Source organism: Mugil cephalus, chromosome 1 (assembly GCF_022458985.1).
Source record: "Mugil cephalus isolate CIBA_MC_2020 chromosome 1, CIBA_Mcephalus_1.1, whole genome shotgun sequence".
NCBI lineage: Eukaryota > Metazoa > Chordata > Actinopteri > Mugiliformes > Mugilidae > Mugil > Mugil cephalus.
Window position 1 is genome coordinate 29295916 of NC_061770.1, and position 130798 is coordinate 29426713.

At 42.7% G+C, this 130798-nt stretch overlaps 12 protein-coding genes across 14 annotated transcripts in view; 2 read left to right on the forward strand and 10 right to left on the reverse strand.

Moving 5' to 3' along the window:
• The window catches only part of LOC125022933 (hepatoma-derived growth factor-related protein 2-like), a 10856-nt gene extending 3209 nt beyond the window's left edge, over positions 1 to 7647 (reverse strand). Inside the window, 10 exon segments of the mRNA XM_047609937.1 lie at positions 1 to 481; positions 556 to 671; positions 2509 to 2601; positions 2689 to 3051; positions 3124 to 3300; positions 5017 to 5484; positions 6533 to 6668; positions 6752 to 6816; positions 6890 to 6989; positions 7493 to 7647. The exon segment at positions 1 to 481 is cut by the window's left edge and continues 120 nt beyond it. Of these exon segments, the coding sequence (XP_047465893.1) occupies positions 1 to 481; positions 556 to 671; positions 2509 to 2601; positions 2689 to 3051; positions 3124 to 3300; positions 5017 to 5484; positions 6533 to 6668; positions 6752 to 6816; positions 6890 to 6973 (1983 nt within the window). The 5' untranslated portion in view covers positions 6974 to 6989; positions 7493 to 7647.
• A 360-nt stretch (positions 7648 to 8007) lies between these two features.
• On the reverse strand, positions 8008 to 12790 carry wdr55 (WD repeat domain 55). The gene is made up of 4 exons (XM_047587313.1): positions 12094 to 12790; positions 10762 to 10868; positions 10379 to 10648; positions 8008 to 9511 (listed from the first exon to the last, which is right to left on the reverse strand). Exons 1-4 carry the CDS (start codon positions 12616 to 12618, stop codon positions 9175 to 9177), a joined length of 1239 nt encoding a protein of 412 aa, XP_047443269.1. The 5' UTR covers positions 12619 to 12790; the 3' UTR covers positions 8008 to 9174.
• A 365-nt stretch (positions 12791 to 13155) lies between these two features.
• On the forward strand, positions 13156 to 23014 carry LOC125008447 (coiled-coil domain-containing protein 171-like). 3 transcript variants are annotated; one of them, XM_047585715.1, is made up of 23 exons: positions 13156 to 13256; positions 13947 to 14074; positions 14175 to 14358; positions 14435 to 14588; positions 14812 to 14981; positions 15060 to 15299; positions 15577 to 15707; positions 15785 to 15911; positions 16022 to 16213; positions 16844 to 16933; positions 17020 to 17190; positions 17896 to 18063; positions 18161 to 18328; positions 18948 to 19395; positions 19637 to 19753; positions 20039 to 20187; positions 20270 to 20413; positions 20573 to 20764; positions 21119 to 21264; positions 21885 to 21939; positions 22024 to 22149; positions 22269 to 22352; positions 22430 to 23014. In XM_047585715.1, the coding sequence occupies exons 2-23, from the start codon at positions 13953 to 13955 to the stop codon at positions 22631 to 22633; spliced, it is 3582 nt and encodes a 1193-aa protein (XP_047441671.1). In that variant the 5' UTR covers positions 13156 to 13256; positions 13947 to 13952; the 3' UTR covers positions 22634 to 23014. The 3 variants fall into 3 exon arrangements, with proteins under 3 accessions (XP_047441671.1, XP_047441688.1, XP_047441680.1); XM_047585732.1 differs by having other exon boundaries at positions 18948 to 19386; XM_047585724.1 differs by lacking the exon at positions 13156 to 13256 and having other exon boundaries at positions 13295 to 14074.
• Positions 23015 to 30560: 7546 nt separating this feature from the next.
• On the forward strand, positions 30561 to 35293 carry LOC125022943 (zinc finger protein basonuclin-2-like). The gene is made up of 8 exons (XM_047609949.1): positions 30561 to 30587; positions 30712 to 30814; positions 31776 to 31945; positions 32036 to 32101; positions 33557 to 33955; positions 34051 to 34395; positions 34565 to 34621; positions 35216 to 35293. Exons 1-8 carry the CDS (start codon positions 30561 to 30563, stop codon positions 35291 to 35293), a joined length of 1245 nt encoding a protein of 414 aa, XP_047465905.1.
• A 1659-nt stretch (positions 35294 to 36952) lies between these two features.
• LOC125022957 (Fc receptor-like protein 5) lies at positions 36953 to 47956 on the reverse strand. The gene is made up of 7 exons (XM_047609970.1): positions 47895 to 47956; positions 47750 to 47785; positions 46745 to 47008; positions 46420 to 46665; positions 46162 to 46344; positions 38309 to 38435; positions 36953 to 37031 (listed from the first exon to the last, which is right to left on the reverse strand). The coding sequence occupies exons 1-7, from the start codon at positions 47923 to 47925 to the stop codon at positions 36953 to 36955; spliced, it is 966 nt and encodes a 321-aa protein (XP_047465926.1). The 5' UTR covers positions 47926 to 47956.
• A 3861-nt stretch (positions 47957 to 51817) lies between these two features.
• Positions 51818 to 52560, reverse strand: LOC125022994 (basement membrane-specific heparan sulfate proteoglycan core protein-like). Its single transcript, XM_047610042.1, has 3 exons — positions 52439 to 52560; positions 52114 to 52359; positions 51818 to 52038 (listed from the first exon to the last, which is right to left on the reverse strand). The coding sequence occupies exons 2-3, from the start codon at positions 52319 to 52321 to the stop codon at positions 51818 to 51820; spliced, it is 429 nt and encodes a 142-aa protein (XP_047465998.1). The 5' UTR covers positions 52322 to 52359; positions 52439 to 52560.
• Positions 52561 to 57486: 4926 nt separating this feature from the next.
• On the reverse strand, positions 57487 to 60517 carry LOC125009753 (low affinity immunoglobulin gamma Fc region receptor II-like). Its single transcript, XM_047587937.1, has 6 exons — positions 60398 to 60517; positions 60253 to 60288; positions 58324 to 58587; positions 57999 to 58244; positions 57738 to 57923; positions 57487 to 57616 (listed from the first exon to the last, which is right to left on the reverse strand). The coding sequence occupies exons 1-6, from the start codon at positions 60426 to 60428 to the stop codon at positions 57507 to 57509; spliced, it is 873 nt and encodes a 290-aa protein (XP_047443893.1). The 5' UTR covers positions 60429 to 60517; the 3' UTR covers positions 57487 to 57506.
• Positions 60518 to 63116: 2599 nt separating this feature from the next.
• LOC125010146 (Fc receptor-like A) lies at positions 63117 to 63999 on the reverse strand. Its single transcript, XM_047588526.1, has 3 exons — positions 63601 to 63999; positions 63343 to 63525; positions 63117 to 63249 (listed from the first exon to the last, which is right to left on the reverse strand). The coding sequence occupies exons 1-3, from the start codon at positions 63806 to 63808 to the stop codon at positions 63140 to 63142; spliced, it is 501 nt and encodes a 166-aa protein (XP_047444482.1). The 5' UTR covers positions 63809 to 63999; the 3' UTR covers positions 63117 to 63139.
• Positions 64000 to 68433: 4434 nt separating this feature from the next.
• On the reverse strand, positions 68434 to 72248 carry LOC125009768 (sialoadhesin-like). Its single transcript, XM_047587961.1, has 6 exons — positions 72203 to 72248; positions 72067 to 72102; positions 69667 to 69930; positions 69342 to 69587; positions 69081 to 69266; positions 68434 to 68967 (listed from the first exon to the last, which is right to left on the reverse strand). Exons 1-6 carry the CDS (start codon positions 72231 to 72233, stop codon positions 68864 to 68866), a joined length of 867 nt encoding a protein of 288 aa, XP_047443917.1. The 5' UTR covers positions 72234 to 72248; the 3' UTR covers positions 68434 to 68863.
• Positions 72249 to 73957: 1709 nt separating this feature from the next.
• On the reverse strand, positions 73958 to 76872 carry LOC125009882 (fibrinogen alpha chain). The gene is made up of 4 exons (XM_047588126.1): positions 76267 to 76872; positions 75903 to 76086; positions 75667 to 75812; positions 73958 to 74906 (listed from the first exon to the last, which is right to left on the reverse strand). The coding sequence occupies exons 1-4, from the start codon at positions 76381 to 76383 to the stop codon at positions 74586 to 74588; spliced, it is 768 nt and encodes a 255-aa protein (XP_047444082.1). The 5' UTR covers positions 76384 to 76872; the 3' UTR covers positions 73958 to 74585.
• Positions 76873 to 77406: 534 nt separating this feature from the next.
• On the reverse strand, positions 77407 to 82964 carry fga (fibrinogen alpha chain). The gene is made up of 8 exons (XM_047586270.1): positions 82836 to 82964; positions 82044 to 82142; positions 80915 to 81098; positions 80659 to 80804; positions 80392 to 80490; positions 79941 to 80093; positions 78809 to 79460; positions 77407 to 78362 (listed from the first exon to the last, which is right to left on the reverse strand). Exons 1-8 carry the CDS (start codon positions 82932 to 82934, stop codon positions 77665 to 77667), a joined length of 2130 nt encoding a protein of 709 aa, XP_047442226.1. The 5' UTR covers positions 82935 to 82964; the 3' UTR covers positions 77407 to 77664.
• Positions 82965 to 84499: 1535 nt separating this feature from the next.
• Positions 84500 to 87760, reverse strand: LOC125009059 (gastrula zinc finger protein XlCGF57.1-like). The gene is made up of 4 exons (XM_047586603.1): positions 87512 to 87760; positions 87044 to 87210; positions 86413 to 86790; positions 84500 to 86221 (listed from the first exon to the last, which is right to left on the reverse strand). The coding sequence occupies exons 2-4, from the start codon at positions 87174 to 87176 to the stop codon at positions 84921 to 84923; spliced, it is 1812 nt and encodes a 603-aa protein (XP_047442559.1). The 5' UTR covers positions 87177 to 87210; positions 87512 to 87760; the 3' UTR covers positions 84500 to 84920.
• Between the last annotated feature and the right edge of the window lie 43038 nt (positions 87761 to 130798).

Genomic DNA, 130798 nt, shown 5'->3' on the forward strand with positions numbered 1-130798 from the left:
TTTCTTCTTCTTCTCTTCTACCTTTTTATCCTCCTCTTTCTTCTTCTCTTCCACCTTTTTGTCCTCCTCTTTCTTCTTCTTCTCTTCCAGCGCTGCCACCGTCATGGTCGTGGCTCCTCCCATCATCATGGTCTTGACCAGGACCTTTGGGCCTCGTCCCGCCGTCGCCTTCACAATCTTTCCAATGATTTTTCTCTCGTCTTTCTGCTGCTTCGTTTCGTCGCTCTTCTCTTCTTCTTCTTCTTCTTTCTTTTCTTTCTCAACCTTCGTCTCCTCAGACTTGGTGTCTTTCGTCCTCTGGCTGGACACGCCCCTCTCCTTCTCCTCCTCCTCCTCCTTCTTCTCCTCCGTCGTTTTCTCTGCGCTGACTCTCACACTCGTTTTCCTGACGACCTTGTTCGTTAATTCCTTCCTGTTCTTCTTCTTCTCTGCTGATGATGTCGTCATGTTTTTCTTCTTCTTCTCTCTGTCCGTGGTTTTCCTGAGGAAACCAGGAAGTGAACATTAGATCCCAGACAGACGCTGGCTGAAGTGAAGTTGTGTGGTTTCTCTTACTGGGAGCTCTTGGTCTGGACCTCCCTCCTCCTCCTCCTCACCGGCCTCCCGTCCTTCAGCAGACCCCTCAGGGACCTCAACACACTCTCCCTCTTAGCCGCTAGGTGGCGCTGCCGCTGAAGTACAAGAGGACATTTATTTAGATTAGGACCCACGATAATGTAGCATGTAGCATGTAGCATTCCTTCTAATGGTCCATAGAGACCAGACAGAGACCAGATAGAGACCAGGGTCCATAGAGACCAGGGTCCATAGAGACCAGACAGAGACCAGGGCCCATAGAGCCAGATAGAGTCCAAAAGAAACAGATAGAGACCAGGGATCCATAGAGAAGCCAGGGACCAATAGACGACAAACCAGATAGAGACCAGATAGAGACCAGGGTCCATAGAGAACAGGGTCTATAGAGACCAGATAGAGACCAGGGTCCATAGAGACCAGATAGAGACCAGGGCCCATAGAGACCCTTGTCCATAGAGACCAGATAGAGACCAGATAGAGACCAAGGCCCATAGAGTCCAGGGTCCATAGAGACCAGATAGAAACCAGGTTCCATAGAGACCAGATAGAGACCAGATAGAGACCAGACAGAGACCAGATAGAGACCAGATAGAGACCAAGGTCCATAGAGACCAGGGTCCATAGAGACCAGATAGAGACCAGATAGAGACCAGATAGAGACCAGGGTCCATAGAGACCAGATAGAGACCAGATAGAGACCAGATAGAGACCAGACAGAGACCAGGGTCCATAGAGACCAGACAGAGACCAGATAGAGACCAGGGTCCATAGAGACCAGGGTCCATAGAGACCAGATAGAGACCAGATAGAGACCAGGGTCCATAGAGAACAGGGTCCATAGAGACCAGATAGAGACCAGGGTCCATAGAGACCAGATAGAGACCAGGGCCCATAGAGACCCTTGTCCATAGAGACCAGATAGAGACCAGGGCCCATAGAGACCAGATAGAGACCAGATAGAGACCAGGGCCCATAGAGACCAGATAGAGACCAGGGCCCATAGAGTCCAGGGTCCATAGAGACCAGATAGAGACCAGCTAGAGACCAGGGCCCATAGAGACCAGATAGAGACCAGGGCCCATAGAGTCCAGATAGAGACCAGATAGAGACCAGGGCCCATAGAGACCAGGGTCCATAGAGACCAGATAGAGACCAGGGCCCATAGAGACCAGATAGAGACCAGATAGAGACCAGATAGAGACCAGATAGAGACCAGATAGAGACCAGACAGAGACCAGACAGAGACCAGACAGAGACCAGGGTCCATAGAGACCAGATAGAGACCAGGGTCCATAGAGACCAGGGTCCATAGAGACCAGATAGAGACCAGGGTCCATAGAGACCAGATAGAGACCAGGGTCCATAGAGACCAGGGTCCATAGAGACCAGATAGAGACCAGATAGAGACCAGGGTCCATAGAGACCAGATAGAGACCAGGGTCCATAGAGACCAGATAGAGACCAGGGCCCATAGAGACCCTTGTCCATAGAGACCAGATAGAGACCAGATAGAGACCAGGGCCCATAGAGACCAGGGTCCATAGAGACCAGATAGAGACCAGATAGAGACCAGGGTCCATAGAGACCAGATAGAGACCAGGGCCCATAGAGACCCTTGTCCATAGAGACCCTTGTCCATAGAGACCAGATAGAGACCAGGGCCCATAGAGTCCAGGGTCCATAGAGACCAGATAGAGACCAGATAGAGACCAGGGCCCATAGAGACCCTTGTCCATAGAGACCAGATAGAGACCAGGGCCCATAGAGACCAGATAGAGACCAGGGTCCATAGAGACCAGATAGAGACCAGGGCCCATAGAGTCCAGGGTCCATAGAGACCAGATAGAGACCAGGGCCCATAGAGACCAGATAGAGACCAGATAGAGACCAGGGCCCATAGAGTCCAGGGTCCATAGAGACCAGGGTTCTTACCTCGTCGTCCTCCTTCTCCGTTGTCTTCTTTTCCGTCTCTTTCTTTTCTCCTCTTTTCTTCTTCTTCTTCTCCTCCTCTTCCTCCTCCTCCCCCCTCTTCCTCTTCTTCTCCTCTCTCCTCACATCTTTCCTTCCTTCCACTGCATCCGTCCTTGTCCTCATCCTCTTCTCCTCCTCCTTCTCCTCTTTCTTCCTCTTTGTTCCCTGGCTCTCTTCTTCTTCTTCTTCTTCTTCTTCTTCTTCTTCTCTCGTTTCATTCCTTCTTTCCACTCTATCCTTCCTCGTCTTCTCCTCTTTCTTTCCTTCATCGTCCTCTCGTCTTTTCCTCTTCACGTCCTCCACCTTCTGTTCTTCCTTCTCGTCCCTCCTCGTCTTTACTTCCTCCGTCTTCCTTTTGGATACTCGTCTCTCTGCGGTCGTCTTTTCTTCTGATGCATCCTCTCTTTTCTCCTCCTTCTGTTCTTCTTTCTCTTCCTTTCTCGTCTTTATTTCCTCTGTCTTTCTCTTGGACACTCGTCTCTCTGTTGTCGTCTCCTCCTCGATCTGAAAACAACCAGAACCGGTCAGATCCTCAGTGACCGTCTCCTCCACCAGATCCACCATCAGTGTCTTTACCTTCTCATCTGCTGGTCTGCCCCTGGTCCTGGTCCTGGTCCTGGTCCTGGTCTTGGTCTTGGTCTTGGTCTTGGTCGGACTCGTGTCTCCAGAGGTTGAACCGTCCTCTTTTTCTGCAGCTTTATTGACAGCTGTCGTCTTTTTGTCTGGAGTCTCTAAGGTTTTGTTTGTTTCCGTCTGTGGAGACATAAAAACATCCACTTGTGTCACAGACTGTAAATAAACATGGAGGTTCTACAGGTTCTATGAACCACAGACGTATCCACATCATGTTCTACACCAGCTGTTCTCGAAGTGTGAGACACGCCTCCCCTGGTGGACGCCAGAGGACGTCAGCACTCAGAATCTTTTCCCTATTTAAAGAAGCCAGATAGATGTTCTGTAATTTTCTGAACATGAATATTAAGCACAATAACCAGTTTAAATTAATGTACTGAAAATTTAAAATTTTGTCCCACAACCCTCCCCCAGGATTGAAGTTTGGCCCTCCACTGGGAAGAATTTGGGCACCCCCGATTTAAAGTTTGTCTTTTCATGTATTGGCTCAAAATTGGACTTTTACCATACTATTTGACTTATACTAGATACTGTTAGCAGGGAGGCTAGGAGAAGCTACTATAAGTTAGAAGACTAGGAAGCTAGGAGAAGATACTATTAGCAGGGAGGCTAGGAGAAGCTACTATTAGCTGGGAGGCTAGGAGAAGCTACTATTAGCTGGAAAGCTAGGAAGCTAGAAGAAGCTACTATTAGTTATAAGGCTAGGAAGTCAGGAGAAGATACTATTAGCAGGGAGGCTAGGAGAAGCTACTGTTAGCTGGGAGGCTAGGAGAAGCTACTATAAGGTAGAAGACTAGGAAGCTAGGAGAAGATACTACTAGCTGGGAGGCAGGGAAGATAGGAGATGTTACTATTAGCTGGGAGGCTAGGAAGCTAGGAGAAGCTACTATTAGCTGGGAGGCTAGGAAGCCTGGAGAAGCTACTATTAGTTAGAAGGCTAGGAAGCTAGGAGAAGCTACTATTGGTTAGAAGGCTAGGAAGCTAGGAGAAGATACTATTATCGCGAAGGCTAGGGGACGCTACTCATAGCAGGGAGGTTAGAAAGCTAGGAGAAGATACCATTAGCTGGGAGGCTAGGAAGGCTGTAGCCTCTCCTTAGCAGGAGACAGAAACCTGAATGGTGCCACCTGTTGTTTGGGTGAAGTTGTTACAGAGTGAACCAAAAGTTTGTCCTTTCATGTATTGGTCCTGATGATGCATAAAGAGCGTAATGGCTCAAAATTCGACTTTCTGAATGCAGTCTGAATGTAATAAGTGACGGGAACATGTCATTGTCCTCCTCCTCCACACTAGGTGGCGATATGTGTCCTTTCGGTGAGTTAACACGGCTCCCTTAATGGTTGACCTATTACGTCATGTAATAAACAACTGGAGTCGTTCATGTGTCAGACCAGCATTTAAACAACAGATGGATAATAGATCAGCTTTTTAATGTGTGCGCTACTTCTGGTGCAGCTAGATGGTGCTATCTATCAGGTGATTCTTCTACTACTCTGCTGTATTTCTTCTTCTTCTACAACCACCTTTCTTGGATGTTTTTGTTCCAGGGTCATACGCCAGAGCAGTGGTTGAGGAGCATGCTCACACAAATGATCCAGTTTAAGCCCGACTAAGATGTATACATCCCAGAGACAATCGTGTTTACGTGCACTTGTCCAATTAAAGTCATACTAAGGCAATAATTCATTTTTTCACGTGCATGTAAATGTACTGACTGTTATTTGCAAAGAGGTGCTAGTTAACACCAGTATGCTATCGCGTTCTCTTAGGTGGAGGCTCACTATCCCGTACTTTAAAAAACCATTGGTCTCCACAAAGCCAGAAAAGTGTCACTACCTCTTTTTCATTCTCTGTAGCTTTACTCGTTTCCTCCACTGAGGATGAAACGCCTCTCGCTGACCTTCTGCTTCTCGTTGTGGTCGTAGCATCAGGCTCTGGAGCCGGAGTCTCACTGGAGTCAGCAGTTTTCTCTGGAGCCGACCTAGAAGCTCTGGTAGAGGTTTTAACAGAGGTTTCCTTTTCAGGTGTAGCTTTGGGCGGATTACGTCTGCCAGGCTCAGGTTTACTCGGGGTGGAGGCAGCGATAAGTTTGTCTTTTTGAGCTCTAGGTTCTAAAGTTGGTTTAGCACGTGTAGCTCTAGGTGTAGGAGTGGGTTTAGCAGGTGTAGAAGTTAGCTTAGCAGGTGTAGTTCTAGGGGTAGAAGTTGGTTTAGCATGTGTAGAAGTTGGTTTAGCAGGTGAAGCTCTAGGGGTAGAAGTTGGTTTAGCAGGTGTGGAAGTCTGGGTGTTGGCCTTTCCCAGGACCTGAGGAGACAACAGAACAAAGAGTTGAAGGCGGTTTTGTGACTGGTCCTCATGGTAGTAGTCTGTTTAATCTTTAGTATTTCTGGCTGCTTTTCCATCTCCACAATCTTCAAATTGGTTGTTTTGGATCAATAAAGAATTAAGAAGGTTAACTGAGGAGGTTTGGAGACACTGACATTTGTACGACTCGTCTTTGGTGAACTTTCGGCAAAGGTTTCAGTCGTCGTCGCTTGAAAGTGAAGCAGGAAATAACTTTTCATACCAGCGGGTGGCAGTAGTCATCATTCAAAAGGGTAAACAGAAAGAGGTAGTATCAGCTGGGAGGCTAGGAGAAGAATCTATCAGCAGGGAGGCTAGAAAGCTAGGAGAAGATACCATTAGCTGGGAGGCTAGGAGAAGCTACTATTAGCTGCGAGGTGAGGAGAAGATCCTATTAGCAGCAAGGCTAGGGGACGCTACTATTCCCAGGGAGGCTTGAAAGCTAGAAGACGATACCATTAGCTGGGAGGCTAGGAGAAGATACCATTAGCTGGGAGGCTAGGAGAAGCTACAATTAGCTGGGAGGCTAGGAGAAGCTACTATTAGCAGGGAGGCTAGGAGACGCTACTATCAGCTGGGAGGCTAGGAGAAGAAACTATGAGAAGGGAGGCTAGTGGCCGCCACTATTAGCTAGGAGGCTTGAAAGCTAGAAGAAGATACCATTAGCTGGGAGGCTAGGAGAAGCTTCTATTAGCTGGGAGGCTAGGGGACGCTACTATTAGCGGGGAGGCTAGGAGACGCTACTATTAGCAGGGAGGCTAGGAGACGCTACTATTAGCAGGGAGGCTAGGAGAAGCTACTATTAGCAGGGAGGCTAGGAAGGATGTAATCACTTCAGGCAGTAGAAATAAAATTTAACCCGAGTGGCGCCGCCTAGTGTTTGGGGGGAGTTGTTGCAGAGTGAGCCACAGTGACGAGGTACAAGTAGGTGTAGGCTACGTCATCTATGTCCGTAGAACCTTGTTGGAGCCTTTAGAGGTAAAACGCAGTCACAGAGGAAAGGACTCACTTTGAGTTTGCTGCCGACTCCGGGCGTGTTCTGGATCTCCCACATTCCCTCAGAGAAGCCCTTGATCCGGACGCCGCTGCCGTACTTCATCTTGTTGCCAACGAAAGGGACGACGTTCTCGGGCGGGACGTGGCCACTGAGGAAGAGGAGGAAGAGTTTAATTGGGACACGTTGGATCGTTGCTGCTGATGAAAACACCCGAGGGTCCAGCGTACTCACATCTGATGGGTCCCGAAGAAGTAGACGGGGACTCGCTTCTTGTAGCCGTCCTCTGATTTACAGACCTGGAAACAGAAAAGACAGGTCACTTCATTTCATTCATGATATATTTTGTGTTTCTTTATAAAAGGTGCGTACCCTGGCCGGCCAGTGAGGGTAGCCCTTCATCTTGGCGAAGACGAGGTCTCCGGGTTTGAAGTGGTCGCCTTCTTTCCCCGGCATCGTGCCTCTTCGAGAGCTGAGGACGGACGTGACAAACACTTCTGTTATTATTATTATTGGTGTATTATTGAATACTGAGTGAGATTCAGGTGCTGTTTGTGTAAACTGGATTCAGACTCAGCGCAACGTGTTTCTAATGAATTAATTACAGTAAATAATTAATTTCTACTCCCAATACTGGCAATATACGATAAAGAGGATTTAAACCGGCCTCAATTAAGTCGTATGAGTTAATAATTGCTCGTTGCCATGGCAACCGCTCGTAATTAAATTAATGAAAGCCTGTATTTCGCTTCTGTGATTTTTTAAAAGCAGCCGAATCGACAGATGTCGCATCTTTTCCACCTCTTTCCACATTAATTTGTGGTTTCCAGCGACGCAACTCGTTTCATTGTTTACATATAGCACAGCAGGCTAGCACTGGAGCTAACCCGAGCTAGCCAACCGTCTGCTCCTGCTACAACGGGTGAAACTCAAACGGGAGCGCCGTCTTGTTTTATTTATTGGAAACGTACTTACCTGGACACTGACACGAAACTAGCTGGGGAAAAAAAGTAGATAGACGCCTTTGTATATCGGGGAGGATGCTGGTTTCTAAGCTACGACCTCCAGCTCGCCGCCATGTTGGCCCTGATGCTCGTATCACGTGACCGTAACAGATTTCCCGCTTGCCTTCGGGACTGTACCAACCGGACAGGGGGCAGGACTGTACCATGTCTTGTCTTACAACGCAGGCAAATCTAAGTAGACTATTCAAAACAGATTCAAATAGATGCAAATTTGTCAAATAAAAAAAATAAAGACTCTTTTATGTTGCATTTAAATATTTTAAGGTCAACTAAACTTATATACTTTAAAATGACGAGTATTGTGTAATTTAAATGGTTTAAAGATAAAAGTAAAGAAGATGTGTAAATGTGTAAGAGGAAAATGTAATATATAATAATAATTTGTTATGTTTCGAAAACCTCATTAATACACATCCTTTCTCATTGTAGTTAGTTTTGTGTTGAGTAAATGTAAGCCCCAAAAAGTGTTTTTTAACACTTTTAATAAGTGTAATTACAAGAAATACTTCCAGCACATTTCCAGCACATGAACCCAGAATTCAGTGGATAAACTTTATCTGGATTAAAGGCAGAAACATATCGCCTAATATTTCATGTTAACACATTACATATTGGTTTATTGTTATTACAATATATTACAAACTTCCAAATTATCTTTGAAAAAAAATGTAAACAAAAGTTTTAATGTGGCAGTAGTCAGTAAGTCATCATTCAAACAGGCCTAAAGGGAGGGCTCTTCGTCGAGAGGCTAGCTACCAGTATCTTCACCTTCCCCTAGCTTCCCAGTTTATAGTAGCTTCTCCCAGTTAATAGAATAATATGCTATTAGCTAGGAGCCTAGGAGAAGATACTATAACCTGTGAGGCTAGCTAAAAGTGTTTTCCCCGTCTTCTAGCTTCCCAGCTAAGAGTATCTTAATAGCAGCTTCCTATAGCCTCCCAACTATCAGTACCTTCTTCCAGTTAATAGGAGAAGATGCTAGCTATCAGGCTAAGAAGGTAGGGGAATCAACTATTAGCTGGGAGACTAGCAAATATTATGCTAGCTCAAAGTAAGTTCACCTTCTCCTATCTTCCTAGCCTCCCAGTTAACAGTAGCTTCTCCCAGTTATTAGCAGAAGATACTATTAGTTATAAGGCTCTGAAGCTAGGAGAAGATACTATATACTGGGAGGCTAGCTAATAGTATTTTGCCCGTCTCCTAGCTTCCTAGTCTCCCAGCTAATAGTATCTTCAAAATCGCCTACATTCCAGGCCTCCCAGCTAAGAGTATCTTCTATTAGCTTTTTGGCTTCCTAGCCTCCCAGCTAATAGTATGTTTATTAGCTTCTTAGCTTTCCAGCTAATAGCATCTTCTCCTAGTTAAACAATTTCAGACTGAAGACTATTTTGGTTTCTTACGCCAACGAACATGAGAATATTTTTGAGGAATTCAGCGGTGGCTCCACCAAACACTAACGTCCGTTAGGTAATTCTGGTGGTTTGCTTCACGGTGTAGGACCTCCAGTATCAGGGATCTAGTATCGGCTAACGTGGACCACAGCACCATCCATGCTAGCGTACGTTCTCCAGACACGTTGAGGCACTTTGGGTGGATCCATTCATTCATAAGGTCCAAACAGGACCAAGATTTTTAATCACTGCCACTATCACTGTCACTATCCTCCTCCTCTTCCTCCTCTTCCTCCTCCTCCTTCTTCTCCGTTTCCTCAACAAGTCCTGAGAAGAAGTCGTTGTCGCCGTGGGCCTTCTTGGTTAGGGACTTCAAGCGGCCATCTTTCTTCTTCCTCTTGCGGTATTCAGTGACGGTTGTCTTGGGTAAACCAGAAATGTCCCAGAACTTGATGAGCTCGTCGTGGGCACAGCTGACCAGGAAGCGGGAGTCCCAGGACTTGGCGAGTTCCTCGATGGGTTCACCAACGTGTTGACCGATGCAGCCGATGACCCGGTTGGGAAGGAGGTTGATGGCTCTGGTGGTGGACATGCAGGACATTGCACATTAGTCACTCACAAGCAGCGATATGGGCTAACGATAAAAGTGATAACAAATATTAGAATCCCAAATTTTGACTCAATCTGTCACTACATTCTTTTATAGTTTTTTTTGTATATATTCTGTAGTCCATCTCCCTCAAAGTGGTGTGAATTTAAGAGAATTATGGGATATCATTTGACTTTACGAGATACAGCTCATTCGCAAAACACCTTTCAATGGAAACACGTAAAATTTAAGGAATATTGCTTTTATTTATTGTGTCTTATTGATGAGGAGCCTTGTTTAGCAACAAGCTGCTGAGATAGTGCGATCCATTTGTCCTTGGAAGTCGGATAATGTAAGCTAATGTTGAGTTAACAACAGCTAAAAACAATAGCCTGGTAAAACCAAAACACCATGGCCAGACACCATCGTGGCAAACTGCTGCTTAGAATTAGTGCAACTTAAATAGCCTAAACTGAGTTTAACATTCAAGCAATAATATCAGTTAAAACTTTTATTTCACTTTGCACTCAAAAAAATGTATATAGTGATGACACCCAGGTTCCACCAAGTTATATTTGGACAAGACAAGCACATTGGTGGAGGCGGCCATCTTGTTTTCTGATTTCTGTAACTCCGAGGTAAATGGAACATGGCAAGAGATCTCTGTCTTCTTCTACTTGTTATTCTACTCATTAGCCATAAGTAAGCTACAGTGTAGTGTTTTGTATTTTTTAATAAAGTTTATTTAGAAAAAGAAAAGGTGAGCTACGTCTGTGCCTACGTCATCAACTTGCGTTTACTACTTCCTACTCGCAAACTGAATTAAAGAGAGGCCAGAGGGGAAACCCCAACTCACCGGATGTACCCGTCCATGGAAGCGGTGCACATGATGCTGTCGGTGATGGGGAGGATGCAGTCCACCGACTCGGCCTTGACGGCGAAGCGGTCGCTAGTGGCTCCGAAGCCGTTCCAGTTGAAGATGTAGATGGTTCCTTCGCTGGAGCCGCAGACCACCTTCTTACCGCGCTTCATCACGGCCACCGAGGTCAGGTCGCCACTCTGGTACTCGGACAGCAGCTCGAACCGCCGCCTCTTGATGTTGAAGACGCCCATGGTGCCATCGCCACTGTCGGACATTACAACACGTCTCAATGGAGTGTAAGTTTACAACTTGTCTCAACTGTAACATTATTTATCTGGATGTGTTGAGTACATTTGGTTCTGGAGGAGTCAACTAACCTGGCGGTGAGTAGGATCCTCTTGGCGCTATCTACGGTGATGTCACTGATGTAATCTTCATGGTGTTTCATGTCCATGATGGCCGACCCCTTTCTCATGTCCCACACCTTCAGAGAGCAACAGACAACGAGATGGTTACTGATCGGATCCAGCTCAGATCCTCCATGGACCAGTCTGTACTCATAGGGAACTAGTTTGAACCATAGACCGTATATAAATATGGACTAAACAAGTCTCCTCCATAGACCGTATATAAATATGTGTAATACTCTGATAAATATCAGTAGTATTTCTTTTATTTTTTCTCATTGAGGATGGGATGTTAAAATGTATAATTAATTTGTGTTTGTGTGTCCCTTTAAGAAAAGTTGAGGAGTAATTCTTGTTATATTATACGTGAGTTCATGACCTTGGAGGTGACGCACTTCCGGGTAGAGAGAAAAAGAGAGAGAGAGAAGAGGGAACAACGGCTAGCGATTAGCACTGGACTGTGTGTGTATCGAGTGACGTGTTGAGAGTGCGTGAGTTGGACTTTTCGCTGCAATTTAGGGTTTTGTGTTTGGTGAACACGAAGCAAGTTGATTAAGTTAGCTAGCAGGAGCTAGGCTAGACCCACAGTCATCTTTAGCTAGCAGGAGCTAGGCTAGACCCACAGTCATCTTTAGCTAGCAGGAGCTAGGCTAGCCCCACAGTCATCGTTAGCTAGCAGGAGCTAGGCTATCCCCACGGTCATCCACTCGGCGCGTTCTACAACTGGTCACAGCCTGAGCTGAATGAAAACGAACACGCACCCTACACCACTTTATACCCTAACTAAATATAAATATCCACATCATAGTTCAAATCTGGTACTGCATTGTTTATGTGATAACATTAAATTTATCCATTTGTGCAATGCGACACTTATGCGTATTCGCGTTGTCTAACTGCAAGTCGAATGAAAACAAACATGGTTGAATTTTCACGAACATGTATTTGACCGGAAGCGTTGGATCCTAGGGGTGAGCATATCTGGTACCGACACTTTCACGACGAGGGAGCGATGGTGTGGTCCTGCTGACTTCACCGACACGGGAGGTACTGTCATAAAAGTTTCCTTCATGGGCACTAACTGAGTGCTAAGTCTATCACTACCGTGTTTCTAGTTTTATTTCATTTCTTCTCTTTCCTTAAAGAAAGGTGACAGCGCTTTCTCCTGCATATCTTTAATACACGTCCTAAAATTGATATTCTGACTAACATGGAGGAGGTGGAGTTTATGACTCCTCACTTTAAAGGAGCTGTGGCTGCATCCATCTTTTTATACAGTCTATGCACCAGACCTGTCCAGACCTTCAGGGTTCCTCCATCATCTCCGGTGGCCAGGATGTTCTCGTCCACCAGTAACAGGCTATTGATGGGGCTCTGGTGAGCACCCCGGATCCGTGTGACCATCTGTCCCCGCTCCATGTCCAGCTGATGGACGGCCTTGTCCCGGGACACGCTGTACAGCTTTAGCCCGTCCGCCGAGATGCGAACCTGGCGACAGGATTTAAGGTGATGCCCAGACGACCACAGCTCCCGGTTCTCGCCCTCCGTGCACGAGTAGGAGAAGGCGTACACGTCCCCGTCCACGTCCCCGCAAACTAGCATGTCCCTGGTGGGGTGCAGAGCCACCGTGTTAGCGATAGCCTCCAGCCGGATGTCCTCAGGGGTCTCCCGGACCCTTGGACCTGCCGGCTCGGAATCCTCCTCATCCGGGTCAGAGTCTGGCTCCGGGGCCCCTGGTTCCGACTCGGGTGTTTCGGGGTCTCTGCTTGTTTCTGGGGGTTCTGTCTCTGTAGACGGAACCTCAACGTGGTCTAAGGAGGCCGCCATGTTCCTGTCTTCTTCTCTCTTCTTCTCCTCATACCAGGAACCCTTCAGAACCCATGTCCTACCGCCCCTACTGGACAGTCATGAGTAAAATAAAAATGACGAAAAAAGAGTTTGGTACAATTACGGAAATAAACTAAAATAATAACATGCTTTCACTTTGATAGTTTACTAAGGAGGAACCTTTGACCTTTTCCCCTGGTGGTCAGAACCTGCTGTCATCTATTTATAATCAGAGTCAAGAACAGAAAGAAACACCACCACATGGAGAAGGAAGGAAGGAAGGAAGGAAAGAGGAAGAGAGGGAGAGGATGATGGAAAGAAGGAATGTTTTTTATCTAAAATGTGTTCTATTTATCATCATTTCATCTTTTATTCTGCCTTGAAAATATACGGTTTGTGAATTTCTCATAGAAATGAATAAAGTATCTATCTATCTATCTATCTATCTATCTATCTATCTATCTATCTATCTATCTATCTATCTATCTATCTATCTATCTATCTATCTATATCACATGGTAGTCCTGGAGGCCTGCCATTGGTCGGTTTCTCAGCCAATCGAAAGCTGATCCGGAAGTGACGTAGGGACGCTAAAAGATGGCGTCTGATTCAAACGGCTACCCAGGATAAATGTAACAGTAGGTGTTTCTAAGAGCCTTTTGTGCAACTATTTCTGATTAATTCTGAAATATAACAAGATGCTACGGGTTTGTCGTACTCGTTAAAGTTGATTTGGAGCGAATAAAGATGTTAATACCTCGTAAAATGTCTTTGTTTGGGTTATGTATAGTTTGGTGACATAGCTCCATTCGCAAAATGTAGAATTATTAAATCCTCTCGTTGACTGGCATTTTTCTTACAAGGTAACATTTACGTTTGCATTCGCAGTGAATCAGTATAGTCTTCTGAGGAATTCGGCATATGCATTATGCACTTTGTTATGTTTAAAGTGTGTGAACTTATCGTTGAACAATTGTTGTCAACTCCTGAACGACAGGCTATGGATGATGCTTGTTTTGAAATTTAAAAGCAGAATCCCTGTGGATATAAGCGCTTTTCTTTAGCATAACGAAGACCGAAAAACACAACGAGCCCATTTGATTCATAAATAGTTGTACATCTTCCTATAAATGGTGTAATGTGAGTCGTTTAGGGTGAATATATATATACTAAGGGGATTTGTAAACGGGGGCTGGTTCAGGTGGAGGTTTGCGTGCGTCTGCTGGCAAGGCAACAGCAGCAACAGCAGCAACCGGCCTCCGGGGACGCTGCTGGTTGTCGGGAAAATGGCTGTGAATAGTAGTAAACGCAATAAAATAAATATTTAGGAAGATATGCAGACGGAAGCAGCGGAGCGGAGGAGAAATCCTGGCCGGCTCAGGCGAGGGGAGAGCGGGCAGAGCCGAGCGCAGCCCCCGGGAAGAGACCCGAGGACCACGGTGGAGGAGATGGCAAGGTGGGCTCTGCTCCTTTAAATATGAGACTCCGCAATTAATCAAGTCAATTCATGCAAAAAAAAAAAGAAAGAAAAGTCTAATTATTGTTTTTTCCTTTAGACTGCCGGAGCAGCAGGAGGAGAGAGGAGATGGAGGGAGGGGGAGGGAAAGAGAGGAGAGAGGGGGAGGAAGGAGGGCAGCTTCAGAAGGAGGAGAAGGCAGCGAGGAGCCCAGGAGGCTCAGGTGGAGACTGAACCAACTAGAGAAGGAAAAACTGCAGCTGACGTCCAGCCACAACCAGGAGGTGAGAAGAAGAAGACGAGTTATTCCAGGTCCAGTCACTCGACCTCCATCTAAGTCCAGATGTGCCCCCCTTCCAGCTGTGCAGGCTGCAGGCGGAGCTGGCTCGTCTCCGGGCCTCGGTGGAGCGGGGAGAAGCCGAGAGGGCGGACCTCCAGCACCGGATCACCGTGACCTCCAGAGACAGCGAACGCACCTCCGCCGAGCTCAGCAGAGACAAACGATCGCTCACAGGTACACGAATCAAACGCACCCTCAGGACCAGGGACCAGGACCTCCTCTAGAGGAGGGGGCTGCCAAACTCTTAGTAATGTGCTGTCTTGTATTCTCTTGTCCTATGTTTTTGTGTTACCTGCCTAGAGACTACAGATGCCGATTAGCATTGTTGCTATAATCCAGCATAGTTAAGTCTAACAGCTCCTCCTCGTACGTTGTGTTGTCACTGTTTGTGTCTCAGAGCGAGCGGCCGAGCTCCAGCAGAAGGTGGAGGAGCTGCAGAGAGCTCTGGACCTGGTGCGTGAGGCCAGGGAGGAGGACCAGCATGCTTTGCAGCAGGAAGTGGAGGAGCGTGACAAACTGATTCAGAGCTTCAGCTCAGAAAACCAACGACTTCACCGGCTGCTGCAGGTCAGACTCTCAGTCAGAGCCCAACAAAAAAACTACAAAATGAATTAGTGACTGAAAGATAACGTGGTGGTCTTCCAGGACCAGGAGGAGGCTCTGGAGGAGGCGGAGAGGAGGCTGCTGGAGGCGCAGAAGGAGAGAGAGATGGAGGCGGAGGCGAACAGGCGACGAGCCGAGGAGCTGAAGTACCTGGTGGAGAGGGAGGAGGCGATCCGGACGGAGAAGGAGGCGTCGGATCAGAGGGCGAAGGCTCTGCAGGCGAACCTGGAGGCCGAGCGAGCCGCTCACCTGGAGTCCAAGTTCAACTCTGAGATCGTCCAGGTGACTCCTGTAGGATCGGACAGGATTAGAAGATTCACTGTATATAAATAGTTTAACAACAAGACAATATTACATTCAGATATGAAATGATATGAAAGAATCACTGTTCACCACTGTTAGCTAGCTAAGAGCTACTGTTAGCTGGGTGGCTAGGAAGAGCTACTGTTAGCTAGGAGGCTAGGAATAGCCACTGTTAGCTTGGATGCTAGAATATTAAAGATATGTACAGAACCAAGCGACCTGCATCACCTGTCTCTGTGGTCATGTGACCGTTAAGCTGCGGGTCCGGGACCTGGAGGCGGGGCTTCAGGCAGAGCGGTGCAGCCACCAGGAGGCGCTGTGCAGCCTGGAGCGGGCGATCGGCCTGGAGAGAGAGAGGAGCAGCACCACTGAGCGCGCTCTGGAGCGGTGAGGTCACGAGACGACGCTGGGACCACGCCCCCAGTTTCCTTTATTCATCCTTACATCATTGTTCTGGTTTGAAGGCTGAAGACGGAACACGAGCAGCACAAGTCAGAAATGAGCGTCGTCCTGGAAACGGAGAGGAAGACGACCTCCGACCTCACAGAAAGACTGGAGGACGAGAAGAGACGGTGCTCCCTGCTGGAGGAGGTGAAGAAAGGAATAAAGGAATAACATTCATAATGTCTAAATTATCTATAATCTACATTTTTAGCTTTAAGAAATGTGAACTGATGGTTTATTAATCTTGTTGCGTTCAGGAAGCTCAGAGACGTTCTGAGGTGGACGAAGCCTTCATGAAACAAATCAGAGAAGCTCTACAACAGCACGGGAGCCCAGACACACGGCCTGCAAAGGATGATGGGAAACAAAGTCCTCCAGCTGACGTGCTGCAGCTACTGACATCGACTCTCAGCTCGTACAACCTCAGACTGAAAGACTCTGACAAACAGGTCTGTTAGCTCGAAGGCTAGGAAGTGCTACTATTAGCTGTGAGGCTAGGAAGTGTTACTGTTAGCTGTGAGGCTAGGACTTGCTACCATTAACTCGCAATAGCTGCTTTTAGCTGTGAGGCTAGGAAGAGCTACTATTAGGTGGGAGGCTAAGAGGCTAGGAAGAGCTACTTTTAGCTAGGACGCTTGGAAGCTAGGAGAAGCCACCATTACCTGGGAGAAGGCTAAGAAGGCTAATGTTTTGGAGGCTAGCAAGATCTACTTCTATAGTAGTTGGGAGGCTACAACGAGCTACTGGGTTATTGGGTGGGAGGCTAAGAGGCGAGGAAGAGCTCCTTTTAGCTAGGACGCTTGGAAGCTAGGAGAAGCTACCATTACCCGGGAAGCTAGGAAGGCTAATGTTATTTCGTAAGCTAGGAAGAGCTACTCCTATAGTAGTTGGGAAGCTACGAAGAGCTACTGTTAGCTGGGGGGCTAGGAAGAGCTACTGTTAGCTGGGGGGCTAGGAAGAGCTACTGTTAGCTGGAAGGCTAGGAAGAGCTACCATTAGCTGGTAGGGTAGGAAGAGCTACTGTTAGCTGGGAAGCTAAGAAGAGCTGCTATCAGCTCTTTTTTTCATCCTTCCTGCAGCTCCAGGATCTGCTGTTTGCCTCCGAGAAGCTGCAGGATGAGGTCCTGTCTCTCCGAGGGCTGACGTCTGATCAGAGGAGCCAGATCGACGTAAACACTTTTCTCTTTCTCTAAATCTGACCTCTGATCAGATGAGTTCGTACATGTGGAACCGGCCCATCTTCTCTGTTCTTCAGGAGCATCAGCGGGCGTTGATACAACTGGAGGCGGAGGTGTGTCGCTGGCGCCAGGAGAGCTCTGATTGGTCGATCCAGAGGCGGAGCTTGCAGGACGAGCTACAGAGAGAGAGGGAGGAGAGGAAGGCCGAGGTCCAGAAGATAACGGAGCAACACAATGAAGAGACAACGGTGATAACCCTCAAGTTTACACATCTGGTTTTATATCTACGAAGAGACGTATAGAAAAGAAAAACTCGGACGTCAACAACCGGCAATAATGTTTCCTGTGTCTGTGTGAGAGGAAATAACAGCAGGAGGCAGTAGACTGGTTTCATCATTTACAAGAGGAAACCGGAAGAGCTACTGTTAGCTGGGAGGCTGTTTAGCTAGCAAGAACTACTATTAGCCGCGAGGCTAGGAAGCTAGAAAGACCCATAATTAGCTGGGAAGCTAAGAAGAGCTACTATCAGCTGTGAGGCCATGAAGCTAGCAAGAACTACCATTAGCTGGGAGGCTTGGAAGTTACTATTAGCTGGGAGGCTATTAGTCTACCAAGAACTATTTTCAGCTGGGAAGCTAGGAAGAGCTACTATTAGCTAGGATGCTAGGAAGAGCTACTCTTAGCTGTGACGCTAGAAAATTAGCAAGAGCTATTTTCAGCTGGGAGGCTTGGAAGTTTCTGTTAGCCAAGATGCCATTAAGCTAGCAAGAGCTATCGTCATCTGTGAAGCTAGGAGAGCGGACGCTCTCGCTTCAGTATGAAAACTAAATGAAGCGTTGTCCAGAGTCTGGTTCCACCGGTTCCTGGTTCCACCGGTTCCTGGTTCCACCGGTTCCTGGTTCCACTGGTTCTCCGTGGAGAGCACAATAAATGAACTCCCTCTTTGTGTTCAGGTCCGTCTGTCCTTCCTGCACCGCCTCTACCAGCGCCTCCTGGCCGGCTGCGTCCTCCTCAGTCAGCCCCAAAGCATTCTGGGTAACTTTACGTGGGAGGAGCTGTGTGATGTCATCGATGAGCAGGTGGACCAGCTGACCTCTGACCTCCAGAAGGCCAAGGACAAGGTGAGTCTAGACGGAGACACCAGACGTTGATTTTAGCCACTATGCTAATGTGGCTAACGCTGCTGAGTGGATGCTAACCCTCTCTCTCCGCCCGTAGATCGCCCGTCTCCAGAGTGTGTGTTCTCAGAGGAGTGTGTGTGTCCGTCAGCTGCAGCGTAACCAGCAGAGTGTGTTGTCTCGTCTGGAGGAGGCCATGAGGAGGAGGGAGGAGGCGTGGAGCCACCAGCACCAGCTCTCCCTCACCCAGCTACAGGGAGAGCTGCAGGTAAAACTGACCCTCCTCCTGCTCCTCCTCCTCATGCTCCTCCTCCTCCTCCCTCTCCTCCTCCTCCTCCTGCTCCTCCCTCTCCTCCCTCTCCTCCTCCTCCTCTTCTCCCCCTCCTCCTGCTTCTCCTCCTCCTCCTCCTTCCTTTCCTCCTCCCCCTCCTCCTCCTGCTCCTCCCTCTCCTCCTCCTTCTCCACCTGCTCCTCCCTGCTCCTCCCTCTCCTCCTCCTCCCTCTCCTCCTCCTCCTCTTACTCCTCCTCCTCCTCCTCCTCCTCCTGCTCCTCCCTCTCCTCCTCCTCCTCCTCCTCCTCCTGTCTACCAAGGAAGAAGAAGTAAGAAGAGAAAGAAGAGGAGGAAGGAGGAAACAGGAAGCAGCCGTAACATTATGACTCCTCCTCCTCCTCCTCCTCCTCTTTATTTTTTTCCTCCTCTTCTTCTTCTTTGTGTTTTTCCTCCTCCTCCTCTTCCCTCCTCCTCCAGCCAGATGAAGGAGGAGGAGTTATATTAGAATGAAGGAGAGAAAACACGCTGAAGGAGGAGTAGGAGGCGGAGGAGGAAGCAGAGGAGTAGGAGTAGAGGGGTCATAATGTTATGGCTGATTACTCTCTCTCCTTCCAGACGTGTCGCTCTCAGTCCGACTCCCTCCGCCATCGCTGCTCCTCCCTGACCTCCGACCTCTCCCGGCTCCGGGGGGAGTCGTCCTCCCTCCTCGCCGCCTGCTCCCTATTGGCCGGAGCGCTAAGCCACGCCCACATCCGGCTCCGCTCCCTCGCCCAGCAGAAAACCCTCGTGTGCCGGCGGCTGCAGGAGAGGGAGCTTCTGGAGGAGGAGGTGAGGAGGCTGGTGGGCGCTCTGGGGGTAGGAGGCCCGGAGGAGGAGGAGAAGGAGGAAATGAAGAGGAGGAGCAGGAGGAGGAGGTGGAGGAGGAGCGTGTGTGCGGTGATGGCTGTGAGGAGGTGGAGCCTAATGTCCAGAAACACTACGGTGCTGCTGAGGCTGGAGAGAGGAGGCGGAGCTACGAGCGTCTGCATGAGAGGAGGAGGAGGAGGAGGAGGAGGAGGAGGAGGTGAGACTAGACTGAACTGCCATAACATTATGACCGACCAGATCTATGTTAGAGACAGGGTCATAAACTACCAGCGTTGTTCTTCTTCTTCTTTGTTTTCTTTAAGCAGCTTTGACTCAATCCGCTGCTAAAACAGAAGAAGAAGAAGAAGAATAAGTGTCGATGCTCCAGTGACGTCAAAGAGAAACCAAACCGCTGAGATTTCTCATTCAAAGTCGTCTTTATTTTCGTTTTGTTTCAGATGAAGATGAGGATGAAAGTCGTGAGGGAGTTTGTTCCCGGTGGCTTCGCTCCGAGCGTCTCTCCTCCGTCATCCTGTCGTCCACGTCCGACCTCCAGGAGGCGCTATCGCACACCGGTAAACACAGTATTTACAACCCTGAGAATCTCAGACACGTCTGAATAAAAACGCCTCAAAACAGCAGCGATGAGTCACAGAACTGGACAAAATGAACTAAAGTAAAGTCATGAAGTAGAAATATTTTACACATGTTTATTCAGTAAAATGAGACGATATTAAAATATTAAATATTAAAAACTTAATAGCAAAAACTCTTAGGAAGGAAGGAAATGAATGAAGGATAGAAGGAAGGAGGGGAAATAAAATGGAAAGAAAGAAAACTCTCTCTCTCTGGTTCCTGAGGCTCCTCCCCTCCCAGCGTGATCTCAGCCGCCCGCTCAGCGTTGTCCCGCCTCCTGGATCACATCCTGGACCAATCAGATCCCAGCCCGTCCTCCTCTCTGATTGGCTGGCTCAGACTGGGACTTCCTCCTCCGAAGCCCAACGTGAAGGTGAACGCTCCTCGAACGCACCACAGACACAGCTGACCTGTGGCTCCTCCCACTGACCTCTGACCTCTCTGTGACCCCTCAGACCCTGGTCTCCGACCTCCAGCGGCACTTCCTGCTTTTCAGCCAACGACTGCACTCGGTGGAGGTGGAGAGGCGGGGCTTAAGGCTGGAGGTGGCCAATCTGAAGAGAGGACTGCATCAGGGGAAGGAGGACACGTCCAGGACGGTGAGAGGTTATAAGACATGGTGACCTGAGAGGAGGAGGGAGGGAGGGAGGGAGGAGGGAAACAAGGACAGAGGGAAGGAGGGATCAGTCAGGACGGAGGTGAGGGGAGGTGAGGGGAGGTTCTCCGTCCGTCTCACCCGTTCCTGTGGTCGTGTCCAGGTCCCAGAGGAGCGTTTCCAGACCGTTTGCCTGGAGCTCCGTCGAGCTCTGACCAGAGAAGAAGAAGCTCAGACTCTGATCCGGGAACAGTTCAACCAACTACAAAAGCTCCAGCTCAGAGTCGACGCCCACAACAACAACAACATCAACACTGACGAAGACACACAACGCACACTGGGCCACGCCACACAGGTACACATGACCTTTAACCACAGACTGAATATAATGGTGGAACAGCTCCTCTAAAGTGAAGCCAAAGCCTGTAGAGCTCCCCCTCGTGGCCGGAGGCTGCAGTGTAGGTCATAAGCTCCACCCCCTCTGTGTTAGTGGGTGGGACTTTCCATAAAGAGGTCCTGAGGGACCGTCAGAGTGAAAATATTGTCAGTTTTGCCAACGAGAGGAAGTGGAGACATGGCATCCATATTTATATACAGTCTATGCTTGACTTGATGCAGTTTGAATTAGCAAAAAAAAAACACTTTTCGTAGGCTAAAACGTCTCCTGTCTGTCAACGTTAGTCCTGCTAACAGATCCGTCTCTCCCCAGGCTTTGTCGGAGGCTCGGCTGGAGGCGAGTCGCAAAGAGCGTTCGCTGAGGATTCTGGCTAAGCACCTGGCGGGGGTTCAGAGGGAGAAGAGGAGGCTGGAGGAGAAGCTGCAACGAGCCGAGGACAAACTGAGAGACGCCACCAGGTAACAGGAGTTAATCTGCAGCTGAAAGTAGTCCCTCTTATCTGGTTGGTTGATTAAAAGAGACCGTATATAAATATGGACTAAACACGTCTCCTCCATAGACCGTATATAAATATGGACTAAAGACGTCTCCTCCATAGATTGTATATAAATATGGACTAAACACGTCTCCTCCATAGACTGTATATAAATATGGACTAAACACGTCTCCTTCATAGACTGTATATAAATATGGACTAAACACGTCTCCTCCATAGACTGTATATAAATATGGACTAAACACGTCTCCTCCATAGATTGTATATAAATATGGACTAAACACGTCTCCTCCATAGATTGTATATAAATATGGACTAAACACGTCTCCTCCATAGATTGTATATAAATATGGACTAAACACGTCTCCTCCATAGATTGTATATAAATATGGACTAAACACGTCTCCTCCATAGATTGTATATAAATATGGACTAAACACGTCTCCATAGACCGTATATAAATATGGACTAAACGCGTCTCCTCCATAGACCGTATATAAATATGAACTCCACCTGAACATTCATCATTATATTAACTCCCTAAACATCTAAAAAGCAGTTTGTGTCGTGTGTCGTTTCCAGACGCCAGGAGGCCGTGGTCGGTTTCATGAAGGCCGCGGAGACGAGCTACGAGCAGGTGAATGCACAGAACGATATCACACTTACCGTCGTATTCTCAGAGAAACAAGCTGGTGACACGATGCTGCTGATGTCCTCTCAGGTCAGAAACGGCCTCGTCCAATCACAGCGCTCCCCGTTGGCTAAGCCCCACCCCCTGCTGTCAGCCCAGGAACACCTGAGTGGAGCAGAGAGCATCATGGGAGCTCCAGAGGTGGCAGCGTGCCAGGTACCAAGGGTTGGGTTTCTCCTGCTCTTCCTTCTTTGTTTCTGGGCTTTTATTCTTTCATCTCTCTTCTTTGTTTTTATTTATTCATTTATTTATTTTTCTCCTCTCTCTGCGTTCAGAGTTTTCTCTCCGTCGTCTCTCGGCTTGTTCACACCATCACCTCCGTCTCCGCCCACCGGAGTGACAGCCAGGTCTTCATCCCCGTAAGACGTCCAACTCCTTTTTGTTTTTCATTGCGGGAAAAATTTTACTCTAATTTATCAAATAATCGTAATTCCAGGTGGTTGAATTTCCTGAGACGTTCCCATTGGCTGAACCTCAACCAGTTCCTCTCTCTGATTCGTCGAAGGGACACGTTGTCTGTATAAGCCCCGCCCATGCTCAGATAAGCCCCTCCCCTTTAATGCAGCCGAACCCCGTCCTGGCTAAAAGCAAGGAGAGAAAACCCACAAAGAAGAAGAAGAGGGTAAACGTGAAGAGGTAAAGGAAGCGAAATGACGATCCGAACTTTGTTTCCTGAGCACAGCCGGCCGCTGACAGACGTCTGAAGGCCAGATGGTCGTCTGTGACGGATCGGCAGCTGGTCGGTGTCTCGGCGTCCGTCACTAAAATGTTTTTCTACTCGTCTCTTTTAATCCTGTTTGTTTTAATTTAAAAGAAAAATGTGAAGGACTTTGTTTCTGTGATTTAAGATGTGAAATTTATGGTATTTAAAGTTCCAAAGCTTTTGTCTGACAACTTTCATTCACGATTTCTAGGCATGAACTGATTTTAGTCGAACCACGTGACAGGAAATAAAAGAAGAAACAAGTCCTTTTCAAAATCTCAGACACAAAACATTTCTTGGTCGTGTGGTTTCAGTTAATTACTTGAATAGTTTAATCTAATTTTCAAGGTTGTTCCCACAAAACAAACAATGAGAAGGTTTCACTGTGTGATGATATTTCTCATTAATCTGAATATTTACGATAGATCCCAAAAACATAGACAATAAATTGCTGCAAATGCGCAAGATAATGGCAAAGAGACACAACTGAAGCTGAGGAACTAAAAGTTGTTCGAAAAAAATCACAACAAACTTTTCATTACTGCTGCATCAGCGTGATCAGCTGAAGCCTCAGGCGACACATGTGTCCGTCTTTGATTTGTTTAAATGTGTTAAACGGAGACAAAAACTCCTTAGGCTCAATGTGTAGAGACGTCCTTTACTAAGCCAGAGCTGACTCAGCTCAAAACAGAGATGTCCGTCCTCTGGAGACGTTTGTCGTCTTCTTCCTTGTCTCCCAGAGGAATCCCGTCAACTCTCCCAATGCGAATAATCCCACTTACAATTACCACTTACACTTCTCATTGTCATTCAACATATTAAAGTACAACAATAGTTGGTAAATTGAGTTTTATTTTATTTTCAACTATGAAGTATTTAATTCAGTAAACGATGAAAACATAACACGTCATCTAACACCTAACTGCAAACAAAGGACTTAAAAAAGGCTTTTCTGAGATACAAGTTTGTTTTATTATCCAAGCCTGTGACAGATGAGAGCTGTGCACAGTACGTTGGCATAAAAGATTTAAAAGATATTACGATTGTCTGATTAAATAAACGACCACTAACAAACGTGTCTGTAAAAAAAAAAAAAAAAAAAAAGGAGTGGAGCGAAGAAACACTCCGACTGTCGACGACGTCAATGAGGTTGTTGGGTTTTAAGGGGTTAAGAATATAAGAGTTGTTTTCCGTTTTTATGCAGCTTGCTCATAGACTAGGATACATCACACCCTGAAAACCAGATAAAGCCAATCAGCTACACATGGAAATTCACTGACACATGAGAGGCAGTGCTCCTCCCTTTGTCCAAGGGCAGAGCCTAGGTAGAACAAGGCCACTGTGTCTGCTTGGATGAGGGCTTCAGGGTTTTTTTCTACCTTTAAGGTGGACAGGCTGAAGTCTCAGCGCTGAATCAATACTTATTCTCTGTGGACCAAATAAATAACCTAAACGTAATAAATATCCTCCTTCGACAAGGTTCCTAAGAACCAGTGCAACTCACACAGCAGCAAAACAACTGAAATCTAGTGACAACATTTGTGTCAACGCCGGTGTTCTAGAATTAAAAACCTCCTGCTGATTTCTCAGTTTGATCATCAACGTTAAAGTTTGAGTGAAACCTTGATTATGTGTCGAATATTTAATATGAGGAAACTTTCACTTTCACTCAGGGTTCCAGACACAAGCTGAAGGTCAGGACTCTCCGCTGAGTTTTTTGTTTTTGTTCAGCCGCCAAACTTTCAAACTCTCATAGTGAAAGAAAACGCTGGCGTGGGCAGAAAGCAAGTTCCCTCCTCATCTTGACAGTGGCTGGTGACTGGTGGGAGCTCTTCACCTCCTCCTTTCTCTGCTTGTTGACTCTCCCGTCATTCGCTTTGAATGGAGCAGCTAGCTTAGCTTAGCTTAGCGTCACAGCCAGGACGGCTCCAGTGAGAAGTGACGGGTTTATTCAACGGGAGGGCCCTCGGTCAGAGTCTGTCCCGCTCTCAGACGACAGATTAAGTTTAATTCCTGACGACGCTGCAGCTTCTCTCTTAGAAACCAGATGACGGATGAATTCCCCGGAGGATAAAACATGTAGCTAATCCCAAAACAAAGAGAAGCTCCAGAGCAGTGATGCGACGCTCAAAGTGACCAGGAGGTTCCTCTCAAGCCTCAATATCTCCACACCCTCATGAAACCCCGGCGTCATGGATCTTTCTGAGGAACTTAATTTTTTTTGAGGAAGCCAAGTGAGATAAAAACTCCAATCTATGCTTTTCAGGAGGTGGTTTCATGTAACTTCATGAAGCTGTTTGCCAGAAAAATAAAGTTTAGCAGCAACCACTCAGAGCCACGTAATTCTCCACAAAATTAAAAGCTGAAAAACCTTTCTTCTTCACCTCTGCAGGTAGTTCTAGTTTAGGTATATTTAATCTCCTCCAAATCTCCACCATCCATCACTGCATCTGCTAATTTTGCTAATGAAATGTCATCACAGACTTGCTAATCATGCGTTATTTCATTCAGCTACATCTTTACTTATCGTATTTCACCACTAACATTTAGAGGGCGCTGTTTAATGCATCTCAGTATGCTCAGTTTATATGCTCAGTAATTAGAGAAGAGAAATAAGGAAGAGATGACACTAGCTGTGTTTCCATTTGTTGGTGTTTCCATTGAAAGATGTTAAGGGAATGAGCTGTAACTCTCGTAAAGTCTCGTCTTTACGTGATATCCCATAATTCTTTAAATTTCCGTCACTTTGAGAAAGATGGACTTCAAATGATCTGGTCACATGACACCCTGCATCATCTCCCGTGACGGGAAATGATAAAAAAGTCTTTGTATTGCAGTTTTGAGATAAACTTTTCAGTACGTCTGAAAAACCACCTTGTGAGAGAGTAAAAATGTTTTAGTTTTAGATATTTAAGAGGTTTTTAGAGACGGGGGTGTGTCCGTTATTTCTGTATTTATTGAGACATTTGGGTTTTGTGCATTTGTAGGAGGAATGGACACACAACAGAGCAGAAACTGTTAAAAGGAGTGGTTTTATTTAATGACTGCAACAGACACGATAAAAGAGAGGATCTGGGAGAAATCTTTTAGAGCTAAATACTTCCATTGAATATCTTAAATCAATGCAAAATATGTTTTTGTTATTGAGTATTTGACTTTTTTAATCCTCTAAATAAACTTCTGTAGCGTGTTGCTTTGACATATTTTTACCTATCAGCAGCCTCATTTATACAAAGTGACATCAAACTAACGTGGGGAAAAGTAAATGTAACAACTTAATCCCCAAACGCACCCCTCAACCGTGAAAGAACCGAGTTTAAATCCTCCGTTCACCCCCTAAATCTGTCGCTGGATTAGGTTTCATGGGCTTCACGGGAACTTGTTCCTCCCCGTTTGTTTAAAAACAGATTAAAATGAAAAGAAGAAAGAGAGAACTACAAAAAGAATACGTTAAAAAGCTGCCGACGTCCTGTTCTCGTTCCGGATGTCCCTCGTGAATTTCTCAGGAACTTTTTTATTTTCAGAGTCCTCCCTGCCTGCTGTCCTAGTTGTACCTGTGACAATACAAGCGTTTCATTTAAACCGAGCTTCCCTGCAGCGACTGCCAAGTTGGACTCGCTACAAAGAGAAACCCTCGCGCTGCGTCGGGCGGAGTAATGACACAGATATGGATGGTGGGTGGGACAGGGGACTAGGGAGAGGGGGGAGGGACGGGAAGAGAGGACACAAACTCAGAGATGCTAAAGATCTCATCAGACGAGCAACGTTCACCACTCGGTTATTTAGCATCATGTAAAATTCACCCCGCGGAGCCCCTGAAGGCAACGTTTGCGGCGACAAATGACAGAAAAGTGACAGATGGGGAAAACTGGTCCTGGAAGGAAGGCAGATTGTTTTTCTTCCTGTTAGCCTGGTTCAGGTTGATGAGTTTTACTCATCCAAAGAGACATTATTTTGCTAAGATTAGCCCACGTGTTCATCCATAAAGGGTTCAGCGCGTCATGAATCCAGAAGTCGCCATGTTGAAGGGATTCAGAAAAACAAAGTGCAATTAAAAGTTGGAAAACCTTTCTTCTTCATCTCCGTAGGAAGTTCTAGTTTAGGTGTTGGCCTGTTGTTACTGTACAGGTAGTTTTGTAAAAAAAAAATATATATATATTTTTTTAACTAAATCCTCCATCACTGCACCTGCTAATCTTGCTAATGAAATGTCATCACAGACTTGCTAATTTTGCGTTACGACCTTAAGCAGATAGTGGGAAATGGTTAATTTTTGCAGTGTTTTGTTTTTGGGTGGACTGAACATTTGGAATTCTATAGACTGACAAAATTTATCAGAGGAAAGAGGGACAGAGGTTCAACAGAAATACAGCTACTGAAATACTACTTTTTTTTCTTTCTTTTTTTTACCAAATCAGAACTAACAGAACCATTCTAAGCATTTCTACCAAAAAAAACAATTGAAACCCTTTAGGTTTAAGAACAGAATCATTCATCTTATTAGTTCTCACATAAGTTGGATGGAAATCTAAAACATGAAACTTGGAGAACAAATAAATAATAATGTATAAGTCAAATTTTTTAAATAAATAAATAATAATACTTACGCAGAACCCAAAGACGCATTCACACCAACACAATTAAAAAATGGCAATTATTTTTAGTAAATATTATTAACTATTTCAATATTTTTAAAAAAATTCTGTAAAGATTTTATATGTGTATATAAAATCCTAAAATACATCAAGACATTAGATGAATGCAACATAATGTACACATGCATATCACAAAAAAATACAATAAAAAATATACTACATTCACAATATTTACAATAATTATAAAAAAAGTGAATTGAAAAAAGTAAATACAAAAAAAAAATGAAATTGTGATGAAACGAAATGGATTTACAATCAATAACCAAACAATCTTAAATGAAGACTCTCTCTCTCTTTTTAACATTTTTAAGAGATTTGAACACAATACAATTTTTTGTCTCGAGAAATGGAGACATCATCTCATGGGACCTGAAGCTGGAAGCAAAACATAATCTCCTTCGTCTTATAAAGTTTTTAAAATTAAGTAAAAACTTTACAGTGAATGTGGACAAAAAACTACGCCATATCTTTATTTCTTTACTTTTTGAACACCCATAACTGAAGATAAATATGAGGCGGACGCTGAATGAAACCAGATGAAACTTTGCGTGAGATGAGTCTTCTCTTGTTTTTCTGGTTCAGAGAGTTTTCAGACGACGACCAAACACGACCCCTCCGAGAGGTTCTGCTAAGGAAGTGTGTCAGCTGCGTGAGCTAACGGGGCCTTAGCGTCTGATATTCTAATTAGTACGACATCAAAACGGGAAAGAGGTCCACGGGTCCCGGAGGACCGGCAGCCTGTCCAACGGCCCACCTTCACTGCCAGTGTTTACACCTCACGGCAGGAATTCAAGAAACTTTTCAGGTCGTTTCAGACACTGAAGAAAAAAAACAAAACAAGCAAACATAGAATACGGAGGATGATCAGAAAGTTTGATGGATCCATTCACAACCAATGGTTTGGATCTGGCCAAAAAAGATTTGAGATTTTATCAGAATGAAGTTTTAAGGTGAGGACGTGTCTCATGAATCTGGACCAAAAACCTGCACTTGAACGCACCACAGAGACCATAGCTGGGAGGCTAGGAGGAGCCACTGTTAGCTGGGAGGCTAGGAAGAGCTACTATAACTGGGAGACTAGGAAGAGCTACTATAGCTGGGAGGCTAGGAGGAGCTACTGTTAGCTGGGAGGCTAGAAAGAGCTACTGTTAGCTGGGAGGCTACAGGGAGCTACTGTTAGCTGGGAGGCTAGAAGGAGCTACTATTAGCTGGCAGACTAGAAAAAGCTACTATTAGCTGTGAAGAGCTACCACTAGCTAGGACGCTAGGAAGTGCTACTATTAGCTGGGAGGCTAGAGAGAAGTATTGTTAGCTAGGAGGATAGAAAAAGCTACTGTTAGCGAGGACGTTGATATTCAGGACAAAAGAGAAAAACTAGTCTGATGTCTGAAAACACGGGAAAAAAACCAACGATCACAGTTTGATCATCTTCTACCTGATGAACCCGGCGCTGATTGGTTCTTTGGTTTGATCCAAATGTCTAAATGGAGGCCGGGTCCGGTTCTGTTTTTACTAGAACCTCTGTAGAATATATGAGTTTTGTGGTGTTTCTAGAAACTCTTGGTCCAGTTCTTTGTTCGTCTCTGAGGACACTAAAACATGGCATGACCTTGTTGGTGTTGGTAGCGGCAGGACAGGCGTCCCACTGTCCCCCTGATTCAATCTGACCATCGGGGGGGAGGAACCGTCCTCTCAGGGGGGAGGAGGATTCTCAGGGGACACCCAGTCTGATGGACAACTCAAGGACAGATGGATTTTTATGGTTTTTATACTTTTATATGAAATAAAAAAATAATTGTAATAAGTGTAATTCTGACAAAAGGATCAGAATATTTAGAAAAAAAATATTTGACAAAAAGTGGATTTGTTGCAATGGTGAAGTGGTGATGCTGCCACTTCATTAGGGACACCAGTTATTAGAAAAGCTGAACACCAGAACTGAGACCAGGCTGTTGTTGCCACTTTACCTGATGAAGTGGCCACTGAGTGTATGAGGTCAAAAGAGAAAAAATTAAGTCCAGTGTTTTATTGACCCGTCGATCCACCCTTCCTCTTTGTGACGTTACTTTAAACAAATAATTTGAGTTTTTGATTTAAATTTAATAATCTCAGACAAAGTCATTGTCATCATTTCTCCTATAAAGAACAGAAGAAGGCACTCGTCCAATCACATCGCTTCATAGCCGATGGGGGGAGGAGTCAAAGGATGGAGAGACTTCAAAAGAAAGAAAATGCTGAACATATAAATAAGAGATAGAGAGAAGAGGGGAGTTTTACAGAGATGGAGGGAGACGAGGTGAGGGTGGTTCACTGAAGAGACGAAGAGAAGAAATAAAAGTAGAAAGAGAAACTGGGACGAATAAACCGAGAAGATTTTATTTCATCAGTGGAAGATTTAACAGCGAAGGTCAGTTTCATTTTAATATTAATTAGTTTTGTTTATATACAATTAAAATGTATTATTTGAGGGGAAATAATGACTAAAGAAAAACTTAAAAATAAATAAAATATATAAAAAATAAAAAATATATCAAATATTATATTTTATTATATTTATAATATAAAATAATTTTAGTTAATTTAAGTTAAATTAAAATATTAAATAATGAATATCACAGAGAATAGTTGAGAATATTAGAATAGAAAAGTCTATTACTATATATTTAATAATAGAAAACCCACATTTTACAAATTAATATGACATTTGTTCTTTTTTTTTATGCTCAGTCTCCAAAAGACCAATTTATAAGAAGTCAAAAAAAATATTTGACATGGTACGACTTTGTTTCTTATTTTCATTTTAGTTAGGTAAATTATTATTAGTGAAGAATTTAACAGTAAGGTCAGTTTCATTTTAACAACAGGTTATTTCAATATTCATTTTTTTGTTTATACAGAATTAAAATGTATTATTTGGAATAAAAAAATAAGTAAAACATGTATTAAAATAAATAAAATTATATATATTATAAGATATAGTATAATATACAATGTAATAAAGCAAAATATGATTAATATATTTATTGTTTTATCTAGAGAGAATCATTTATCAGATCCATAGTAACAAATTCTTTAATTTATTCATTTGCCAAAAATTTAAGAAATATTTTTTAAAGATTAACTCAAGTGTAAAATAATCCATTTGACCAATGAGACGGAGGTTTCAGTTTTATTTGACCAATCAGATGTTTTCTGTTCTACCACAGGACATGAGGATGAGTCCAGACACAGACCAGGTACCGACTCCAGCCTTTCTCACGTCTGTATGGAAAACGTGAAAAACGTGCTAAACGTCTCTAATAATAAACTGATGAACTCTGTTTGTGTGTCTGCCTGGTCCTGGTCCTGGTCCTGGTCCAGTCCATCAGGTGCACCGTGTCCAGCTGCAGCTGTGTGCGTTTCAAACCAGGAAGTGTCCAGCTAAGGTCATGTGACCACTGTGGACACGGCTGGGTGGCTCACGGTAAAGTTGATGTAAATGTTTGTGTCGAAGCTTCACACTCTGCTCACTGGAGTTTTCAGTCAAAAGTAGTCGAACATTAATGTCACAGACACCTGGGGACCATGGGGTCCTAAACATTTATAATCAGGTGTTTAATCGCAGAGAACGGCCGACGTCTTGACAAAACGAGAACCGACAGATGCTCTGCAGATGTGTGCAGTCGCCACGGTGACATGAAGTCAGGCGTTGCTGTCATCACATCAGTACGAGCATCTGGAGAGAGCACGCCTGCCTTTTTCAACTGAATCCATATCGTCTTATCCAAAAAGCTGATCATCAATCATACTATAATATACTTTCATCTCGCAGAAACCCAGATCACCACCTCATTCACTTTCAATTTGTGCATCGAACTTATTTAACACTTTTTAAGCTTCACCGCATGGCAGCAGGTTATATCTGCTATATCCTTACTTACAGCAATACTCATTTTAATACAATATATCATCTTTAAATACACCTTTGTCAAAGAGGAATAATACTCGCTGGCCTAACGGTGGCAAAAAAAAGAAGAATTGCTTTAAGATGGAAACCAGCAGCAGAGGAAATCAAAACCAGACTTGTGAGACGATTTAAATGAATATATTTGGTCATAACTTACCTTGTTGGATCCCTAATAATAATCGCATCTTGTTTTAGTGGCCATGATTTGTTTATTTTTGAATGATTATGGGATAAAATTTGTGCATAGTGTTAATTTGTCATAATTGCTGTTAAAAAACATTTAATCACAAAAAAGAGAAAAGAAACTGGACTTGTAGGGTTTTTCTAAGAAGACATTTTGCGAATATCTTCTCCTAACCCTAACCCTACAAATCCAGTTGCCTTTCTTTAACACTTTTTGGATAAACCATGACCTGGATGGCTCATAATCTTTATTTTTAATTAATCTGACTGGCCAGATATGTATATTCTCCTCCAGCCCTCGATAAGCTCCAGGCCCATCCTCCGTCCCGTTGCGGCCCAGTGGAGGTGGCCCTTCCTGGGCTGGTGTTCGACCTGAGCTCCCTGGTCCTGTACGGAGCTCAGGCCGTTCCCGTCCGGCTGAAGATATTACTGGACCGCCTCTACAGCGTCCTGACCCCAGAGCAGGTACAGCTCAGCGTCTGGAAGGAAAGCAGTGGAGATATTTACACACAATAGATAACAGTGTAACAGATTACTCTTGGTTTCCGTCGTCAGGTCGGCCACATACTGCACGCCCTGAACTGGAGCCTGGGGGACTATGTTAGAGGGTACATGCTGCAGGTGAACACCAACACACTCAACTGTACTGTGCTATGTCAACATCTAGTGTCGGATTATTAAACTAAAATATAGATTTGCTTGAAAGTATTTGCACCTGTCCCAATTTTCTACATTTCTGCATAAAAATGACTGAAATTGCTTAAAGATGTTGTGAACGATGAGGCAGCAGTTAACAAGAATGTTTAGTCGCCGCAATTTCTAAAAGAAAATGTCAGGACATCCTTCCATGAGCTGTATCTCTAAAGAGTCTGGAAGCCACAAATAATCCACAGAGTCAGACAGATTGAAGACGACTGTTCCCCTCCACAGGAGTGGTCCACCAACAAACATCACTCCATCATAGTGGTAGAGGAACCAGATGAACCCAGGGGAACTTCTAAGCAGCTAAAGGCCTCTCTCACATTGGCTGATGTTAATGTGGATGAATCCACTCAACAACCAAAGACACTGCTCTCTGTCCACAAAGAACATTTGGGTCATGGAGGAAGACAACAAGCCCAAGAAGGTTGTTGTGGACAAACTGTCCAGTGAATAATAGCTATGATTGTGCTGAAATACCACAAAGCTCACATGTTCTACAAAGGTTCCAGTAAAAAAAAACATTTGGATCAAACCAAAGAACCTAAACTGTTCCTCCATGTTGGATATTTACCTCTTGAAGGGGAATCTGGCTACAAAATACTACTGATTCACATAATAATACACACAGGTCAAGAGTTGGACATTTAGTCTATCAAATTCTGCCACTGTGCACATTACAGACTCCATAAAAATAATAAAATGAGACTCCAAGACATTTTAGTACATATCTCAATGCCTCGTAGAAAACGCAGGCAGTGTTTAATATGTGTGGTACCACCCTTTGACCACTAGATAGAGACAAAAGACCACAGATGAAATTGAAGTGTGTATTGTTGAGGGTTTTGTTCCATTTAGAGACAGTCACAAAGAAAACACCACAAACTGTTAGTTAGATAACCTGGTTTGAGGTTTTGTGGGATAGATGGTGTTAATACTATGTCCTCAACCACACCTTGAATTTCTGATCAGTGGAGTCATTGAACTAAGTGTGAATAACAGGAAGTTAATTTGAACCGCATCCTTTAAATGCAGTTGAGTATCTGGATCTTTTAAACAAAAACCTAAACTAAACCTCAGATTTGAAAAAGCCACTTGGATTAAACGTCTTCAATAAAACTCAACAAATTCAGCTGCCTTTGTTTTAGATGTAACGTGACCTGGATGACTGAGAACTTTCACGCCAGTCTGTTCCTATTCGTCTGATTTCGTGACCTGACTCGACTGTATTTGACTTACATGCTAGGTTAAACCTAAAGTTTTTAGTCTTCCTTCTTTCTAGAATAACAGTTGTTATTTGTTGGGACCAAACACAGAGTTTTGTTATTTGAAAATTTGAAAAGCTCGCTCTGGGTCTAAGAGTCGTTTTCTCCCCAGTATCCCAGAGGAAAGGTGTTGGACCACTGGTTCATGGCGACTCCTGAAGAAGAGCTGCTCATCCTCCAACAGTTCCTTCGCTTCGGCGAGACACGCCCCATAGTCGAGTTGATGACCATTCAGTGCATGGAGGCTGTCAATCACATCTCCGATCCAGAGCTAAAACTCACCTTAAAGAGCTTCCAATCAAACATCAACACCAATATGGGAACTCTGACGATGTTAAGGAACTCAAGAGACTCACAATTCATAGCTGGTGTCAGACTTGTGGAGAAAAACATTCCTGTTGAGCAACTCGACACTCTGCAACATTTTGAAAGCTTCCCAGGTGGACTCTCTTTACTTCTGCCTTTCCACTTTCCAAGCTCTGCCTTCCAGTGTTTGGTTCCCCCCACCAAGGTAATTAAATGCTTTGTCTTCCAAGCTGTGTGAGTGTGCCACTTCCCACAAGCTTCATGACCTTCCTGTTCTTCTTCTTTTTTCTCTTTTTCCAGGAGCTTGTTCTTCCCACTAAGCTAACACAGAGCCTCCGACAGCCCGGGGGGGCAAAACTGACTGAGAGAAAGAGGAATGAAGGAGGAAGACGAGAAGGAGAGTCTGATCTGAACTTCCATCACTCTGAAGATGAACAGGTGTTAAAAGTTAAAACAGATCCTGATAAGCCAAACCCTCCCAGGTCCGACCACAACTGCATGGTCTACAACAGCCCGAAGCCTGATCTTTGCAGGGGAACTACCTCTTCATCCTTAAACTTCTCACCAGTCCCTTCTTCAACTTCACTCTATTCATCCAACTCCTCACTTTCCTCCTCGCTTCTGAACATTTCCAAGAAGTTGCAAGTATCCACATCATCCTCTCTGCATCCTCTCCCGTCCTTTTCTTCCTCCTTCCTCAGTCCTACCACCACCTCCTCGTTTTCTTCCTCCTTTCATCCTCGTCCATCCTCATCTTCGTCCCTGCATCCTCTTCCATCTTCCCTATCCTCCTTCTCTTCACCTTCCCTTGCAGGAGGTCGGAAGGGGAGGGTCTGCTGTGGTGTTTGTGGCAAAAGCTTCTACGATAAAGGTAGGGATGCCGTGGTTTAACTCTAATTCTATTGCACATTAAATAACTCAAGTCTATGTACTCTGCTGAGTTGATGACTTAGGTCACACTATCTCCCGGGGCAGATGTTTTACTCATCTTAAAACTTGGGGTTCCCCAGGGTCTACACTGAGATCCACACAGAGTTGTAGAGAGTTTAATTAAAGGGCATTTCCAGATCTTCATGTTGTCCAAGCTGAGGCATGCTTCCAGGCCAGCTGATCTTGAGTTGGACATGGTTCAGTTCAAGAGATTCCTCGGGGTTAAAACTCTCTTTCCAATTTTGTGGTTTAATCTTCCTCTAAAGTCCAATTCAATGTCTTCTATTGATTTTACATTTTGAGGTTCCACAGGACCTCTCATTGGCCAAGGTTTAATTCAATGACTTTTGCTGATCATCTTGGTCCGATTTGAGACTGATCTTGTATCACAGACAACTCAAGTCAGAAATGCCCAGCTAATTTAGTTTCACAAAATTGCACAAGATAAAACCTAAGGTACTCCCTGGAGCTTGGGGTTTGGGGTTCAATTCAAACCATTTTCTGGTTTTGCATTTTGGGTTTTTGTTTTTTGGAGTCCAATTCAAGTTCTACCATTCTTATTGTTGTGGAGTTCCCCAAGGGCTACATCAAGATCCCCTTCTTGTGTCACTGAATTGCCCATGGTTTAATGGAAGGTCCTTTACTGACGTTTGTGTGCACAGACTTGTGAGGGTTTCAATTCAAGGTCCTCTGCATAGCTTGTATTGTGGTGTACCTTGTGGACTCAATATCTTCCAATTTTGTGGTTTAGACGTGTCATTGTCCTGGTTTTTACCAATATATCAAGTGCATATTTTAATCACCTAGTGTCTGTGAAGATTCTTCAACATCCATGATATATCCAAAAAAACATTTAAGAACTGCAACTGGACTTGTAGAGTTTCTATAACATGCTTCATCTGAGTAGCTTCTTATCTTGTGGGTATCATCCATCAGAAAGACTTACTTGCCTTGTTTTTGTTAAAGACCAGAAACTGGAACAACTAGTGTCCGTTAATGACTAGATATTTACCTTAGAGATTTTTAATGGTTTAAAATAGGAGTAAAGGAAGCCATCTATGTCAGATTGGACAAAAAACTTCTCTAAATAGAGGAGGTGGACTGAGCTATAATCTGCCATCAGTCTTAACTTCAGTTGCCAAGAAGTTTGAACCCCATTCACAGGGGTAAGGGCAACATTCATAATTAAAGAGGACAGGGACAAATAGTCCCTCCTCAACTACAGGTAAGTATCCAGTCGTTAATGAACACTTTATTTGTACCAATTTCTCATGGGCTACACCCACAGAGTTTCTTATTTAAACCTCAACATCCCACCAGTCACCAATTAGAACTGAAGAAGCTTCTCAGATGAAACATCTTCTCAAAAGTCTACAAGTTCAGTTGCCTTTCTCAAATTCTTTTTGGACATTTAGTCATCTAGTGTTCTGGGTTTCCTCAGGGTTTGATTCACATCCTTGTCCTTCATAAGTCGTCACTTCCATCAAACCATCCACCAGAGAAATTTTAAATCCACCCTATTATTACTATTCCCTATAGTCTCTAGTCCTGACGTTGGTACTTAACAATATCACTGCTTTTCTTTCGTGTGTGTAGGTACTTTGAAGATCCACTACAACGCTGTCCACCTGAAGATCAAACACTGTTGCACCGTGGTGGGTTGTACCATGGTTTTCAGCTCACTGCGCAGCCGAAACCGACACAGCGCCAATCCAAACCCACGACTGCACTCAGGCGGCAGCCAGAACGCACAATCAGACCAGACGGTCAAACAGACTGAAACACAGATACATGAGACTGAGCAGACTCACAAACATGACCCTCAGACACATATGTGGAGGGACGCACTGTGGACAAACAATAATGATGCACAAAGACAAGCACACACGATGAGGAATGGTGTAAATTGTCATTCAAACCCTCAACACGGCTGTCAGCACAACACGCCCTGTCAAGCCGACTCCCCTCCTCTTTCACCCCTCCCTCCATCTCGGACTCTGAACCAAGACAATAATCACTGTTTAAATAACCAGCCAACATTGCCTCCGCCTCCTCTCCCCTCACCTCCCTCCCTCATTCCCCTCATAGTTCCTGTGGCGAGTCAAGTCGAACGCTGTCACCACCTCCTCAGCCCTCGAGCCAACGACACTGGTCCAGCTCCACGCAGCCCAACCACAGATACAATGACGGTGAGTTACAATCAACCTGCATCACACGACTCCTGCGTCGCAGAAGGAAAACAAAAAGAAACCTCCATCAGTCAGTTGACCAATCAGCAGTGGAGATGGGAGTCAACTCCAAAGAAGAAACCCAGGAAGTCAAGCATGCCGGTGAAAATAGAAAGAGACACCCTACAGAGCAGGAGAAATGAGGACGAAGAGGACTGTTGAAGAGCTGAGGTGTTGGTTACATTCAGTAACAAATGTATAATAAATAAATTAAATTCAACACAAACCAGTATACTTTGAAAAATCTCCAAACTGATGATTTTCGTACTCACTGACGGGTGAATACAAACAACAGTGTTTCCATCAATGTGATGAGACTCAGTTCTGTACAGTTAGCTATAAATCAGGAAACTGTCTCAGTCTGATCTTCACAACACATGTTTGTGTTGAAGTGTATGATGACAACGGACAAAGGAGCTCAGAAAAAGCTTTGTTGTTGCTCATCAGGCTGGAAAACGTTCCACAACCATCTCTAAAGAGTTTGGAAGCCACAAATAATCCACAGAGAGTCAGACAGATTAAAGACGACTGTTCCCCTCCACAGGAGTGGTCCACCAACAAACATCACTCCATCATAGTGGGAGAGGAACCAGAGGAACCCAGGGGAACTTCTAAGCAGCTAAAGGCCTCTCTCACATTGGCTGATGTTCATGTTGATGAATCCACTCAACAACCAAAGACACTGCTCTCTGTCCACAAAGAACATCTGGGACAATGTTTAGTGGACAGATGAGACCAGAGTAGAATAGTTTGGTTTAAATGTGTGGGCATCGTCATGTTTGGAGATGAACCAACACTGCATTCCAGCATCAGAACCTCATCCCTCCATGAAACATGGGGGCGCTAATGTCCTGGTTTGGTTTCTGCTGCATCTGCTCATCATTGATGGACCAATGAACTGTGAATTCTACCAGTGAACTCTGAAAGAAAATGTCAGGACATGAGTCCATGAGCTGAATATGAAGAGAAACTGGGTCATGGGTGAAGACAAGGAGCCCAAGAACACCAGTGGTTCTCCAGAAGAACCAGATGAATGTTTAGGAACAAGTCAAAGTCCTGACCTTCATCCAGTAGAAATGTTGGAGCATCAGCTGATGAGAGGAAACCACCAACATCTCACAACTCAACTGGGTCTGTTCTGGGATGAGATTCCTCCAAGCTGCTGTAGACACTAATCAGCTGTTACCAGAAGTAAAATCAGTAAAATATTTCCATTTCATTTGTTTGATTGAGTTTTTCTTCTTTCAGGGAGGAGTAATTTGACACAGGCACAGTCTTTTCCTTTGGAGTAGCAACAAGTATAGAACAAAAATATCACACAGACAAAAGCCACATGATCACATGAAACAACACACAACCCAAAGGCTGAGAACTGAACTAATGAGTGCATCTCCAGATACAAGAACTGTGGCTTATAACAGAAGTGATGCTCTGTGGTGAAATCATTGATGTTGTCACAGTCGTCATCCAATCCCTGCTCAGCTTGGGAGGGCGGGGTCATCACCATGGAGATGGGGAGTTCACTTCCTGCAGTCAGAACAACTGATAAAGAAAATATAGACAGTGAATTCATTCAGAAACCTGTCATTGATTGATTGATTGATTGATTGATGAGTGAATGTTACCTATTGGTCTGTGTTGACATAAAGACACCATGAGGAGAGTGGAGATGAAGTTTGGACAGCACACCAACACGCTGTAGACCACTTTGTGGACAAGGTTGCCTGAGCATGGAGAGGTGGGCGTGATCTCAGCATTGTTGGGAAGGGGGGTTGCAGATGTGGGTGGGGCTGAGGTTGTTACTGAAGATACAGAAGATGGTATCAGTTAATGGACATACTGTTTGTGTTATTTTTGATATAGAAACATGTTTAGGTTAATATTGATGTAAAAAGGGCAGAATAAAATGGCACTTGAGTTGGGCGCATACTGATGTTTTCGTCTGTTTCTTACTGCTCCACAGACATATAGCGCTGTGCATTCATTGCATACAGCTTTCTATGTCTTTATAGCTCAGAGGAAGTTCTGGCTTCAACTGGCTCCAACTAGCATCAACATAGACTGAATATCCACATAAAAAGTGGTGAAGTGTCCCTTTAAGGCAACTGGTCACTGGACTCACTCTCACACAGTAAAGACACAGAGTTTTGATGGCGTTTCTTGGACAGACTCAGTGAGTATCAGACTGTAACAGAGGAAGTTGACTAACCTTGGTTTGTTGTGCAGCACAGCAGAGAGCCCAGAACTAAAGAGAAATCACACTGTGAGCTTTAATGACTGTTGTGCTGTGGGAAGCAGCAGTGATCATCTCTCAACGTTTAGAGACCAACACACATCCAGCAGATCAGACTCACCCAGCAGCCTCTGGACAGATGTTCCCTCCATTCTGCAGCTGACTGAAATGAGACCAGCAGCAGTTTGACCGGTTTGACACTAAAAGCCTCTTCCTTCCTCTTTCTGCAGCAGCTTATCCACAATTTTCTTAACAGCAGCTAACAGTTTCTAAAACTTGGGGTGAAAAAAAGAACTCATAGATGAAACCACATTATCTCATGTGACAAAACACTAAGAGAAAAGAACTTTATTTGTGCTTGACCCTATAAAACACTATGTCAAAAAAAAAAAAAAAAAAAATTGTTATGAGCTCAGATCCTTGAAAAAGCAGAACGAGGTGTTTGAAAAGAAGGAACATACACCACCACATTCACACTGATATTAAAGGGTTGTGGAAACATTTTCTGTAGGAGTAGGAGTAGTGAAACAGGAAGTAGGAAGTGTTTTGTTTGTACTTTTTAGTATGTTGGAAGTCTCAAGTAAAGAAACGTTTGCACTTATCCGATCCTGCCTCCTCGTGTTCCTTTCGACTTCCACAATATACCACTATAACGTTTGGACTACAAATGCCTAGCCAGCAGCATTAGGTAAGAAATGATGGGACATGCGACTAAACTTCAACCAAGAATAATGTGAACACACACTTATCCTAACAATCCACACCTGGCTTAACTAAGCCGCGTCTTTTTATGTTGACTCGGCAACGTGCAACCAATTAAAGCACCAACAAGGCTCAGCAAATAAAGGAAGTCATCATCCAACTTTTGTGCAACACCCCCCAGCATCCACAGCCCTGTGTCAAAGATCTGACAAGCACACAATGGATAGACCCAAATGCATGATTTTAAAACAACAGTATTTTCCAAAGCAGTCTCTTTAATTAGAAAGCAGGTTCAGTCAGGTTCAGGTTCAGCAATCGCTGCCCAGGGCTTCTAAGCAGCTAAAGGCCTCTCTCACATTGGCTGATGTTCATGTTGATGAATCCACTCAACAACCAAAGACACTGCTCTCTGTCCAAAAAGAACATTTGGGACAATTTTTAGTGGACAGATGAGACCAGAGTAGAATAGTTTGGTTTAAATGTTTCGGCATCGTCATGTTTGGGGATGAACCAACACTGCATTCCAGCATCAGAACCTCATCCCTCCATGAGGGTCTTCTGCTGGAACGCAGTGAACTCGAAAAGAAAATGTCAGGACATGAGTCCATGAGCTATATGTGAAGAGAAACTGGGTCATGGAGGAAGAAAACAAGCCCAAGAAGCTTGTTGTTGACAAACTGTCCAGTGAATAATAGCTATGATTGTGCTGAAATACCACAAAGCTCACATATTCTACAAAGGTTCTGGTAAAGACTAAAACCATTTGGATCAAACCAACCACATTGGATTTTTACCTCTTTAAGGGGAATCTGGCTACAAAATACTACTGATTCACACAATAATACACACAGATCAACAGTTGGACATTTAATCTATCAAATTCTGCCACTGTGCACATTACAGACTCCATAAAAATAATAACATTAGACTCCAAGACATTTTAGTACATGTCTCAATGCCTAGTAGGAAACGCAGGCAGTGTTTAATATGTGTAGTACCACCCTTTGACCAATAGATAGAGACAAAAGACCACAGATGAAATTGAAGTGTGTATTGTGGAGGGTTTTGTTCCATTTAGACGACTTTAGAACAAACAAACACTGGTAAACTGTTTTTAAAGGTTTAAATCATGACATTCTAGAGATAGTGACAAAGATAACGCAACATACACTTACAAGCTGTTAGTTACATAACCTGGTTTGAGGTTTTGTTTCATAGAAGGTGTTAAGACCATGTCCCTAACCACACCTTGAATCAGGAATTTCTAATTTCTTCCCACTAAGCTAACACGGAGCCTCCGACAGCCCGGTGGGACAAAACTGACTGAGAGAAAGAATAATGAAGGAGGAAGAAGAGAAAGAGAGTCTGATCTGAACTTTCATCAGTCTGAAGATGAACAGAACCGCATGGTCTACAACAGCCAGAAGCCTGATCTTTGCAAGGAAACTACCTCTTCATCCTCAAACCTCTCACCAGTCCCTTCTTTGAAGGGACTTTATCTGTGCCTGACACTACGTAAAAACAAACAAACAAACAAACAAATAAATAAAACAACAACAACAAAAAACACTTATACCACTGAAGGGCCTCATGGGTCTGCACCAATCCTATATTTTCAGATCTGAGTGAACAGAGGGCAGATGCACGTAACTATTATAAGGGATTAATCCTGGATATATTGGTTATCCTGGATAAACTTAGCTTCAAGTTGGTTGCACAAAAGCAGGTTAACTTTATCCATGGTGATTTATCCTCTGCATCTAGCCTGCTCCAGACAAGGCTACCAATTAGGTGAAGATTGGACAGTTGCAGTTACCACTCCAGGGCCATAAGCAGAACCCTGGCCCCCATCATCTCTACCTTGGCCAGTACTGCCGGTATGAGTAGAAAGGGAGGAAAGGCACACAACAGGCACTGGGGCCATTGGCCCGCCAGATCGTCCACCCCCAGTGTCCCCGCAGGACCTGCTATGGAATACCACAGCGGACAATGGGTGGTCTCCTGTGAGGCAAAGAGATCTACCTGGGCCTGTCCGAACCACGCCCAAATGGCATCCACAATCTGTGGGTGAAGCCTCCACTCCCCCGGCCTATTTCCGAGGCATCTGTAGTTATGGTAACACTGGAGCACAGTAGGGCCAGAGCAATGCCCTCCCTGAGGCCCAGGACAGTGGCCCACCTTGCCAGCGTTGGAAAACAAATTGGGGACACCGGAACAAGCTTCCGGCCATCCTCGTGTAGGCTCACCTTGAGCATTGTGAGCCAACGCTGCAGGGGCTGCAAGCCCAGTGGCACCACCTGAGATACCTCCGCCATGAGGCCCAATAGCCTCTGGCTACACTCCACTATGACGTGCTTGTCCACCGTCAACTGTGACAAGCCGTCCATCAGCACTGCTGTCTTCTTCATGGTGAGGACAGCTCTCATCAGATTCGAATCCAGATCCAAACCTAGATATTCTATCCTTTGCACTGGAACAAGGCGACTCTTCTCCCTGTTTAGTGCCAGCCTGAGGTACTCGAGGTGACTCAACACCTTCGTGGAATGTGGACGTACACATCGTGCAGGTTCACTGGAGTGAACCAGTCGCTGTGGTGTATGGATGACAGAAGGCTTGACAACCGAAGCATGTGAAAAGGGAGGCGCTTCAGGAAACTGTTGAATCCCTTCAGGTTCAAGATGGATGGAGTTCACCGTCCTTCTTGGAAACCAGGAAGTAGGTTGAATAAAACCAGCAGTGCACCTTCCCGCTGGGGACTGGCATTATTGCCCCCTCCTGTAGTAGGGCCACGACCTCTGCTACACGGGACTGGTGACCTGCCCCGTTGTGCAGGAGGGTGGGAACAATTCTGTATCCTGACTCCAGTGTACTCAGCACCCAAGGACACTGAGTGCACCGGCGCCAGTGAGCCAGGTGCTGAGGGGAGAATCGTGTGGCGGGAGGCTAAACAACTATCAGCGACGGCGGGGCTGGCCCCCAGCTGACTGAGTACTGGTGCCTCCAAAATGAGCAGTTCCACTGCCGTCATTGCGAAAGGAACGCTGGAGAGTCTGGCTGACCCGGTGCAAATCTCACAGAGCATGTGAGCTCCCTTGTTCTGCGAGACTGCTCCAAGGCTGCCTCACACGGGGGGGCAAAGACCTCACCAGGCAACGCCCTCCCTGAGCTGTCCTGCAGCAGGCCCTCCAAATAGAGCAGCAACAAGGAGTTAGTGTTCGCCAGCCTGGCGGCCAAAGCTGAGGCATGATAAGCTCTGCGGGGCTGGTTATCAGTTGCCCTGCAGTGTCTGTTTAGATGAGTGCCATTTGTCTCCTGAAACAGCTCACTCTTGGAGAGAGACCCATACAGTGGCATGCTGACCTGATATGAAAGAGAACAATCCTGTGGTGGATCTCCTGTCAACATGTGAGAAATTAATGTGTTTTATAGAGTTTTGATAATTTCATCGTCATGCATCCAAATATTATAAATACAGTCATTTCATTTGCTGGTTGACCTTTAGTTTTAGTAGTATTTATTAGCACAGATTATGTATGAAGGCTAAAAGCTCATTAGCTCATCAATAGACAAAATATTTGAGCAAGAAAAAAAGGTTTATTTGGAATCTCTTCCTAATTCAAGACAACACCAACACTGAAAGCTTCAAAATGATACAACAAAATCAGACAGTACAATACAGATGTTAAACAAATGGGAAAGAGAAAAAAAATAATTATATTGTGGTGGACACTAGGGGGTGGTAGTTTCACACCAGAACAGGGGATGAGGAAGAAGCAGAGCAGGAGTAGTGAAACAGGAAGTAGGAAGTGTTTTGTTTGAAGTTTTTTGTATGTTGGAAGTCTCAAGTAAAGAAACGTTTGCACTTATCTGATCCTGCCTCCTCCTGTTCCCTTTGATAAAAAGTATCAAAGAAAGTGACTTTACTGTTGGATCTAAAGGGTTCCACATCTTTCTGACTTTTCTTTTTAAATTCAATCTTTCTACTCATTCATTTGGTCTTATTACTATCAGGTTTAGTGTTATATTACAATGCTAATAAAGAAGTGTTGAAGTGCTCTCAGAGGTTTTTGAATATGTGGACCATTGCAGTTGATTAGATTTTTACTTTCAAAGGTTGCTGGAGTTGCACAGATGATCTCAATCATGGCTGATGAGAACAACATTGATTGATTGAACATAGTATATATATATCTATGTCCAGTCTTCTCAGTGTTCTCCTTTTAATTTCCACCAGTTCTGGATTTCCCTTTTCTCTCTGAATTTTGTCAGCTCTGTCTGTTTCTGCAGGTGTTCTGTGTAAACAACTCTTATAGTTTGTGGATTCTGTGCAAAAAATGTCAATCACCAGCAGTATTTGTGTATAGATTTATTTCTGCATATACTCTCCATGTATCCAGCCTGCTTTTGAGGCTGTACAGTCTCTGGGTCCTGTAACACATATTTTTATTAGCACCACATCACCGACCTGTATTCATGTTGGACTAAACAAGCAGCGGATCTCCCCAGCATTGACATGATACCTCACGCATTCTGGTGTCCAGTGACAGCGTCTCCTCATCTGCAGAGGTTCACTCCTCCTGCCACATACATGCAGACGTGAATCAAAAGAACTCACATGGACATTTAAAGGACAAGCCAAGCCTGTTATTTAATAAAATGTACAGAACTAACTGGATCATCTTCTGGTGGCTCCAAAAGTGCAACCATGTCCCCAGACACTGCATGAAAATTCAAAGTCAGATAGTATAATATTGTTAAATGTGTTTAAACTGTAGTGGAGCTGTATCTCTGAAGGAGCTGCCACCGTTGCTCGGACTGAGTCCATCATGGTCCCTCCCCGGACCTCCTTTATCACTGGCCTCCCTTTGTTAAGATCCACTGCCAGCTCCTCCGCTGGGGTCAGCTCTTGGCTTTGTGGGCCACCCCCTGTGGGAGTTTTATGGGATTTGTTTTTCTTGACCGCTAAAATCATACAGAAATTCATTGTCAGCAGACAACAAATCTATTACTTCAATGGGTAATTTCTATTTATGCTACACTATAGTACCTCACTAGACCGCAGAATATTCTTCTATCTGATTTTCACCTGCTTTCCTGTCCTTTACTGGACAGACAGGTTTGTTCTTTAAGAAGGATGATGAATGAAACAGATCATGGGCCAAAACATTGAATAAAAGAGTAGATCATTTCTTTAAACTAAATTAAACTCTACATAACATGAGTAACTAATCAGCACTGCATCCTTTAACTGTAACTATGACAGTTCCAGTGGAGTACAGTTTATGAATTGTACATGTTTGGGCTACATATGCATTGAAGCGGTCCATTATTGTCCACCAGGCTTTTCTCTCTCCTTTTTAATTGCGCTGGTGTTGCCATTTTTATAGTGTCCTTTAATTGTTCATGTTGTCCAAGTAACTCTTGTTCAGTGGTGGTAAAGTAGGACACAGGACAAGATGTTACAATCCCTCGTGCCATGATCTGAGGCAAAACTCATTTAGAAGCCGAGTCCAACTGAAAAACCGACCAGCAGACCAGCAGTCAGCTACTAACTAGCCTAGCCTAGCCAGCAGCAGTAGGTGATGAGAGGAGATGGGACATGCAACTACACTTCAACCAACATCTCTCCCTTCTGACAAGATCAAAAGTAACACACAAGAAAACACCAGTTAACAAGCCTGCACTTCAACCAAGAATAATGTGAACACACACCTAACAATCCACACCTGGTTTAACTAAGCTGGGACTTTTTATGTTGACTCGGCAACATGCAACCGATTAATCCAAGAATAAAGCAGGTTCAGTACATGGAGTTCAGGTGGAGAAGGCAGACCAAGCAAAAAGGGGCAAGACAGAGGAAAAAGACAAAGAAGACAAAATAACAGGAATTAATGAATAGAAATGAAAAGACACAAACATCAGGAGACATCACACCCTGGACCTTCTACAACAGTCCTATTCCCAAGGGATTGGGATGGGATATCTTCTATATGAAGATAAAACTGAAGATCGGAAAGACAAAAGACTAAACATTGACAGAGAGACACAAAACCTTTTTTCCTTCAAAGAGCCATTTTTATTTCTGGTCAATATTTGTCAGAGACTGTTCAGAAGTGATGCTCTGTGGTGAAAACATTAATGTCTCATAGTCGTCATCCAATTCCTGTTCAGCTTGGGAGGGCGGGATCATCATCATGGAGACTGAGAGTTTACTTCCTGTAGTCAGAGCAGGTGATAAAGAAAATGCAGAGAGTGAAAAAAATCAGAAACCTGTCATTGATTGATTGATTGATTGATTGACTGATCAGTGAATGTTACCTGTTGGTCTGTGTCGACATAAAGACACCATGAGGAGAGTGGAGATGAAGTATGGACAGAACACCACCAGGTGGCAGATCAGTCTGAGGACAAGGTGGAGGGAGGATGGTGGCAGGGGTGTGGCCTCAATAGTGGTGGGAGGTGGAGAAGAAGATGTGGGCGGAGGGGTTGTTGTAGTTTTCTCTGTCGAGAGAATCTCACCTGGTCAGATGAACATGTGCATGAAATAAGAGTTGAAATCAAAGTGAAGCTCCTCACCTGTGACAGTGATCCAGCTGGATGGAGACTCTCCATGACTGATGATGTGACACTTGTAGAGGCCTTCATCAGACCTGGTAACATGGTGGATGGTCATGTGGCCTGTAGGCTCAGCCCTGATCAAGGAGCCATCTTTATAGAAAGTAGCTGAGAGGATGGAGGGAGTGGTCTTTGTTTTACAGAGCAGAGTGACGTCATCTCCCTCCATCACAGGGAGGACAGGACTCTGCAGGATCACTGGTCCACCTCAACACAGAGACAAACTACAGCATTTCATCCATTTCCACACAGCTTCATCAATACTAACTCCACAGTCTGAGCTTACCAGAGACAGTGAGGTTAATGCTGTTACTGGTTGCTCCCTCTCTGGACTCACACCAGTAAACTCCACTGTCCAATGGGAAGATGTAGTTAATGTTACAGGAAGAACCAACTGGTTTTCCCCACCCAGCTCCACACTGAGTCCTCTGTCCTGTGGTGGTGTTTCTCCTCAGAGTCCATCCAGCAGAGCTGTCGTTCTCCTCACAGCTCAGAGACACAAAGTCTCCTTTAAAGACCTGAGAGCTGCTGGGACTCACAGTCAGACGAGCTGGGAGGGTTCAGATGAAACAACATTGATCATTTACATTTCTGTCCTCATTAAATAACCTCTAGATTTCCACAAGTCATAAACTAACCATGTCTCCAACAGTAAAAATGTTTTTTTTTTACAGTGTATGGACTCAGACAGACAGTCAGGGATTCATCTTTTCCAGCTTAGAGAGCAGGAAGCAGAGAGAAGCAGAGGCTGCAGCTGCATTAGCGTTGCAAGAAAATACATCCAGAGTCGACCGTCCACAAACTGAAGCCCAAACAGAGACTGATGGTTCCTTGGATCAAATTTCTCTCAGATGTGAAAAGAAACTAAATCATTTCAGCTTCTATGAACTTCAGCCTGAGTTTGTGTGTGTTTTTCTCACAGTTCATGAAAGCTTTACTCCTCACTGAGTGAATAACGGTAGTTTAGGATGAAAAAGTAACAACCACTGTCTAGATTGGAGACACACAGCAACTCAGACAACACATTGTTGAACATCATGACAGTTTAACAACGACTGTGTGAACAGGAAGCTCAGCTTTCTATGTCTTTATAGCTCAGAGGAAGTTCTGGCTTCAACTGGCTCCAACTAGCATCAACACAGACTGAATATCCACATAAAAAGTGGTGAAGTGTCCCTTTAAGGCAGCTGGTCACTGGACTCACTCTCACACAGTAAAGACACAGAGTTTTGATGGCGTTTCTTGGACAGACTCAGTGAGTATCAGACTGTAACAGAGGAAGTTGACTAACCTTGGTTTGTTGTGCAGCACAGCAGAGAGCCCAGAACTAAAGAGAAACCACACTTTGAGTTTTAATGACTGTTGTGCTGTGGGAAGCAGCAGTGATCATCTCTCAGCGTTTAGACACCAACACACATCCAGCAGATCAGACTCACCCAGCAGCCTCTGGACAGATGTTCCCTCCATTCTGCATCTGACTGAAATGAGACCAGCAGCAGTTTCATAGAAACTAAAACAGTCTTCTTTCCTTTTTTTATTAGCTACATGTCAGCAAGTTTCATTGCAGGAACAAATCTTGTGGTCTTCCACAGAGCAGTGTGACTCTGTCACATTGTCTGATGTTGATGTTGATGTTGATGAATCCACTCAACAACCAAATACTCTGCTCTCTGTCCAAAAAGAACATTTGGGACAATTTTTAGTTAGTTTAGTTAGTTTCCTGTAGTCAGAACAAGTGATAAAGAAAATGTAGACAGTCAATTAATTTAGAAACCTGGTCATGTGACCTGTAGACTCAGTCCTGATCAAGAAGCCATCTTTATAGAAAGTAGCTGAGAGGATGGAGGGAGTGGTCTTTGTTTTAATTCAAAGTCAAAAATCTTTTATTGTCACTAGTACAAGTACCAGCGAAATTAGCCATCAACCCGCCCATACATATATAAAACATACATACACTTTGACAAAATGGGGGTTGACAGGACAGGAAGACAGAGATCGAAAAGAGAGATGCAGAGTGACTTGAGGAGAGGGGAGGAGAAAAGACAACAACCCCCATACTATGCTCCTGTGAGGACTTGCATCAGGGAAGGGGGTGAGGGGGAGGTGGGAGAGGGGTACGTGAGCGGGGTAGGGGTAGAGGTAAAACCCAGTGCAACCAAGCAGCAATCCGTTCCTGCAGCCACCGGGCGCTAGTTGTGGACCCACTTGTCACACCAGGGGGTAAAAGCACAAAGGCGTTGGATGTGGGGGTAGGGGGTGTGATTGCATATCTGTCCATATGTGTGTGTCTGTGTAGGCCTGGAGAGCTGCTTCGCCTAGAATCACAATCTTGGTGCCTCAGTCCAGAGACAACCTTGATCGTGTCCCAAACAGAGTCAACTATCAGCAGGTGTCTATGGGAGTGGGGCAGGAATACAAGAGCGTCTCACTGCAATGATCTTCAGGGGAGTTGGCCAGTGCTGTGTGATAAGACTGGGATTGTTTGGTCTTGGTGGAAGTAAGTTCTTTTGCATGACTACTCTGTTTGTCCATTCTGGCCTCTAAATCGTTCCATTTCCCTTTGCAAAGCCGAAAGCTTCTCCATGATGTTATCCAATTTGCGGTCGATAGCCACAGTCTGAGTGCCAACAGCTCTGCCCATCGCTCCAATCATGCCTGGCAGCTTTATGGGGCTGGACAACCGTCACCGTTTTTTGATTTCGTCGATAAATCAGGGCATTGCCTAATCCAATCAGCAAAAGACCTGAAATCATGGTTCCAAATAGACAGATGTCTTCAGATGTCAGACACACGACCCGCCACGACCGAAAAAATCTTTATCTGTGCTTCACCCTATGAAACACTACCTCAAAAAATAAAAGAAAGAAAAGAAAAAAGTTATCAGCTCAGATGCTTGAAAAAGGAGAACGAGGTGTTTGAAGAGAAGGAACATAAACCACTTATACCACATTCACACTGAAACGTAAGTGTTGTCGACACATTTTCTGACCAGGATGGACCCGCCTTGGTGTGGTTCCAGACTGCCAGCAGTTCCTCTGTTTTCTTCCTCCCTCTCATACATTATCCCGTTGACAACATCATTACACATTTACACTGTGAGGTAAACAATGGACAGCATGGACGTCAGTGAGGTGAATGGGAGATCAACAACCACACTGGTCTCATGGGACTGCACCAAAACTTTGTTTTCAGATCTTTTGAAATGAGGGATATTGCACAAAACCAGGAAAAGGGATTAATCCTGGATATGTTGGTTATCCTGGTTAAATTTATCCTGGACAAGTAACCATGGTGATTTATCCTCTGCAGCTAGCCTGCTCCAGACCAGGCTAACAACCAGGTTAAGGTCAATCCTATGGTGGATCTCCTGTCAACACTGTGAGAAATGAATGGACATGAATACACATGTTAGATAATCTCATCGTCCTGCATCCAAATATTATAAATGCAGTCATTTCATTTGCTGGTTGACCTTTAGCTTTAGTAGTATTTATTAGCAGAGCTTATATATATATAAAGGCTAAAAGCTCATTAGCTCATCATTAGACAAAATATTTGAGCAAGAAAAAGAAGATTTATTTGGAATCTCTTCCTTAATAAAAACAACACCAACACTTAAAGCTTCAAAATGATACAACAAAATCAGACAGTACAATACAGATGTTAAACAAATGGGAAAGAGAAAAAAAATAATTATATTGTGGTGGACACTAGGGGGTGGTAGTTTCACACCAGAACAGGGGATGAGGAAGAAGCAGAGCAGGAGTAGCGAAACAGGAAGTAGTAAGTGTTTTGTTTGTAGTTTTTTGTATGTTGGAAGTCTCAAGTAAAGAAACGTTTGAACTTATCCGATCCTGCCTCCTCGTGTTCCCTTTGATAAAAAGTGTCAAAGAAAGTGACTTTACTGTTGGATCTAAAGGGTTCCACATCATTCTGACTTTTCTTTTTAAATTCAATCTTTCTACTCATTCATTTGGTCTTATTACTGTCAGACTTAGTGTTATATTACAATGCTAATAAAGAAGTGTTGAAGGGCTCTCAGAGGTTTTTTGAATATATGGATCATTGCAGTTGATTAGATTTTTACTTTCAAAGATTGCTGGAGTTGCACAGATGAGCTCAGTCTCCTCAGTGTTCTCCTTTTAATTTCCAGCTCTCAGAGCTGAATTTTGTCAGGTCTGTGTGTTTCTGAGTGTTTTCCGCATAAACAAATCTTATAGTTTGTAGATTCTGTGGAGTCCATTATTGTCCACCGGGGTTTTCTCTCTCCTTTTTAATTGTGCTGGTGTTGCTATTTTGTCCTCATATTGTCCTTTAATTGTTCATGTCCAAGCAGCTCTTGTTCAGTGGTGGTGAAGTAGGACACAGGGCAATATGTTACAATCCCTTTGATCTGAGGCAAAACTCATTTAGAAGCAGAGTCCAACTGAAAAACTGACCAGCAGTCAGCTACTAACTAGCCTAGCCTAGCCAGCAGCAGCAGGTGATGAGAGGTGATGGGACATGCAAGTACACTTCAACCAACACCTCTCCTTTCTACTAGGATCAGAAATAAAACACTAATAGACACCAGCTAATTAGCCTAGCCACGGAAGTAAAACACTAGAAAACACCAGCTAATTAGCCTAGCCAACAGCAGTAGGTAAGAAATGATGGGACATGCAACTACACTTCAACCAAGAATAATGTGAACACACACTTATCCTAAACCACACCTGGCTTAACTAAGCCACGTCTTTTTATGTTGACTCCGCAACGTGCAACTGATTAAAGCACAAAAAGCACCAACAAGGCTCAGCAAATCGAAGAAGTCATTATCCAACTTTTGTGCAATACCCCCCAGCTTCTACAGCCCTGTGTCATGGATCTGACAAGCACACAATGGATAGACCCAAGATGCATGATTCAACAACAACAGTATTTTCCAAAAACAGTCTCTTTAATAACAAAGCACTTTCATTACATGGAGTTCAGGTGGAGAAGGCAGACTGAGCAAAAAGGGGCAAGGCAGAGGAAAAAGACAAAGACGACAAAATAACAGGAATTAACGAATAGAAATGAAAAAACACAAACATCAGGAGACATGACACCCTGGAGCTTTTGCAACAGTCCTGTTCACATGGGATTAGTTTTATATAGGACGTCCTGTGATTCAGATATTACCCCCTATGTCTGTGTTTCATGTGGCGCATTCACATGAAGGATTGTTGAACAGGCCTAGAAGACTCAGGAGCTTCTACATGAAGATAAAACTGAAGATCGGAAAGTGACAAAAGACTAAACATTAACACAGAGACACAAAACCTTTGTTTCTTCAAGGAGCCACTTTTATTACTGGTCAATATTTGTCAGAGACTCTTCAGAAGTGATGCTCTGTGGTGAAAACATTAACGTCGTCACAGTCGTCATCTAATCGCTCCTCTATGAGGAGAGTGGAGATGAAGTATGGACAGAACACCACCAGGTGGTAGACCACTTTGTGGACAAGGTTGGCTGAGCATGGTGGAGGAGGGGGCGTGGCCTCAGTAGTGGTGGGAGGTGGGGACGTAGATGTGGGAGGAGCTCTGGTTGTAGGTTTCTCTGTAGAGAGAATCTCACCTGGTCAGATGAACATGTGGATGAAATAAGAGTTGAAATCAAAGTGAAGCTCCTCACCTGTGACAGTGATCCAGCTGGATTGAGACTCTCCATGACCACCAATGTAACAGTTGTAGAGGCCTTCATCAGACCTGGTAACATGGTGGATGGTCATGTGACCTGTAGACTCAGTCCTGATCAAGGAGCCATCTTTATAGAAAGTAGCTGAGAGGATGGAGGGAGTGGTCTTTGTTTTACAGAGCAGAGTGACGTCATCTCCCTCCATCACAGGGAGGACAGGACTCTGCAGGATCACTGGTCCACCTCAACACAGAGACAAACTACAGCATTTCATCCATTTCCACACAGCTTCAAAAATACTAACTCCACAGTCTGAGCTTACCAGAGACAGTGAGGTTGATGCTGTTACTGGTTGCTCCCTCTCTGGACTCACACCAGTAAACTCCACTGTCCTTGATGAGGGTGTAGCTAATGTTACAGGAAGAACTAGCTGCTTTTCCCCACCCAGCTCCACACTGAGTCCTCTGTCCTGTGGTGGTGTTTCTCCTCAGAGTCCATCCAGCAGAGCTGTCGTCCTCCTCACAGCTCAGAGACACAAAGTCTCCTTTAAAGACCTGAGAGAAGCTGGGACTCACAGTCAGACGAGCTGGGAGGGTTCAGATGAAACAACAGTGATACTTTACATTTCTGGACAGTAAATGCTATGGAGTTAAATTTCTGGTGTTGGAGACATTTTAGTGAGAGTAGAGTTAATTTTCCTCTTGTTTTAGAGTTAAATGTGTTATATATAACTCTCTGAGGACAAATAGTTGGTGTTAAAGTTAAGTGTTGGTGAATTAACTCAGTGTCAGTGTCAGTTCAACACATTTAATTCTCTTCATTTCTACAAAATGCTCTGAACCTGGATATGACACCTCAGGTGTCAATTTATTAGCCCTGCCCATTTATTCTAGCTCCACCTGGACAGTCATCCTGAGAACTACCGACTGACTTTTACTGATGAGAAATCTTTGTCTGGTGAGTAAAGGTGATTCATTTTTTATATAATGTTATGTTTAATGTCAATGACTCGCATGACCCGAACAGCGCTGTATGAGAACACCAAGCTAACGCTAACATTTGATTTCTTCAGCCATGCTAAACATGCCAAACAGAGACTGATGGTTCCCTGGATCAAATTTCTCTCAGATGTGAAAAGAAACTAAATCATTTCAGCTTCTATGAACTTCAGCCTGAGTCTGTGTGTGTTTGTCTGACAGTTCATGAAAGATTTGTGTGAATAACGGTAGTTTAGGATGAAAAAGTAACAACCACTGTCTAGATTGGAGACACACAGCAACTCAGACAACACATTGTTGAACATCATGACAGTTTAACGACTGTGTGAACAGGAAACTCAGATTTCTATGTCTTTGTAGCTCAGAGGAAGTTCTGGCTTCAACTGGCTCCAATTAGCATCAACACAGACTGAATGTCCACATAAAAAGTGGTGAAGTGTCCCTTTAAGGCAGCTGGTCACTGGACTCACTTTCACACAGTAAAGATAAACAGAGTTTTGATGGCGTTTCTTGGACAGACTCAGTGAGTATCAGACTGTAACAGAGGAAGTTGACTAACCTTGGTTTGTTGTGCAGCACAGCAGAGAGCCCAGAACTAAAGAGAAACCACACTTTGAACTTTAATGACTGTTGTGCTGTGGGAAGCAGCAGTGATCATCTCTCAGCGTTTAGACACCAACACACATCCAGCAGATCAGACTCACCCAGCAGCCTCTGGACAGATGTTCCCTCCATTCTGCAGCTGACTGAAATGAGACCAGCAGCAGTTTGACCGACACTAAAAGAGTCTTCCTTCCTCTTTCTGTAGCAGCTACATGTCAATGATTTTCTTTGCAGCAGCTAACAGTTGCTAACTCTTGGGCGTGAGAACTCAATTCAAAATAACCCTCATATGAAACCAAATGACCTCATTTCAACAAAACTCTAAGAGCAAAGATCTTTATCTATATGTAGCCAAGTGAACTGGGGTTACGGTGCTTTTTGTGTATTTGTTGGTTGATAAGGAAGTAAAATCGGTTACTGTCACTTAAAGACCAGCGACTGCAAATCTCGAGAGAACTCAGAAGTCCCATGAGCCCTGACAGACCCGTGAAATATTGCAGACTGTGAAGCTAGTGATGGATATGGTGTGTAATTGTCAACTGTGAGATTATAAATATACTGAAAACTGGTAAATGACAGAGTGAATAATTATCAGAGTCAATAAATGAGTGTTAGAGAGCAAACAGGCTGGTGTGTGACGAGTCAACGCACTTTGTCAGTGGGTCATATCGTCAGGTGTGTGTCTCCATTCTGCTGAGAAGTAAGTGACACAATGAGTGATAAAAGTCCTTGTTGTGGCGCCATATATTGTTTTACTAAAGTGTGATTTTGTATATTGATGCTCATCACAGAGGGCAGAAAGAGGAGTGTTTGTATGTTGTGTCCAGGGCTGAATCAAGGCTGTAGATTATCCACTGGACGTGAGTGAGTTTGTGATTTACAGTACATGTTAAAAAGAAGTTATTTAAGTTCATGTAGGATGAGTTGGAATAACATGTTTGAATGCTGAAAATATATAATTCTGTTTCATTATGTAATTAAAGTTCACAAAATCAACTTTGCTGAGAGGGACAGCAGTGTTTTGGTTTCTGATGATTTTATTTCATACCACCCTCAGAATGATAAAATTAATGCTGTGTTCTATCTGAGTACAGTCAGGGACTAAAAGAACCCATGAAAAATATGTCTTTGTGTCTGGTCCTCTCTTACGACCTGGCCACATATATTTGTGCCTGACCCTATGAAACCCTATGTCAAGAATCACAGTGTGGAGAAAAGTCTCCTCTAAAGACCTGAGAGCTACTGGGACTCAGTCACATGAGCTGGGAGGGTTCAGATGAATCAATATGAATAGTCTCATCTCCTCTTCTACCACCACTTACAGCTCCATGTCATTGGTGTTGTTGTCTCCCGACTGTCATCAGGTGAGAGGGGGGGTCCACCCTGGACAGGTCTCCAGTCTATCTCAGGACTAACACAGAGACAAACGACCATTCCCACTCACACTCACACCTAGGGTCAATTTAGAGTCACCAATCAGCCTAAGGAGCATGTCTTTGGAGGTGGGAGGAAGCCGGAGTACCAGGAGAAAACCCACGCAGACACACGGAGAACATGCAAACTCCACCCAGAAAGACCTGAACCTTGTCCCCCTGAGTCATCAGTGCTGGGGGAAGCAAGGGGGGGAGGTAGGGTGGGAGGTTAAGGTGTGGAGGCTGTTGTGGAGTAGAAGAATGAAAGGAAGGTCTGATAGTTGTCCAGATATGAAGAATAAAGCAGTGTTGGTGATAGTGGTGAATGGTGTTCTAGGGTTTCTGGAGCCAGACTGGATGATGTCTGATGGGCAGAGTGGAGGGCATCTCCATACTTGTGGATGTGGTCTGTATAAAGTTGGAGATGGATTGTGAGTCTGGTCTTTCTGTAGAGACTTTCCAGTTTGAGTTCCTGTGCTTTCATCTGGTGGAGTGCATGGGGTGTTCCAGGGGGCAGAGTGAGTGAAAGAAACTGTTTTGGTTTTGTTGGGGTGCAAGTAAGTCCAGACAGGAGGTAAAAGTATTGTTACAGTTAGCATCAAGGTCGGAGGGATTACCAGATAGGGGTGGGGATGGGAGTGTTTATGACCATTTCAAGTAGGAGGTGATCAGAGATGTAGAAGTTTTAGCCAGATGGTGGTAACACCTGGAGAATGGAGGAGTAGACCAGGTCAAAGACGTGACCGCGGTTGTGTGTGGGGAAGTGAATGTGTTGTGGGAAGTTGAAGCGATCAAGAATCTAAGATGAATTTTCAGCTGATCCCTCCTATTATCCTCAGATATTACCAACACATTTTACCCTCAAGAAAATGAATTACATGAACTTGTTGACCAAGTTTTTGTGTCAGGCACTTTGTTTAGTTTTTGACTACATGAATAACCTCTTGCTACCAGTGAGTTGACTTTCATGCTACTGTTATTTTTTTGAATGTTGAACAGTGGTTGAGGTACAATCGACCCCAAGGATAATAGGAGGGTTATATCTTTGGCCACTCAGTGACTACTGGCAATCCGAGTCTTTGCTGATGACCTGACAGTCACCACAACATCAATCCCAATCAGTAGTTGGACATTACAAGGGCTGGAGAAGCTCATTTCACGGGGAAGGATGAGTTTCAAACCAGAGAAACCCACATCCCTGTAAGCTGGCATCCAGAAGACCTGTAGAGTTCCTCAGACCTGGGTGACAAAACACAACTACTCTGGGCTTTCTTGCAGGTTCTGTTGTTTGACATCTCAGTGTGAACTGTGACGGCCTTAGAGAAGATTAATAGTGATCTGTGAAGGTGGTTTGACTTGAAAAAGAACTTTAACAGTGGAAGATCCAACCAACGCCTTACAACTCCCCTTCAGAGATGTGACGGAGCGTCTTTGAACGCACCGTCATTTCCCGACCTCTCTTGCCGAAGAGCGTCACACACACACACAAACACACACACACACACACACACACACACACACACACACACACACACACACACACACACCTGCTGCTGTCACCTGTATTTGCCTCTGGGTCTTGGGCCAAGCCGTGGCACTTCCTGGACACGCTGTGAATAGCGCTGGGTGGCGCGCTTCTGATGGTCATGTGACCACGGACTACACCATTACTGTTATTTGTGTAATATTTCGTGATTTGTTGTGTTTTGGGGAAATAAGGAAATCACTGTATGCAAGTATTTTTGTGCCATTGTTGATTGGTTTGCCCGGGGGAGGGGCTAAGGGGTGTTTCAAGGGAGCTTTGCTCACTCAGTGGAGAGTTCTGGCCTAGTGACACTGAGGGCTACTAGTGTCCTGTGTAAGCTCATCCTGAAGCTGATATTGTGTGTTTTTGGGTTTGTCTGCTATCTACCCTGACCTGTAAATTTTTGCCTTACCTTTGTAGGGAATTTGGTGCAAATAAAATTCACCACACATATGTTGTTCGACAGAGCCATCATTTTCTCTTCTATCAAAACGAATCCGTGACAAGAGACCTCAGAGAATAGTTTGAGGGCACATGATTGACAGAGTCCACGGAGTCCAGAGACTCCAATTATTCAAAAATATCTGCTGTTGGGATGGAGGTCTGCACTGGGAGAAAGTGGAGTTTGTCCAGAGAGATGCAGGTGGCAGATTCATGGCTGAAATCAACCCTGGAACTTGAAGGATTGTTGAACGGACCTAGAAGACTCAGGAGCTTCTCTATGAAGATAAAACTTGAAGAAAAGTGACAAAAGACTCGTTAAACAAGAACAGCCAGACACATAAAGAAGCACAAAATCTTTTGTTTTCAATGAACCACTTTTATTACTGGTCAGTATTTGTCAAAGACTCTTCAGAAGTGATGCTCTGTGGTGAAAACATTGACATCGTCACAGTCGTCATCTAATCGCTGCCCAACTTGGGAGAGCTGAGTCATCACCATGGAGACAGAGAAATCATTTCCTGTAGTCAGAGCAGGTGAAAAAGAAAATGAGGGGATCTTATCAAGACGTAAAGAATTCAGAAACTTGTCATTGATTGATTGATTGATCGATTGATTGATTGATTGATGAGTGAATGTTACCTGTTGGTCTGTGTCGACATAAAGACACCATGAGGAGAGTGGAGATGAAGTATGGACAGAACACCACCAGGTGGTAAGCCACTTTGTGGACAAGGTTGACGGAGCATGGTGGAGGAGGGGGTGTGGCCTCAGTAGTGGTGGGAGGTGGGGACGTAGATGTGGGTGGAGCTGTGGTTGTAGGTTTCTCTGTAGAGAGAATCTCACCTGGTCAGATGAACATGTGGATGAAATAAGAGTTGAAATCAAAGTGAAGCTCCTCACCTGTGACAGTGATCCAGCTGGATGGAGACTCTCCATGACCGATGATGAAACACTTGTAGAGGCCTTCATCAGACCTGGTAACATGGTGGATGGTCATGTGACCTGTAGACTCATTCCTGATCAAGGAGCCATCTTTATAGAAAGTAGCTGAGAGGATGGAGGGAGTGGTCTCTGTTTTACAGAGCAGAGTGACGTCATCTCCCTCCATCACAGGGAGGACAGGACTCTGCAGGATCACTGGTCCACCTCAACACAGAGACAAACTACAGCATTTCATCCATTTCCACACAGCTTCATCAATACTAACTCCACAGTCTGAGCTTACCAGAGACAGTGAGGTTGATGCTGTTACTGGTTGCTCCCTCTCTGGACTCACACCAGTAAACTCCACTGTCTGATGGGAAGATGTAGCTGATGTTACAGGAAGAACCAGCTGCTTTTCCCCACCCAGCTCCACACTGAGTCCTCTGTCCTGTGGTGGTGTTTCTCCTCAGAGTCCATCCAGCAGAGCTGTCGTCCTCCTCACAGCTCAGAGACACAAAGTCTCCTTTAAAGACCTGAGAGAAGCTGGGACTCACAGTCAGACGAGCTGGGAGGGTTCAGATGAATCAACAGTGATCATTTACATTTCTACACAGTAAATGCTATGGAGTTAAAGTTCTGGTGTTGGTGACATTTTAGTGAGAGTAGAGTTAATTTTCCTCTTGTTTTAGAGTTAAATGTGTTATATACAACTCTCTTCTACAAAAAGCTCTGAACCTGGATATGACACCTCAGGTGTTAATTTATTAGCCCCGCCCATTTATCATAACTCCATCTGGACAGTCAGGTTGGGTACAACTTTACTGCCCCACTGCAGGCTGCTGTGTCCTGGTACCTCTGGAACCTTTTTAAAACCTTTTTTTTGTGTTTGTTTCTGTTTGTATGAGTTTGTTTTAGCAGAAACTCTACTATGACCCTGAGGACAATCTTGTGTGGAGACTAGAGACAGTTCAACACCTGCTGTAGGAGCTACAGGACTCATCCTCTCTCATTTTAACTGATGTTTGGGAACAAAGTATCTGGAAAGTTTGATGTAAAGTGGGGTCTAATGTTTTGTAACAGTTATATGATTTAAATGTATTTGCATTTTAAATAAGAATTTAAATTAAATAATAATTTTGAAATAATTTTTTTAAGCTTAACATGGCCTCGTTATTTTATCATAGTTTATTTTACGTGTAATGTGTGACAGGAACAAATATTTACTCCGTACAGTGTAAATATGGAGTAAACACCTGTAGTAGTTAACAACTGACACTAAGAGTGAGTTGATATCTGACATTATACACTAGTGTTGAGAAAGACTGACACTGATTAGTGTTGAGATGTGTTAAATTTTAACTACAGGAAGAGTCAACAATAACACTGTGGGAACGTTAACATACCAACACTTCAAAAAGTGTCAAATTAACACCCTTTGGTGTGGAGCCATGTAGACACTTTAAAAGTGTTGAGATTAACTCTGATGGTGTTGACTTGGATATGCTGACTTTGCAGGTTCTTCATTAAATAACCTCTAGAGTTCAACATGTCACAAACTAACTGCTTTGCTACCAGTAAAGATGAAATCTTTTTACAGTGTATGGACTCAGACAGACAGCCAGGGATTCATCTTTTCCAGCGTAGAGAGCAGGAAGCAGAGAGAAGCAGAGGCTGCAGCTGCATTAGCGTTGCAAGAAGATACATCCAGAGTTGAACGTCCACAAACTAAAGACCAAACAGAGACTGATGGTTCCTTGGATCAAATTTCTCTCAGATGTGAAAAGAAAAGAAATCATTTCAGCTTCTATGAAATTCAGCCTGAGTCTGTGTGTGTTTGTCTGACAGTTCATGAAAGATTTACTCCTCACTGAGTGAATAACGTTAGTTTAGGATGAAAAAGTAACAGCCACTGTCTAGATTGGAAACACACAGCAACTCAGACAACACATTGTTGAACATGACGACAGTTTAACAACGACTGTGTGAACAGGAAGCTCAGATTTCTATGTCTTATCTATGTCTTATTTATAGCTCAGAGGAAGTTCTGGCTTCAACTGGCTCCAACTAGCATCAACACAGACTGAATATCCACGTAAAAAGTGGTGAAGTGTCCCTTTAAGGCAGCTGGTCACTGGACTCACTCTCACACAGTAAAGACACACAGAGTTTTGATGGCGTTTCTTGGACAGACTCAGTGAGTATCAGACTGTAACAGAGGAAGTTGACTAACCTTGGTTTGTTGTGCAGCACAGCAGAGAGCCCAGAACTAAAGAGAAACCACACTTTGAGTTTTAAAGACTGTTGTGCTGTGGGAAGCAGCAGTGATCATCTCTCAGCGTTTAGATACCAACATACATCCAGCAGATTAGACTCACCCAGCAGCCTCTGGACAGATGTTCCCTCCATTCTGCAGCTGACTGAAATGAGACCAGCAGCAGTTTGACCGACACTAAAAGAGTCTTCCTTCCTCTTTCTGTAGCAGCTACATGTCAATGATTTTCTTTGCAGCAGCTAACAGTTGCTAACTCATGGGTGTGAGAAAAAAGCTCACACATGAAACCACATGATGACATGGCAACAACACTATGAGAAAATGTCCTTATCTCTGCATGATCCTATGAAACACTAAGCTATGAAAAAAAATGTTATCACCTCAGATCCTTGAAAAAGCAGAACGAGGTGTTTGAAGAGAAGGAACATCAACCACTTATACCACATTCACGCTGAAACGTAAGTGTTGTCGACACATTTTCTGACCAGGATGGACCCGCCTTGGTGTGGTTCCAGACTGCCAGTAGTTGTTGGTCTGACCTCCCTCTGTTTTCTTCCTCCCTCTCATACATTATCGCGTTGACAACATCATCACACATTTACACTGTGAGGTAAACAATGGACAGCATGGACGTCAGTGAGGTGAATGGGAGATCAACAACCACACTGGTCTCATGGGACTGGACCAAAACTTTGTTTTCAGATCTTTTGAAATGAAGGATATTGCACAAAACCAGGATAAGAGATTAATCCTGGATATGTTGGTTAAATTAATCCTGCACAAGTTACTATGGTGATTTATCCTCTGCAGCTAGCCTGCTCCAGACCAGGCTAACAACCAGGTTAAGGTCAATCCTATGGTGGATCTCCTGTCAACACTGTGAGAAATGAATGGACATGAATACACAGGTTAGATAATCTCATCGTCCTGCATCCAAATATTATAAATGCAGTCATTTCATTTGCTGGTTGACCTTTAGTTTTAGTAGTATTTATTAGCAGAGCTTATATATATATAAAGGCTAAAAGCTCATTAGCTCATCATTAGACAAAATATTTGAGCAAGAAAAAGAAGATTTATTTGGAATCTCTTCATTATTAAAAACAACACCAACACTGAAAGCTTCAAAACGATACAATAAAATCAGACAGTACAATACAGATGTTAAACAAATGGGAAAGAGAAAAAAAATAATTATATTGTGGTGGACACTAGGGGGTGGTAGTTTCACACCAGAACAGGGGATGAGGAAGAAGCAGAGCAGGAGTAGTGAAAAAGGAAATAGGAAGTGTTTTGTTTGTAGTTTTTTGTATGTTGGAAGTCTCAAGTAAAGAAACGTTTGCACTTGTCTGATCCTGCCTCCTCGTGTTCCCTTTGATATAAAGTGTCAAAGAAAGTGACTTTACTGTTGGATCTAAAGGGTTCCACATCATTCTGACTTTTCTTTTTAAATTCAATCTTTCTACTCATTCATTTGGTCTTATTACTGTCAGACTTAGTGTTATATTACAATGCTAATAAAGAAGTGTTGAAGTGCTCTCAGAGGTTTTTGAATATATGGATCATTGCAGTTGATTAGATTTTTACTTTCAAAGATTGCTGGAGTTGCACGGATGATCTCAGTCTCCTCAGTGTTCTCCTTTTAATTTCCAACTCTCAGAGCTGAATTTTGCCAGCTCTGTCTGTTTCTGCAGGTGTTCCACATAAACAACTCTTATAGTGTGTAGATTCTGTGGAAGTCTGGGGAGTCCATTATTGTCCACCAGGCTTTTCTCTCTCCTTTTTAATTGCGCTGGTGTTGCTATTTTTTCTCATATTGTCCTTTAATTGTTCATGTCCAAGCAGCTCTTGCTCAGTGGTGGTGAAGTAGGACACAGGACGATACGTTACAATCCCTTTGATCTGAGGCAAAACTCATTTAGAAGCAGAGTCCAACTGAAAAACTGACCAGCAGTCAACTACTAACTAGCCTAGCCTAGCCTAGCCAGCAGCAGCAGGTGATGAGAGGTGATGGGACATGCAACTACACTTCAACCAACACCTCTCCTTTCTACTAGGATGAGAAATAAAACACTACTAGACACCAGCTAATTAGCCTAGCCACGGAAGTAAAACACTAGAAAACACCAGCTAATTAGCCTAGCCAAAAGCAGTAGGTAAGAAATGATGGGACATGCAACTACACTTCAACCTAGAATAATGTGAACACACACTTATCCTAACAATCCACACCTGGCTTAACTAAGCCGCGTCTTTTTATGTTGACTCTGCAACGTGCAACCAGTTAAAGCAACAAAAGCACCAACAAGGCTCAGCAAATCGAAGAAGTCATTATCCAACTTTTGTGCAATACCCCCCAGCTTCCACAGCCCTGTGTCAAAGATCTGACAAGCACACAATGGATAGACGCAAATGCATGATTCAATAACAACAGTATTTTCCAAAAACAGTCTCTTTAATAACAAAGCAGGTTCAGTACATGGAGTTCAGGTGGAGAAGGCAGACCAAGCAAAAAGGGGCAAGGCAGATTCTAATGAATAGAAATGAGAAAACACAAACATCAGGAGACATGACACCCTGGAGCTTCGACAACAGTCCTGTTCACATGGGATTAGTTTCATATAGGACGTCCTGTGATTCAGATATTACCCCCTATGTCTGTGTTTCATGTGGCGCATTCACATGAAAGATAGTTGAACAGCCCTAGAAGACTCAGGAGCTTCTACATGAAGATAAAACTGAAGATTGGAAAGTGACAAAAAACTAAACATTAACAGAGAGACACAAAACCTTTGTTTCTTCAAGGAGCCACTTTTATTACTGGTCAATATTTGTCAGAGACTCTTCAGAAGTGATGCTCTGTGGTGAAAACATTGATGTTGTAATACTCATCATCCAATCCCTGCCCAGCTGGGGAGAGTGGAGCCATCACCATGGAGACTGAGAGTTCACTTCCTGTAGTCAGAGCAGATGAAAAAGAAAATGAAGAGAATTTAACATGATATAAAGAATTCAGAAACCTGTCACTGATTGATGAGTGAATGTTACCTGTTGGTCTGTGTCGACATAAAGACACCATGAGGAGAGTGGAGATGAAGTATGGACAGAACACCACCAGGTGGCAGACCAGTCTGAGGACAAGGTGGAGGGAGGATGGTGGAGGGGGTGTGGCCTCAGTAGTGATGGTAGGTGGGGACATAGATGTGGGAGGAGCTGTGGTTGTAGGTTTCTCTGTAGAGAGAATCTCACCTGGTCAGATGAACATGTGGATGAAATAAGAGTTGAAAACAAAATCAGGTTCCTCACCTGTGACAGTGATCCAGCTGGATGGAGACTCTCCATGACTGATGATGTTACACTTGTAGAGGCCTTCATCAGACCTGGTAACATGGTGGATGGTCATGTGACCTGTAGACTCAGCCCTGATCAAGGAGCCATCTTTATAGAAAGCAGCTGAGAGGATGGAGGGAGTGGTCTTTGTTTTACAGAGCAGAGTGACGTCATCTCCTTCCATCACAGGGAGGACAGGACTCTGCAGGATCACTGGTCCACCTCAACACAGAGACAAACTACAGCATTTCATCCATTTCCACACAGCTTCATCAATACTAACTCCACAGTCTGAGCTTACCAGAGACAGTGAGGTTGATGCTGTTACTGGTTGCTCCCTCTCTGGACTCACACCAGTAAACTCCATTGTCTGATGGGACGGTGTGGCTGATGTTATAGGAAGAACCAGCTGGTTCTCTCAAGCCAACTCCACAAAATGGTATGGTGATGATTCTCCTCCTCCTCAGAGTCCATCCAGCAGAGCTGTCGTCCTCCTCACAGCTCAGAGACACAAAGTCTCCTATAAAGACCTGAGAGAAGCTGGGACTCACAGTCAGACGAGCTGGGAGGGTTCAGATGAAACAACAGTGATCCTTTATGTTTCTGTCCTCATTAAATAACCTCTAGAGTTCCACATGTAATTAACTAACTACATCTCCAACAGTAAAAATGAAATCTTTGTACAGTGAATGGACTCAGAAAGACAGCCAGGGATTCATCTTTTCCAGCGTAGAGAGCAGGAAGCAGAGAGAAGCAGAGGCTGCAGCTACATTAGCGTTGCAAGAAGATACATCCAGAGTTGACCGTCCACAAACTGAAGACCAAACAGAGACTGATGGTTCCTTGGATCAAATTTCTCTCAGATGTGAAAAGAAACTAAATCATTTCAGCTTCTATGAACTTCAGCCTGAGTCTGTGTGTGTTTTTCTCACAGTTCATGAAAGATTTACTCCTCACTGAGTGAATAATGGTAGTTTAGGATGAAAAAGTAACAGTTACAGTCTAGATTGGAGACACACAGCAACTCAGACAACACATTGTTGAACATGACGACGGTTTAACAATGACTGTGTGAACAGGAAACTTCGCTTTCTATGTCTTTGTAGCTCAGAGGAAGTTCTGGCTTCAACTGGCTCCAACTAGCATCAACACAGACTGAATTTCCACATAAAAAGTGGTGAAATGTCCCTTTAAGGCAGCTGGTCACTGGACTCACTCTCACACAGTAAAGACACAGAGTTTTGATGGCGTTTCGTGGACAGACTCAGTGAGTATCAGACTGTAACAGAGGAAGTTGACTAACCTTGGTTTGTTGTGCAGCACAGCAGAGAGCCCAGAACTAAAGAGAAACCACACTTTGAGCTTTAATGACTGTTGTGCTGTGGGAAGCAGCAGTGATCATCTCTCAACGTTTAGACACCAACACACATCCAGCAGATCAGACTCACCCAGCAGCCTCTGGACAGATGTTCCCTCCATTCTGCAGCTGACTGAAACGAGACCAGCAGCAGTTTGACAGAAACGAAAAGAGTCTTCCTTCCTCTTTTTTATCAGCTACATGTCAATGATTTTCTTTGCAGCAGCTAACTGTTGCTAACTCTTGGGCATGAGAACTCAATTCAAAATAACCCTCATATGAAACCAAATGACCTAATTTTAACAAAACTCTAAGAGCAAAGATCTTTATCTACATGTAGCCAAGTGAACTGGGGTTATGGTGCTTTTTGTGTATTTGTTGGTTGATAAGGAAGTAAAATAGGTTACTGTCACTTAAAGACCGGCGACTGCAAATCTCGAGAGAACTCGGAAGTCCCATGAGCCCTGACAGACCCGTGAAATGTTGCAGACTGTGACGCTAGTGACTGATATGGTGTGTAATTGTCAACTGTGAGATTATAAATATACTGAAAACTGGTAAATGACAGAGTGAATAATTAGCAGAGTCAATAGATGAGTGTTAGAGAGTAAACAAGCTGGTGTGTGACGAGTCAACGCACTTTGTCAGTGGGTCATATCGTCAGGTGTGTGTCTCCATTCTGCTGAGAAGTAAGTGACACAATGAGTGATAAAAGTCCTTGTTATGGCGTCATATATTGTTTATTTTACTAAAAGTGTGATTTTGTATATTGATGCACATCACAGAGGTCAGAAAGAGGAGTGTTTGTATGTTGTGTCCAGGGCTGAATCAAGGCTGTAGATTATCCACTGGACGTGAGTGAGTTTGTGATTTACATGTTAAAAAGAAGTTATTTAAGTTCATGTAGGATCAGTTGGAATAACATGTTTGAATGCTGAAAATATATAATTCTGTTTCATTATGTAATTAAAGTTCACAAAATCAACTTTGCTGAGAGGGACAGCAGTGTTTTGGTTCCTGATGATTTTATTTCATACCACCCTCAGAATGATAAAAATTAATGCTGTGTTCTATCTGAGTACAGTCAGGGACTAAAAGAACCCATGAAAAATATGTCTTTGTATCTGGTCCTCTCTTACGACCTGGCCACATATATTTGTGCCTGACCCTATGAAACCCTATGTCAAGAATCACAGTGTGGAGAAAAGTCTCCTCTAAAGACCTGAGAGCTGCTGGGACTCGGTCACATGAGCTGGGAGGGTTCAGATGAATCAATATGAATAGTCTCATCTCCTCTTCTACCACCACTTACAGCTCCATGTCATTGGTGTTGTTGTATCCCGACTGTCATCAGGTGAGAGGGGGGGTCCACCCTGGACAGGTCTCCAGTCTATCTCAGGACTAACACAGAGACAAACGACCATTCCCACTCACACTCACACCTAGGGTCAATTTAGAGTCACCAATCAGCCTAAGGAGCATGTCTTTGGAGGTGGGAGGAAGCCGGAGTACCAGGAGAAAACCCACGCAGACACACGGAGAACATGCAAACTCCACCCAGAAAGGCGGAAGTGTGAGTGGAAGAATGAAAGGAAGGTCTGATAGTTGTCCAGATATGAAGAATAAAGCAGTGTTGGTGATAGTGGTGAATAGTGTTCTAGGGTTTCTGGAGCCAGACTGGATGATGTGGGAGTAATATATTGACCGGGCAGAGTGGAGGGCATCTCCATACTTGTGGATGTGGTCTGTATAAAGTTGGAGATGGATTGTGAGTCTGGTCTTTCTGTAGAGACTTTCCAGCTTGAGTTCCTGTGCTTTCATCCGGTGGAGTGCATGGGGTATTCCAGGGGACAGAGTGAGTGAAAGAAACTGTTTTGGTTTTGTTGGGGTGAACTGTGTGAACTATGGAGGGCATAGAGAAGATTAGTAGTGATCAGTGAAGGTGGTTTGACCTGAAAAAGAACTTAAAGCAGTTGATGGTCCGACCAACGCCCTACAACTCCCCTTTAGAGGGGTCTCATAATAGTTTATGGAGACATGATTGAGGGAATCCATGGAGTCTAGAGATTACAAGTATTAAAAAATATATACTGTTGGTGTAACCCAGGTGTAAGACTTGGTTGACTAAGCCATAAGCATAACCTGAGGAGGAAATCGATTCTTTTTATTAGTAGTTTCATGTGTTACAACATCTTTAATATTTTACTGAGTTGCACTTGAAAGCAACACGTTCCTGCACTTGAAGGCAGCTTTCAAGTTCAATCAGAAGGCAGCTAGCCTTTTAGCAACCAATGAGCTACACATTCTGCCTATGGTGATAGGTGTCCGTACGCAGTACTTTCCGCAAATCATTTAAGTTGAGGTTAGCTTCTAGTAGTTTCTTGGTTTACAGTTTAGCTCTGTGCTCAAGTGGTTGTACAGGTGAACCGTCTGTTATTTTGAGAGAGCTGAGAGTCCCCGATGCAACGTCAACGTCGGTGAGAGTGATATGTTCTGTGTTTTTGATGGCTGTTAGCTGCTGCTAATCATATGCTAAAGGGGTTAGCTGTATGGAGATGCACCGTGGTGAACTGCTGCATTAAGCTCGTTGCTCTGTCAACATTTCCCACCCAGCAAAAAGTAATTGAAAAGACATTGAAAAGATGTCACTCATGTGCGTCTAAACAACATCTAAATTTGGTAGAAAAGTGAAAGGTGAAAAGCCGTCATTTTCATGTCGTTGAAAAGACGTCTTTAAAAAGACACAACCCAATTTGCAATGATTATTTCTGTACTAAATCAAGACTATGACGGATCGACCAGATTAAACCCAAAAACCAATGTTGAAATGACGTCTGTTGTTTGGTGGTTTGGCACCTTAGCCTGTGCACTTAACACTAAGCTAAGCTGCACATTTATTAGCTGATTAGCATCATGTTTATGGTGGTACATGTTGATCAGCCATTTGTGTTAATGTGTGTGGTTAAAGGGAATTTTTTGAGATTTATGTTTCTAATACTGAATTAAAGAGGGGGATGAGTTTTTTATTGTGCAATACTTTTCTTCTGTCAGTTGTGAGTTAGGGGTTAATTTCATGGCCCTTATTATAGAAACTCATATTATCATGAATGGATGAATATATTCTACTCCTGATTTAAATGACAATTTCTGATATGTTATTTTTTTGAATTATTACCCAGTGGTTCATGAAAGGACAAAGTTGTCATGCTTCAGTGTAATTCAGGCCAGAATGTTCAAAGTGACATTGTCATTATACTTTAGTGTTATTGTTGTACAACAGATTGTTGACTTAAAGGTCCTGTTATCAAATCAAACAGGTCAGGTCTTTTGGAGACCTCTAGTCTCCATAGGAAGATCCAAAAGTTTTAACCACCTTATTAGAGGAACACAAACAAAAGAGTACCAGTACTAAGAAAAAAACAAAACAAGACTCATTATTTCAAAGGCGCAATTTTATTTTCTTTGTTATTTTTCATTTCACTGTTTATATAAATGTTGTAAACTTTTGTTACCCAATACTCAGTAAAAGAATTTGCTTCTGCAATTGACTTTGTGGTCAGTTTCGTTCATTGTTCGGCTATTCAGGTCTATGGTAAGTGAACTCTTTCTGAACCGAGACATTCAGTGTACCTACTCTTAAGTGGGTTACATTGGGATGGAGGTCTGCACTAGGAAGAAGTGAAGTTCCTTCAGAGAGTTGCAGGAGGCAGAGACATGATGGAAGTCATCCCTGGCTGGATCTCCTGGAACATCAAGAATTCTTAAAGGGCCTAGAAGACTAAGGAGCTTCTCTATCAAGAAAAACTTGATGATGGAAAGTGACAAAATCTTTTGTTTTCAATGAGCCACTTTTATTACTGGTCAATATTTGTCAGAGACTCTTCAGAAGTGATGCTCTGTGGTGAAACCACTGATGTTGTAATAGTCATCATCCAATCCCTGCCCAGCTGGGGAGAATGGAGTCATCACCATGGAGAGTTCCCTCCCTTTAGTCAGAGCAGATGAAAAAGAAAATGAAGAGAATTTATCACGATGTAAAGAATTCAGAAACCTGTCATTGATTGATTGATTGATTGATTGACTGATGAGTGAATGTTACCTGTTGGTCTGTGTCGACATAAAGACACCATAAGGAGAGTGGAGATGAAGTATGGACAGAACACCACCAGGTGGCAGACCAGTCTGAGGACAAGGTGGAGGGAGGATGATGGAGGGGGCGTGGCCTCAATTGTGGTTGTAGGTGGGGATGTAGATGTAGGTGGAGGGGTTGTGGTTGTAGGTTTCTCTGCAGAGAGAATCTCACCTGGTCAGATGAACATGTGGATGAAATAAGAGTTGAAATCAAAGTGAAGCTCCTCACCTGTGACAGTGATCCAGCTGGATGGAGACTCTCCATGATTGATGATGTGACACTTGTAGAGGCCTTCATCAGACCTGGTAACATTGTGGATGGTCATGTGACCTGTAGACTCAGCCCTGATCAAGGAGCCATCTTTATAGAAAGTAGCTGAGAGGATGGAGGGAGTGGTCTTTGTTTTACAGAGCAGAGTGACGTCATCTCCCTCCATCACAGGGAGGGCAGGACTCTGCAGGATCACTGGTCCACCTCAACACAGAGACAAACTACAGCATTTCATCCATTTCCACACAGCTTCATCAATACTAACTCCACAGTCTGAGCTTACCAGAGACAGTGAGGTTGATGCTGTGACTGGTTGCTCCCTCTCTGGACTCACACCAGTAAACTCCACTGTCTGATGGGAAGATGTAGCTGATGTTACAGGAAGAACCAGCTGGTTTTCCCCACCCAGTTCCACACTGAGTCCTCTGTCCTGTGGTGGTGTTTCTCCTCAGAGTCCATCCAGCAGAGCTGTCGTCCTCCTCACAGCTCAGAGACACAATGCCTCCTTTAAAGACCTGAGAGAAGCTGGGACTCACAGTCAGACGAGCTGGGAGGGTTCAGATGAAACAACATTGATCCTTTACATTTCTGGACAGTAAATGCTGTGGAGTTAAAGTTCTGGTGTTGGTGACATTTTAGTGAGAGTAGAGTTAATTTTTCTCTTCTTTTAGAGTTAAATGTGTTATATATAACTCTCTGAGAACAAATAGTTGGTGTTAAAGTTGAGTGTTGGTGAATTAACTCTGTCAGTGTCAGTTCAACACATTTAACTCTCACTTCAGGTGTTAATTTCTTAGCCCCGCCCATTTATCATAACTCCACCTGGACAGTCATCCTGAGAACTACCGACTGACTTTTTCTGATGAGAAATCTTTGTCTGGTGAGTAAAGGTGATTCGGTTTGTATATAATGTTATGTTTAATGTCAATGACTGTTCTCACATGACCCGTACAGCGCTGTATCAGAACACCAAGCTAACGCTAACATTTGATTTCTTCAGCCATGCTAAAGTCAGTAAATGCTAATTCATGGACAATTACACAGTTAACATAAGTAGGTTATTCCAGTTGTTACAGCTGATGGTAGAAACAGTAGATAATCTATCAGCTAGAAACAGAGACCAAGTAAACAAAGACTCTGTGTAACTGTGGTGGTGTCAACATGTTTGACCTGAGCTAAACCGTGCTAGGTTATACACTAACGAGAAGGGACAGGGACATTTAGATGTGGGATCTTTCTGTCTTCCTCATTAAAATATTGGTAAAGTTGAGACTAACCAGACAGTGATGGTGGTAAAGTTAGCTGGGTACAACTTTACTGCCCCGCTGCAGGCTGCTGTGTCCTGGTACCTCTGAAACCTTTTGAAAATCTTGTTTTGTGAATATTTCTGTTTGTATGAGTTTTTTTTTTTTTAGCAGAAACTCTACTATGACCCTGAGGACAATCTTGTGTGGAGACAGTTCAACACCTGCTGTAGGAGCTACAGGACTCATCCTCTCTCATTTTAACTGATGTTTGGGAACAAAGTATCTGGAAAGTTTGATGTAAAGTGGGGTCTAATGTTTTGTAACAGTTATATGATTTAAATGTATTTGTATTTTATCTTTGAAATAAACAGTTTTAAGCTTAACAAGGCCTTGTTATTTTATCATAGTTTATTTTACATGTAACGTGTAACCGGAACAAATATTTACTCTGTACAGTGTAAATATGGAGTAAACACCTGTAGTAGTTAACAACTGACACTAAGAGTGAGTTGATATCTAACACTATAAACTAGTGTTGAGAAAGACTGACACTGATTAATGTTGAGATGTGTTAAATTTTAACTATAGGACAAGTCAACAATAACGCTTTGGGAATGTTAACATACCAACACTTCAAAAAGAGTCAAATTAATACCCTTTGGTGTGGACCTATGTAGACACTTTAAAAGTGTTGAGATTAACTCTGATGGTGTTGACTTGGGTATGCTGACTTTGCAGATTCTTCATTAAACAACCTCTAGAGTTCCACATGTCACAAACTAACTGCTTTGCTACCAGTAAAGATGAAATCTTTTTACAGTGTATGGACTCAGACAAACAGTCAGCGATTCATCTTTTCCAGCGTAGAGAGCAGGAAGCAGAGAGAAGCAGATGCTGCAGCTGCATTAGTGTTGCAAGAAGATACATCCAGAGTTGAACGTCCACAAACTGAAGACCAAACAGAGACTGATGGTTCCTTGGATCAAATTTCTCTCAGATGTGAAAAGAAACTAAATCATTTCAGCTTCTATGAACTTCAGCCTGAGTCTGTGTGTTTTTCTCACAGTTCATGAAAGATTTACTCCTCACTGAGTGAATAATGGTAGTTTAGGATGAAAAAGTAACAGCCACAGTCTAGATTGGAGACACACAGCAACTCAGACAACATATTGTTGAACATGACAACAGTTTAACAACGACTGTGTGAACAGGAAGCTCAGCTTTCTATGTCTTTATAGCTCAGAAGAAGTTCTGGCTTCAACTGGCTCCAACTAGCATCAACACAGACTGAATATCCACGTAAAAAGTGGTGAAGTGTCCCTTTAAGGCAGCTGGTCACTGGACTCACTCTCACACAGTAAAGACACACAGAGTTTTGATGGCATTTCTTGGACAGACTCAGTGAGTATCAGACTGTACAGAGGAAGTTGACTAACCTTGGTTTGTTGTGCAGCACAGCAGAGAGCCCAGAACTAAAGAGAAACCACACTTTGAGCTTTAATGACTGTTGTGCTGTGGGAAGCAGCAGTGATCATCTCAGACACCAACACACATCCAGCAGATCAGACTCACCCAGCAGCCTCTGGACATATGTTCCCTCCATTCTGCAGCTGACTGAAACGAGACCAGCAGCAGTTTGACCGATACTAAAAACCTCTTCCTTCCTGTTTCTGCAGAAGCTTGTAAACAGAATGAAACCACATGATCACGTGGTGGATTGTTCAAAGTTTTTGTGAATTAAGAACAACACAACACATAGATACATGGTGTACATCCACATGTGGGATGAAATGTTTACATGAACATCTAAATAAATAAAAATCACTCTTTGATGTAACAGAGAGTGAGGACTAAGTTCTGGAGAAATCCTCAGTTAATTCTTCAGCTTATTTCAGTTTACAGATGAAAACAGTTAGAAAAATCAGGTGAGACCAAATAGTTAAATCCGTCCTTGATCCCCTACAGACGTGTGTCATGTATCTCCACATTCGTCCCCAGAGAGAACTGATCTCAGTGTCTGTGGCAAATCAGCAGCAGCAGCGACACCATGTGGTCAGTAGAATATTGTATCAGCTGCTGTCTCTGATGGATCTCGACCTGCCACTGGATCAGAACCATCACCAGCTGGTTGTGGACTTGGAGACATGATCCAGATTTAGGAATAAGATGGAAAGAATTGTTAAATCATTTTTTATTTTAGTGACAAAGGTCAGATTAGAACTCAAAAACTTCTGGAAACTTCTTCCATCCTCAGAGGAATGAACTATCTCTGATAATAAAGGAAATAAATTAGTTTGACTAATGAGAAATAAAAAATGGACATAAGGACAGTGCATGAAGATGAAGTCAGTTGTAAAGCCACTGACCTGCATCCCTGACATGATACATCTTCTTAAATGACTACTAATCTATATTTGGTGATGAAGAATCAATTAGTTCTACTTTGTAAAGTGAGTTTGATTTGCTGTCATTTAATTGATGACTTTCCTATTTAACCCCCAAAAAGCCTTTAAGTACTGGAGAGTTGGATTAAAAGTCTTCAAAAAACCCAACAAGTCCAGTTGCCTTTGTTTTATTGAGGTTACTCTTGGATTAAAGTGGGAGGATAATTTGAAATTCTTGTACAGTCTATATCCTCATATCCCAAAGATAAACAACACAGCGTACTTAAGAAAGTCTAACGAACAAAAGCTTATTGAGAAACTTCATTGCAATCTCAGTTATGTGTAGTTGTTGTGTATATATAAACTTAATGTGCAGATATTATTTTAAAATATCACATATGCAAATACATACAGTGCCACTTAAAAGCAGATTTTCCTGAAGGCCTGAAAATAGACAAAGAGAACACAATATGCTTTTGTATTTGTTTATACTGGAAAATGTATAATTTCTTCATCTGAGTGAGTCCTTGTGTCCAGTGTTGATCATGTTGTTGAGTCCTTGTGTCCAATGTGTGAGTCTGTGAGTCCTTTAGACTAAATGTTTGTGGTAACAGCTGATCAGGGTATAATCTGATCCCATTCCTCAGAACAGAACCAGCTGAGTTGTGAGATGTTGGTGGTTTCCTCTCATCAGCTGATGCTCCAACATTTCTGTTGGATTAAGGTCAGGACTTTGACTTGTTCCTAAACATTCATCTGGTTATTCTGGAGAACCACTGGTGTTCTTGGGCTCCTTGTCTTCCTCCATGACCCAGTTTCTCTTCACATTCAGCTCATGGACTCATGTCCTGACATGTTCTTTTAGAGTTCACTGGTAGAATTCACAGTTCATTGGTCCATCAATGATGAGCAGATGCAGCAGAACAGGCCCAAACCAGGACATTAGCGCCCCCATGTTTCATGGAGGGATGAGGTTCTGATGCTGGAATGCAGTGTTGGTTCATCTCCAAACATGATGATGCCCAAACATTTAAACCAAACTATTCTACTCTGGTCTCATCTGTCCACTAACCTTATTTATTGTCCCAATAGTCTTCTGGCTTGTCCAGATGATGCTGATCAAAATGCATACAGGCAGAAATGTTGTATTTCCTGTGATATATTTTAAGCCTCTGGGATGTTTTATCAATTTGTCTTTTTTTAATAAAAAAATGACATTGTTTATCCTTTGCCTAATTCTAATACAACTGAAAGAATGAGGAGTGTGTTGTTAAAAACCATGTATTCAAGTGTGCCTACTGAAAGGAGGTAAGATGAATTTTACTAACATACAGATAGATGGATATCAGGTTGATATGTGAAATAATCTCTGCGCTATCATTCTTCTTCATTCTAATTGCTGATCCCCCACTGTAAACATGACCCTGCTAACTAAATAAATACACTATATATGTTTAATTTAATGGACCCTTTTAAAATCAGGTGCTGATATGCTTCTTTATTTCCTTTATAGACTACCACACCCACCCACTTTCGAAAACCTCTAATTCTGGCTTCACAAAACTGAGTGGCTACACATCTGCAGACTCCTCCAGCAGCTCCTCCAGAGCTAACTCATTCTGTCCGATGTCCTCAAACTGAGTCAGCAGCTCTCTCTGGACTATCGGGATGGTCTTATACTCTGAAGAAGGCGCCAGACCAGCATCCAGGGAATGCAGTTTGACATGTGGGATATCTGCATGAGCACTATTTGCTTTACTTCTCCGTTCAAGAGTCTTGACCAGGTGGTCCATTTCAGTTTGCAGCTTCTGATAGCTGGGGTGGTCGATGCCGAATGGCAGCACTGATTGGCAGGACCCACGGCAAGCTCGAATGTTCATGTCAGTGTCCACCTGATAACATAAAGCAGCAACAACCATAAAGAGACAAGGTAGGACAAAGTACTACAAAGCTAATGTACTGTCAGAATCAGAATGTCTTTGTTGAGTTAAAGAGTTAAAGTCATCTCCTCTGTAGTTTTGTGTAAGAACAAAAGAAGACAGCATAAAAAATGGACATAAGGACAGTGCATGAAGATGAAGTGTCATTGCTATGGAGTGTCGGTGCCTGGTCTAGTCTAGGTGGATGCTGCCTCTACATGTCTGAGTAACATCCACAAGTCCAGAAGTTTCCCAGCAGAACACTGAATTGTCGCAAGATGGATGCAATGCAATTCATTTCTCCTGTTAGTGGTTTTAATGTTGTGGCTAATCAGTGTACATAGAGATGATATCAGCTAAAAAAAACATTTTCATTCATTGTGGCAAATGGGAATGCTACTCCACAGTGGAGAACATCAAAGAAGTTGCTGTTAAATTATAAAACACTGTGCCATAAAATCAAGTGTCATCAGCATATACACAAACATGAGAACATGAGAGTTGGGTTCTTTTGTACTAAAACAGTCCTGATGATATAATGCTGTAAACCTCAGTTGGGATCTTGTTTAGTGTCAGTGTCAATGTGTGCTCCTCAAAACTGTACTTGGCCACCATTAAAAATCAATCTGGAAAACCAATCAGTAATCTTGATAACTGAAGTTCTTAAACAGTGGATATGCCAAGTCTACAGGCTCACAGAAAACACAGGAACCCGTTCCGGTTCGTGTCTCACCTCCATTCGATACAAGTCCTCTATCTGTTTCTGGATGTTGCCACTCAGCTCCTTCAACTGTTGCGACAGACTGGATGATCGCCTCCGTAGGGATGTGAAGTTCTTGGCCATTCCTTCTGAACGCTCTACAAACCTCAGCTCTGACACTGAAGAGAAACATGTGACATTCATTCGTCTGAACTGCCTCAGTAAATCTGTTGTTATTTAGTCCAGCTACATTCCCAATGAGTCTTAACCGTATCTGTTGACGATGACCCTCCGGTTGGAGTTGTAGATGTGCGTTGTTGCATTCATGGATTTCTCAGCTGCGACTTCGAATGTCTCTGCCGTCTTGCAGACCTTCCGCAGTTTTCTCTCGACTTCGCTCTCCACACGGGAGATCAGACCCTGGAGTCTGCAGCCAGAGGGGCACTTGGAAACCTTTGGAGGATGTGAGAGTCGTTCACTTAGCAATACGTCATGGAAATGTTAATCACTTGAACCAGCTGGGTGTAGCCAGTTCTTATCAGAGTATAATATAAAAGTATAATCTGTATTTAAGGCCAAAAGAAATATTTCCGCTCAATTAAAACGTAAACTCAGACCTTGAACGTATCTTACCCAGTCATCATCAGCACACAGAGGGACGTCCGACTTCGCTCCACATGACTGTTTCCTGAACGTCTTGGTCCAACTGGGCAACCGTCCGCCATCTTGACTGAGTTGTTTGAGCTTCATACACACTGCCGGGAACAAATAATAATAATAAAAAAAGAGAACTGGAGTCAGTTTATCTTCAACAGTTCCCCCCTGAATGACTCTTGGCCTGTCCAGTGATGTTTAAACATTAACCGAGTTTCATTGATTTTTGTGGAATCTGAAGCAGGCGAAGAGACATTACTCCCACCGGGATTTGATGCATCTTTGCTTTGCTCTTGATTTGTTCTTTAATGTTTATTTAATGGGAGCACTGACCCTTTATATAATGACAGGACATGAAACTACTTTTTCTTTCTTTTTTTATAAGTATGAAGATGACATAACAATGATGAAATGTAGCTAATGAAAACAAGACAAGCGTACAATAAGTAGTAGTAGTAGTATTAGGTTTGTATCCATTCACAGTAAATGTGGAAAAAATAGTCTTAAAACAAGTTTTAACACTGCATGGGGTATTACTGATGTGATGCATTAATTGCTGAGTTTTTGTTATTCAGTACACAACACAACCAACATGAGCTTGAATGTACCAAATTAGTATATATATATATTTTATATATATGTATATATATATATATATATATATATATATATATATATATATATATATTTTATTTTTTTTTAACGTTTTTTTAAGTGTGAGTTTGAGTTTTTTTATTTTATTTCTTATTCTTGATTTTATTAAACTGCCTCATTGGAATATTATTTTGCAGTAATTAAGGGTAAGTATAATAATCAGCTGCACATGTCTTTGCCATACATTTAGTATTATGAAACTGAAAGTCCTTCAAAATCAAAATTAAGTTAAAATGTGACACTACAAGTCCAGGTAACGTTTTTCTTAATCAGTCAATAAACCATTATTTTATCATGTATTATTCCCTGCTGATTTTGTTTCTCTTCAAATTGCTTGTGAACTTGTTAAAATGTGATTGATGTGCTATAACACATTCAGTTTTTATTTATTTTTTTAAGGTAGTAGAATAAACAGAAACATCATTATTTATTTTAGTCTAAAATGAGACCAGAAACCAGAGCGGCTGAAGTGAACACTGGATCTTTATTGACTGAGCAGAGTCCAGTCATTGCTCTTTACAACGTTGAGTAACACAGAGAACATCAGGTCGCGACTTGAACATTACACTGGTGAGACTAACAAACAGGTCAATGGTGTTTACACAAAATGTTGACATAAATATAATGATCAACAACAAAAAAAAACAAGTTTGACATCGTTTCGAAATCTTGGGAATGATTCACAAACAACAAGAGTTTGGTTTCTGGGCCTGTTTGGCTATTTTAAAAAGCAGCCGGTCGGATAAACATGCGAACGGTTTTCAGGCTGTAGCTGGCTGGTTTGTACGTCACCCATATAATTCCATTCTCAATCTCTGTTTTCGGGTCATATGTACCTTTGTAATAAATCCCATTTAAGTTTGCTGACGGGCGCCTGTTGTACCACCACCCACCCCCATACTTTTCCGCGCAATTTTTCTCCCAATTATCATTGTCTTTGTCAAAAGTGCTGAACTTCATCCCATCGTGGGACAAGTGGGATCCCTTATCGGACTCTGGCATCACCAAAGCGTCCCCAGCGTCTCCAGTGTACCCGGACACATGCAGGGGGTACCCCTCCTCCTCCCTACCAACCTTAATGGTATACTCAGCACTAGCCATACCCCCTTCCCAATCCTCCAGCTCCACCTTCAGCATTGTCTCGGTCTGATTAGTCAGCAGGTGGAGGTTCTGGTTGCCTAGCCAAAACTCGCCCTTGCCTTGCGCATCAACCGAACCGAAGCCGTTGCGGTATTCGGCCCAGGTGCGGTTGAAGCTGAGCTCGCCACTCTCCCTCTGCTGGACTAACATCCACCCACCCATTATGCCCTCCTGCTGGCAGTAAACCTCTACTACACCCGAGGAGTCTGTGCCGCCGGGTTTGACCTTAAACAGGCCGTTCGTTTCCCCTCTCTCGTGGTTCTGGTAGGCTTGGACACAATCTGCAAACAGAGAGGGGTAAACCGCAGACCGCGAGTTAGCGTGGACCGACTTTGTCTCGAATTTTGCTGCAGTGATTAAAAAAGTTCAATCTGCCCCATTTCCAACTGTTTTCCAATAGGAGTATCCTTTGTTGTTCTTCTAATTACAAACTGGGCTATATCTACCAGTCAATATGGGATTTATGGAATCTTTGGAAAAAATTATATGTTTTTTAAACTTCTTCGTTGGGTTTGGCTTCCATAAAGTTTCTTGTGCCTTGATAAACTCAATGTTGAATGTGAAAATCTTTTAGCTCTATCATCAAACAATAAAACATACTGCATTCACCTCTCATTTTTTGGTACATAGGGCTAGCAAGCAAGCTAGTTAATGCTAAGTCATGCTATCTAGCTGACCATCCCTCCTTGACTGTGCTCATTTTACTCCAGGCTTGTAGTTTTGGTACCTGCTCCTACATAATCGGCCTGACGCTCAACATGTGTGCTCTTTACACTCCGGGCGTGGAAATCAGGAAGGTCGTCCTCTCCGTCTAGTGTCCGGAACGCGCCGAGGTCGAAACCAACGTGAGTGCCAAATGGATCCCCGAAGCCACTTTTGGAATCCCCCAGGAGGCTTCCCTTAGCGCCACCAGTATGGATGGCGCTCAGAGAAGAAGAGGAAGAAGAGGAGGAGGAGGAGGAGGAGGAGGAGGATGAGTGGGTGAGGCTGGGGAAGAAGGAGCTCATTCCACCCCTGCTAGCATCTGTTAGCCCCTGGCACTCGGGTCCGCCGCCCATCACCTCCTCCGTCTTTTCAACTGGCCCGTCCTTAGTGTGAACCACCGTCCTCCTGATGCTCTTGGTGCAGGTGACACTTTTGGTTGTCACGTGACTCGTGCTGGGTTGGCTGTGAGCTGCAAACGATCCACCAAAATCAAACAAACCTCCGTCGCCGCGTCCTCCAACCTCGGTGATGGATTTAGACGACGAGGACGTAGAGCTACTGCCCGTAGATGTCGTGGATACAGACGGAGAGTAGGAAGTACCTGGGACCTTGGAGATGGTCGCTGGGGATGAGCTAGAGCCTTCCTCCTCCAACACCAAATGCATGGTCTGAACCTGGTACAAAGAGGGGAAGACAGACTTTAGAATGGGTGTGCATTGTTCATCACTACAAATATTAGCACCGTGGCATTATGATTCCTAATATCGTGTAGGTCTCCCTTTGGGTGGCTCAACAGAGAATGGACATGGGCCTTCTGAGGGTGTTGAAAGTTGTTAGTGGGGTCTTTGAGGGGAGGGGCCTCTGTGGATCATCCTACAGATACTTGATTAGTTTAGGATCTAGTAAATTTGGAGGCAAGCTGCATCTTGCTGGGGATGACTGTGTCATTTCTATTGGGTGGGGGTGCCTGGTCTGGTCTTGGTTGGAGCTACATGTCTAAGTAACATCCACAGGAGTGAACACAGTAGAACATTGTCCAAAGATGGTTTAAATGTTAGTTACTTCTCCTGTCAGTGGTCTAGATTTTCACATTAAGACCTTTTCTACCCTGATGATTTTACAAATCTTTCGGAACATCGTAGCACAACACTCACCTCAGGGAACAGGTCCTGCTTCTGCTGCGCTGCCACACCCTTGGATTTGTAGATGCTATCCACAGTCACGCCCTGCAGCGGCCGGCTCTTCATCACGTACAACGTTCCCACAGACTCGATATTCTGGGCCGCCTGGGAGTCCAGCTGCTTAATCTGGAACAAAGGTGCAAAGAGGAATTTAAAACCAAATCAATGCAACTCTACAACGCTGAGGAGACCATCACCACATTAAGTCCCGTCCCAAACACTTTGATTCTTGGACTTAATCGGAATAAATCACAGTTTATTTTAAATAACTTTGAACCAAAAAATCATGAGTTTTTTTTAAAAAGATTTTCCATGATCCCTTAAACTATATTATTGGTCCAAGTTATCCAAATTATTGGGACTAACTCATCTGGTCCCTGGTCTTTCTGGTTAAAATCTGAAATCTGAAATCCTGGGTTCTCACCTGTTTGTCCAGGGCCACGTAGCTCTCCTGATCCACCTGATACTCTGTGTAGGTAGCACAGGATCCTTTACAGGAACGGAGCTTAATATCAATATCCACCTGACAGAGGAGACATAAGGTTGGGCATGTGATTCCTAAAAGTAAAATTAAATGACAAAAAAAGGAAGCACTTGCAGTAGAGCTCATAGATGATGAGCAATTGTGGCCCATAGTAAGATACATTAACGTCTCACAACTTGAAACTGTGCAGGTTTGCAGTGGACATACCTCCAGCCTCTGCATCTCGGTAACCTGATCCTTGACCCGCTCCTTCATGGCGGCCAGGGTCCTCATCTGCCTGTCGATCTTGATCTTCATGTCCGTGATCCTCTGACGCAGAGTCTGTGCCAAGTCATAGTAGTTGGTGTCGCTGCCTGGTGGAAGAAGACAGGTTTGGAAACATCAGAACACGAGGAGACGTGAACGTGTCGAGCACCAAAGCCGAGCAAAAAAAATCAAGAATAGCTACAGAGGAGCTACTAACCAGAATCCACGACAAGTTTCTCCCTCAGGTAGTCGTACGTCTGCTTGGAGACCTGGTCGGCTGAGCGGTGCTTGGCCCTGTACTGATCCAGGAGGCTGCGGATCTTCTCAATCTTCTTCAGCAGCATGTGGTCGTATTTACTCATCAGACCCTGGATCCTGCAGCCCGATGGGCATTTGGAGCCCTGACGGAGGAAGACAGAATAATTATGTGTCACTTGCTAATTTAAAGAATTGCTTAAACGCCAAGCCTGCTGTAGTGGAGACAATGGAGGCCCAACTTTTCAGAACCAGTCAAAAACTAAACAGAGAAATTCAACACTGGTTATATTTGTTTTAGAAGGACAATCTGAACAGGGGCAGTGTTTAGCTGGCGTGCACTGTTGGACCCATTTTGTCCAATCAGCATCATGCTTGTTCTATGGGGTACTGCTGTCTTGTCCCATTTTGATCAGTTATTTCAATACAGCGGAACTTCAGTCTGACAAAGTTCCTAACTTTTTTTTTTACTTTATGTAATATTTGGTTAAATATTTTGTTTTAGCTCAATAAAATTTGCAATTAAGAATTAACTAAGAATTATGAATCTGGATATAATGTGATATATATTTTTAAAATATTAAATAAAAATTTAAAAACTTGTAGAAAAAAAATAGAATCTGAAGAACAAGAAAGAAGCCGAATAGCTTATTTCTTTAGGCTGTAATGATGATCAATGAACTATCCCCCCTCCCTAAATAAACACAATAAAATAATCGTGAATCTCGAAGCTGAATCTGTAGCGTATATTTTTCTTTAATCTGTTAGAAATTTCTGATATTCCACAAATCCTTGCACGAAACCAATGTTTTAAAAATAAATAAATATAAATTAAAAGTATACATATCAGTCAAAACTTTGGACACACATCATTCAATTCATTGAGAAGGTGTTTCCAAACTTTTGACTGGTAGTGTGCATTTATTTATTGAGCTCAGTGCACCAGAGGCACCAGAGGCACCAGGGGTAGGGAGGCCTTGAGCTTGTGCCACAAACTGCCGTGGTTCTCGGGCTACCAGGGCATCGTGGCTCCAGACCCTTTTTTGTACCATTTCTAACTATGTGAGCTTGGAGATATAGAAGCCGTTTACCCATTCATCGTCCGTGCAGAACGGCCACTCCCTCTGGGTGGCGCATTTATCGGCCCTGGTGCCGTGCTCCACCGGACGAGCTCCTCTGGGGTCCAGTACCTGAGCATGAACGAAGACACCAAGGACTGGATTAAGATGAGTTAGTTACATAACTCTGATAAATTATGATGAAATATCTTGGTCTGGGAAGGCTCCAGGTCAAACAGAACTGAAAAGAGGCCACTCGTCCATTAAAGTTACTTGTGATGAAGCGTCTTCCAATAAACCCAATGGGTCCAATCTGTGTTTGCTGGTGACGAGCTATGCTCTGAGCTGTGATGGCCCAATGGGGGTTCCCTGTACAGGTTCAAATCCTGCTCACAGCATTGTTTCCTTTTCTGTTAAATTTTCCCGGTTTGGGATGAATCTGTCTGCATTCAGGTTTATCGTCTCCTGACACCATCATTCAGTTTCTACTTAGAAATCCAGGCGTGTGCCATATTTAAATGCATCTTTGTTCTTTAAATAACTTACGCTGCCATAAAGTCATGCTATATATAAATGAGCTGGAGTAGCTTAAGACAATTGTGTATTTTCTAATTACAAATGAGCTTTTTTGGATGAAACCAATGGTCATAAAGTACATATGAGTAGAAAATCATTGACCTTATTTAATAATTTAATTCATTTTCTGCAAAATTCATCATAACTATCAGAATTATCTCAATTCATAACAGATAAAGAAGAGGAATTAACCAGTTTAGTGCATTAAGTTTTCATCTTTTCATCTGATTTCTGCTGTGAGTAACTCACCGCTGCTGAAGCCACAGTAATCAGACACGCGAGTAAACCGAGTCGAGCCATCTCTGCTCCTTCTTTGCGAATGATTCCCAGACGCTGCCGTCCGATCATTTGAAGCCCCCCGGTCTGGCTCGACAAACCCCGTGACTCATAGTTGAGCAACAGCTTGTGCTAATCGTCTGTTTGTTGTACTGTGACAAAGTACAGCTTCTGAACACAAACACAACCCACAGCAGCAGCAGCAGCAGCAGGGTTTCCCGGCATGTCATGTGTGCTTTCACGAAAGCAAACACTGACAGAGTCAAGTGAAAAAGTACGAAAAAACAAATGAATCAGCGCGAGGAAACAGTGACACAAACTTTACAGCACAACTCTGAGGCAACAAGGTGCCGTGTGATGTCTCATTTCTAAAAGTTTTCTCCATCTCAGATCCAACTAATGGACATCATGAAGATAAGATTAAGGTGCATTCATTGGTGTACCTAATGTTTTGGTCCAGTATGTTTAAATCAACAGACAGGAAACATCACATTTTAGTCTCATTTAGTGTTTTACGTTTATTAGGAAATGTTAACCTTGTGTCCAGCTTCACGTTTAACACCTTCATTCTGTCCTATTTCAGTGGTTTTTATTTATAGTATTAGAGGTGGATGTATTAGGAGCTACATGAATTATTGGCGGTTTAGACTTCTGAGTCATTTTGATGTTCACCCCCCCAGAAATGTGACTACTACGCAGCGCACAGGAGCTGTGATTGGTTCTCTTGGTAGCAGCGTGTTTCCTCTTTTGAATTGATTCTTTCGGAGCAAAGAAGAATCTCTAAGATTAACCGAGGAGCTGTGGAGATACATGCATTTGTACGACTAGTGTTTGGTGAAATTTTCGGTGAAACTTTCAGTCGGTGTTGCTGTTGAAAGTGCAGCAAGAAGTAGAAACTGACTGAAGAAAGAAACAGCGCCAACTTGTGTTTGGGAGGAGTTGTTACAGAGCGAGACGGACTGAGGTGGCACAAGTAGAAATGACTCATGCCGGCGTAGGCTACTTCATCTAATATTGATAATAATAATAATAATAATAATTATGTCATTTTTTTGGTGTGTCAGCAAACTGTATTTCAAGTGTTATGAGACAATATTAAACCTGTGTCTCCTGGCTGTGTTTAACCCTTATGGCCTCCTCAGGCATGTTTGCACATCTTTTGTTTTTTTTTTTTTCATTGTGTGATCATTTTGGCAGTGTTACAGCTTGTGGCTTGAATTTCTGCAGGAATTCTTCTCTTTAGCCAAATTTTTGAAATCCAGTGTCTTTTATGCTCTTGTGCACCCGTCTGGACACCTTTGTGGCAACAATGTGCACTCATAAAGAAACTACCATAGAATCCTCTATACTTCAATATTTTTTTTCTACTACTACGTCACAGGACGTTGTTGAATTGTTAATTTACAAAAAATTTATTCTGACGGATTAATCAAAAACACCCAAGACGCATTGAGGACACATCTGAGATCTGACTGCTCAGACCAAAGCCTGATTAAGTCAGATTCATTTGATTTGTTATTGAAAAATGGGAATGTTGGCAAACATCAAAAAGTTCCCTCTAAGCTGCAGTCGGCAAGATCGTTCTGTGTCTCTGGTACAACAGTCAGCTCAAGGTAAAACTGATCAATAGACTGAACTCAAACAAACAAACACTTAAATTGACAGTTTAATATCTTTTCTTGTAGAGAGGTACAACATTCAAACCTTTCTCATGTCTGTTTACAAAGCTCAGGGCTAATGCTAACAGCCAGCTAAATGGAAAATTTCCTTTTTTACAGGGAGTAACAAACTGGACTTCTGAGTTCAGCCTGGCATCGGTCAGACAGACTAACAGTATCAATGATTAGTCATTTCTGGAGGGAACAAACACCTGATTCTATCAGGTACTGGTATGTGTTAGCTATACTTGACTTACTCCCACAAATACTGCATTTCTTGGCATGAACCGATCCTTAAATGTGGTCAACCCACAGAGCTGCAGGAGCAGATACATGGTTCATCTCATGGACATTTTGTCCTCAGTGAGTCCTTCCCAAAACATTGTCCAAAAACATGAGATTAAGAGTCTTTCTGTTTGTGAGTTAGTCTGTGGCGTTTCAGGTGCTGCAGGAGTCTGAAGCACGTCTTACAGTGTTCACATTCAAACGGCTTCTCGCCAGTGTGGATGCGTATGTGTTTTGTGAGGTTACTCTTGTGGTTGAACTGCTTCCCGCACTCTTTGCAGCTGTAAGGTTTCTCCCCTGAGTGTATCATCTGGTGTTTCTTTAAGTTTGCAGCCTGAGAAAAGTATTTGCCGCACTGGAAACAGCGGTGCGGTTTCTCTGTCGTCTCGTCGCACCTGTGGTTCATCAGCTCCTCGGATTCAGTAAATTTCAGCCCACAGAGGGTGCAGCGTGGTGGTTTCTCCTCATGAGTGGATTGGTGTTTTTTCAAATTCGACACATCTGGGAAACCTTTCCCACACTTCTCGCAGGTATATGGTTTCTCCCCGGTGTGGCAGCGCTCGTGCAGGATCAGGTGCTGCAGAAGGCGACAGGGTTTGCCGCAATGTGAGCAGCAGTACGGTTTCTCTCCGGTGTGAATCCTCTGGTGCTTCTTCAAGTTGTTCCTGGCGCTGAAGGCTTTGGGGCAGAGCGTGCACTTGAAGGGCTGCTCTCCAGTGTGAGTGTACTGATGTGAAGCCAGAGACATCTGCAGTCTAAACCTCTTTGAGCACAACTTGCACTGGAACGGTTTCTCGCCCGTGTGAATAAGTTCGTGCTGCTTCAGTTTAGTCAGATATTTGAAGCTTTTGGAACAGAAGCTGCAGCTGTGTGGTCTCTCCTCAGAGTGACTGATCATGTGTATTTTCAGGTCCCCCCTCCTGGCGCAGGTCTTCCCACACTGGTCACATTTAAATGGTTTCTCCCCCGTATGGACCCGCTGGTGCTCCTTCAGTGTGCCCTCCCTCCCAAACTGTTTCCCACAGGACTCACAGCTGTACGATTTCTCTCCCGTGTGAATGAGAAGATGCTGCCGGAGAGTGTGCATCAAGTAGAAGCTTTTATGGCATTGTTTGCAGGTGTGACGCCTCTCACGTGGAGCCTCCTCAGATGCACCTTTACCTTTAGGATTTTCACCGTTGTCTTTGTGAACGGTCGCGTGCAGCTTCAGCTGCCGTTTAGTCTGAAACGTGAGGCTGCATTTGTCGCATGAATAGTTCTCCGGCTCCGTCTGCTCCGACTCAGTCGGGCTCAGAGTGGCCTTCGTTGTGGTGCAGTGATGCCGCTGGTGTCGGGTCACGTTGCTCCTCCTGGCGAAGGACTTACCACAGCGCTCACAGAGGTGGTGTCTCAGCTGGGACTCCTCCTGGATCCCCTCTGCTCAGTTAAGAGGACAAAGAGATAACGTATAAAAGAGAATTAGAAAAGGAGAAGGACTAGAAGGACTTTTAAAATTTTGATTTAAATCAGGAATTAATGTCCAAATTATTAAAGTCATGTATCTTTCTTTTTCGGATGTTCTAAATTTAGAAATGAGTGTTATGTTTGAGTTTTACCGAAGCACTTACCTCCAGATCTCAACTCTGCGGTTTCTCTGTCTTCAGCTTTCTCATCAGCTTCGACTTCCCGTTGTTCGGTCGCAGCTACGTCGCGCGAGGAACCATCTTTGTGACCGTGTTGTGGTTTTGTGTCCGAGCCGTTGCTGAGGATGGCTGCCTTCAGGGTCTCAGACAGTTTGTGGTCCTCGATGAGCCACGCCACGCCGTCGTCCTGAAACACCAGCAGAGTCCCATCGGCCGCGACTGGACTCCGTTGAGCTTCGTCTGGTTCTTCAGTTTTCATTCCTGCAGAGATTCTGCCACCGGACTCGTCTTCTTCCTCTTCTTCTTTATACCGAGACACTATATCGTCCATCTCCTCACCGTCACAGCTTCTGTAGGTCTGATCTGCACCCAAAGAAATGATCGTCATTAATAACATGAATCCCATTCAGGGACGCCCTGATCTTCAGTGTCCTAGAGTTGGTCTCCCGTAGGGTCCTAAAGTCTTTCCTTGTCGACTGGATTCAGTCCAATAAATCCTTCTCGTTTTTGTTTCTACTTCCTGCTTCACTTTCAACAACAGCGACTCAATTCATACAAATGTCTGTGTCTCCAAACTGGACTGAATAAAGAGTGTGTGTCCAGGTGGGACGCTCACCTCTGGGCTCCTGCTTCACAGCAGCAGCAGCAGCAGCTGTGAGGACATCGGGCGTCTTCATACAGTCCACCAGGCAGACGGACAGCTGCTTACAGCCCAGAGACAGACTGAGACAGCTGCTGGACTCCATCATCCCCACAACTCCCAGCACCTGAGAGACACTTTACCTGCAGACATCAGCACCTTAAATCAGACTCAGACAGACTTTAATCATCCACGAGGGAAACTGTTTGGTCACGGTAGCTTAGTTACACTTTTAAGAAGCACAATTGAAAAGACAGATACAATAAAAATAAGACTAAATAATAAACATGTATGTATTTGAACAAACGGAAGAAATAGAGACTGAAGCATGTACATAGGAATAATAATAAGGTACGATAGTGTCCATTAAGCGTCTGTCCAGCTTTAAATTAATACATTCTTTAGAATAAATATAAAATCTTTTCCAACCTCCTCTGAACTCACCGAGCCGATGTTAGTCCATTTTTATCGAGCCATAAAACGACCCTGAAAACGATGAATAAATGTCTGTTGGTGTATTTATTTCTTTTGATTTATAAAAGTATTATTTAGTATTTTTCGTGAGTTCGCGCTTAGAAGCAGGAATCTCGAGGGAAATCTCACGGAAACCAAGTAAAGAGTCAAAGAATGAGGTAATGATTTTTTTGTTTGTTTGTTTTTCCGGGTTCTGTTGATTGACGTGATTTTCGACCAATGGGCTGCGAGAATATGAAGAGAAGGCGGGACGTTTCTGGGATGTTTCCACCAATCAGGATTTCGCTTGGCCGAACGGAGACGGGACGCGCTTTGGGCCAAACTTGTCACAACGGGACATTTCGCCTGATATTTAAAAACAAACAAACAAACGCGCAGTTCAATTAAAGTCAAACGTCTTTATTGTCATTGTTTTAAAAATCTGAATGAAACGACATTAAAAATAAAATATAAAAATCGTATTTTTCATGTTTATTTTTGTATTGTCAGTTTTCAGTGCATATAAGCATCATAGATTTAAAAGTATGTCACATTAAAATGATAATATCATCAAAGATAATATTTCACTAAGATACATTCAGGATAATTAAGTCACTGTAAAACAACGTGATTATATGATGGATATAAAATTAAACGTTAACGTTTGCCTGAGCTTCTCGCTTTTCACACGTTACTCTTTCCTTTTTTTAGTCCTTTCATGTTTTAAAGAAATAATTATTCAAATTACATATGAATAATTTCTGCCAGTCCACAAGACTTGAATGCTGAAAATTAGCAGGAGGGGGGAACTGCAGCAGGACTGTTCACAATGCATTCACAGTGTACCTAATATTTTGGCAAATTAGTGTATTTTTTATGTATGAATTGTAAAAAATCAATAAATAAATACATGTAAAATTAAATTAAAATAAATAAGCCAAATAAAAAGCAAAGATTTTTTTGTTTGTTTTCTGATATTCAATTTAATTTTACTAGATTTATTATATTTTATTTAATTTTGTTTGACTTAAATTTTTTTTAAAAAAAATTGTGGATGAATAAAGTTGATTTTGTTAATCTTTTTTATTCTAAAATATTGCCTTATTATTATCATCATTATTATTATTATTCGATTGTGGTTCTTAAAAATGAACATTCACGTACATGTAAAGACAAAAATAAAACAAAATATATACATGATAAAATAAGAGTGAAGCTTTGCTGCAGGACGTCTGTGACTTTCCAACTCACCCCTAGATGGAGACACATGATCAGCTTAGGGTCATGAGTGGACAGTTTGAAGTTCCATCTTCCTGAGAGGAAATTAAAATGTGAGGGGGGAGGCTCTGTTTACAGATGGAGTTATAAGATCAGTCGATGACAAACACGAGTCCAAAGTCCTCTGATAACACTCGTTGTTTCCTGTGTGTACGTGAGGAGCCATGTGACTTTAACCCTCCGAGCAGAACAGTTGGTGAATGTTTAATGTGTGAAAAGACATTTCACCGTGAAAAACATGTATGTGAACAGAAGTCTGTTAAATGTCCTTAGCCAGAGAAGACAGATCGTTTGAAAGAGGAGTAAAGAAACAAGTCTATAGCTGCGTTTCTTTAAAATAAAGAAATACTTTCGTTGAATAAAAATTATATTTCTGAAATTTTGACTTTTTACTTTAAACCCCCTGCATCATCTCCAGGGAAATGATAAAAAAGTGTTTCTATCGATTTTTAGAGATAAATTTTTATATCGATACGTATGAAAAACACCTCATGAGAGTAGAAATGGTTTTTAAAAATGTCGGTGTTTCATGTGCATTTCTAGGAGGAGTGTGTGTTTCCTCTTTAGTATCCAGAAAGTTCCTGTTTGATTCCAGGTCTCATTCTGATTTAGTTCTTTGATTTCAGGTCTCGTTCTGATTTCAGGATTCGCTCTGATTTCAGGTCTCGTTCTGATTTCAGGATTCGCTCTGATTTCAGGTCTCTTTCTGATTTCGTTTTGATTCCAGGACTTGTTCTGATTTCAGGTCTCGTTCTGATTTCATTCTGATTTCACTCTGATTCCAGGTCTCGTTCTGATTTCGTTCTGATTCCAGGTCTCGTTCTGATTTCAGGTCTCGTTCTGATTTTGTTCTGATTCCAGGACTCGTTCTGATTTCATTTCAGGTCTCGTTCTGATTTCAGGTCTTGTTCTGATTTCGTTCTGATTCCAGGTCTCGTTCTGATTTTTAGGTCTCGTTCTGATTTTGTTCTGATTTCGTTCTGATTTCAGGTCTCGTTCTGATTTCGTTCTGATATTGTTCTGATTCCAGGTCTCGTTCTGATTTCGTTCTGATTTCGTTCTGATTCCAGGTCTCGTTCTGATTTTGTTCTGATTTCGTTCTGATTCCAGGTCTCGTTCTGATTTCGTTCTGATATTGTTCTGATTCCAGGTCTCGTTCTCATTTCGTTCTGATTTCGTTCTGATTCCAGGTCTCGTTCTGATTCAGTCCTTCCACTCATCAAGTGTCTGATGAATATTCATCCCTCACAGTTTAGATACTCATCAGTATTCAGGCCGTGAAGAGGGAACGTGAGCAGTGGCTCCTGTTGACCTCAATGCTCCTGCTTCCTCCTCCTCCGCCTCCTCCCCCCCAGGAGTGTTTAGCATTTAGCGTTCACAAGCTAATCCACCTTTACTCCCCCCGTCTCCCCACAGTTACTGGGGTTTTCTCCTTTAGAGGAAGAAGAGACAGAAACAAATGAGAAATACATCAACACTGGTAATTATCCTCCTCCTCTTGTTTCTCCTTCTTCTTTCTTCCTCGTTCTTTCTCATCCTGCTTATTTTGTTTCTCATCGTCTTTTTTCTTCTATCTCCTCCTTCTTCTCTTTCTCCCCTTTCCATTTATTTCTCCTTCTCATTCACTTTCCCTTCTCCTCATTCTTCTTTTCCTTTTATTCCTCTTTCTCCTCCTTCATTCCCTCGTTCTTTCTCATCCTCCTTATTTTGCTTCTTATACTCCTCTTCCTTCTCCTTTCCTTCTTCTTTCTTTTTTCCCACCCCTCCCTCATCCCCTCATCCTCTTCCTCCTCCTGACCCATAATTTTACTTCTCCTTCGCCTCCTCATCTCCTTTGCACCCCACCCCACCCGACCTCTGATGCTAATTGTCTCCTGATGTGTTTTTAATGTTCGGCTTGTCCGCTGTGTGTCGTGTTCACACACGGTGGACGGGTGGATGGTGGGAGGTGGAGCGGTGGGAGAGTTTCTCTTTCCGCCGCCTCTCAAAGTTTGTGGTTAACAGCTTTTAGCTGGAGCTGTTTGATGGTTCCTTATGTGAAATCACTACGCTCCGGTGATGCTGCCGGCAAACTGGGTCACTCTGAGTGTGTGTGTGTTTGTGTTTGTGTGTTTTTATACCCCAGGGTCCAAATTATCCTTTAAATGGTCGGAAACACGAGGAGGACAATTTGCTTTGAAGGAAAAGTTGAAACCGAAAAGTTTGGGGCTTTGGATTTTTACTTTGACCTGGATGACTGAGAACCTTCACAGACACTAATAAAGAGGCGTCTGTATAAAGAAGAAACCACCAACCAGAGCAGGTGGTAGCTATCAGCTCTGAAGTCCTGACGTGCTGCTCATGGATTACACCAGTGAGTTGTAATTGTGAGAGGATGTGCAGCTCATTAACGGAGGGTGGACGCTTGATAAAAGCTGGAAAACAGGTCCTCGGAGGACGTTAATGAAGCTGCCTGCAAACGGGGCATCAGAAGATAAACGAGGCGGGATGAAGTTTCTTTTAATTAAACATTTTCTCGTACGTGTTCGACTGGTGTGTGTGTGTGTGTGTGTGTGTGTGTGTGTGTGCCGTGAAAAAAGAGGGAGATAAATTACAGACAGCTGACCTCAGCATGATTCATTTTCCACTTGTTATTGAACTGTGTTACCTTCTGTTTTGTTAAGTTTGGACTCATTATTCTTGTTATTGTTTCTGACGTGTTATTATTTATTCACATTGTCAGCTGATTTGTAAAATGCGAAACACTGATTGTCAGTGGGAACCTTTTGCCCCAGTTGTGGTAGTTAGTCGGTCCCGTCTACAACTTCACTGCAAAAAAAAAAAAAAAAAACAAACAAAAAAAACGGGGTCTAAAAACAAGATAAAAACACTGAAAACAAGTGAAATTATCTTGTTGCATGGAAAGATAATTTCACTTGACATTATCTTAAATCTAGAAATAAGCAAGTTAAACACTTGAAATAAGAAATTAACTCTTAAAACAAGACAAATTATCTTGCACTTCTAAATCTAAGTTTTTTTTGTCTTGGTAAGAACAAATAATTTGCAGCGTTTTGGTTTCAGGTCTCGTTGTGATTTCTTTCTGATTTCAGGTCTCGTTCTGATTCCAGGTCTCGTTCTGATTTCGTTCTGATTCCAGGTCTCGTTCTGATTTCAGGTCTCGTTCTGATTTCAGGTCTCGTTCTGATTTTGTTCTGACTCCAGGTCTCGTTCTGATTTCGTTCTGATTCCAGGTCTCGTTCTGATTTCGTTCTGATTCCAGGTCTCGTTCTGATTTCAGGTCTCGTTCTGATTTCAGGTCTCGTTCTGATTTTGTTCTGACTCCAGGTCTCGTTCTGATTTCGTTCTGATTCCAGGTCTCGTTCTGATTTCAGGTCTCGTTCTGATTTCAGGTCTCGTTCTGATTTTGTTCTGACTCCAGGTCTCGTTCTGATTTCGTTCTGATTCCAGGTCTCGTTCTGATTTCGTTCTGATTCCAGGTCTCGTTCTGATTTCAGGTCTCGTTCTGATTTAGTTCTGATTTCAGGTCTCATTCTGATTTCAGGTCTCGTTCTGATTTTGTTCTGATTTCAGGTCTCGTTCTGATTTTGTTCTGACTCCAGGTCTCCTTATGATTTCATTCTGATTCCAGGTCTCGTTCTGATTCCACGAGTGATTCATCGCGTCGGATGGTCGATGGTAAAACAAAGAGAACACAAGGTTCACCTGTTGAAAATGATGATGGTGAAATTCTAACAAGGCTTTCTCTCTGTGACTGTGTCTAGAACAGGAACTACTCTATAAAAGTGAATGCAGCCTCGCTACTATCAGTACATTCAATACTTTCTACAGATGTATCGACTTTTTGCTCCAAGTAAAACTTTTAAATGAGACTCCAGTAACTCTTCTGTAACACTCTGATTAATCAGCTCAGAGAACCAGCAGAAAACCAGGAAGTGATGAAAGGAAGGTTTGCTGATCCTCGTAGCCTCCCAGCTGATGGTATCTCTTAGTTAGAGTTACGTCCTCTCAGGTAGAGATCGTATGCACCAGCTGGTTATTAGATGTGGTCTCTGTGGACTGCAGCACGGTTTCATTATTCGTGAGCAAACCACTTATTTATTAAGGAACGGATCTGACAGTCATCATGCCGTCAAAGTTTACACACAGCGAAGAGGCAAGAGTTCAAACCTCAAAGAAGCTTCCAGTCAACTCACGTCGTCTTTTAGATCTCATTATTACCTTCATTTCATTTTGCAAAAACAGGAGAAAAACAGGAGGCTTCAGAGACTCCTCCAGGCTGACAAACACTCACAGTTAGAAGACCGTTCTCCCTATGTTAGAAAATAACGTTGAACCTTATGAACGTGATTGTAGAGCCCTCAAACCTAAAAACTTCCATTAAAAGATAAACGAAAGAAAGAGAAAACAGCTGAAAGAGTTTAATGCATTTTGTGGCATCATTTGCATTGTAACACACATTTATAAAAATGAAAATGAAAAAAAATATATATATAAAGGTCACACCTGAGCACACATTTGTAACCTGCAGGCTTTTAGAAGCATTTTGACTCTCAGTTCTTTGCGTGACTAACCTTTCTTTATTCCCGTCTCGTTGAGTGTGCATTAAATATGTGTGCGAGCGTGTAATGAGATGAAAGGCTTTTCCTGAGATACCAGCGCCGATCGTTCATGTACTTGAGGTTTAAAGCAATGTCCCCCGACTTCACACATGGCTTCACTTGATACGAACAGACGGACGGAGACGAGGTGGCTCACACACTCATTCCTGTACAGGAGAGAACTTTGAACACATATCACAGGCCTCGACTCACACCTCCAGCTGGTTTGAGCATAGACTGTATATAAATATGTACGACACGTCTCCACTTCCTTGCATAGATTAAACCGATGCTCCTCATCCTCACGCTGGGATATGGGCAACACCATCTTGTCACTTTGGAGCCAGAGTCTGATCAGTACGGTCTGAGGGCGGAGCCATGATATCGATGCCCCGCCCACATTCCGTGCTCACACTCACTGGCATCTTTGTTTAATTAATACGACAACAGTTACACGGGCATGTTGGATTATATACTTATTTTTATTAACAGTTTTTAAAACTCTAATGGTCCCAACGGACCTCTTTACGGAGCTGTTGGCATGGCAACTGGTAGTCGCCATTATGTCACATCCTGTTTCTATAGCGTCAAATAACTAAAATGAAACGAATCCAAACAAACATCTACAGAAACCATCTTTGATCAATAAAAGTAATAAATGATTTGATGTGTATTTTAGCATTTTAGTTTTAGGCCCAAGTCCCGCCCACTAACATGGACAGGGTGGAGCTTATGACCTATACTGCAGCCTCCACCCACCAGGGGGAGCTCCACTAGATTTGGTTTCACTTTAGAGGAGCTGTTCCTCATCCATCTTCATACCGTCTATTATTAATGTAGAAATATGATAATGGAAGCATCTTCAGCAGTACTATATACTGTTATTCTTCTTATTATTATATAATCATATTATATACTATACTACTATTTTATTCTATTGTATTTTATTGTATTCAAATACTAGACTGCTGTGAAAACCTAATTTCCCTGAATAATGATGAATAAAATGATCGATCGATCTATCTATCTATCTAGAAACTCAGCTGTCGATTTGTTTTTTGAATAAACCATGACTGAGAACCTTCTGACTTGGTCACAGTAGCATCACTCTCCAACATGGTCTCAAGGTCAGCATTAGCCTCGAGTTCAACCTTTATATGAATGCATCAGGGATTTGTTTATGATGTTTTCGTCCATCCACCTGAACCCATTATTAGTCCTCCAGGCTTGAGGCAAGTTCTGGTACATTTATGTGTGATTATGTGTATATCGGCTCAGTGGCGCCCTCTCTGGTGATAAACTCCAAAGGCAGTGGTTTTACGTTGCCAGCTTGCGTCTGGTAGGTTGCAGAGTGCAGCACTGTGCACAGATATAATGTATTAATGTCTGTATGTCCACTGGTGCAATATGTGGAACTGTCAATACGAATGAGTGTGTTTGTTTGACTTGTACATACATTTCAAGTTTACATTTTATTATTATTATTCAGTTATTCATTGGTACAGTACAACAATACATTTCACTGTGCATTGTACTACGTATAGCTGTCCATGTGACACTTATCTGCTAACTTGAATATATTTTCAATCTGTTGGAAATACTTTAAGGACTCTATTCTAGCTAAAATAAAAAGAGAACTTTGAACTGCATTCAGAAAGATTTAATTATACTGAGCAGCGTCACTGTAAGGCACAGCAGGACCATGAGAGGAGAAGAATGCTGAGCATGCTCCAAGGACAGGCACAAATAGTAAGTGAAGTGTTTTCAAACTCATAAAAACTCGGCAAAGTTCAAGGATTAATCTCAGGCTATATAGTCTATGATCGGGCCTTTTTCTCTGACATTATACCGAGCTTAATGTACCGAGAAAAGAGGTTTCCCAGAGAACAGTTGCAAGGTCAAGAGTTCATCGCAAAAACTCACACACCTCGTCTTGTGGTGCCATGACGTCCTTGCCTGGTACAGTCTTCAGGGACGTGTGAGGAGGCATTCTGGATTCGCATAAAGGTTGGAATTTGTGGAGCTTCATCAATTATTAAGGGGCTGAAGGAAAGAGCTCGCCTACGGAACGTAATCTCTTGACATTTTCTTTTGTCACTGTTCGTGATCACGTCGTTTAACATTACGGGAGGATGTGCGCAACAGAAATACGACCCCGATGTACCAAAAGGTTTGTGCAAACACATCCGAAGACGTAGATGCACTCTGCATGTCACGAGGAAATGGCACCATTTGTTTTAGAAGCTCAGATTCACTTTTCCACTGCAGGATTCAACATTTATGAGTGTATGAGTTTTAACCTTTCTCTATTGACAGTGCTGTTTAAAACCCTTCACACATGTCAGAATAAAAATTACTCAAAACATCTACTGATTTTCACACAAGCCCTGAAAGTAGACAACTAGAGTCTAGTGAAACACATGGAACAGAAATATTCTACTCGTGTAGAATCATTTGTTCATATCAATGAGTCCTTGTTTCCAGTATCTGCTGTGAACTAAATATTTCTGGTAACTGCTGACCAGTGGAGGTTTAGCCCATTCCTTCAGCTCTGAGACATTAGCTGGTTTCCTCACATGATGGCGTTGTTTATATTTGGAATGCTAACATTTGCTAATTAGCATAGTACAGATCTCGTATATAAGGGGAGTCACAGAACTAATACACAGGGCCTGCAGAAAGCAAAAAATTTACACCACAGTCAAACCTTGCAAAAAAACTTTTAGTGCACCCAACACATACGATAAAAATGCATAAAAAAATGCAACATCATTAACGAGATATCCTGCACATCATGCAATAGAACCAACATCAGTGAAACAGGGACAACTTTCAACATAAGCAAAAAACAGAAAACCAGAAGGAATGCGAGAAGGAAACATCAGGACGACTCACCATAACACAAATAGAAAAAACAGAAGAACAGAATCTAAAATCGTTCGTATCAGATCATTGCAAACAATTATGGACTGGACCCACACATGGGACTCTGTTCTCCAGAGACCATCGGACGAGGGACAGTCTAAACATGTCAGCTATTTAAAATCTTACCTTTTCCCCTTGTCTTACCATAAGAAGACAAAAGAACACCATTTTTGGAAGTTAAAGAAGACAAAATGAATGTTTTTGAGCTAATTGGTGAGTAATTGCTTAAAAATAGTTTGATGATTAACAACAACTTTGACATCCTGACCTGACTATGGCACCAGATGAAAAGAAAAAAGCAACACGAAACTAATTTCACAACATTTCTCCCAAAAGTACAAACGGCCACAGCGTGGTGCCACCACGGGGTGCATCTTTATTCAGGATTAAAGTGGTGGATAGAACAGCGGCGAAGATTTCTGATTCAACGGCGCACCCCAGGACACAAGAATCCAATATGAAAAATGCATTTCTTCATTTCGGGGGGTAGATTTCTGAGCATCGCGGCTCGATTGTTCCGATGATGTGTGTTTAATAAGTAGAACAGCCTCCCCGAGGAGAACAGAGGTCCTGAGTTCAGCAGGAAAAACACAGTCTGTCTCTTTACATTACCCCGGCATTCTGAGGTTTTACCAGGCCACGGCCTCAGCTCCGTCTGCTGCTGACGGGCTTTTGTCTGAACACTGCGTCCCATGGAAATGCGCTTTGTGTCTGAATCCACCAACAACTGAATCCTCTAAATAACTTCTAACAGGTGATCACAAAGCACCGGTTTGTCTTTACAGGTTTTACTGGCTTCATTGTTGGCCACTAGGGGGCGAGATTGATTCCGAGACAAGCTGACAGAAGTGAGACAAGACCAAGGTCGAACCACATTTGGGATGATCCCACATCGTGGGATGAGTTCATGTGCTACATCCAGATTTTAACCCCTCTCTAATATTCGCTCTCCTTTTAGTTCCTCCCCAACTTCCTGGAAGAATGAACGTCTTTTTAAACAAAACAGTGAAAAAGACGCAAAACCTAAACTATGAGCCGAGAGTTGAGTCCGTCCTAAAAACAATGGATGCCACCTACCAATAAAGAAAGCTACATTATTGAGTACATCTGTTATAAATAATGAAAAATGTCCAAGCTCAATCCTGGTAACCCTTTCATGCCTATAGTGGACAGCTACTCACAATATGTTTGTGTGTGTGTGTGTGTGTGGGTTTTGGTGTTGTCACCAACACAGTGGACACTTGTGTATCACTCCATTCCACTAATTGAACCGTTGGTGGAAGTACAATTTAAATTTTTTATTTATTTATTTATTACTCAAAGTCAAGATGGCCGACAGAGAGCCATAGCTTCTGGGGGTTAAAAATAAATAAGTAAAATGCTGGCATCAAGTAGCATCTAAGAATGTTAATTGTTAAAGTTTCTGGATATTTGTTTTATACTAGGAGAAACTTGTAATTAATCATGTGAGTAGACACCTGTGAGTGTAACTTCAAATTCAATTGCATAATTTTTCATTTGACTAAATTGGAATAAAAATCTCATGATTCATACATTCTTAACTGGATGTTTCCGTCACTAATATCTGTTTTAAATGAAACCAATGAGAGCAATGAGCAGAACCTTTAGACAACTTCCTGTTTAAGTTGTGTTGTCAAAGACAGAATAGCGTGCCAGTGACCTACAACTTATTTTTGAGGTGGAAAATTGGTCTGGAGTCTCTCGGTTGGGAACAGATTGGACTCCCGCAAAGATCCTCTGGTCCAATGAAACAGTTTTGGGGCAGGGCTTTATTTAGTGATGGGCAGGAAGATGGTAAGAGTAATCAAACGGCTGTTAGATGCAAGAAGCTGTAAAAAGTTATTCTCGCAATCCTTGTTTGGGAGTTCTCGTAGATTGTCCTCAACACGTCAACAGGACAGAAATGCCAGCGGCCATGCTGCAGGGGGCGGAGCCTATGAGAACTTTCTCTAGAGTTCGGCATTTATGTAAATGACCTGAACAGAACGAACAAGGTCTTTGTCCCTGCTCACCTCGAGAACAAGAACAAACATCTTGATTCTTGCGGAGTATGTAACAAAGTTTAACAACCTTTTTTGAATCAGTTGAACCATCCAGATGGAGGCTACGTCGTCTCCGGCTACAACGCGCTTAAGCTGGACTTTATTTGATCATAATCCCATGCTTTAAAAAGATCGTTATGCTTCATCTCAATTGTTTCTTTATCATTTGGAGTTTGTAGGTGGACCAACAAAACAAAGAAACTTTAAATCTTCCTTCCGGTCTGTTGTCAGTCACAGCTGATAATACTGGAACAGGAAATAACTCACCTGCAGCAACTCACTGATCTGGGATCAAAACCACACACACACACACACACACACACACACACACACACACACACACACACACACACACACGCTGCCTCTAGCACCAACCTCTCGAAGTAATTTAGACAAACACATGGAGCTGCAGGGAAATAAAGTCAAGATGAGAGGAGAATATTAATGATCTCTGCACATCAAGTGCAGCTCTGAACCAACCAAACCTCAAATGGACAGAATAGAATCTACAGTAAAGCGCAGCCTCTTTGACGTGGCTCCAGGCGTCTGAATCCATTATCTACAGCTCAGATTTCCTCTGAAACAAGGCTAAAGACAATATTTGTACTGTGTCAGATTGACAGTTGTGACTTAAACATAACACATAAACACAACTCACCCAAACTTCCAGGCTGATAAATGTACTGTTCCCTGAGACAGACTAGAGACCTGTCCAGAGGATGAAAGGTTACAGACAATGAGTGAAGCCAGCATCTGATTAGCTTAACCAGAGACAAGCTAATTATTTTCAGCTATGTGTAGACGAAGGTTTTGTAAAATAAAAAATTGCATTGTTTAGGAATGAAACGAGGAGTGACAAACTGGTTTCCTTGTTTGTTTGTCAGTCAGTCAGTTGAAACAACAACAACAACAACAGCTTGGTTCTGCCTTTAGGCCAGTTTTAGAGATATCTTAACACCAGAGTCAACGATTCCTTTGTTAAAACTTTTAAACCTCGTGGCCTCGGGCGTCCCGGTCTGGTCTGGTCTGGTCTGGACTAGGAAGGTGATGTAACTTGGTTTAATATAAGCTTTTATTTTTTCATTGGTTTGTTTGTGTGAGCTGATAAGAATGTTTTCATTAAGGATTCTCTTATCGCCTCACACCCTCCAAGTCATTCATGCCTTTATCTGTGATCTTCAGGTCTCTGTAAGCTGGTCTTAGACCGAATCCCCTCTCATACCTCAGTGAATGAAACTCAAACTTATCCTTTCTGGCTTTGGATGGATTCATTTTTTTTCTTGTTCTCAACAAATCCCACAAAAAGACCAAACAGTTCTGTGAATATCAAACCCTGATGTCTTATTCCTTTGTGCCAAAAAAACACATTACCACAAACACATACACTGCAGTTTCATCTGACTCACAAACACAACTTGTTGATTAATCCTCTGCAGAAAAGAATCCCCTGGAAGAAAAGGCCAGTTTAAATGTTCATGTCTCCAGCGCTGCAGGGTTGTGTTACACTAAATGTATTCTGAGTTGTATTAAAACTAACAAGGTATTCAGCAGAAGTAAAACTATTTTCCCAGCTTTTTGCAGCTTTGACTTCAGACTTCGACATAAAAGAGCTGTGATCGTTCTGCTTCCTAGTAGCATGTTTCCACTTTAGTATTCCCGGCTGCTTCTCCATCTCCACAATTTTCAAACTCATTGTTCTGGATCAATACAGATGGGGAAAGGTTAACTGAGGCGGTTCAGAGATACAGACATTTGTTCCGACTCGTCTTCAGGGAAATTTCGACGGAGGTTTCAGTCGTCATTGTTGAAAGTGAAACAGGAAGTAGCAACAAAAATGAACTTGACTGTCAGAAAAGACACAGCACCACCAAACTACTGTTGGGGTGAAGATTATGTGTAAGAACTAGGAACCAATAAGAGCTTGGTGTTGGTTAACTGTAGCACAACTTTCTCACCCATGAAGTTTTTGTGAAAGGTTGGATTGAAGTCTCTCCATTGGGAACTGACTCTGCTCCAACAAAACCAATCCAATCCGATCGCTTGAAGCCAAAATGGAGCTATCAGACTCATATTCTGAAGACCTTTGTAAAATCAAGAAAAAAACTGGAAACAAATAAATAAAAAGTACTAAGAGATGTTTGTCAGAAGTCAGGAGTGATATTCAAAGGCTAACGAGCTAATATCCTGACAAGCAGGCGCTGAGTCAACCGTGTGACGCTTGAAGGAATCTGGAAGGCCTTGGGCAGTCTCACTTTTATTTAGTGAGCTGGCTGCAGCTGGACTTTATCCTGAAGGGACAAATGTCCATATTCATAACCATCCGCATGGATGTCTGAGACGGCCGTGTCTAAACTGCTGCCCGTCCCCTAATGGTCTGCCCAGAGTCCAGAGAGTCCTAACCCTAACCCGATGTAGGCTCATGAGATACTGAATAATTGTCTAGAATCACATTGTCAAGACAAAGCACATAAAGCCGAGTAGTTCTTTAAGCAAGAGCAAAAAAAAACAAAAAAAAACAAAGACTCGGCTGCTGTTGAGACCAATGAAGACACAATCTAGATCACCAGTGGCTCGGTCCAACAGCAAGTCCACCCCCATCTATGTCAAATCAACTCTCTGGAGGTAGTTTCATCATCCGAGAAAACTGTACGGGAAGAGAGTTTATACGGTTTATCTGTTTAAATTATATCAAACCTTAAAGTTGTGCAGAGTTAAGGGTGTGACTACTTTGATGGTTTCTACCTCTTTGACCGTTGTTGGACCAGCTGGGAGTCGACCGTCAGCATGTGTGGCTAATGCGCCAAATGAGGAGGAAAGAGTGAAAATGTGAGATTAATAATTCATGCTGAGATGGGAGAGTACAGTATCTGCCTCCTCCTGCCCGAGTGTGTCTGACAAGCACTGAATTTTTCATCGCAGCTACTCAGTGATTATGTTGTTTTGTTCGGTCTGATTGAGGCCGTTGACGCCGCAGCACTTTGCCCCGACGCATCCGATGCTTTGACATCAGAGTGAAAAGACAATCGTGTGCATGAATCTACGTGATCGTAGCGTGAGCATCTTGAACACATCTGTTGTTCATCAAAGCTGTCGGATCGTGTCGGTGTGATCGACCTCGGAGAGAACGCTGAAGTAGATATGAGTGGGCAAACAACAGCATTACTGTCGACAGCCATTTTTGATTTAGTCTGCAGACGAAAATGTTTTTTAGCTGCAGTCACATTTACTCATTCATTTCAGCTGCTATTTCGTATGTTGTCTTTATTTATTTATTATTTATATTACCTGGCAGATTGCTTGAGATCAAACTGTTTCTTTTACAAGCAAGGCCTGTTCTATTTAACCCTTTGACTTCCACACTGAGAAATATGATTAATCACAATTAAATATCATTCTTTTTTAATTTATACTAATAGCGTTCACTGCAAACTGAGCATTTTGAGATATCACTATTAAAATGTTCACACTATTGTACAGGGGCATAAAATATAAATAGTAAAGCTGTATGATCCATATTTTCAAGCTATGTTCATATGTTCAAAAGTGCTATATCTCAAAGAGTATAAAAGCCACAGCATAGATATTTGTATATATAATTACATAATATATATGTATATTAATGTATATTAATGCATTTTATTGTCTACTACTACAAAAAAGATCCACTGTGTGGTTACAATGCCAGTTAAGGGGTAAACTTAATTGAACATTTAAGTAAAACTTCATATTAAAGCACAATAAACACACATGTTTGGAAGCAGTATGACGTCTGAATACATATTACTGACATAACTTGTCTGCCAGTGCATTAGAGAGGACGCTACTCTCGCTACAACTGTTGTGCTTATTCAAGTACGAAATTAATGAGGTAAAACCTTTCTAACACATTCAGAAGCAAAATAACACTTCAGTTCTTGGACAATACATTACAGGCTTGCGGCTTCAATGGTTTACTGTATTAGCTTTTATTTGGACTGGTGCACAAGAACGATTGAGTCCAGGAACTACATTTATGGACAACAGTAGTTAACTGCTAAATGTTAACCCATTATCCTCCCTACTGTCTGCTGTTTAAATATGTGTTATGGTTAAGATACTTAGAGTTCTTTAACTTCAAGGTTAGTTTAGGGACTATGATGGATGCTGTGGGACACACCTTCAAATATCGAATCTTATCATTTGTAGCCACATGGCTTGTAGCAGCTAGCTAGTTTTGGTAGGCTAATGCTAACTGTATGTCATGTATTTTTAATGTTTGATATTCTGATAACAGCTTATTGTAGAAAAACAATATTTTAGTCCTGTCAACAACAAAAACAAGAATAGTTATCCTCTTGGATCAGAGATTACTAGCAGCTCATGAACTATTCATGGGGTAAACAACTACAATTCAAATCAGTGTTGTGATATATGCTGATATATTCCAAGTGGATTTCTTCAGAACAAGCGGTAACAGAGTTTAAATCGCTTTAAATATTCTTCTTCAGTGACTCTTCCTTAAGTTTTACATGACTTCCTGTTGTCGGTGGCTATTAGGAACACACATGGACACTGTGACCAGCTTCAAGTGCTAATTTTAACACAACATTAACATTTTAAAATGATGACAGAGAGACTTAACCTTACACACATGTTTGTCAACCCGATTAAAACTCAATCAAGTCAAAGATGAATAAATAAATGTAAAAATCTCATAGTGTCACTTACAGTTACCCAGTTAGCTGCTAAATTTCTTTGCCAATTTAGCTCCAAGACGCATCTTGTATTCACACACACACACACACACACCCGCCAGTCAGTAATTTTATCCATAGACCGATTTGGTGACTGAATGAACGTACAGTTCGCTGAGGATTGGACAACCCGAGACAAATGAAACGTTACATCAGTTCGTCTTTTTTTATAGATATCTTCATTAATTTGGTCGCCCATTTAAATTGTCGTCGAGATGGAGCTCGAATAAGAAGCCGCGGCATTAATGTCACAGTGATCTAGCATCTGGCCTCAAGACGAGACGGGCATGTATTTTAACGAGAGTTTTAACGAGGGAGTGAATCATCTCCTGCAGCTGAGGCAAGATCACGAGCAGTTTCTCCATTAAACGGACCATTGTTGGCATTTTGTCTTCGTGCCTCTCGACACTAGCATGTACAACTCATCCAAGACACCAGCTAAAGCGACGACAACTTGGAAATGTTTTGTTTCTGGATGGACAACAACCCACACATGTTCCTATTTAAACTCCAACACCCCACTACTTGTCTAGCTGCCGAACTGTAGCGCCATCGTCATAAGATGGTTGTTGTGACATGATTGTACGTATAATGGATGTAGATGAGACAGAATGATTAAATAGCTGATAATTAGCTACATTACTATCGTAAACACAGTCATCAAGAGTAGACTGAGGGAAACTAAAATTGCAGCTTAATTGTAAAATGTAAGCATTTTCATTGACTCTTACAAATAGGGCCGGACTACAATTCTGGTTTAATGTTGGATGTCTAGTTGTCAATAAAAATGTAACATTATACCTGGTTTCTTAGGCAGACAGGATGCTGGTCTATGCAACAGAACATAAGAGAAAATGTGTAGCTGATGCTAACTGCTATTATTAATTTAATTGGTAAAGTTTACTCTGTTACTGTCATGCTTTATGTCTTATTTTGTGATCATATTTTGTGTTTCCTGTTTTATTTTGTTAAGTTTCTGGATTTCCTGTCTTGTGCCGCCTTGTCTCTTGATTGTTAATTGTTTTCTCCTGGTTTGATTGCCCTCGTTAATTTCACCTGTCCCTTGTCAGCCCTCTTGTGTATTTATAGCCCTGCCTTCCCTTTGTTCCTTGTCGCGTCGTTGATGTTAACTACCTACTGAATATCATTTCCATGTTGCCACATTCTTTGTTTCCACAGTACGTTCCTTGAGTCCATGCCACGTTAATGATTCCTTTTGATTTTTATATTTTCCTGCCTTGCACAGCGCCTTTTGTTAATTATTAAATACTTTTTGTTTGAAACTCGGCCTCATCTTTAGTCCGGCATTTGGATTCTGCCTTATCTCTACCGTACCTGGCAGTTACCCTCCAAAGTAAACCAGCTTTAGCTAGTAGTCTACTTGCTGCATGTAACATTATGCTGTCTCTCCTTTCTGCTGCAGTTAAGCTAGCTAGCTACGTTATGTATTGATTTTCGACACCTAATTACCTCTGCACTTTTTTCAGTTTTGCCTCCTCCTGTTTTCTTCTCTTTCTTCCTTGAAAACCCAAGAGCTTTGGCCTTTTTGACATGATGACATACATCACATTTGCTGTGAACAGACTGTTGAGTGCCGGCTGGCTGCTGCTGCTGCTGGACTGTGTATATAATAAATAATGATATAATAGGCTGGTGGCTGGGTGCTCATTACACTGAGCTCTGTCCAGCTGTAACTTTAGATTAATATACTTTAGATAAGTTGTAGTGGGGTTTGTTAATATTATGGAATGATAGTATATAAAGTAGTATTAGTAGTAGGCTGTTATATCCACACCTATGGATCCACCACTGCCTATGCTTAGAGCCGGCTCTGTTTACAGGTATATTCAAGTCACGTCCCACAGAGCAGCAAATCACCCACATCATTCTCTCAGACTCTGACCCATAGACTGTATATAAATATGGACAACCCGTCTCCACTTCCTCTCATTGGCTAAACTGATGCTATTTTCCTGGGGATATACAAGTGACGCCATCTTACGACTCTGGAGCCAGAGTCTGATCTCCTCCTCTGGGAGGTAATTAGTTCCACCACGAGACCAAAAGGTCAGCATCTATATTGAATGAGAAATTAACCAGTGGCACTGGTGATGACGCCTGTGTGTGAGATTAGCCGTGGTGAGGACTGAGCTTCCTGGTGAGACTTAATGTCATATTATAGAAATTAACCACTGCTGTGACCCTTAAAACGTTTTTTCTATACATCATAATCAAAGTTTAGATTTTTTTTTTTTAGCGTTGTAGTGTGTGTGTTATTTCAAAAGTAAACATACCCTGCAGCACTGCTACAGCTTGGATACTAAAAGGATCACCCTGAAGGAGACATATGACCATGAAGGCTTACAAAACCCCAACAGGTAAATATCTGTTTTCATGGAGAAGCCTGTATTAAAGTCTAGGTTTTATTTTTTGAACTTCCTAACAGCACAGAAGGACTGGTTGCAGGAACTGGTTCAAGGTCCATAAGAAATAAAGATGCAGCCATGGTCCAATTTTTGTTCTGATACCACAAAGATAAAAGTTCCCTGAGCAGCGTTTAACACCAGGAAGTAGATGGATACATTGTGAAGATGTAGAGGAAACTGAGATGAAAGTGTGAAGTGTAGCAGGGTAATAGGGGTTGAAACAGGATGAGGAAAAGGAATTAGGAACAACGAGGAAACGTGTGCATGGAAATAGATGACTCTTGGATGACCGATAAACTCATAAACAAACCTGAAAACCTTGATGAATAAAAGTCTAAGACACACCTTAACTATAGTCCCAAGGTTTAGGGTGAAAGATTGTAGATACTGGCAACTGAGGAAATCTGATCTGGACGCTTTTTTTTTTTTCTGCACATTTTGGACGTTTTCTGGACATGACCAAGCCCCCTTTACGTGTCAAATGCTCTGCATGTTCTATGTTGGTGACCTTTAATGGACCTCTACTGATCGTTGGATCAGGACCATGAACAGCTGGTTGTTAACTTGGGGACATGATCCAGATTCAATCATTTCCTGAGTTGATTCTAGTTCAGATTAGTTTTAGTTTGGTTCTCAGCTCCAAGGCCAGAATCTTTTAAAAATCTCATTACTAATGAAGAGGCATGTCTCAGTCAGGCTATCATTTCTACCAGTGGATGAATGAATGAGTTCAACTCCTCTTCTGTTGAGTAGGTGGTCTTTAATGAGGTTGCATGTGTCCCAGACCACCTCCAAATGTGGACTGACACCAGATCACTCAAGTGTGTCCTAGATGTTATTGGATTACTCGGATAACAGGCCCTTGGTGATCTGCACCCTATGGATGGAAGCCTGAAGCCTGACAAGCTTGACAGAATCCAGGTTCCCAGGGTGAAGAACATGAGCCTCGACAGCTTTGTGAGAGAAAATGAGCAGCGCTATTCCCCGTAAGGGAACCGTTGAACCCTGCTAGGCAGCCTGAAGACCCTGTTTCCATGTAACTCTGACAGTCTGCAGTCTTCTGACTCTAAGGACAACCCTTTCCACAGCCTCGGTGACCTCTGTCTGGCCAGAATTCCCTTTCCACCTGTGGCACGTTGGTCGGGTTTGAGAAATCTCTCAGAAAAATGCCCATTTCACCTCCGTCTTCGTCTCCAGCTCCACAGAGAGAACAAAAGTGAAAAGACAAGGAAAGTTTGAGGGTATTAATAATATAAAGAGTGAGTCACATCAGAGGGTGGAAAACTCTGACACGGAGAGAGTAAGATGATTAGTGTTTACATAGGTGGTAATAGAAATATGTCCAATATAGAAAAAAGAGAGGTGGTGGTGGGGGAGGCTTGAATGTGATGAATGTGTCTATTATAGATTCCACCGTCCCGATTTGAAGGTGTCGCTTCAAGTTTCAAGTTTCTTCATCTAAAAAGTTTCCAGAATGGCTGCAAATGTCTTCGCTCTTCACCTTAATATAAAAGGTTTATATTTTTACATAAATTTCCAAACTTCACAATTTCCCGTCATCCCAACAGTCCATCGGCGCAGCTCTTAAATTCCTAACAAGTTTCTTCCTAAATTGGTTTTATTTTCAGGATTTTTATTCCTCATGTATCAAAATCCATTGTACACCTCGATGTCTGAAATGTCCTAAAAAGTCCTCACTTGATATATATTGAAACATTTCCATTAACTTCTCACTGTTCTCAATAGTTTTAACTTCAGATGAACCAGATTCAACAAGTGACTCTCTGTCATGGCTAATTAGATGTGCATTTGAGTAATAAACTCTTAGTCTTTCTAGACATTCATTTTGCTTTTAGATGAATAATAACAGTGGAATCTCCCCAGGAGAATTTGTCTGAAGACACAGACAATGGGAACCATCCAGGCCGATGATTAACAAGCGTGAAATAAAGATTAGCTCATTTGTTAATGTCGATTATCATAAACCGCTGCCGGCGTCGTCTCTCAGAGTCTCTGGCTTTTATTTCAAACTCGGGTTCCGGTGAACTTTTCAACTCGAAACTGAGGGACGGAACAGAGGAATGATTTGAAAAGATTTGTGGAGGGATAAAGAGAGAGATGGACGATGAGGTAGATGTGGAAAGATGAGTGATCTGAGGGCATGCTCTTTGATCTCCTGTCCTTCATTCATCCATCTGTCGAGATATGTCCTTCAGTCATTAATCCATTATTCATCAACCCTTCCATTTTCCTGTTCTATTCATTCATCATCCTTTCAGGTTTGTCCTCCTCTGCTTTCCACTTCAGTTCATCCTCCCATCTGTCAATCATCGCTCTATTAGTTCCTTCTATTTGTCTCGGCTTCTCGTAAAACATCCAACCACAAATGATTCACCAGTCATCTAATTGGCTAGTAATTTATCTTTCTGCCATCCATCCATCCATCCATCCATCCATCCATCCAGATATGCACTTATCCATTCATCCAACAATCCAATAGCCCATTCATTCATAAATCCATCCATCCATCCATCCATCCATCCATCCATCCATCACTATCAATCCTACTCTCCTATTATCTGTGGAACTGTCATCCATTCATCCTTCCACCAGTCCCTCTGGCCTCCATTCATCCCTCCATTTGTCCACTTAGCTCTGATCAGTCTCAGTCCACATGTCCTGCATCTCTTGGATCAGTTTCAGCCTTCTTTTCTCTGGGAAAATGATTCTCATTCACATTTGATGTTTGACTGAAGCGAGCACGAGTCGGCCTGATCAAATCTGAAATGCCAAAACATTTTCCCGGGCAGCCCTCCCGTGTCAGCTCATCCGTGAACGAACAGTCTGCTGATTTCCTCCGACTGAAAACCAATAACTCAGATCTCATTTGTTTTCACATCAGAACGGTTGTTTCCCTGCTCGATCGGCGTCCAGACGGGAACAAAGGCCGCTCACAATCACCACAGAAACCATCGCCGACGACAACAAGCCGTTAAGTTCAGGAAATTGATTCGCAAATTGAAAATCCATTTTTGGTTTCAAAAAGCCTCGGCCGACTGAAGCGACCTCTCAGAGTTCTGTGGCAGCTTTTTACTGAGCAGCACGTCGATGAAATCGGCTCAGAGGGAACAGAGTGGTGGCAAACAGCCCACTTCCCAGAACGCATTTCACCTCTCGACTCGGGCCTATTTGACAAATTTAAACATCGAGTTAAAACTCCAGACACGACCCGGGAACCTCAGAAGTTTCATTAGCTGCTTCTGCTTTCATTTAAACCGAGTGAACTTTTCCAGACAGACACGTCCAGAAAGTGTTCGGACACGTTTATTATGTCTGGTTGTTTTTAGAAAATGAAGACGGGCTTAACACACAAACTCTCATAATTGTTTTGAGGGTATTAACATCCAAATTAACATAATCATGAAACTTTTTAAGATTTTGATGGAAAGTGTGGTAATTACATTGAAGACATTTTACTGCAGTCTTTTAAATAAGGGTAACTGCTAGTCCTGATTCGTTCATTGGGGGGTTGCGTTGTTTTAGTCAGAGTTGAAATTCTTAGCAAATTTGAGGATGTTTGCAAAATGTTTTGTGAAGATAACAGTTCATTAAATGTGAACCTTTTACATAATGTTCTTTTTTGCTCTAAAACATCTTCTGTTGTCCAGGCCCAGAAGAAATGAATAGCACATTTCAACCTTTCCCGTCTCCCAAGAGGAACCAGTGCTACAGTGACTTAGTCCAGACTCATGTGAATCAGGTTCTGATAAGGTGATTGATTCCTCCTCCATAGGATATGTCACTACTTGTTTTTAGTACACACCAATCAGCCACAACATTATGACAGGGGAAGTGAATAACATTTAAACCATCTGGTGACAGTTCACCTGGCATTCATTCGTATGGATGTTACTTAGACATATAGCACCCACCTAGACCAGACCAGACACCCCCCAGCCCATAGCAATCACCCCCAGCATGATGAAGCCTGACACAGACATAAAAACAATTTAGGAACAACTCATGAAGAACAGCACAAGGTGTTGACCTGGCCTCTAAATTCATTGTCCATGTGTACTGTGAAGCTCCGTCCAGTTGTCTTTGCGTCACTTACTTGGATCTTCCAAGCCTTTTGTAGTTGCTGACAGGTTGACCAAAGACCACTCCTCCAGAGTCTAATCAGTCGTTCTGTTCTTAAAACCTCAAGACCGGTTTGAACTTTCTTTTCTCCTCTCTATAGCCGACTCCTCTAATGAACAGCCTACCTCCCGTAGAGAGTTCTTCACTCGCCTGGATATTTTTTTCTTTCCCTCGTACATCGTCGTCTGAGGTGCTTTCATTCTTTCCTCACGTTGCTCTTTTCAGTTTCAGATGTCTAATAAAATGTGCGGCACCAATAAAAGTGCCCAATGTGACACCTGTCTTTTTCTCCTATCGTGCCACGATAGCATCATCTCAGAGTGAATTCATTTGAGGACTTCTTGGGTTCTGTAAACGTCTGGGGGCTGATCTGACGTGTCGGGCGTCGCGCCAGAACGTTAGGGGCGGCTCAGCTTGAACTTCACACATAAATATACATATCCACATTTAAATTCAAGATGATTGCGGCACAGCTTTGCATGGTGTATATATATTAAGTATTATATAACAAGGATTTTCTGAACTCGTTCAACACATAGGCTCCTTTTTTTTTGTAAAATTGTCCAATTTATATTAAAATGAGGAGGAAAGCACCGTCACAGCTCCTGGGGAAAACACTCTCACACGCCTTTTAATAAGGAGATTTTCACGGACGCCCTCCCAACTGACACCGACACAACTGTGCAGAAGAAGATTAACAAAACAAATTGCTGGGAAAACCATGGTTTTATTGTTTAAAATCATAAGCACTGATTGACTATTATGTCTGGTAAAAGGATTAGAGGACCGCTGTCTCACTCACATGATGCTCTGAAGCTCCTTTGAGTGTTGATAGCTGTAACCAGAGGTGGTTTTGCTGATGCGTTGTTGTGCTGTGGCCGTTTCTGGGACAAACTCGGATTGTCAGACAGGAGACACATACCAGTTGATAAGTTTTGTAAAACCTTTCCAATGGTGTCTGGACGGCTGACGCTTTCAGGAACATCCCGTCTCACAAGTGATTCTGAAAAACTAGTTCATGCATTTGCGACTTCAAGGCTGGATTAATGTAATCCATTATTACGAGGTTGTTTAAACCGTTCTCTGCAAAAAAAAAAAAAAAAAACGCCTCCAGCTGATCCAAAATACTGCAGTGACAGGAATTAACCAGAGAGATCATATTACTCCAGTTTTAGCCTCACTTCATTTGGCTCCCTGTAAAAATCCAGAATGCAATTTAAAATCCTTTTCCTCACATATGAGGCCTTTAAAGGCCTACCACCGTTATCCCTCAAAGACCTCGTAGACTCATATGACACCAACAGGTGGCTTTGCTCTCAAGGTTAAGTCTTACTTTTACTTCTAGGAGTTTCAAAAAGTAGTATAAGAAACTGAAAACTTTCCCTTTTCAGGTTTTAGGTGGTGATGTTCGATATCAACAATTTCCTTTTCGATCCAATACTGAGTAAAATTCAGGCTGGTATCGGCAATACCGATACTATGCTAAAAAAGTAGTGTATTTCAAATTGTAGTTTCATAAAAATAACTAAACATCAGTCATTTATTTATTTTAAACCCTGAAGTATATTAAGGTAGTCGCCTCATTTACTATGTAGCCGAGCTAACACAACGGAACGGAACAGAAAAACAAAAATGAAAACTGAATTGTGACCCTGTTCTCTCCTCTTCTGTCCTCCTCATCATAAATGCATCGTATTCTGTGCTGTGGTTTAACATGAGGTGTTTCACAAGGTTTGTTGTGTTGCCACAACTCAATAGTTTAGTCATTTTCCACTGTGTCCCTACATTACCTCCAGTGACTGAAGTATCGAAAGTATCAATATTTTTTATTTGAGAGGAGGATTTATTTTCTGCAGAACACTTTGTTGTTCTTGGCAAATTGCACAACAATAGTTATAATGATTGAGACATTTTCCTAAAACCAAAGACTCTGGATGTACAGACAGTCACACCAACGTTTACGAAGGTTACAGTTAACCTTATGATGCTAAAATCTGCCACAATATTTTCTGAAAAATTTGAATTCAACCAGAACTTTTATAGCCTCTCCCTGACCCTAACCCTAGGTATGGATGCAGTCAAGAGTTTACAACAGAAATATAATTCTGATATGTTACTAATGACTCTACTCCGCTGGCCTGTAGATTTGTAGCCTCTTGGGAATCATATTCTTTTCTTTTCATCCTTTTATTTATTTTATTTATTAACGTTCAATGACAAAGGCTTTGGATGTGTAAGCAAACATTTAATTGATCTTCGATTAATCGCATTCTGTTCAAATCTGCCACTGCCATCTGTTTCTGAAACAGGTGGTAGAGAGAGGTCAAGAGGTCATATTTAGAAGGTGGAGTCAATGAGATGAGAGGATGTTTTTCTTCGACAGTGGAGCAACATGAAGACAAAGTACTAAGAACAAAAGGGACTGATCATAACTGGTGCAAACTTATGCAGACTGTGCAAAGACAAAGACTGTACAAAAGACAAAACTACACTAACCCCCTAACAATATCCCCTAACAGTTTAAACTTCTGTGTTATCATAGAGGCTATGGCGACACACAATGCCTAGCACTGTAGCCTGGCATGCACCTGCCCAGATGTTTAACAGTGTGCCATGGCAACGCAGAGCGCAAGAGATGTGATTGTTCCTCTTGGTAGTAGCATGAAAAGTTTCAGTTGCTGTTGTGGAAAGTGGAGCGGGAAATAGAACAAAAGTGAATGTAGCCCACCCTAAAATTCAGGTTGAACAACCAGTGGAAAATGGGGCAGAACACAAAAGACAAATCTTTTCCTCTGTGGATCGGGTGAAGCCAAAACTTCAAGCATCAATACAGCATACAGCCCTCCTGGACCCACCAATCTTAATGGACGACACTGTCAGAGAACCAGCCACAGCCACAACACTGGCACTGCACAGAGGATAATCACAGGCTGACTGGTTCTCCAGTTTGTGCATGGCTAGTGAAGTGCAGCTGGAAGGTGGGAGGCAACACCCAAGTACACCTACATCTAATCAACCCAATTACCAGCGTAATACACAAATAACAAAATCTGTGCAAATTGCAAACCAACAATAAAACCTGAGCCCAGGTAAAAAAGGCACAGCACTGACTTGTCTTTGGGTGACTCACACCGGTGTAGGCTACGCACGTAGGTTACGGCATCTTAACCCTAACACCTAACCCTGGCCCGAGCCATGGATGCACTCCAAAAGTTTTTTTCCAGTTCACACTGAACAGAACTATGAAAATTAGTTTGTGTGTCTGAATGTAAAGAAAATGACTTCTCTCTTCCTCAGTCTCTGCTTGAAAAGGCAAACAGAAGAAACAGCATCTCCTCTTTCTTGATGAGGACATGCGGACACAAGCAATGAGCATATATATATATATATATATATATATATATATATATATATACACACATTTTGGCAAGTGTGAGTGTGAAGATTCAGTTCAAGAGAAAAGTTTGATTTTCATTTCGCAGGAAACACAACAGGGTACGGCCGCAAAAACGCTGCGAGCGACTGCTTACGGAGAATAAAGGGATATTAGTCGTGACTGAGGCTGTGGGAGTCTGAGCTGCGTTCCTCTACAGCCATTTCTTGTTTTGTTTTTTTCTGTTCTTTCATTTTAATCTGTTTTGGATTAACGGTTTGGTGAAGATGCCACAACAGTGTGTGAACGTCGTTACAGACTCAGATTACATTAATTAGACCGACCTATAACTGAAATGGTGATTGGGTGTTAGTCCACTTCGAAGTATAGGACTAATAAATATTGAATGTTTAGTTTTTGAGGAACCCAAACACATTTTCACTACCGGACCGGACTGGTCGGCTAACATAGACTCGGTATACAATAAAGGTCAGAACTGTCTCTGTTTCCTCAGGAGACTAAAGTCATTTAATATCTGCCAGAAGCTGCTGAACATGTTCTATCATTACCAGTGTCCTCTTCTAGCAATGAGCTATCCACTCTTAGCTGCCTATGACTCCTCTTATATCTTCAAACTGTCATGGAACATCATCAGCTACATCTTGTATCTGTGTCATCATCATCAGAGTCTACAGATTGATGTTTCCATAGCAGATGTATGGTTATACATCTATTTACACGTGATACGTCTCTCATTATGTTTATCTGTCTGTCTACAGTGATGTATTACTGCTTTTACTAAATGCTTGTATGTTACTTTCAAACACTCTAGATGAGATTACATGTCTGTGGTGACTAATGCTAACCCTAACCCTAACCTTAACCCTAACTTCATGAGCTTCGGGCTGAATTCAGACTCAATACGGAGGTAGGACAGTGTCTTTTAAGTTGGGAAATAAACCGTCAGGCTCTGAATTTCCAGTGTTCCAGTGTTTTCCATGTCTGTTTGACTTTAAACGTCATTAACTGTCATGAATTTTGCAGGAGTTTGGTGATACATTGGAACAGACAATGGTGCTAGAGGAATCTCCCTCAATTACTGCCTCTCACCCTGAACATGAAGCCTAACTTCGCTGCGACAAATCCAAAATGAACGGAGATCAGTTCAGCCTGAACCAAAACCATCGACCAGTCCACCATCTGCCACCGTTGCCTTCCCTCGGGGTCCCGTCGCTCAGTTGCTGCCCAAACTTTATTTTGGCAATGTGCAACGAATGTCAGAGCGCATGCAGAGGTTACCCATATGTACAGTTTATTTTTAAAACCCAGCTTTTGGCATCTCGGTCAATGAACAAAAGCTTCACAGTGGGTTGCTACACAATGAACAGCGAGTTGTTGTTTTTTTTCTGCTCTAATCCAAAACACCCACTTCTAAAGCGTCACTCTGTGTCTTGTGCCAACATCCAGCGTTCAGCTGGAACGCCGTCAAATCGCTCAGTAACTGATTAGTTCTCCATGTTTTAGCCCACTGTAGAAATACTTTTTTGTTATTATTATTACCTCAGAGTGTTGTTTTCATTGCCAGCTGAAATGAAGTGAGACCAGGGGCTGCTGCCTGAAATACAAAAAAACATGAAAGATGCTCTTGGGAAATGGACTCCAACTGATACAATTTGCTTTAAATGGACTAAAACCAACAATATGTTTGTTTATTCATATATATATGGTCCGTGTTGTGGAAAATATTTTGTACAAACAAAGTCACAGAATGAGCAAACTGTGACCTATGGATGAGTGAAAGTGCAGCCTGGTTAAACCTCAGAGATGGTAGCGTGGCCTCATGTCGATTGTGCTCGCAGAGAGGGAAATTTTTAAGTTCAAATCCAAGTGGCACCGGTGCCAGGCGTCTCCTGAGCCTCGTGGGGAGGGCGGACCGAGCAGTAGTGATGGCCAGTGAAAATCCTCTCATTAGGCAATGGGCCGAACGGCAGGAGACCGAGGCGCCGGGTGACACTTGACAACGAAAGGACGAGGCTTTAAAGCAGCAACTCTGGGACGCTGCCGCCTTTTGTTAGAGTGAAACACGAAACACCTGCACGTACCGTCGCTTTGACTGAGCGTGACGGACTGTTCTGCTTCGTCAAATGAGCTTCCCCTCGATGAAGCAACACAAGTCAGGCCACGGTGACTCAGAGTAATGTTCAGCTTTCCAGGCAAGAGGACATGCTAAGGACAGACGCTGATTCGTTTCCCGCTGTTCACTGATTAATCCGTTACTGGGGTCATGAATGAAAATGAGTCTCTTGGTAGTTAGGATATTAACACGGATCGTATTGGAGATTGTGTGTCTTCAAGGCTTTACGTTTGATCAATCAGACACAACACAAACACCTGAGCAGATTTAAAATATTTCTAAAGTCCAACACTCGGCCTTTTCACAGAAGAAGAGACTTTTATCATTTTGTATGTTGTTTTAACCATTACAACAACGCACAGCCATCTGCTACTAACGACCTCCTGGAATATCATCTACATTCTCCAATGCATGTGAATTTTGCTTCATCAACTTCTAAGGAAGTCATTGATTGGTCAGTTCAGCCCCAGGTTATCCAATTAAAACCCAAGGCCTAGTTTATTATTGAGATGTGTGGTCCTTTGAGTATCATTTATGTTAGCTGTGGTGGAAGGTGTGGACTACAGGAGAGATCGGGGCACCCCATACACCTCACCATGTAGGTTATACTTTGTTTATTCACACTAGTATCATTGGTTGGTACCACCTGTGTAGTTTTGATTACACCTTTCTAGTAGAGAAGATAATCAGGCCTAGTTTTGTACTATTACCATGTGTTCAAATCTTTCCACACTGTTTATGCTTAAATCACAAGCTTCATGAGTTACCCTTTTCTTTAAATAAATCCTGTTAAGGTCTTCACTGGTTGACCTGTGTCCATCCCTAAATTCCCCCTAGATCACATGCTTCAAACACAATGTACGTGGGGCAAAAACAACCCGCCAGAGGGTTCAATCTGGGCCACGGGATGAATTTGTACAAAAATGATACTGAAAACTACTGCAATTTTTCCGAGTAAAGTACCAACTGTTCTTGGATTTGACGCAGGTTTACTGAGAGTTGTAAAGATAACACACCACTAGCTGCGTTTCCATTGTAGCATTTTCTCATGTCACAGTTAAAATGCTAATGACAGAAACAAAGAATGCTCAGTTGAAGTCATGAAACAATATTGTCATCATCTGCCCATCCACCTCCAGCCGAGTTGATTATTTGTGATGGACATCATTCCTACAAGTGAACCTGAATGTGGAGGTGTTTCTGTTGATTTCTTTGTATTTTTATTTTATTTTATTCTTTTATTCATAATTGTAGCATTTTTTTCATTGATCTAGATCAACAAAGCTCCTTGATTTAGGTACAGTTTGATTTCTACCAAACACTATTTTCTTTTCATCTTCCAATCTTGGAACCATTTTTGAAAACAACAACAACAAAAAACGATTTGCTCAGTAAATTGTTCACTGCAGCAGGAAGAAAAAAGCCCCAACATCCTTGTTAGCCATTCATATTGGATTATTTACGCACTAAAGAGGGAACATACTTCACTCTGGAGATGTAGTGACCAAAAACGGTAAATTCTCAAAATGGCCGCTGTCTGACCTAAACTTAAAAGCGTGGCATCACCCTACGTTTGAGTGGTTCCCCCTCAGGAACTGAATAGGGCGTAATTACAGGCAGCAGCTCGTCATTTAACTGATCGACATGACCATTTAATTTGCATAATTTTCCCTACTTTTGCTAATTCGGTTGAAAACGCTGACACCTGCAATCAGCCTCCCACCGCCTCTCAGACGAGGTCACACTCGTTCACTCCTGGATGATGATTGTCAGCAGAAGTCAGGGGTAGCGAAGAGTGTTTTCTGCTGTTGGAGACAGAGCAATTTCAAAGTGACTGCTGCATGTCTCACCACAGTTGATGTGTTTTTTCCGCTTTTTGGAAGCAATTCCAACTAAGGAAATGTCTCAACTAGCCCCCACAGAGCCCGGACCTTGACCTTTAGGCTGGTGGAATACTTTAAAGTCTTTAAAAGTAATATCACTCCCTACCTACCTAGCCAGGGCCTATGGCTACAGTTTGAACATCACACAGCATCAACCAGAAACAATGTCATCAGCCAACATCTGTTTGATTCTAAGAAAGAACAAGGACCCTGAAGACCCAGCCTCCTACAGGCCCATACCACTCATTAATCTAGATGATACTAGCTAAGGTCTTGACTTTGAGACTTGAACCACTAATATCAATATTAGTAAAGCCCGACCAAACAGGATTTATTAAAGGAAGGAGCTCCTCTAATAATATCAGAAGGACCGTGGTATGTTTTGACAGGGACCAACATCTGATGCCCTGGCAGACGAATGGAAGCAGAATGTGGTCAAACAAAAAGGCAAAGCGTCGTTTCTGACCGATTAAGCAGTGATGTTTGAGCCAACAAGAGCATCAACTTTTAATGCGTGAATACAGGAAAGGTAAAAGAAAGTGCCTTCTCATTTAACGAACTGGTAACTGGAGTCCAAAGTATTGACCTCCAAGAACACGAAAAGAATTCTACCTGTCTAAAACAATCCCTGATACTTCCACCTCCATGCCTTTCTTCCCCTTCTGTCCAACACTTCTGTGCTTTGATTTCTATTCCGGGTGAAGTATAGAAGACTGTCCTCTACCCTTAAAACTCGGGCTGCTGCAAAGTCAAACATGTTTCATGCATGGGTGTTGTTGCATTTTACGACGTGACTGTAGGTGCGTAGGGTTTCTCCACACTGAACTGAGCTGACTCGCTCGAAGAGATGCGAGGGGAAGTTTGGCTCATGGTTAAGCCCATGGGGTTGAACATTTCTCCAACGTACCAGATCACATCCGTTGGTGAACATAGAACATACTCTGTATACTGTGCTTATCCTGGAGGGAATTCCCGGCGGGAGTGGTGCAACCGTTATTTTTTTGTAGTATTTTTGTTTTCTCCATATTTATTAACCTTCATAAGAAACAAGGCACTACTCATCAATATTTATACGTTTAAGCAGCAAAGACTTTCTGTGTGTGCTCGGGATCATTTTAAAGGACACTCGAGAGCCGGCACTTTAATCTAAATATAGAATTAATGCAAAAACACCTGCTGTTGTTAAAAATGTCTCTTAAATGGGAGAAAAACAGGATTTATTCTCGACTTGAAAGACTTCAAACAAGCAACGTTCACATTTCACACCCCTGGCTCCCTCATTATGCAGCATAAGAAGCCATTACATGTGTTATACGTGGTGACTGAGCGTCACGGCTGTTACTGCTCAGCTTCACCGTGTCCATGACCAATTAGAAAAGGCTGCCTCCACCTGCTGGTTGTCCATTAAAAGACGATGGAGCTGGACCCCGAGGGCCAACACAAGAACAAGGACGCCCATATGGTTCGGGTTTAAGCTTTAGATATTCAAAGGTTTTTCAGTGAAACATGAATTAAATAAATGTGGGTCTGGACTTGGTTTATCCTGTTGTTAAACAATCAGCCACAACATTATGACCACTAACAGGAGAAGTGAATAACATGAAGCCTGCTGTCCAAATTCACTTCATCCCAAACTGATCAAGTATCAGTGGGATCATCCCCTCAACCCACAGGACCCAAAGTCAGACACTGCAGGACATGCTCAGAAGCCCACTCATGTCCATTCTCCGATGAGTCGCAGCTGTTTTGGAGGTAAAAAGGAAATATACACAATATTAGGAAGGTGGTTATAATGTTATGCCTTATTTGGTGTATAAGCCAGTTCATATGCCACTTTGTGACCTACCTCCACCCCAGCTCCTCCTCTTATGGAGAGAGCAAGCATCCCATAATGCAGCCGTACCATCATTAGCTAATTATTCACTAGCTACTGAAAAAGCTTCTTTGGTCCTGACATTCTCTGCTGCCCCAGTGCAGAACTGACTGACCCACGCTGTTTGACCTGGAGCTGAGCCGAGGGGACAGAGTCTCAAATCTGTCAGAGGTACACAACGACATGAAAGATCCAGAAGAGACTCACAGTAGCACTGGGACCTAACTGGGTTCATGTAGAAGGAGATGTTTTAGAAAAGAACCAATAGAAATAGCAGCTCCTGTGATTAGCATGTGACAAGACCTGATGAAGACTGATGAAGACAAAAATTATTATTAGTTTGACATAATCTCATTGATAACAGAAATGTTTCAGTTGTTGTTGTCAAAACTCTTAATTAGAATTAGTTTAGAACCAGAAGCATATATATATATATATATAATGAATTGGCATAGAATACAAAAAAATTGAATTGCAGTGAATGGTGAAAGTGTTGAAACCTTGAGGATATTGTACATATTAAGAATGATTACTTCCTTTATAAATTCAATATTAAAGCATTTACAGACTAGTTATTATTCTCTCAGTTGACCTGTATGACTGCTGTTGCCCTTCTGTCTATTACCACATTAAGCCCCACCCACATAATCTGATTGGCTTGGCAGATCTTATTGGAGATGCTCCAGAACGACTTCATGCTACAAAGAAAATGTTGGCAGGTGATGGTGAAGCTAGCTCCCAGACTAGGATAACTGTACAGGAAGAAAAAGTCAAGTTCCCTAAATGAATTCTTTAAGGGTGATAACACAGCAGCAGAGGTATAATTTAGTTTTTTTCATGTTTTTTCAGTGTATTTGTACAGTAAGGGCACACATGAATGTCAGCAGCTGACGTGGAATCAACGCGTGATGCAGACTGACGCTGTAGCGTTGATGGATGGCAGCTACAGGCTAAAACATGTCACATCCTGGATCCAGACCTCGGCTTTAGGGGATAGTTCATGTGGGACTGATACTGGGTCGGCGCCACAGTCAAAGGACAGCTAGAAGTCAGACGTCCTGACTCCGTCCTCCTTCTGCTCGACTTCTGAAATGCTGAAAACGTTTCAACTGTCTGTTGTTTTGACGTCACAGGACATTTTCTGACCTAAATTCCAGAGCGCCATTAAATAAATCAATTAGACTGCAGGCGTTCTGGATCAGTTTGGATTCCTGACTCATTCCAGCGTCGGTGGGAGGCAGAACATCGCTTCAGTGAGTTTTACTCGGTACAGTTTTAGAAATCCACTCACTTCACTGGTGATGAAATATTCTCTCAGCCCACTTCTGCAAGAAGATCTGAATCAAACATTAACCCTGTTACTGGTGGTTCTGTCAAAACTGGGCACTTTAACTGACTTGATGGCCACCCAGAGGTAGAAAAACCAGGTTTTAAGAGTCACTTTGTGATTCATTTAGAGTCTAAGGAGGCAGAACAAAATAAAAATGACATTGTGTCATGCTCATGGAAAAACCATCTGATCATTGTGATAACGGGGCAGGAATTGGCCCCAGAATAACATGTCGACTGCTACTGATTCAGCATTGTTTCGGCCTCGTGGTGTTGGGATCTCTGGGTTGCCAGGGACACAACCAACGACTCAACAGAAACAATATGATTTAGGAAAACACGCTATTATATCAACACTTCACACTTAACAGCTTTTCAAAAGATGAGGGGAGAGAAATCCCTGTAAAATAGGCTCTGTTCAGACCTCACATTAGCATCCAGCCTGTGCAGTCCGGTCGTAAGAGGTCACCTTTAAGCCTCCGTGTTGACGCTTCTCTATCCAGCTCTTCAGATTCAATCTCAATTTTTCGCTCTTTATTTAAATACTCATTTGAAGTGCAGAAGACAAGAACAACAGCACTGTTCTGTGTGTTTGTGCGTCACAACTTTAGCAAACATTATTATTTCTTTACTGATATTCACCATGGTGTTAATTAATTAATTTCCAACACGGGAAGATTCCATACTCCTCCTGTCATGAAGATAAATGAAGACACCGGTGATTGAGGAAATACACTCAACTCCACCTGGCTCCTTATCCATCAATAATTAACCACACGCTGATACGCTATTTAATGACAGAATCACACTTGTTAATTCTTGATAAGATTCATTTATTATTAAGTAAACGACTACAAAGCAAAGGCTCATTACTAATAACAGACATCACTTATTCAGGTGATTGTTTCTACTGGTGGTTGAATGAATGAGGATGAATAAACTTCCTCTTCCATAGATCAGATCCCAGATCACCCATCAGCTAATGTGTCCTGGATGTCTTCACATCTGGACTTTAAGGCGTAAGGTTGTCCCTTGGGCAGATGTTCATCAGAAGTCCATACGGGGCCATAATTACAATGATCAAGCATAGACATAAAAAAGAAAACGCCAAAGAAAATGAACAAAGGGTTTGGCAACAACCTGCCCAAGTGTTTTTTAGACAATATACAACTCTGTGTGATAGGAGTGTCTCTGGGAAGCCACAACCTCACACCAGTTGTACTAAATCTAGTGCGATTGGTGAAAAAGGATCACATAGATTTGAAGGAACAGGATGGATCATCTGAAAGGCCACAAACAGAGGTCCGACTACTGGCAGCATCACAAAGGCAAAGCTAGGGCCACAGACGTGGACAACGTTCGATAACTGGCTCTGAGTCTCGTTGTGATAATGTTCTCGCTGGTTGGTAAGCTCATAGTCACTGTGGTTAATATGTTCCCAGACCACATGAGAAGACACTATGAAGTTTCCTTATACTTTATTCAAAGGACCTACATCAACTAGTTGATGAGACTGAGGCAGAAAGACGTCCAAAACAAAGACCGTCCTTACAACAACAATAAGTATTTACTGTCTCCTCTGCTACGACCTTTGCAGCACCAACACATGCTGAGCAGGAAGCAACACATCCTCGCACATTATTTTTGTTTTGAGACTGACTTCAGTTGATGAAATCGAAACCAAAGTTTAAAGATCGCATTTAACCTGTGACAACTAAATCAGACATCAGCCGGCCAAATGCCTTCCTCCCGCCTTAACGGGATAATTAAAGGTTTCCCACTGAGAGGAGATGTGGAGATCCCAGCAGCAATCAGGCGTCATGCCGTGTGAGTCGCTGCGAGCAGATAAATAGCAGCGGCGACATGTTTTCTGTTGGACCACGGCAGCGATCAGAGCATAGAGAACAAGCTTCGCCTTGTCCTCCTGTTCATTGTTTTCACGCTTGACTCATTTTCCATCAACTCATGTTTTTCCAACTGTTTTCCTTTTTTTTCTGTATTTGCCCAATTAGTTTTTCAGGCACCAGATGCTGTTATTGTAATCGTTCGCTCTGAGCCACCTTGCTGTCACCGTTCATTGATCATGTGAGCTAGTTGTTTCTGAAGCAAAGCCAAAATATTTGCTTTGGTTTTTTGTGTCTGCAGTCCTCTATCAGTGTGAGGACAGAGCATATTTCTGCAAAATGAGGACATACCTTTGGTCGCTCCACCAAGTCAAAGCAGATCTTTTGAAGAATCAAGGACGTTTGACAATGTTCTGGGAAACACACACACACATATATATGACTATATAAGCCTGACAACATTTCTTGAGAGGGACAGTTTCTAAAGAGTGGATATTTTTAGTGAGAGAGAATAGTTCTGTAAATGTAAGATATGTTTGCATGAGGATTTTAGAGAGAAGTCAAAGTCAAGACTTCTGCTCTGAAGCTTGAAGAACTTACGGAAGCTTAAAGCATTAGCAATTGAACACAGTTGTGACAAGGACAAGGACTCGGACAGTTTTTCAAAGAACTGGGATCTTCTAGTAAAAAACGACATTTTTGTTAAACAGGCTGTTCTGGAAATCTGAAAACATTTTTTTTAAAAAAAAAAACAGTGAGGACACTGAATGAGAAGACATTTAGGAGAATGTTCTGCACAGTCAAGTCTTTGGTTTGGAACTGAGAACGGTCTGGAGAAACTGGGATCTTTTTAGCCCTTCAGAACCGAACAAAAAGCTCACCTTTTTTGAATTAGGTAGCTCACAATGGTTTGCGCTATTGATACAGTTCAAAGTGTGACTGAACACAAGGAAGTTGTGCTTTTGTCTGGAGGAACTTCGTAACATCACAAGGCTAAAGCTAACCTCGTTTTTACCAACAAATTTCCTCCAAATAACTCTCTCTTCCTGGGTATCCCCAGACCCCTGCCAATCTGCTGCCAACAGCAGCAGTGTATCATCATTACCGTGATGACAACTTTTTTCCCCCCAATAAAGTGTAACTTCCCAGTTTTCAGCCACACTTTGAATTTTGTCCATTGGTGAGTTACAGTAATTCAAATACTGCAAGCTTTTTTTTTTTTTTTTTTATCCACAGGAAGATGTTTAGCTTTTAAAGCCTTAAGAACTGATGAAGACAGTTTTATAAAAGACAATGTCAGTCTGATAAAGGTTGGATGTCAGTAGCTACAGAAGATACCTTTGTCCATCTAAGACATTTTCTGCAAAGACAGAACATTTCTTAAAGCGAAGACATTTGGGACTTTTGTTTGGATGTTAGGACAGTTCAGGTAAACTGAAAGATATTATTTATGAGAGAGAAATCTTTGGAAACTAAGGATGTCTCACAGCATTAGTATTTTCTTAAAAAGGTGAGAAATCAATCTTGGCCTAAGATGACATGTTTAGTTCTTTCTGTGTAAATGAACATTTTCAGAAATCAGGCCGTTTCCTGGAAGTGAGAGTAGATTGTATCAGACGCTCTAGTGACATTTTTACAGCAGACGCTGTCCCAGATGACAACATGGTGAATCCAGATGGACGGACACATTGATTCTCTGGCAGACTCTCCCTTCAAATCTCCCTGGAAGACAAACTTGTGTGACAACAAGTGGCAGCAACGTACGGGGACTTCAAAACTGTCGGAGGCCGATCTGTCAAAGTGTCCTTGTTGACACTGACAAGAGGGACTCGTTGGGAATCGCTAAAGTTTCTACTAAGACAGGAGACATTTTTTCTCTTGTCCTTAAACAAAGCCCAGTTTTGAAATGGCCTCCCTTTAGGTTGTTAATTTGAACTAAACACAAACAAAAAATCGCTCCTCAATCAGTCGAGCATCAACGTTGTAAGATGATCAGAGCCAAAGCCTGCAAAGGGAGGAGGTTGGGCTGGATGGGTGGAACGAGAAAACATTGGGACTGACTGTCGTTTTTTTTTATTATTTATTTATTTTTTTTTATTTAAAGACATGTCTGTGTTTTTAACAGAATGTAAATGGACAGCAACAGAAGTCCATTAATCTCAATCAAGAATTCACTTCAATCAAACCAACCCTACCCAAATCTCATCCATACGCTGCTCTATGGAGGTTTGTCGCATCAGTACAGGTCCTTACTCTTGGACCATTGCCTCTAAAAATCATCAAAAAATCTTCTGTTTTTATGCACTGACCTTCGATCTACAGGCTGTAGATGAAGTCAGTTTTCACAGTGAGACATGGTACCATCTGATCAGTGTAATTTCACAACAATATTCGTAAAAATGAGTTAAACATCCAGATTTTGTATGACTTGTATGGAAACTTGCAGCAAAATTTAGTTGAGTTTTTAGGAAATTGCGAATGAATATACTAGGAAATTATCTTTAAAAGTACTGGACCAGTAAAATAGGAGGTAAAGGTGAAGAAGAAGGAGCAGATGATGCAGAGTTTCTTATACTGAACTGAAAAGATCATGGAACCTGAAAGTACATCAGTGCTTTTCACGGACAGACTTAAGAAGGTCATTCTTTGATCAGAGTGATAGATTCAGTCTTGGTCGCAATTCGACACAACTCCTATAGGTTTTTCATAATAACCTCACAACCTTCCACATGGTCACTCTCTGTTTGTCACAACACATTAAACCTGCCACTCTTGTCCTTACACAAAAGTTTTAAAGAGATTACTTTTTCAGACTTCTTTTTTTCTTAAGCTACAGCACAGTGAGTGCTTCTCTGAATAGACAGCTCTACTTGTTCCCTCCAGCCAACAGTTAAAGAGGTACTTAAGGATTTGCATTATCACATTATGCCCCTTAATATGCCCTAACCCAGCCAGTCAAACTCTGCCACCTATAATTCACTCCCGTCAGCCGCAGGGCTTCGTCATTAAGCTCCAGAATGAAATTGGAAACCAGGGTTTGGTTCGAAGGGTCAACGCCGCTGACTCTGTTCCCTCAGAACAGACATTACCCCACCAGCTCAGAAGAAGTGGGGATGCATGGGCTGAAATAAGCTATTACTCTCTGACTCCCTCTCTGAGTCCCCCGTGAGGACCCTGCTGTCTCTCTCCATCTACTCTCCGCCCTTCTCAGGTCCATCAGCGTCTCCTCCCCTCTACTCCCCCCACAGTCTTCAATCAATGTCTCGCTTTCTCTGGATTTTCTTCTTGCCTGGTGGGTTCACGTCCCCTTGAGTCAATAACTTGACGCACAACATGCAGCGATGAAACCACCACATGTCTCTGCTGCGAGGCCACAGCACTGAGTAACAGCAGTCAGTAGTTAGAAGGGTTGTTTAAATGTGAATTGAGCTCCTGTCCAAATAGTTTAGCCTCACATCCCTGAGATGATCAAACTGAAGCTTGATGCCGTCACCTTTGTCTTCTACAAACATATTCAGGTGAGTTTCAGGTGTACAACTCCCGCTGATGCCTATTTAAATCCTATACCCTCACCAGCTTTTAAGAAACCCAGTGAGTCCTGTTGAATTTTGAGATATACCATGAACCCGTGATGTCTGTGAAGTTTTTTTTTTCTGTCATCGAGGCCATGGTAAAGCCAAAAACAACAACACAAACAAGTCGAAACAAGGACCATCCAAAGAAATGCTTGTTAGGTTCCATGGTGATTCTAAATTGGCCGTAGGTGGGAGTGTCAATGGTTGTCAGTCACTCTGTGTTAGCTCTGAGATAGACTGGAGACCTGTCCAGGGTGGACCCCACCTCTCGTCCCAATGACAGCTGCGATAAACTCCACCAGTTCTAAAAGACTGGTGGGGATGTTCTGGCTCATTGGGGAAGGGAAAGCACAGTCAAATCAGATTCCTCCACTTGTTACAGACTTTAGTTGTGTGAGTTTCAGGTGGACAAGATCCACCGATTTCTATTTAAACCCCAACTCGTCAGCAGTTTTCAATAAACTCAAAGAATCCCATTGAACTTTTGGATAAACCATGCATCTGATGCCGTGAAGTTTTTATTTCCAGTCAAACTTTAAATGAGGAGAACTGGACTTTTAGGGTTTCTATTAGACCTTTTTATTTCATTTCTAAAAGACTGATGGGGATGTCTGTTCACACTTTGAGGCTGGTTGGTTCATTAAAAGTACTATTCATTGGGAACAGAAGATAAAAAAAATAGCCTCCAATTAACAACCCGTATCTGTTTATTCACAGACTCTAGTCATCTGATTTGAAAGAGACACAGATGTTCCTATTTAAATGCCAGCTTTCCGCCAGTCTATTAGAACGAGGAAATTAGCTGCAACGCAAAGTTACATTTCTATGGAGCTAAACTTCAGGCTACGCAGTCACATAAATCTAAGTCCAATGAGTCACAATGTGGCTCTGTGGAGGGTGTCAGTCACAAGTTGTCACAATGAGGCAACAGAAAAAGAAAAACCTTTATTGACATTGTGTACAAAATACAACAAGATGCAGTGGCTGTAAGAAGAATAAAATACATAATACACACTCTACAACATGCACTCACAAACAAGCACACTGACAGACAGACGGAGACCATAATAAATATTCAATGTATTGCACAAGAGTTTTAAAATATCCAGGTGGGTTTCGAGCTTAGGACTTAGACTTAGATATGTGCGACTCCGTAGCCAGAAATCTAAGTTACAGCAAAGCAGACTTCAGCAACTAATTCCTTCATTCTAATGGAGTGGTGGGGATGGTCCACCCAGAAAAAGAATGATTCACAGTAGAAAGGTACTGAAAAGGTGGCATGTGGCCCTGAAACTCTGCAGAAACAGAAACCATGAAGTTTCACTCCCTCTCTTAGTGTGAGACCAGAGTCTTTGGACGTTAAAGGTCATCAAAGTACAATAAACCGGCACAGGCAAGTGTCCAGTCATTAAAAGACTCTAGTAATGTGATACCACACACAGATGTTCCAAATATAATGAATTTCTGAATATACCTTTATTTAGGGTGTTCGTGGAAGTTCTTGAAAAAAAAGGAGAAAAAAACAAGAACAACTGGACTTGTCGAGTTCCCTGAAGACATTTCTCTTCTTTGTCTCATGTCATGAATCTTTCCTTTCCTTCTTTCTGCTCTGTCAAGCATAATTAAGTTCTCATTCTGGCCTTGCAGCATATATTCACACTATTAACTCCCTCGATGTGTGCTGCAGCTTCACTTCTTTTCAGGGTGTCGGTGTGCATTTACATTTATTCAGTGCAACTAATTCAGCAGACTTCATGGCAAAGTTGCATCTGAGAACTCCAGAAGCTTCGGGTTCAGCTTAATATTAATAATTCAACCTCTTCTCATCACTTTCTTGCAAACACATGTGTGCCCTAACAGCAAAGATAGTCGGCTAATATGTGGTGAAAGTTGAGTATCTATATTGTGTTACGTCCACCTGGTAAAACCAGGTGTCAGACAACACGACAACCAGTAAACAAACAAGTCTTGTGGAAATGAGCAAGCATGATTTATTGTAACAAAGGAAAACACGCTAAGGTGAGGGAGGATGGGACAAAGAGGTTGTGCCAAATAAAATGAAAGTAATATAACAAAAGACGGCCTATCTGAGCTACCTCTGGAAAAAGAAAATCAACAAAAATGCCTAACTGGCTTGTCTACCAAGAGACTTTCCCCAAAACAATACAGTGGTGGCACAACCCATAAACCTAGTGGAATAACAATAATCACCTACGTGAGTGCACAAAATGTACAGGGTACCCCGTCTTACCTAGTCCCAAAAACCTCCCACACTAACCTGAACACACAAAAGTCGCGGCAAGAGCACTAAGAGACAAAGACAGCAAAATCATGTGCAGCTAAATCAAGAGGCAGGAGAAAAGAGGCTGAAGGCCTGAGACTTCCTCCATCTTGAGGTTTCTCTTTTGTTGTGATTGGCCAACTGACAAGGTAATCATCCAATAGCCTGTCTACACAGGTGAGCAGCATCTCTGCAGCCATTACCTGAAGAAATAACACAGGAAAGGGGAGGGGAGACACAAACACACAGAGTACCTGGCTGCCTGGCACGTAACATATATATAGTATATACTAGTGTGCGTGTGTGTGTGTGTATATATATATATATATATATATATATATATATATATATATAACGTCATCTATGTGACATCACTAATTGAAGCACAGTAGAACGTAATGCTTTGCAACAATGAAATCTATATTCTTGACCTGAATACACATTGTTGCGTCTCACACAACAGAAGCTGCCTTTCTCCACTTTTATTGAAGTTTGAATACAAACTATTGTCTGACTTTTCTTTTGAGCGATGATAGTATGACACTTCTCGCTCTGATTCGATAAGCTCTACCATAACTTCCTTCTTTCACGTGGTGCATTCACTGACATCTAGGACAAAAAAACACGCTCTATAACCACAGTAACAGAACTAAACATAAACACATGTGCTCATCAGTCTGGGCTGTTACAATGTGCTGAGAACAGACAGCTCAAGTGCTTCATACTGTGAGCTGCAGATATGTATAGCATGTATAAAAACAGACAGCACCATCAATAGCATTTAATTGTACTCCACATCATGTTGTTTGATGGGATGGTGTAGCGGGGTACTTCTCTGAAGCCTTCTCCATGTACTGCATGTCTAAATGTCTACTGGAATGAATTTGGCCGTTCCTTTGCTAGTGTAGATCTCTTTTGAGATGAGTGTGCACAGCAATAGGTCTTTAAGGACTGACATGTCACGGTAGCATGGGCTTCATCTTTAGAGAAGTGTTTCCACATACTATCTACAACCTCGCCCCTCCATATCTGTCTGACCTTCTCCACATTGCACTCCAGCACACTCCCTCAGATCCTCCTCCTCCCTCCACCTCAATGTCCCCTCTGTTCACCACTGCACCATGGCGAGCAGAGCATTCAGCCACTCTGCTCCCAAGCTCTGGAACTCTTTACCCTCCTCAGTGCAGAAACCACAGTCTTTTGGTTAAGAGAGACTCTGTGGTCCTGGAAAGTCCTACCCAGCTTAAAAAATATTTTGGAAAATTAAAAAAGAGTCTATCCACTGGTAATTGATCATTTATCTTCAAAGATTGGACGTGCAACTGAAATCATTTGGGCGGCCTTTGTGCACATCTAAGTGAAGTGCGGTTAAAGTTGTTGGCAACAAAATGCCAGATTGGTTGGAGATTAGATTCTGAATCCAAGATCGACTTAGAGATGATACTTAACTGTACATATATATTTATTGTACTATTTCCACACTGTTTTACCTGTAGTTTGTCATAAACAGCAAAGCTTTAAGAACTGGAGAATCTATTGGGGTGAGACTTCTCTGAAACTAGCTAGTCCAGCAGCTATTGTTAAATATTTTTACTGTAGCGGCTGGTGGAGCGTTGGATGTATGGCACTAAAGCAGTAAAGGTGTACTCAGACCCTCAGGGCAGGTGACCCTGCTGCCTACCTGTCTGTGAAAAATCGCTCAGACAGCCTGATTTCCTCTGCGCCCAAGCGCTCCTTCTCTTAATTGACGTGCCGCGGAGATCAGAGCAGACATTTCATCAGGTTTATTGTCTGTAGGGAGCCGATGAGTCATAGAGCGAGTGCATACGAACATGCGTGTGTCGCTTCAGCCTTTATTAAAGTGAAGAATTCACAAATTAAAGTGCTTCATCACAAAGCCGTCGGCTGGAATGTTTAACGAGCTTCACAGCCTCAGTTTTACCGTGACCTTTGAGTGTCTGGTTAACATTTCAGCGTCATTCAAAACTTTGCTCGTGTCCACTGGTTTTGAATGACGCTAGCATTTTAACCACATGTGGGAAATGAGCTTCTGTGAAAGGAGGATTTGGTCATTTACTTTCTGAAATTACTTTAATAAGACTGTCAAATACAAAGTGTTTGAGGCGTGGAAGTCTAGACGTGATGATGTTGACCTTAAGAAATGTGTTTTTGAATTTAAAACTCGCTGAGGGAAAGAATTTTTAACCTCAATCACTCAACAAGTCCAACAAGTCGACCTTGTTTCAGTTTGTCTTACTGGGTACACCCAGACCTGGATGACTGCGAACCTTCATAGATCAGATGAGTTCAACGTACCAATGTGTGGGAGGCCCTCAGAAAAAGGCTGACAGTCAAACCTCCATAAAGCTCATGTTGATGGTGTTTAGCTCAGATTCCCTCTAATTATCCCCTCCAGGCGTGGAGCTCTGACATTTTAGTCTGAATGTTGATGCACGACGGTTGTGACCGGACTTCATGTGTGACGGTGTTTCCTCTGATGTGAGTCACAGCTGAGCTCGTTTTAAATGGTGACGGGATGGGAACATTTTAAAGCTGCAGAACATGGAGGTAAATGATGAGAAATTCGTGCAACGATAGACAAATTTCAGACAGATCCACCTGGAAACCTCAACTTCAGTCTTATATTTATATTGAGAGGCAATATATTGTAGAGCTCATATCTATCTGTCTATCTCCATCAGCTATAAACTCTGTTTTTCTGCCTCAGAACCATTAAAGCGTTGCAGAGTTGACGCTTTCAGTTCGAGTGATGAGGTAATAATGGAAACAAAACAAAATGTGAGGAAAGTCAGCACTGGC

Coding starts and splice junctions, on each gene's coding strand:
- LOC125010146 (XM_047588526.1), bottom strand. CDS start 63,808: ATGGAAGGAGATGACGTCACTCTGCTCTGTAAAACAAAGACCACTCCC. Junction 63,526..63,600: donor CAGCTGGATCACTGTCACAG/GTGAGGAACCTG, acceptor TTCTCTCTACAG/AGAAACCTACAACCACAGCT. Junction 63,250..63,342: donor ATGTCGACACAGACCAACAG/GTAACATTCACT, acceptor CTCTGACTACAG/GAAGTGAACTCTCAGTCTCC.
- LOC125009059 (XM_047586603.1), bottom strand. CDS start 87,176: ATGATGGAGTCCAGCAGCTGTCTCAGTCTGTCTCTGGGCTGTAAGCAG. Junction 86,791..87,043: donor TGTGAAGCAGGAGCCCAGAG/GTGAGCGTCCCA, acceptor CTTTGGGTGCAG/ATCAGACCTACAGAAGCTGT. Junction 86,222..86,412: donor CGCAGAGTTGAGATCTGGAG/GTAAGTGCTTCG, acceptor TTAACTGAGCAG/AGGGGATCCAGGAGGAGTCC.
- LOC125009768 (XM_047587961.1), bottom strand. CDS start 72,233: ATGGAGGGAACATATGTCCAGAGGCTGCTGG. Junction 69,588..69,666: donor CATCAACCTCACTGTCTCTG/GTAAGCTCAGAC, acceptor CTCTGTGTTGAG/GTGGACCAGTGATCCTGCAG. Junction 69,267..69,341: donor CAGCTGGATCACTGTCACAG/GTGAGGAGCTTC, acceptor TTCTCTCTGCAG/AGAAACCTACAACCACAACC.
- LOC125009882 (XM_047588126.1), bottom strand. CDS start 76,383: ATGAAGCTCAAACAACTCAGTCAAGATGGCGGACGGTTGCCCAGTTGG. Junction 75,813..75,902: donor GGTCATCGTCAACAGATACG/GTTAAGACTCAT, acceptor GTTTCTCTTCAG/TGTCAGAGCTGAGGTTTGTA. Junction 74,907..75,666: donor AGGACTTGTATCGAATGGAG/GTGAGACACGAA, acceptor TTATGTTATCAG/GTGGACACTGACATGAACAT.
- wdr55 (XM_047587313.1), bottom strand. CDS start 12,618: ATGGCGGCCTCCTTAGACCACGTTGAGGTTCCGTCTACAGAGACAGAA. Junction 10,869..12,093: donor ATGATGGAGGAACCCTGAAG/GTCTGGACAGGT, acceptor TGCTCTCTGAAG/GTGTGGGACATGAGAAAGGG. Junction 10,649..10,761: donor AGGATCCTACTCACCGCCAG/GTTAGTTGACTC, acceptor AATGTCCGACAG/TGGCGATGGCACCATGGGCG.
- LOC125009753 (XM_047587937.1), bottom strand. CDS start 60,428: ATGGAGGGAACATCTGTCCAGAGGCTGCTGG. Junction 58,588..60,252: donor GTGCTGCACAACAAACCAAG/GTTAGTCAACTT, acceptor GAACCCTCCCAG/CTCGTCTGACTGTGAGTCCC. Junction 57,617..57,737: donor ATGTCGACACAGACCAACAG/GTAACATTCACT, acceptor CTCTGACTACAG/GAAATGATTTCTCTGTCTCC.
- LOC125022943 (XM_047609949.1), top strand. CDS start 30,561: ATGAGGATGAGTCCAGACACAGACCAG. Junction 30,588..30,711: donor TGAGTCCAGACACAGACCAG/GTACCGACTCCA, acceptor GTCCTGGTCCAG/TCCATCAGGTGCACCGTGTC. Junction 34,622..35,215: donor CAAAAGCTTCTACGATAAAG/GTAGGGATGCCG, acceptor TGTTTTTTGGAG/TCCAATTCAAGTTCTACCAT.
- LOC125022957 (XM_047609970.1), bottom strand. CDS start 47,925: ATGGAGGGAACATCTGTCCAGAGGCTGCTGG. Junction 47,786..47,894: donor ATCTGTCCAGAGGCTGCTGG/GTGAGTCTGATC, acceptor GTTTCTCTTTAG/TTCTGGGCTCTCTGCTGTGC. Junction 47,009..47,749: donor GTGCTGCACAACAAACCAAG/GTTAGTCAACTT, acceptor GAACCCTCCCAG/CTCGTCTGACTGTGAGTCCC.
- fga (XM_047586270.1), bottom strand. CDS start 82,934: ATGATCGGACGGCAGCGTCTGGGAATCATTCGCAAAGAAGGAGCAGAG. Junction 82,143..82,835: donor TTACTGTGGCTTCAGCAGCG/GTGAGTTACTCA, acceptor GTTCATGCTCAG/GTACTGGACCCCAGAGGAGC. Junction 80,094..80,391: donor ACGTGGCCCTGGACAAACAG/GTGAGAACCCAG, acceptor CCTTTGTTCCAG/ATTAAGCAGCTGGACTCCCA.
- LOC125022994 (XM_047610042.1), bottom strand. CDS start 52,321: ATGGAGGGAGATGACGTCACTCTGCTCTGTAAAACAAAGACCACTCCC. Junction 52,039..52,113: donor CAGCTGGATCACTGTCACAG/GTGAGGAGCTTC, acceptor TTCTCTCTACAG/AGAAACCTACAACCAGAGCT.
- LOC125008447 (XM_047585715.1), top strand. CDS start 13,953: ATGCAGACGGAAGCAGCGGAGCGGAGGAGAAATCCTGGCCGGCTCAGG. Junction 14,359..14,434: donor CGTCCAGCCACAACCAGGAG/GTGAGAAGAAGA, acceptor CCCCCCTTCCAG/CTGTGCAGGCTGCAGGCGGA. Junction 22,353..22,429: donor ACAGCCAGGTCTTCATCCCC/GTAAGACGTCCA, acceptor TCGTAATTCCAG/GTGGTTGAATTTCCTGAGAC.